Genomic DNA, 144,179 nt, shown 5'->3' on the forward strand with positions numbered 1-144,179 from the left:
AAAATGTCTCTCGTGTAACATTTTAACAGCTGATTCATAATTTATGTGAGGTCCCTGAGGCTCCCACTCTGACAGCCTAACAACCAGCTGAAAGACAGAATAACATGAAGTTATCACAAGCTTTACACGAGTCTGTTACACAAAGCAGAAAAAGATGGCGACTTGATTCTTTTATTAAATTGTCTTCAGTAGAAAATAGAGACAATTTAATAAAATGTATTAAATTGTCTACTATAGAAAATAACTGTCACTAGCCATCCTTTTCTCCCATTTTCAGTAAATTTCTGTAAGTGGTGTTACACATAATACATTTATATCCTGCAGCATCAATTACCCATTGTTGTGCTGTTTGATCCACCAAAAATACAAAGACTAAAAAAATATAATACGGTAGATGATTGATTGTCCCAAAACAATTAGGGGAAGCCTGAGCTGTCAGTGTGGAAATCCCATTAGCGTTGCAGGCACGGTGAAAAACTTCTAAGATTAAAATACTGTGAAACCTTATTTTTACATCCCCTGATTTTAAGTTTCCCCTCATTTTACATTGTTGTTTTGTGGTCCCACCTATATATTATGCATAATACATTTCCCTGATTTTAAATTCTCCTGAAAAAGTAAAGATAAGTGAAACAAGTTAGTTTAGAAACCATAAGTTTAGAAATCTAGGCATATTGAGGCAGATTCACTAAAGGGAGAAGTGGCTAATGCTAACGACTTTTCACCAGCATTGCCACCCACAGGGACATCGGCAATTCACTAACAGGCGCCATTTCACTATCGAACTGGACCGTCTCTCATTATATTAAATCTCTTGTCTTTATTAAGGTTCCCTGGACATGTGTTTCGCTAGGCACAAACAAACTCTATCGCATCTTCGCTATGAAATGCTCGCACTGACGAAGTAACGCTAGCAAAAAGTCACCAGCGTTCGGAGCTCAGGATGCAACTTTGCATATTAGTGTATTAGAGTAGTGGTAGCGAATTTGGCATCAATTCGCCCTTTAGTGAATCTATTTAAAGATAATGATTATTTTGTATTATTATTATTATTATTATTATTATTATTATTATGTATTCTTTATTCTCTGTTGCCTACAAGATTTTCAATTATGCTATATCTCATTATAAGCAAGCTTATGTTAAACTGTTCCATTACACAGGACTTTCCAGCACAGTGGCATATCTAGCCAATCGATGAGCTTATATGGCAAAATGGAATATTCATTAACATAAATACTCAGTTGCAAAGGTCACAATCAATTTCTGAAATGTAAATTGCTACGGATTGCGTAGTTTTAAATAAATATCTACCGTGACATTTTAAAAAACAGCATCTTGTTTTTAAACATCTGTTTAAGCTCCCAGGCAATTTATTATTAAATGGCTGCTTTTAAAAGATTTATTAGGAAGCACCGAAACTAGAAAATGTTTCCCAGTAAATTACACATAGCAGTAAATTATATTTTTCTAACAAGAAAGGATAACATATAGAAACAATCAAATCAAATAATGAAAAATTCTGTATTTTGAAGAAGGTGGCATTGTTTCATTACTCATCTCATGAATAAACAGGATAGAGATTCTGCAGTCATCAAAAAAATTATCACATCAAAGTGAAACGTTTGTAAGGATTTACATTTTACAATAACCACCCAACAAAAGATTGTATACTGGGGATTCTTAATCACTCCTGGGGTGGGGGTACTGCCTTAAATTGAGGGGTCCAGGGGGTGCCTGCGGTATAGCATGTCAAGAACTACCTGTAATTGAACGGTAAACTATACACTTACAAGCTCCTGCATTACCTCATTGAGCCACTTGAGACCTTTGGGATCTGACTCTACTCAAATTATTAAAGAAACTCTTGTTACCCTATGAATATGCTCACCTCCTTCTCTCTCATCAAACCCAGGTGATTGGACTCTGCCAATTAAGGGGCTTTATAAGCCTGTTATGAACAATTCCCAATTTCTTGACCATTGAAGCCTCAAAACCAAATCTAGCATAATTTTTTGCTCCTGTGATTGTTTGCTAGTATGATTCCTTGCTCCTGTGATTATTTGCTCCTGTGATTCCTGTGCCTGATTCCTGTCTGGTTCCCTATTCCCGGTTCCTGCTTGTGTCCTGCCTCATTCTCTGCTCTGTGCCCCTGTTCCCTGCTCCAGTTCCCAATGCCTATTGGATCTCCTGGTATTTGACCTCGGGCCTGTCTCTCTGACCATTTTGCCTTCAGCCTGACCTTGGCCAGTTTACCAGATTCTCCTAGTTTGCCGCCAGTACTGACCTTCTGCCAGTGTAACAGATCTCTCTTGTTTGCAGCCTGTCTCTGACCACTTGCCTGATGAAAGGACTTCTATTAGTTATATTACATTTTACCTGCTGTATTGCCTTCATCTGTATTAAATAAATAAGTCTTGTATACAAACCATTCTTATCATTACCTTTTTTCTTTTGTTCCCACATTGCCCCTTCTTTTTATCCTTGTTGTTATATATTCCCTCTAACTCCCTTCTAGCCCCAATGCCCTCCTTTTTGGATTTCTACTCATTCTGTTGCTTTTGGCCCTTTCATACCTTGTGTGTTGTTTTTCTGAATTTGGATAAGGATAGTATAAATGGGTAAATGGAACTCCAGGACCTAAACATCAGTAATATGTTTTAATAAGTATAAGCAACACTAAAGTAAGCCAGTATCACCCATTCATGCCGATTGTTGAAAGGACTGTAGTTCAGTACAGTATGTATTTCCATTTATTATCTTAAACTCTTAGTTTAGAGTTATGATTTAGGAGAATCCTATTTGAGAGGCCAGGCAGTGGTGTAACTAGCGTTCTGAGGATGAGGAACTTCGGCCCTCCCATAATCGTAACTGATGGTACAATCCAGACATGTCAGATTTTTAACTTTATCTCCAGTTAATAAGAGGCACAACAGAATCCTTATCTTCTAGCTAGTTTTTAGATTAGGGCAGCCTTTTTGAGATTAAAGGTTAGGTATTGTCTGATTTGCCTCTGATTTGCCTCTTCAAAAAAATTACCAAATAGCAATGATCAGTATAATAAAAATGAAAATAAACAAAATAAATGCCATTATATTCATCTACAATGAATCTCAAGGTTCTTTTGTTTTCATTGTCTGACAACATAAATTTGGGGATTTATGGATATTAGAAATGATGCAGAAAACAAACTTGCGTAACTGTTGTGTACTGAGAGCTCCAGTCAAGGCACGAATTTACATTCTTTCTGTCAGTTGCATCAGCCCTGCAGGGACACAGTCTCTGACAGTATTTCTTCTGAAAAGCCAAAACTGTTACAACATCAGTATAGCACATCAGTAAGAAGTTTGTGGAAGTGCTTTTTAACCCAGAGCATTAAACCTTGAAATAATCTGAGATACATTTCTAAATTCCCAGCTTCCAGTAAATGCTGTATTAAAAGCAGGTAAGAAATGCTAATAAAATCTCAATGGTCACCACTGTCAAATTAGCCTTGCTCCTCTTCCCAATGTGTAATTTCTGGTGGTCCCTCTGAATGATCATTTAAGGATGATACGCCCACTTTCCTTACACTGATGGCTGTCCAAATACTCTAAAAAGGGATAGCCATTGACATGACCACCATTAAAGAGGGCGTCAGAGGAAAATCTTGGCTTTTTTTAACTACCACCAGTGCAAATTTGCAATTGGTTTCCATTTTTTTATTACATTGTTTTTTTGTTTTGTTTTACTTATTTAGCTTTTAAAAAACGTTTTTTCAGAGTGGCATAGATTCCTTTTCCCTCTGTTTCATATACACACCATCCACCGTGTATTAGTATTCATAAGCGTGAAGAGTCGAAACAGACTGGAACAAAGGCAGTACTTTTCTCTGCAATCACCCTTTATTGGTGTTAAATCACGACATGTTTCGGGAAGAAATCCTTTTTTCAAGTGACACTTGAAAAAGGGATTTCTTCCCGAAACATGTCGTGATTTAACACCAATAAAGGGTGATTGCAGAGAAAAGTTCTGCCTATGTTCCAGTCTGTTTCGACTCTTCATGCTTATTTAGCTTTTATTCAACATCTCTCCACTTTGCAGTATTTGAATAAGAGACTGGAATATGAATAGGAGAGGCCTGAATAAAAAGATGAGTAATAAAAAGTAACATTATCAACACATTTGTAGCTTTACAGAGCATTTATTCCTAGATGGGGTCAGTGACCCCCATCTGAAAGCTGGAAAGAGTCAGAAGAAGGAAAATGATTCAAAGACTATTGAAAAGAAAAAAGAAGACCATTTGAAGTTGTTAAGAATTAGCCATTCTATAACATATTAAATGTTATCTTAAAGGTGAACCACCCCTTTAAAGGAGAACTAAACCCCCACAAATACGAAAAGCCCCTACCTACCATAGATAGTCCTCCACCTTGCCCCCCTCCAAATAGTTCATTACCCCTGAAAGTGTCCCCAATACATAGCTCACATATCGGTGCAGAGTATGTACAGAGGAGCTCATGTTCCGTGCACTTTTGGCACATGCACAGTTGCTACAAACTAAAAGGCTGCTCTGACTGTGCATGCACCAATACGGCTCTCTTTACAGACGAAAACTGTAGACACGGAAGACGGCACCTGTGAGCTTTGCTGTGCTTAATCTACACCGATATATGAGCAATGTATTGGGGACACTTTAAGGGGCAATGCAAGCAGAAAGGAGGACTATCTAGGGTTGTAGGTAGGGGCTTTTCTTATTGGGGAGGTTTAGTTCTCCTTTAAAGGAAATGTTAATCCTCAAACCGAGTAATTGTAAAATTGCTCTTCTGAGCACTTTTGAAATGTACATTAATTATTTTGTTCTAGTTTTCAAGATATTAGCCATTTGTACTGCCAATATAATGAATCTGAAACAGCACCACCACCTGCTCTTCAAATTAAGTTAAGTAGAGGAAAATCTCTGAACAGGAAAGTACTGATCACGTCTCAACAGAGTAAAAGATAATGTAAATTGCAAAAGTACTCAGAAGATCACTCTAAGCCATTGTGCTTTCATTTATTTAGAAGGTTTACATTGCCTGTAAGTATAAGAGGGAAGCAGGCAATTTCCTTCTCCCTAGTTATTTGTGGGTCCATTTTTATTCTTAAAAAGGATGTCATTTTAAACAGTTGAATCTGTTGAACTACGTCACCCCTGATCTGGCCAGTCCTACACTCACTTTCATCTGATTCATCAAGAATGTCTTAATTGGCGGGTTGAGTGCAGAGGATCTCTTGCCTTTGTCTGAATGAATTTTATGGTCACAGCTTGACCACAACTTTCCCTTTTTTATCTCGTTTATCTAGTTCCATGTTGTAGCTCCCATCATTCAAACAAAAGGTTGTCGGCACAACACTTCAGTTCTCAACGTAGAGCAGGTTCCCCAATAACCACTTTCCACTGGCAAATACACAAAATTCACAATGAAACAGCACCACTGGGATCACTTGACTGTAGTTGAGAATGATGGAAGCTAAAAAATTCACAATGGAACAGCACCACTTGTCTTTTGTAGAATAGAAATTACATAACTTTTTGGGGCATTACAGCTTTACAGCTGTAATGACCCACAGTGTTATACAATACAGGCATTTTTATTCACAAAAGACAAGTGGTGCTGTTCCATTGTGAATTGTTTAGCTTCCATCATTCCCAACTACAGTCAAGTGATCCCAGTGGTGGTCAATAAACAAGCATTTGGGAGTTTTAACCTTGAAAGCAAGCAAGTAAAGCCCCTGTGTAAAATGCATAATAAATCAGAAGAATTTTTAATTAATCAGATGAAAGTTGAGCGGAGGACTGGCCAGATATGGGGTGACTTTGACGTAGTTGGCCAGCTTAAATATATTGCAATATATGGACAAACAATCCCTGACTTTTTTAGTAACTTACGGCACAAAATGTCTCAATGTCCTTAATATATTGCTAATGGATTGATTGCAAAGGACCTCTTCTTGTCTTATAAGTTCTAGTTGAACTCTAGACTCCAAAAGGACAATTCAACCAGACTATTGTACTGAGTTACTTTTTGAGCAACCTTGTATTTCCTAATGAGCTGAAAGGCATCCCACTCTTTCTTGAAACATGTAACTACCGGTAGAGCTGATTCAGTCGGAGCAAAACTTTGTAGTGTTCTTTGTAAATAAAAAACTATTTTTTGTTTGCACCATAAAATGAAACTTTTTTTCTTACAGTATCAAAGGATGTGCACATCATTGAGATATTTCGCACAAATCATTGCATTGCAATTATATTTTAATAACTTAATTTGTATCCCAGGCACTGAGTCGTTTTTCTGCTTAATTAAACTGTAATACATTGCAGCTGAATGAGTAGCAAATGAGATATGCACAAGGCCTATATTATAGGGTCCTCCACCCACCCACTGGTTTTTTTTTTTTGCATAATAGGGGGAAATGTCATTCTAACTAACTTTGTAATATACATTAATGAAACATTTTCACTGATTTCAAAGTTAACTGTAAATTAAATTGCTATTAAACCCAGTGTATCTGCTGCTATTCTCCGCACTCAGGAAATAATAAAGCAAAAGTCAATTTAAGCTGGCCATAGACGCAAAGTTTAAGTCGCACAAAGCAAAGGTTTGTACTATTGTGTGTGGATTGTCTCAACATTTTTCATACCATATCAATCCATCTTTTAGTCTATTGGACAGGTAAGAAGATTTCTGTCAGGAAGTTAGAACAGCACCATGAATTATTTTCAGTTTAAAAGCCTTTATTGGTGCTTAGGGCATTTAATGCCCTAAGCACTGATAAAGGCTTTTTAAGTGAAAATAATTCATGGTGCTATTCTAACATTCCTGCTCGTGGTATCAGTGAAAAGTGGCCATTGAAGTGGTCAGACCCAGAAAACAAAAGGGGATAAACAAACGATCGGCACCCTGAATCCAAAACTAGTGCTAAGATCTCGGTCTCAGCTCAGTCTTCTGCCTGTAGCAGCCAACTTTGGCCTTGGGTGGAGCCCTCAGCTACAGCAAAGCAAGGAGTTCTGGACAATCGAAGGGCCCCGTTTGTAATTCAAGATTAGGATGGAAGGCAACAGTTCAAGGAGTAGACAATAAGCGTAGTCAGTCAGGCCAAGGTCGTTACTGGCAGAGTTCAAGCAAGGTCAGACAGTCCGCGGTCAGTAGTGATGGGCGAATTCGCGGGAATTTGAGCTATTCACCGCCAGCGAATAAATTCGCGAAACGCCCACGAAAATCTGCGAAAACGACGCAAATTCGCCCATCACTAGCGGTGAGTACTGCCGGAGTTCAAGAATAGTCAGGCAGCAAGGGTCAATATCGGCAGAGTTCAAGAATAGTCATGCATGGAAAAGGTCGGAATTGTTCAGAATAGTGAGACAGGCAGGGATCTAAACCAAGATAAATACAAACAAATCGCAACCAGAAAACTAATCAAATTAGACCTAACAATGGGCTTGAGCCGAAGCCCCTTTAAATACTTACATTTTTGCGCCGCAGCGTGATGACATCACGTGCCTCTGGCATATACCCAGAAGTAATCGACTGTGCACATCATAGAAGAAGTGCGCATTGGCGCGAGCGGATCAAGACTGCGGGCGTCCCCGCCGGCCCCTCGAAGATACTAGACAGTTACATTTACAAATAGCCTGTTAGAAACATTGAAAATGTAGAATTAATGTATATTGGAAAGTTCGTTATCATTCCATTCTATTTGCTACCCAGTGCTGTACCTAACCATGCGGTAGTAATCAGTAACCAGCTTTAAACCAGCTAGTGTCCTGCCCTGGTCCATCTCACTGAGCTTCCTGATGTTTCCAGTTCATACATTTTTTCTAGTTCAGTGCTTCTCTGCATTCCATTTACTGCAAAGCATGTTTGGATGCTATAAAATCTTTTTCCAGTCTGGTGGTTCACATAAGAAATGCAAGGTGGCATGTGGTGTTCAGTAGTACAATATGCCTGTAGCATGCTTCAGTAAAGCCTGTTATTGCATATGGGAAATAAGTAATGAACACATCAACATTTTTCTCAGTAAATATATTTCTAATGGGGCTATTGACATGAAATTTACACGAGATGCAGGTAACAACCCAAGTAATCCTCACAAACAAATACGTCCATAAATTAAGTTATTTGTGATAAAGTGGAATGACACAGGGAATAAGTATTGGACACATGAAGAAAAGGAGGTGCAAAAAGACATGGAAAGCCAAGAAACTGAAAGCAATCCTGCCTCCTATCAGTGCAAATAAATATCATCTGATTTAGTCCTAACTGATGACCTATAAAAAGGTTTCTTATTACCAATGTATCACACAAGAAGCATCTAATGATGGGTAAAAGCAAAGAACTCTTGAAAAGACCTTTGAAACATTATTGTTGCAAAACATACTGATGCCGTTGGTTACAGATGTATTTCTAAGCTTCTGAATGTTCCAGTAAGCAAAGTTGGTGCCAAAATCTGGAAGTGGAAAGAACATAATTTTACCATAAACCGACCACAACCAGCTGCTCTTTGCAAGATTTCTGACAGAGGAGTCAAAAGAATAATCAGAAGAGTTGTCCAAGGATCACCCGCGAAAAGCTTCAGAAAGATCTTGAATTAGCAGGTACAGTTGTTTCAAAGAAAACAATAAGTAATCTCAACCGACATGACCTCCATGTATGCTCACCAAGCAAGACTCCACTGCTGAAGAAAAAGCATGTTGAAGCTCATTTAAAGTTTGCTGCATTTGGACAAATCAATGAAATTCGTGGCTAATTTTTGGTCAGATGAGACCAAAATGTAACTCTTTGGATGTCATTTGACAAATTATGTTTGGAGGAGAAATGGCACTACACATCACCCCAATAAACACTATACCAACAGTGAAGTTTGGAGATGAGAACATAATGGTGTGGGGCTGTTTTTCAGCATATGGTACTGCCAGACTTCATATAATTGAAGGAAGGATGAATGGAGAAATGTACTGGGACATTCTTGATCTGCTGTCATTTACCAGGATCTACCAAGATGAACTGAGGGTGGACATTTCAGCAAGACAATGATCTCAAACACACAGCCAAGGAAACTCTCAATTGGTTTCAAAGGAAGAAAATAGAGCTACTAGAATGACCCAGTTTATCACTTGAATTTAGGGATGCACCGAATCCACTATTTTGGATTCGTCCGAACCCCTGAATCCTTCACGAAAGATTCGGCCGAATACCAAACTGAATCCGAATCCTAATTTGTATATGCAAATTTGGGGTTGGAATGGGAAAAATTTTACTTCCTTGTTTTGTGAGAAAAAGTCACGTGATTTCCCCCCCTAACCTAATTTGCATATGCAAATTAGGAATCGGATTTGGTTCTGCCGGGCACAAGGATTGAGCCGAATCCAAATCCTGCTGAAAAAGGCCGAATCCCGAACCGAATCCTGGATTCGGTGCATCCCTATTTGAATTGAATTGAAAATCTATGGAAAGAACTGAAGATCAGGGTTCATAGAAGAGGCACCTGGAACCTTCAAGACTTGAAGACAGTTTGTGTGGAAGAGTGGGCCAAAATCACACCTAGTAATGCATTTGACTAATTTGTCCATACAAGAGGCATCTTGAAGCTGTCATTAATAACAAAGGCTTTTCTGCTATGTATTAAAAGAGAAAGAGATGGAGAGAGTGGTACTGTAGATAGTAGTGACCCCATCTAAAAGCAAGTACTCTGTTCGGCTACAAACGTAATGTTATTGCTACTTTTTATTACTCATTTTTCTGTTCAGGCCTCTCCTATTTATATTTCAGTGTCTTATTCAAATGAATGCATAGTTGCTACTGAATGGTAGTTTTGGGCAAATGACTTTACTTCTGAATTTATGATAATTGTTTTGGTCCTGCTGCCCATGTGATGGTCTCTGCTTCTTTTCTGGTATACAAAACAGATCTAGCTTACTCTATGACAATGATTCTGTAGAAAGTTCTCATGCTGTGTGTGGCCTGGTGCCTTTACATTAGAAGGAGGCTCCATGATGACTTTTAGTATTCTTTTCTCAACAGGGGTACAAAAGTCCCTATAAAATCCAATAGGTTGACTATAGCATGACTGTAGGAGAGTAATGCACATCTTGATTTTTATATTAACACTGGAGCCTTCTCCATATTTAACAAGTAAGAAATGAAATATCATATTAGAGGAAAGCAATATAATGTCTACTAAGCAGAGACTAGGATCCAATTACCATATATCTGCCAATGCATGACACTTTTTGTAAAGGAACCAGTAAATTCAACTTTCTACAAATTAACTCTACCCTATGGGAACACTAAAGTAGAGAATTAGGCAGCTAAAGGCTAAATGAAAGGAACACTTTAAAAAATGTAATAGCCAATTTTGTGCAGAATGCAATGCAAAGTGTCTGTATTGGGCTTGTGTAATTTTAATGAATCTATATAAATGCAAAGCTTGAATTCAGGGTTATAAATCATAATCTTATTGGGTGCATAATGCCTGACTAGTAGGAAACACTACACCAACCAGGCAAGCACCAACCAGAGCGCTAAGATTTCAGTAATATAGGGCATACTATATACATCCATATGTTGGTAGACTTAAGATGGCCATACATGGAGAGATCCGCTCGTTTGACGATGTCGCCAAACGATCGGATCTCCCTCCGATATGCCCACCTTGAGATGGGCAATATCGGGCTGATCCGATCGTGGGCTCTAGGGCCCAACGATTGGATCTAAGCGAACGCGAACAGCAGTCGGATCGCAGGACCGCATCAACGAACAGATGCGGCCGCGATCCGACGGGATTTTTAGTCCCATCCGATTGAGATCTGCCCGACTTTCAGGCTGATCTCGATCGGGGAAGCCCATCGGGGGCCCTCATACACGGGCCAATAAGCTGCCGACTCGGTCTGTCGGCAGCTTTTATCGCCCCGTGTATGGCCACCTTCAGAAGTGTTTACCTGTCCAGGCCACTGGGAGCAACATCCATTATGTTGCTCGTGAGCCACTGGTTGGGGATTTAACTGACTTAAACCTTAAACTCAGGTAAACAAGAAGCACTGTCTATTTTTTGTTTTTAATACCTTTATGTTCCTCTAAGTCTAACATAGTAAATATACATTTTAAAATGAAACACACCGGTGACTAGCACCCAATCATTTTGAGGAAGTGAAAAAGTAAAATTGTCCTAAGGAAAGGGTTTGGAAGGTGGATTGTTGGGTACCTGGACTGGACTTGGCGTTGCTCATATTAGCAGAAAATGGTTTTCTCTGTGTATGGTTTGATATATAGAACACTAGGGGGCTGATTTATCAACATTTGGATCAGAATTGCCAGAATTCAATTTTTTTGCACTAAAACTCAAAAACCTTAAAAAATTCAAATGTAAAACTTTGCAATCTAAAAACATGTGAGTTCATGTAGAAGCCAATGGGATTTGTCCTAGTGCAGGCAAAATTTATGCAATTTTTTTCAAATTCAGATTTTCAAAATGTTTTGAGAGTTTGTAGACCCATTGAAATCGATGAGTAGAATATGTATTTGATGCATTCAAGTTTAGTCAAATTTTGTGGAGGCCTGTTTATTGAAGGTTGAATTTTAGTTTTAGAGGTTTTTGAAACCACAACTAAACTAACTAAAACCATGAATGTCGTGACATTTATTAAAAGATCTGAAAAAAAGTAGTAAGCATGGAAAGGTCTAGTCCACACGAGGAGATTCGGGGATTAGCCTGGCGACTAATCGCCTCGTCTTTTGAGCAACTATCTCCCCGAACTGCCTCTGCGTTTTTCCCCATAGGTTACAATGAAAAGTCGCCTGCACTAATGCACACGTGGCAATGCGTTTTCAATAGTCGCATAAAGTTGCCTCACTGAGGCACTTACTAGAAAACGCTTTTTGTAAAGGATCCAGTAAATTCAACTTTCTACAAATTAACTCTACCCTATGGGAATACTAAAGTAGAGAATTAGGCAGCTAAAGGCTAAATTAAAGGAACACTTTAAAAAATGTAATTTTGTGCAGAATACACTGAGGCAACTTCGGGCGACTATAGAAAATACATCACCATGTGTGCATTAGCGCAGGCGATTTTGCATTGTAGCCTATGGGGAAATACGCAGAGGCAGTTTGGGGAGATAGTCGCTCAAAAGACGAGGCGATTAGTCGCCCGGCGACAAAATCTCCCCGAATCTCCTCGTGTGGCCTTACCCTAAAACCTTTAAAAAGTTTTTCAGACAATTCCTAGTCTCAAAGTCCAAATTGATTAAAAACGGTCCAATAGGATCAACACAGCTCGAATTGACTTCAACAACTTTTACCTGGCAACATTTTGTTTTAGAGGTTTTCATGGTTTTTACACAATACATTTTTATAGATCTAAAAAAAATAGGAAAGCCACAAATTTTAAAAAAAAACTAGAAATTTGATTGTAAGTAAATCGGCCCCTTAGATTCAAACGTTTTAATAAATAAGCAAATGTTCAAGTTTTGTAAAATATCAAGTTTATTTGAATAAGAGAAAAAACAAAAAAATTCACAAAATCTAATTTTAATAACTTGGTCTCCAATCCTCTAGATCCTGTAGATTCTGCGTACAATTCTGTTCTACATTATACACATAGACTGTGATCCCATCTGACTTGGATTTGTTCCCTGGAAACTGTCATCAAAGTGATTGAAGGTCCCAGTGGAACATACTAGTTGAAATATTCCTATGTCAAGTTAAGTAATAATTTAAATGACCAAGGCAAGCCTAGCATCAATACTGTTGCATAATTTATAATCCAATGCAGATTTAAATATGTCTTAACTAATAATGTATAGTATTTAAAAAGAAATTGCTGTTCTGCGTGACATTGCATCACTCTTAATAGCATTATTATAAAACTTCATTTATATGGAGATGTACTGCTGTGCGGTGAAAGATTCTTTATCATTCCCATTAATTCTGGTCCTAGTGGAGTTTATAATCTAATTTGCCAAACATACATACACAGACACTAGGGTTGGTTTTATCAGGGGCCAGAGAACCTGCCTGCAAATAAATGGAATGCAGGAGGAAACATATGGAGAACGCAAAGACGTCACATAGATTTCAGGTGGAAAGGTTTCATTTTTTATGATTTTTATGAAAATTTGTTTCACTCACGTTTTCCCCTGCTTGGCCGAGATGTTTGATTATTATTTGCTGCTATCATTACTAAAAATAATGAGAAATACAGATGATTAATGCACAGACCACTGAGCCTGATTTCTGTGCACGTGCTTGGAACAAAAAGGCTCACAGCAATCAATAGCCAACATAAATCATTTAGATTGCCCAGCATTGCGTGGAAGCAAATTCTAGGCTTTCAGTCTGGGCATAAACCTTATGTCGTGTCCCCTAATGGAATTCTTGTTGTGTTACAAACAATTGATTTATCAGTTCTTTTGCTGTTGAATTGCCCCTGGGAATAAAATAACTGTATGGCTCCACACAGTTTTGAGGATTCTGCCAGTTGTTTAGCTGTAGACTGGGCTGCATACAGCATTTGTTCCATTAAAGTGTATATCAAATCACTGCCAGACTAGTAACCTGTAACTGATTTACCTTAAAGGGATACTGTCATGGGGAAAAACATTTTTTTCAAAACACATCAGTTAATAGTGCTGCTCCGGCAGAATTCTGCACTGAAATCCATTTCTCAAAAGACCAAACAGATTTTTTATATTCAATTTTGAAATCTGACATGGGGCTAGACATTTTGTCAATTTCCCAGCTGCTCCTGGTCATGTGACTTGTGCCTGCACTTTAGGAGAGAAATGCTTTCTGGCAGGCTGCTGTTTTTCCTTCTCAATGTAACTGAATGTGTGTCAGTGGGACATGGGTTTTTACTATTGAGTGTTGTTCTTAGATCTACCAGGCAGCTGTAATCTTGTGTTAGGGAGCTGTTATCTGGTTACCTTCCCATTGTTCTTTTGTTTGGCTACTAGGGGGGGGGGGGAGGGGGGGGGTGATATCACTCCAACTTGCAGTACAGCAGTAAAGAGTGATCAAAGTTTATCAGAGAACAAGTCATGACTTGGGGCAGCTGGGAAATTGACAATATGTCTAGCCCCATGTCAGATTTCAAAATTGAATATAAAAAAAATCTGTTTTCCCTTTTGAGAAACGCACTATTGAATGATTCATTTTGAAAAAAATTTTTTCCCATGACAGTATCCCTTTAATGCCATTATTTCCCACTTAAGTAGCGAACAGAATACAGAGAACATTATTGTCTGTATAAATTAGGGATGCACCGAATCCACTTTTATAGGATTCAGCCGAATCTCAAATCCTCTGTGAAAGATTGGGCTGAATACTGAACCGAACCCTGATTTGCATATGTAAATTAGAGAAGTGAGGGGGAAAGAGAACCACACGCTCAGTTAGCAGTTAAACAAAATTTACTTTTGTTTGTGTTATGAAAAGTCACATGATTTCACATGAACAATCCTGCTGAAAAAAGCCAAATCCTGGACTGAATCCCGGATTTTGTACATCCCTAATATAAATTGTACTGGTGGGGCTGCACTAAACCGCTCAACACTAAGTGAGAAGCTGCATATAAATACTGTAGTGCAGGTATAGAACCTGTTATCCAGAATGCTCAGGACCTGGGGTTTTTTTTGGATCACCATACCTTAAGTATACTAAAAAAAATCATTTAAATGTTAATTCAACCCAATAGCATTGTTTTGCCTTCAATAAGGATTATATCTTAGTTGGGATGAAGTACAAGGTACTGTTTAATTGACCTCATCTAAAAAACAGATGCTCTGTAAGGCTACAAATCTTTCTATTCAGGCCTCTCCTATCATATTCCAGTCTCTAATTCAAATCAATTTCTGAGAGTGAGAGAACAGAGAGAGAGAAATAGAGTTGGGTGCCAGAGAGTGAGAGATTGAAGAGAGGAAGAACATGGTGTCAGAGAGCGGAGAACAGAGTAAGTAATATCACTCTCTACATCATACTAAAAGTTAACTCAAAGGTGAACCACTCCTTTAAGTGTATTCAAGTGTTGCTGGGATTTCAGCTTTACATCTACAGAGCTTACACTCTAAGTGATGATGTCATAAGAATAGTCACATCAGTCGCGTTCAGACCTGGTATTAACTTTATCTTCAAGGCTAGGAAACAGGGTGCTTTTGGTTGATGACTTTCCCTCCCTCCTGAACAACCATGGTGAGAAGGTTTATATCTACAGAATACATATACAAACCTATATGTGCATGGATACATTGAACACAGGAACATATTGTTCTATTCTGCAGAGCACTACTCTTACCATTAGTTCTATGGTATATTGACAACGTAATGGAATGTACCAATGGACTGTTTATGCTTAGAGTACATGGGTGTTTTATTTGTAGAAGCCCCTCTCATGACGGACCATGGAAATCAAATCTCCTGCCAGCCCTCATTTTGTTCAGATGAATAGGGACTGCCTATCACAGATGCTAGCATTGTCTGGTGGGTATCGCTTGGAACCAATATTTTCCACATTCTAAATCAATGACTGGCTCCTGAGGATAATGACCCTAGTACCTGTGAATGTGGTCAGGCAATTAGATTGTAAGCTGCACTGGAGAGACAATAAACAGTCTCACTGGATAATATGTCAGCATATAAATAAAGGATAATAAAGTAGGGAATAACTTACCCCTTGTGAAAAATATAAAAATATTAGAAGTCACTAAGGAAATCTAGATGAAGCTGCAGATCAATTACTTGCTGTATAGTCATGGAATTCTACGGTTACTTCATGTACATTTTATATCAAGGCAAAACAGCATTATCTTTTATAATACACACATTTTATTGAGTCATGTGACAAATGTGATATCATTAGACACTGTTTATAAGAAAAAAGTTTGCAAGGCTCTTATGTGTTGGCTCTTACCAGTTACCAATGATTTTATTTCTTAGCTGAAATATCAAATTATTTGTGCCCAATGAACCCATTTAAATCTTTTGGCATTTCAAACTCAGGGCCATAAACCCCCTGTAGTAGCACTCGAGTAGTGTAATGTTTGCTACAGATCTAATAACTCACAGCAGTCAATCAATAGGTTATTTAATGGCCCACTGTTTGTAAGCACTTTAGAAAGCAGTTGGTTTCTATGGGTTGCAAGACTAGGGCTAACATTGCACCTACTATTACAAGGTACATTATCCCCAACAGAATTTACTTATGCTGTTAAGTTCTGTGGTTCTGCCACAAACACTTCATGCACAAGTCATAATTATGTCTTACACATCTGATAATTGACAAGATGAAAGCAGGGGATGCATTTTTGATTGAAATTACTTTTTTGTTTACTTTACTGTGACTCATCCAAGGGCCATGGTAGAAGTAGTTTTTGTTTACTGCTCCAATATCCATAGTGATGTTTAAAAAGTTTAAATATCCATTTAAACTCTACATGCTGCATTAATATCTAATGATATCTAATGATATGCACTAAACTAGTTTCTATGTAACTTATTTACCCCCTCAGGAGTGTCATTTTCCAGAAGGTAAACTATATTGAGTGTAACTGGAGGTGACAATAACTTACTATTGCACTGACATGGAAACAGCTATGGTGATAATTACATAACTCAGCCCATAGTTCCTAAACCCTTGATAAAACACATATTTTCTGTTCTAGTTTCAAGCAACCGAGAGAGTCCAAATACCAATATGCAGCTTTCAGTATCTTATACAGGTATGGGACCTGTTAAACAGAATGCTCGGGACCTGAGGTTTTCCAGATAAGGGATCTTTCCGTAATCTGGGTCACTGTACTTTACGTCTACTAAAAAATATTTTAGACATTAATTAAACCCAATAGTATTGTTTTTTCTCTAGTAAGGACACAATATACAGTATCTTAGCTGGGGTCAAGTACAAGGTTCTGTTTTATTGTTACAGTGAAAAAGGAATATTTTTTAAAATTTGACTTCGATTATAATGGAGTCTATGGGAGACTGCCTTCCCGTAATTCAGAGCTTTCTGGATAACGGGTTTTCAGATAACGGATCCTATACTTGGATTGTAAAGTGAAAACTCAGGTACTGATTTGCATTAAGGGTATCTTTATTGTTTCCAATCTTTCCTTAATACAGTGCAAATGTATTACATTTAAGAATGTAAAAAAAAAATCATTTACTGTACAACATTCAGAGGAAACTGAAAACTGAGACTCGTTTCATAATAATATCCCTTGGCTAAGATCAAATTACACACAAGTATGAAACATCTATATACCTTTATGACATGTTAAGATGCCATCTATTATTCTTCGTCTGGATATAAATTCATGGTATATTTTGTGAAATATACCATAGAGGGCAAGACAGATAGACAGAGAGAGATAATGTAGACAGACATTGTGGTTCTTATTTATAGTCTCACCTATAGGGCATTTTAAGAGCAATGCCACAACATCACTCAGCTCTTATAGTATAATGTGACACTCTTTTTCCAGAATGCTGCTGCCTTAGCAGATGTGACTATGCATTAGGCATGAATAACATGCAAATGTACGGTGCTTTGTAGAGGAGAGTGCTTTACATGCTGTGGATGATATCTATAGAAATCTACTTCATACAGTGTGCACTGCAGGATATATGCCTTGGAAGTGCAGCTAATACAACATCTAATGACTGACACAATGGAAAGATACTGCCACCGAAACACAGTTGTGATGTTCTGTACACAATGAACAAAATACAATACACCAATAGAAATCTATGAGCCAAGCTCTTCAATAATAAGCAGAAAATGCCAGTGCACTCTACATACTGACATACTGTTCTTTTGGGATAGTTTTTTGGGTGACATTATCAGGGTCCTGATACCAGAAAAGAAATACACTTTGTAAATACGCCTCCATTTGACGGGGACAATGAAATTAAAGGAAGGAGTAGCTGATTTGACAGCTGGTAACTGTTCTTTGTAACTAAGCAGAAAGCTTTGCAGAAGACCTGAGTTTATTTAATGCACTAAGAACGAAGGATGGATCTTTCCAGAAGGGCAAAGAGAAATAATAACTTGGCATCAGTCTTTGGGACATTTATACCCATGCTTTGACATGGCTATTCCATTCTCTGGCACAGCCACATATTCCACCCTCTTCATACCATCTCCATCGCACCCCCTTATACAGAGCCCGCGTGTATGGCTGAAAACACATGAAGAGCCGCAGTCTCCTGGCAAGGCCACAGTATACAGCCATGGCCAACACGATCAGTGGAGACATCATAACGAAACCCAGGATTATCAGAGCCGAGGAGCTGTTGTCATCCAGTAGGGTTTTGCAATACGAGGCGTCGGAATGCAAGACCTGTATCAAGAAAAAAAAAAGATTAGGACAGAATAACTAAACACTTGAATTTTATAGATCATGTATTGAAAATGTGTTCTGTCTATTCTTTTTTTCTTTTTTAACATTTCTATTAAAAGTTATACATTTGCCATATAGTCTGGGCCCCATGGAGACTGCAATGTTGAGCATAATCATAGACATAAGGTAACAGAAAATGTAAAAATCACCACTGACAAAGAAAACTAAAAATAAGAAAAAGGAAAAGAAAAACTGGTGAGTATGTAAATCATTGCACAGACATTTTTTATCCTTAATCAATTTTCCTTAAAAGGCCTATGTGTGAGTATAGATAAAAGATAAACAGACAGATGATGGATCCGGGCATCTGTAGAGCATCCAGGCAAAACTTTAGAATCGGGTCATGTTCCTGGAGTACAAAACTATAGTAGTTAAGTTTGCATTTCCTACATATTGAGCAATTCTCTGATGGGTCAAGTATCTCATTAACAGAACTTTATAAGAGGCTTCCAGCAGTATTGTGTTAATTGAGCTTGTTTTAGGAGCCAGATCATGGACCAGTCCTCTGGGTCAATAGTTTGGCTGAGATCTGTTTGCTAGGCCACCATGTAGGGATAGTCCAGAGGATTTGTTATTTTACACAAGGCACTATATAACAAGGATATCATGTGACGAGGGCATGAGGCTTGGATACACCATCTTTAAAAAAAGGTCATATTACCAGATGCATTCGACCAGTGAGTTTTGAGAGAGGCTGCGTAATGTAAATTTTTTTTTGTCCTATAAAGTACTGTTTGGGGAAATTATGCCAGAGCGATTGGACCTTTCACCATAAACTGGTGTGTTGCTTTGTCCAAATTATTGTCTTGCCACGACTGAAAAGTTTTTGTGTTCTGACCCGGTGGAATTGAGGAATTTTGGAATATTGGAGCTGCTGGAGCCCTGTCATGAGACCTAGATAATATTTGACTCTGTTCCAGTGTGGAGACATGAACTGTCTTTATAGAGTCTGTCTATTCTTTTACTTCATTTAAGTTCTACCAAATGTAGAATCTACAGTGTTTGCTTTGTAACACATTCATGTATGTGGTCATATGGTGCTCTATGTAAATATGGATCATATCTGAATCAGCCTGCTTAAGAGGCCAATAAGGGTAAATATAAACTGTTTGAATTCACTTTTTATTTTTATATAACAGTTCAATAAAACATGTCAGGATAGGTCAGTCTGGGCAACAGGTCCATTTATTTGCAAACATGTGTAGCGGACTGGTACGTTAGCTTCCCCTTTAAATAGAAGAGTTCCCTAATGTTTGGCCAGCTACATGGGCCTCAGTATATGCTTAGATAGCCCTTTGCTTCAAAAAAGTAAGTCCTTGTTTCCAGGGTAAAAGTATGACCTCTAGAGTTCTTTAGTTTTGTCACTAGGTGGAAGTATGTAAAGTATATAAACTGAGCCCATGTGTGCTCAGGGTCCATTTTGTAGCATTGCTTACCTGAGAAGGCATTAAGGGTTTAGTGGAACCTAGATAAATGATGTAAATGGTACCCTACACTCTTTAATAGGTCACTCTAGGAGTGATATATAGATTAAGGATATTTATCCAAACACCCCAAAGCTCTATCAAGCATTAGTGGGACTAGGTTGCTGGGTGCACGATTGCCCAGACGTAGGGAAATAAGTGTACAGACTCAGGGACTAGGAAGGCATCTCTGGGTTCCACTTAGGATAAGACCTGGAAGCTGAGAGTGCCATTGTATAAGCTGCTTTGCTCATTGCTTACCCTGCGGTGTGCTCTCATCATGTCTTTCTCCAAGACCTCATGTCTACAATCATTACTGTCCTTTCATTGCTTCCACAGAAGCATCCCCATATAACAACCATATTGCAGCACAGTGAGTCTCTACCAGCACAGCCCTCTGGCCTCATGTCTTGTTATATTACGCTTGCTCTTTTGAGTGTAAGTGGTTTGTTGCATTGTTTGTATCCCCCAGTGTACTGCTGAATATAAATATGCTGGCACTATATAAATAAACCATAATGAAAAAAACCTATTGTCCTGTGTTAGGAATAAGAAAATAGAATATTTTAGTGCACAGGGCAGTGGAGATTAGTGATGGGCGTATTTATTGGGCAGGCGCAAATTCGCAGCAAATATATTCGCGAAACCGCCGCGAAAATTCACCGCCGTCCATTTTTTTGGATGCCGGCGAATTTTCGCGGCAGTTTCGCAAATTTATTCGCCGGTGGCAAATCGCGGGAATTCGCCGCAAATTTGAGCCTCATCACTAATCACTAATCTCCACTGCCCTGTGCACTAAAATATTCTATTTTCTTATTCCTAACTCAGGACAATAGTTTTTAGAATTTGCGCAGGCGTCCAAAAAATGGACGCCGGTGTCAACATCTAGATGCCGTTTCGCAAATTTTTAGCCATTTCACTAGAAATTCGTAATTTTTCTGCTAAGCAAAACTCCCCAAATTCGCCCATCACTAGTGGTGATTGATACTGAAGTTGCAGCTGCTACAGCCATGCATAGGGCATACAGGGCTCACTCGCACGCATTTTTTTAATGATTATTTACAAAACAAATAAGAAAATGATCGTTACACATCTATATATAACCACAGGTGAACTCACCAACAGCATTCAGCAATTCCTTTGACCCAAACCCATTAGTGATATCAGAGAGGTCACCACTAGTAAGGTACAAACAGGATTAGGGGTAAGGGTAACCCTCACAGTTTGTTCCATGGTGATCTTTATAGTGAGGCATAGCCCTAGAACCTGATTTGATGAATGAGTATGGTCTGGTTAGATTGGCTGCATTAATATTGAGGCTCACCTTACAGTTTGAGCAGATCTAGAGAAGGCTAAGACATACAACATAGAATATTCTATTGATTAGGATTCTGCAAATGCAGATAATACTCTGCTCACATTGAGAATAATTTAGTAAAGAGAGACATGGTATATAATCTTGTTAAACTTGTTGAATTCCCCTTTTTTTTCTATTCTGAAATGATATGAACACAGTGGCAGGCAGCAAAATTGTCATCACTATGGGAATACCATTGAATGGAACAATCAAGACCAGATGTCTAGTATATTCCCCAAATCTATTTTGATATGAAATACAGAACATCCCATGGTAGACAGCACAGAAAATAAAACCATTTCAATTGATGTCCATGTGTAAGGTATGCTGGCGATGATTTATGTATTTATTTATGAATTCATACACATCTTCCCAATCCAAGAGAAATAAATCATACACAGCCAAACCATGCTCAACCATTTTTAACTGTGTTTCGATTGAATACCCTTTAGTGTATATAAATGCCTTTAGTGTACAAGTATACCAGTATCTATGCAAAAAAGTGACTATAATCTTGACAGCTGAATTTAATAACAGCCAATGCAGGTTCTAGTCTATTTCACTGATAATTACCATCAGTTAAAATGGATGCAACAATATAACTGAATTCCACTTTGCTGCTTAATCTCCCACCACAGGCTTCATTCTTTATCTGCTGACATGTAATGTGCAGGGGGGTTGTGAGTGGCTATAAAGCAAATGCAGAATATTTTGCCAAGGTCAATAGCTACAAGAGTCTAATGAAAGTCTCTTCCAATCCTCTAGCAGAGACAGAGGCAGCAGCTTAAACAAGTTTTGTGCTCTCTCATGCAATAAATTACAAACCCACAATGGTTTAATATCCAAAAGTATGTTCTGCTAAAAGTTAGCTGTTGTGAGTGATCACAAGGGTGTTTTTTCCCCTAGTCCTGGGTAACAAAGTATTTTCAGATTATCCGATAGGGATTTGTTCTTGTTTACAAACAATGTGAAAGAAAGAGACAATTATATGTTTGAGAATTGTACATATTTGTTCTCCCGTGTAGGCTCTGGCTTCTTGTTTATTCCCCAATTCTCCTGTTAGAAAACCATCCCATCTGTTAGACTTCAATCCAGGAAAAAATAAAAATGTTTTTCTCCCACAAAGTAAACATCTTGTTACTGTCCCAAGGAAGTGCACATATAAAACACAAATATTTTTTCAACATTATTCACACAAGAGCAGGTGTATTCTCCTCTTTTTATAGAGTATGTATATACCAATGCACTCACAGGGCTAGCTGTGGATACCTAGCTGCTGGGAATTTTTTTTTTTTTTTGCCTTTTTTCAATAATTTATGTCCCATTACATGATGCAAGCGTAAACCTTGCTTTGCTTTAATTTCTAGGTCATTAAAGTGATACTGACACTAAAAAACTACTTTGTAAAATATGAATGTACATTAAAAGTTACCTATAGGTCATGTTGATCGTTTTGTGCTGAGAGGTTTGTTTTTGTAAGTAATTGTTAGTTGAAGTTTCTAAACCTGACTGTTTTGCCAACCTGACTGTCCCATCTCAGCCTGTCAGTTAAAGTTTCTAATACTAACAGACTCCGGCTGCAGAAATATGGCAGCCCCCGCATACAGGAACATTGTGAAAATACTTCATGGCAAAGTTATAAGTACTTATAAGCAGCATGATAGATGTAAAAAATTGTTTAATTTCTGGTGACAGTATCTCTTCAAAGGAGAATTCAACCTGTAACATAAAAAAAAACCCTACCCTGCGTAGACTGCCGAAATTCACGAAAATTTCTGAAACATTTTCGGAATTTTTCATGACTTTCGGAAAAATGTCACGACTTTCGCTGCATGTGCAGTTGTTCAGGACTGGAATATTACTCCAATTGCGCATGCGCTGAAAACGTCGGCCTGCTTCTGAAGTTTACCGAAGAAAAGAAGATGGCTGCCGTGAACTCCAGAGGACAGAATCTGCACCGAGGAGTAAGTAAAAAGTTAGGGGCATTTGCCCCGGGTACCAGGTAGGCTGAAGGGGAGGAGAGGGGGGTTCTACGTAGGGTAGGGGGTAGGGATTTTTTATGTTACGGGTTGAATTCTCCTTTAAGTTCAGTTTACAACTACCTAAGTACCCTCTACCTTCTAACCAAAAGAGTTCCAAAATAGCAGAGGTTCTAGACCTCGCATTGCACTTGAATCCCTAACACCCTCCTCAGCTACATACTTTGCCCTCACAGGGGGAACTACTACTCCTGCATGGATATTAGGCTTATGATCTAGTCCCTATTTGTGCAAATCTTTTGGTCAGTAGGTAACGAAAACCATATGCCTTCTTCTTCAGTAATATCAGTGCAAAAACCTGTCTCCTACATATCCTTATATGGTAGGAAAGCTGTCTACTTGTGCAAAGATTGTGGGACTAAAATCCTACAACAGTAAGGGGCAGATTTATCAAAGTCAAAGTGAAAATCTGAATTAAAAAAATTCGAGCTAATTTTTGTGAACTTCGACTAGGGAATAGTCCAAATTCTATTCAAATTTGAAAAAAAATTTGAAAATTAGAATATCGAAATTTATCATGTACTGTCCCTTTAAAAATTCGACATCGACCATTCGCCATCTAAAACCTGCCGAATTGCTGTTTTAGCCTATGGGGGACCTCCTAGAACCTATTTTGAGTCAACTGGTGGACTTTGAAAAATCAAAGGTTTTTTTTGGAAAAACGGAATCAAATTCTATTAAATGTGCTGTTACTACGATTCGAACGATTTGAATTTGATCAAAAACTGCCCTATTCGATTGAAAACAGACCTATTCGGCAAGAACATTTTGGTTGCTCTTTTTTAATTCAAATTTCGAAGTTTTTTAAATTCGAAATGGGACCCTTGATAAAACTGCCCCTAACTGTATTATATAGTGGGACAACCCTAAACCCTCCCACACATACTAATCTTAGGAAGCACTATCTTTGGTTGGTAGGTCCCTAAATGTCTCCTCTCATTTTGAGCACCAGGTGGGTCTTTACTCATTGTAGTGGCAGTGGCATAAATATTGCTTCCTTTTCTCTTATCTACTGCCAAAGCCTTCTTGTTCCTATGATAATCCGTTTAGGATTAACCTGTAGAAGTGCATCTTGTGATCAAATAGTCTGAATTGGGGCTCAATACATTTGGACCAGATTAAATTCAGTAAGAAAAAGGATTAGCAAGTGAAAACACATGGAAGTGATTCACTTTGAGATGCAATTCAATTCAGAAAAAAAGTATCTCACTGTTTATCAAGTGAAAACTCTATTGAAGTCTATGGGGAAAAAACTGGATCTGAATTTGGAGAAAAGTTTTTTCTATGCGTTTACTTGTGCTACACGATGAGATAACTTTTTCTCATGACTTGAACCTGGTCCATCATCTGAAGGTGATTTTTTTTTAGATAAATTCAAAGTAAATGTAAACATAAATTTAAAGAAAATGTAAACCCTCAAAACAAATAAATGTAAAATAGCTCAGAGTGCTCTGTTGAGTACTTTCCCCATCTAAACTAAAATTATTGTCGTATTCATGATATTAGCAAATGTAATACTGCTAATAATATGAATTGGAAACAACATTGCCACCTGCTGTTCATTTTGGCTGACCAGACCAGAAAGAAAATTATTGCGGAAATGTAAATAGGGAAAGGAAAGTCTTGCTCTGGTCAGTGTTGTGTTATGTTCATTTTTACCCAAACTTTCCAAAAACTAGGGTTATATTTATGTACTAAACAAACACTAATTTTCACAGCTGTAACTCAAAATAATAAAAAATGTTAAACAATTGATGTATATTGGCAGGGAATGAAGGGCACTGTCGTCGGTAAACAATGGTTCCCCTTTTGAATGGCTGTCTCTGATTCCAGAGTAAATTGCCTGTAATAACCTTTGATGACTGGCTTTGAATTATCCCAGGGACACAAACACGATCTACTGCAGATGATGAAATTAGGTTTTTCCATGATATAGTTTAGTCATTACATCTAAAAGCACAGAAGATGAAAGTGCCGCAAGATTGCAAAGCTGTTTGTGTCTGAGACGTGTGCAGACAGATCTCTCTGATCAGTATCAACAACAAGGTCTGGAGGTCTTGGCTTTTTTTCTAATGTAAGCTGTCCCACTATGTGTTGTTCTTCACAACCTTGACCAAAGTGTTATGATGCAAACACCCATTGCATTTGGTTATACTACTGCACTTGTCTGTGTGTAATGGAACTGCATATCAGAGAGGACTGGTTGTTCTCAACCCTCTATTTTCAGGGTACAGAGAAACACAAATGGATCCCCGTACATCTACTGACATTGAATACTATGAAGAAAAACTTAATAGTAAAATAAAATGTACCCCAAAAACTAAGGTGCAGCACAAACATTCCAGTGGAAACGTCCCTGTGTTGTTTAATACATGTTTTCTATGCTCAGATTTTCACTCCTTCTTCCTTAAAGTCACAATGGATACTTAAAGGTTTGACTTTCATGTCTTATCTAGATGTCTTTTGAGACCGAAATGTTACCTGTTTATTAGCGGTGGGTAATTTCATGTTTCGCTTCACAGGAAATATTGCCAAACCACGGAAGATTTCACAAAACTGTAAAATTTCACCCAAATGCATTGGAGTTAATGGGAAGGTGAGAATATACTTTTGGTCCTCGGCTCTGAAACAGCATATTCGCTGCCCTACATTGTTAAAGAATCTTTCCACTATGCTGCAACTGTTCACAGAAAAAAAACATCTACCATCTAGATATAATTTCCTCTAGTTGCTCAGGCCAGAATTCTCAAGTTGAATAAAACTTCCTGTGAGCTTTATTGTTTCTTTGTTGAATGTGAAGGCACAGAGAAATGTTATTGTGGATTAACGGAAAATAAATTCACTCATCCCTAATGTTTATTGTTGCTCTTGCCATGCACATACAAAACTTGTCATGGGACAAAATCTTTTTGTAGCCTTGTTGGCAAGGAGTGAAGTCACCAGAGGCTTTAAGTGGGATTTCCCCACCTTTAACTCCTAGGGCTTAAAGGAGAAGTAAACCCTTGCTACTAAAATCCCCTACTTCCCTACCCTACATAGACCCCCTCCCTGCTCCCCCCCAACCTAGGTGGTACCTTTGCTAAATGTCCCTAACTCTTTACTTACTTCTCAGTGCAGATTCAGGGCATCAGAGTTCATAGCAGCCATCTTCTAATCTTCGCTAATCTTCGGGAAGTAAGTGCCGCATTGGTGCATGCACAGTTGGAGCAATTTTCTGCGACAACTGTGCATGCACCGAAAGTCACGGAAATTGCCGAAGCGCTGGAAGAAGACCCAAAGATTGCCGAAGCGGCTGAAGATGGTTATTATCCCCACTGGAACTATACACACCATTTCACACTACTACAGGTTTACCTGCTAACCCACAGCCACAATCCCTTCCCAGAGACTATTATCCCACTGCTACTATAGGCACTATTTCTCCTTACTATACCTTCTATCCCACAGCCACAGTCCCTTCCAAGAGACTATTATCCCACTGCTACTATAGGCACCATCTCACCCTACTATACCTGCTATCCCACAACCACAGTCCCTTCCAAGAGACTATTATCCCACTGTTACTATAGGTGCCAACTCTCCCTACTATACCTGCTATCCCACAGCGACAGACCCTTCCCAGAGACTATTATCCCACTGTTACTATAGGCACTATTTCTCCTTACTATACCTGCTATCCCACAGCCACAGTCCCTTCCCAGAGACTATTATCCAACTTCTACTATTGGCACCATCTCTCCCTACTATACCTGCTATCACACAGCCACAGTCCCTTCCCAGAAACTATTATCCCACTGCTACTATAGACACCATCTCTCCCTACTATTCAGTACTTGCTATGCCACAGCCATTGTCTTTTCCATAGGTGCCACCAAGATGTAAACATCAGATATGTTTTTCCACACCCTTCTACCTATAACTAGGGCTTTGCAGTTCCATACAGTATGTGCGGGGCCCAGGAAATACAATACATCCCATAAAGACATCTGTGCTACAACCTACTATAATATGAGAAATATATGAGGTGATCAAATCTACATCTGAAGTTTTATTTATAATATTATACACATGACAAAACTGGATCTACATCTGGAGATTTACATATATATATTCAGCATATGGAATTTTCTTCTAAATTGTGAAACATCCATCAAATAATACTTGTAAACCTCCATTACAGAGTGTAACAAAATAATTATATATATGCACATTCATCAATACACATCAGAAGCACCTTTTTTACTGTGTGCAAGCCAGAGGTAATAAAAATGTAAACATTACTTTAAGATCGTCAGAAGCCTTGATAAAACAAAGTAAAGAGGCACAGCAAGTATTTCAGTAGGGTTAATCTTTAGCCTTTCGATATGGCTTCCATAGCAACTGAGTTAATACTCTTAATCCTAGGTGAGACAAGCCTTAGGATATAGTATATAAGAATTGCTGTGCAACTTACTCCCTTGACTTACTCCCTTAACCCATTCAGAGACAAAAATAAAAAAAAAAATTTTAAATGTTCTTTTCAAGAAATACAATGACTCAAATTGAAAAACATGTTTAACCAATTTACCCTGGCTATCAGAGCATTCAACCTTATTTGTGTCTCTCCATTGATTAGTATTAGCAAAGTCTCTGCAGTTCTATCTTCTGTTCAAAGCTGTAGTAGCCGTTAGGTTCAGAGGTCCTTTCCTATATGGGCGAGGCTCTGCTTCTCCTCTTATGTGTGTAAGGATCTGCTTCAATCAGGGTCAGTGTAGGATCATTGCATGTAATAAAGAAATATATATGAAAGTGAAGCAGAAGGATGTCAGTACACTAATCTCTTTGTAACTAAACCTTTTTTGAAGTACATAACCTACAACGTCCAGTTTCAAGAAGTCCATGTCATGTTGTTGAATGGATAGTGTAACAGCAGAAATTTGCAATGGTCTTATTTTATATTCTACTTTATCCAGTTTTTTCTCTTGTAACTAAATTATGCAATTAGCATTTATTTACACATACAGAATATGGAGCGTTTATATTACCAGATATAACAAATTCTTCCAGTACACAGTATTATACAGTAAATAATGAGAATGGGTTGTCAAAAAGAGTCCACACTGTTGGAGCTGGAAGAGTTTTCGCTGGAATACACAAGAATCGCTGTCATAATGCTAAATGATAAGGGATTGGCCAATGCTGCTTTCTGGGACATTGATAAACTGGAGCCATTTTCACTAGATTAAAGAGACAATCACTTTCATAAATATTAAATTTCCATTTTTATAAGAAACAGAGGTTCTACCAGAGCTGTGTCTGTAGGAGCAAGATTGTTATACACACAGAATCTTTTTTCAAACGTGTGCTTTAAATAGCAGAGTCAAAATCAATATGTTCCAATACTTATGTTTAAGGATGATTGTATTGGGTTTTTTAGCCACGATTAAGAATCATAATGACATCGCTGTTGTTTTTTTAGATACCAATGCTGTCTGAGCTGTCTGGAAGTATTCTAAAAAGGCTAAAATAGAAGAAATTCTTGTTTAGAATACAATATATTGTGGTGCGAATGTTAGTTCCCCATAACTAAATAGGTTCAACAATTTGTGTAAGGGGGGGGGGGAACGATTTAAGCACATTCTTTATTGAAGTGGGGTAATTTACTTAAAGGGATACTATCATGGAAAATATGTTCTTTTCAAAATGCATCAGTTAATAGTGCCGCTTCAGCAGAATTCTGCAGTGAAATCTGTTTCTCAAAAGAGCAAACATATTTTTTTATATTTAATTTTGAAATCTGACATGGGGCTAGACATATTGTCAGTTTCCCAGATGCCCCCAGTCATGTGACTTGCGCTCTGATAATCTTCAGTCACTCTTTACTGCTGTACTGCAAGTTGGAGTGATATCACCCCCTCCCTTTCCCCCCAGCAGCCTAACAACAGAACAATGGGAAGGTAAATAGATAGCAGCTCCTTAATACAAGATAACAGCTGCCTGGTAGATCTAAGAACAACATTCAATAGTAAAATGCAGCTCTTACTGAGACACATTCAGTTACAGTAGGAGAAACAATAGCCTGCCAGAAAGCAGTTCCATCCTAGTGCTGGCTCTTTCTGAAAGTGAGATAGCTGTCTACACACCAATACTACAACTAAAAAAATACACTTGCTGGTTCAGAAATTAAGTTTTACATGGTAGAGTAAATTATTTGCAGTGTAAAAAGTGCAATTTAGAAATAAAAACTACATCATAAAAACCATGACAGAATTCCTTTAAATTAGTTCTACACCCAAACCATTTTTTTTAAAATAATGAATGAAATTTAATTATAAGCTGCTTTCCAATATGTCATCAATCATCAATTACACATTTTCAATGTTTTCAAATTATTTGTAAATGTAAATGCACTTTCTGCTATCAATCCCTTTCTGCTATCTGGGTCTGACTCTTACAACAACATGGGTCATTCATGATCCTGGAGGGCGCAAATGCGAGTGCTCATTTCTGAAAGTGGATTTTTCATCCAATGAGCGCTGAATGAAAAATCCCTTAACACAAAAACTGTATTGATAAGGGTCAGGACCTTACAGGTGCCAAAATCAATAGTTTTATGGTCCAAGTCACAGTCAAATCTATTGAGGGAAATAGTGATGTCCTGGACCTCCAACATTTAACATTTGCACGTTTTTGGGGCATTGTGGAAGTATTTTAGGCTGTGAGTACATAACACTTGTGAGGCTTGTTACTTGTGCACCCAGTATACAATAATACAAGTCTAGTCTACTAGAGATGGACAACATGACCACTATTAGGTCAATGCTGAAAATGTTCTAATGGTTACATGTTCACCACAAAAGCACCTGTAAAAATCATTACACAACTGCGCTAGCATATAACTGTTCTACTCTTTGTTCGGGAGCCAGGATTTGAAACAGATTTGGATCTATGCCTCATTTAGGATTTGCTACAAGAGAATCATTTGTCTCTTTCATATTGAACTGTGAGTCAGGGCATTGAAAATCAATCATCTCAGCATATAAAACAAGTCAGCAACCGCTCTGGCGGTTTCTTTAATCAGCGTCAAGATTGCATCTTTAGGGCATGTTACTCGTAAAATCAATGTACAAAATATACTTGTATATGGACTGAGGTAATAAATAAAAAAATATCAATATTACTTTTCCTGGGTTCTATGAAATTGCCACTTTTACAAGCACTTTAGCATAAGATATTGGCCTGAGCCAGCATTGCAGGATGCTATTGCACACTTCCTTCCATTGATAGCCAGTGAAAGAATCAGACTTTATTGGAAATGCTGTAGCTGTATCCTTTCTAGCTCAAATATAATTGGAACTAAGTTCTGACTATCAAGGGACCCTGTGGCTTGCTCCAACATATCCAAAAGCAATTCACTGGAACACAGGGGTAGTGCTGGCAGGGCAAGCCCTTGCTCATTTATTGCGGAGTGCAACAGTTCGGGGTAAGACAAAACATAAGAAACGTAAGAAAGGGGTAGGAAAGTTGCACTCTGCAATAAGATAGCCAGGCTTGCCTGCCAGCACCACCCCTGTGTGCCAGTGAATTTCTTTTGGTTCCATGTTGGTTGAGAGGTAGTCGATTCCTCTCTAGCTGTGCACCGGGTATTCAACTCAACTGGAGCGCCAGGGTGTGTGAGTAGGATCTGCTTTCTACCAAGTTACTCCAACAGAACACTTACATTCCACTTATGTAGTTGTATGAGTCCTAACATATGTTGAAGTATTCCCATGCAGCGCTATGGTCAACAGTACAAGGTACACTTTAAAGTGGATCACCATTACCAGAACGTACCCACTCATTAACCTTGGTGGAAGTATAAGCTTCTTACTTGTGTCACAGTCATCCACTCCTAAAGCACTTCAACAGTGTATCTAACCTTATTAATGGCTATACATGTATAGGACCTGTTATCCAGAATGATTGAGACCTCGGGGTATTTTTCTGTAATTTAGATATCCATATCTTTAGTTTATTAAAAAATAATTTAAACATAAATTAAACCCAATAGAATTGTTTTGTCTCCACTATGGATAAATTATATCTTAGCTGGGATCAAGTACACAGTACTGTTTTATTATTAAAAAGAAAAAGGAAATAATCTTTAAAAATGTTAATTATTTGCTTATAATACACAAAAGCCATGAATATCCTGTAAATTATATCCTTATAAACGGTGAGTTCTGATGTCATCAGTTATAAACGGTGAGTTCTGATGTCATTTCTGTCACATGACTCACTGAAAGTTGTGTATTATAATAAATAAAGTACCCCCAGTTGCAAAATATGAGGATATTAGAAGTTACCTCGGAGTTCCATGACCTGTATAAAAACACTCGGCCTTCGGCCTCGTGTTTTTATATGGTCATGAAACTCCTTGGTAACTTATAATATCCTTATATTTTACAAGAGGGGGTACTTTATTCACTATATAATACACAAAAGCTATGAATATCCTGTAAATTATATCCTTATAAACGGTGAGTAGTGATGTCATCAGTTATAAACGGGGAGTAGTGATGTAATTTCTGTCACATGACTCACTAAAATTTGTGTATTATAATAAATAAAGTACCCCCAATTGTAAAATATGAGGATATTATAAGTTACCTCGGAGTTCCATGACCTGTATAAAAACACTCGGCCTTCGGCCTCGTGTTTTTATATGGTCATGAAACTCCTCGGTAACTTATAATATCCTTATATTTTACAAGAGGGGGTACTTTATTCACTATATTATGGAGTCTATGGAAGATGGCCTTCCTGTAATTCAGAGATAATGGGTTTCCAGATAATGGATCCCATACCTGTATCTCCTTCTTAAGAGTTCCAACCCTGACATATTTAATGATTTTAAATGATTTTCAATTTTTTATTTAATTTAATTTTAGCTTTTAAAACTAGATGAGTTTGGATGTGTGCCTGTGTCTGGAGTCCTCATTGCACAATAAAGTGTATCTGCTTAAGGAATGCTGAGATCTGCATGTCCTTGCTAAGTGTTCTGCACCTGTTTGGTAAGACTCTCTGGGGTGCTGTAATGAAAAGTCCTAAATTGCCCACATCTAATAAGCCATAGTATTCACATGTTTCTTGTAAAGGCTAGCTGGTAATTGGATGCAATTTATTTTGCACAAAAAAGTTGGGATAAAAAACAAAAGTATTCTGTGCATAGAAAATCACAATGGCTGTGAAAAACACCATTAGACTCTTGTATATTTTGGGAAAAGTTGCTGCATCAAAAAAGTTGTGGAGGAAAAGTTTGTTAAAAAAAATCTAAAATGACTTCAATGTGTTCTAAATTGTCCAAATGGAGACAGCAGTTCTGTGGAGGAGGGGCTCATACCCCAACATTTTCAACATTTGGATACAAATACTACATTCAAGCCACTTTCAGAACTTTGGTTACCTACAGCAGGGAAACAGTTCCCATTAGGGTTGCCACCTTTTCCCGATGGGAACTGCAGGTGGGGGTGGGCCAATGACATCATGGGGGTGGGGTGATGACTTTGCACATGTGGGTCTGGTGGGACAGGTGGCAACCCTAGCTCCCGACCATTCAGCACCTGGGTACTATGCACTTGTGCTGCAGGTCACACATTTTTACAAATATTTGTAATCTACACAGTGGTGTGATGGCTAGCACTGCTGCTTAGCAGTACTGGTGTTTTGGGTTTGATTCCCGTCAGGACAGTATGTTGTGTCTGTGTGAGTTTCTCCAAAAATAAAGCGGCAGAGTTGATTCTCGGTTCAAGGCTGCAGTTGTGCTTTCTGCATTAGAAGAGATGAATTTCTGTTTTTTAAATTTTCTAGGAGCAGAATTTACTGCCCCTGGTAACAGGCAGGGTGCCTCCCTTTATAAAGGCAGGATAATTGATTCATATTACACCAACCATAGTATGCATTGCATCCCTTACTATTTATTCACTAAATACCCCAGCAACGATTTCCCCATTCTTATATGTAGAAGTTCAAGAGCCCTTTCCTTTTTTGGTGATAAAACTTCCGTTATTTCAGGAGCATTCCTTTTGTCTTTTTGTATTAATTAAAAAAAAAATATTGATTGCATTTATGCAGTACAATATTTACAATATAACCAACACATTTCTACTTGTAATACAGGGCAAATAGCATTGAGTGAAAACCCTGAACTTTGTTTACAAAAGCTTAAATAATGAAGCAAGGTAGAAGGTAAAACCCAGAGTTCCATTTCTACATTGCAGTCAGGTCCCTTATAAACCTCTTTCTCTCTTCTAATGTAAAACATCCCACAGTGACCAGTCTTCCTTTCTTTTTTTAAGTTTTTATTTTTTGAGTTTTGCTCAATAAACAGAAATGAAAACAATAAATAAGTTGTCTAACATCAATATGCAGGCTTATACTCAGGGAACAGGGAAACACATGCACTGAGGGAGATGTTGCAAGATCAGGCCAGTCTTCCTTTCTAATTAAATTCTTCCAACTCTTAATTAATTTTCCCTTCTGTTCCAGCTCTATAAAGAATATTCGTATATCTAACTATAGCACATATGCAGGGCTCCAAATCATAGCCTACAGAAAACTTAAAGTTAATGACCTAATGAGCCATTTCTAAATAAAGGATCCGGTCTAGCGACCAATCATGATAATGCTATGAATTCCCATCTCACTGCACAAATAGTAGGCCCACGGGCTTGATTAGAAAATATAAAAAGCTGTTATAATTAATATATTAATTACCCATAGACTTCAATAGAGTTTTCACATAAAAAAAATATGAGATATATTTTTCTGAATTGAATTGCATCTCAAATTGAATCTTGTCCATGACTTTTCATGTGATAAATCTTTTGCTCACTAAATTGAATCTAGCTCTATGTATCTCACTCTTAATTGGCTTCCACAATAAATGCTGTTGCTAAGCTCATACCATTAGCAACCACTCCTCTACTTTCATGCCATTCTGCTAGACTGAACACTGGCTTCTCTAACTTTCAGAATACAATTCAAACTAATGGCTCTGACATACAAAGCATTGCACAACTCTGCCTCACTCTAGATTTCCTAAGTTATCTCCAGGTACTCACCAAACCACTTGTTACAATCCTCTACTGACCTACTCCTTAACTTCTCACTCATTTCCTCCCTTTTTCTCTGGAATTCCCTCTCACATTCCATCTGACTTCCTCCCATACTTCCTGCCTTTAGATTACCTTCATGTACCTCAACATAGCTTAAGTGTACACTTCATGCGACTTCCACTAGCTAAATGCAATGTTCAATGGCACACCTCTCATCTTTGCTCATCCCTGATATTGCTCATCGCTACACCATTAGTGTCGCATCAGATCAAAAATGGTCATCCTGCTGTTCTTTCAAAATTTCTATGGAAAAATCTGTCTGTCTATAATGTCCTCTAGTGTGCTTGTAAACAGTTGTCATATTATGTATAAAACTCCTTTTCTACATGTGGCAAAACTAGCGAGTATACATTTTGTGCCAAATTCTTGTAGTGTTACCATCTGGTTTTGTTTAGAATAAACGTTTCAGTTTTGTGAAACCAGTCTCTGCCCTGGATATCGTAGCCCCATCTGCCTGTTTTTTGCACCAGGCAAGGTAGCTATATGGAATTATAGCACAGTAGGGATGCCATGTAAGATGAAAAGAAAGGTTGTGGACAATGACAGCAAAGGCAAAACTAGAAAGTATCACTTATACCTTCATATACTGTAAGACAAGTAATTGTACATCCACCAGTAATATTTAAATTACAGAGGCCAAATTACCTAAAAATAAAAAGGAAAATGAATCATTTATATAAAGCTTTTCCCCATGGGATTCAAAAGACTTTACAGCAAGCAAGGCAGCCTTTATAGCCACATTAAGTATGTAAATATGTTGGGACACAAGGAGATTTAGTGATTTGTCCAGGGTCACAATGAGCTGGCCCTGGTAATCGATACAGGATCTTCTCTACATCTTTGTGCTCAAAAACATAGATATTAAAAATCAATACCCCAAGACACATGCAGCTCTCAGCTTAAGTGTAATAGTTAACTTTTATCATTCATCTTAGACAGCAAACTAATTTGTATGAAGGCACTTGCTACTCCCCATTAGCTTTAAGCCATTTAAGCAGCAACTCTGCTGGAACTAGTAAGAAAATGATGTAGCAGCTTAGCTAAAACCTTCGCTAATGTAGGCAGGAAGATTTCCATACAGTATAAGTCATAGATCCATATATACTGTAAATAAACTCAATATAGCAATGGATGAAGACAGAGTTGGGTAAAGTACAGAATAGAACATAATTATGATAAATTGTTGCGAATATAATCAAATACATCCAGCTACAAGAATGATTTAGAACATGATTGCGAAGGAGCTGTATAATTTGGACACCTATAATGTTTTTCCCATTGTTACTTTCAGAGAGATTCCTCGGTTGTGAAGGGAAATGTAGACCAAACAGGCTCAGCTGTTATTATATTGCATCAAACAACATAATATCCCAGCAGTGCTCCTGTGTTCATACTCATGGAAAAATTAGGACATAAGCAGGTAAAGGGATAATAATGTTGAAAATCTGGTAGTTATTTCTGCCAGATCTTATTTTGTGGGGATGGTGTATTTTTTAGGGATACGGCTTCTTAAACGTCCTGGCTGCTGGAGTATAACAAGTCAGGTTGCTCCCCACTCTTCTCTTTGGGTGTTAGCAGCAATCTGACTGCCTAAGGCACTCCTTAGATAGTTGGATTAATATTTGTGGGCTGCTTTAGTCTCAAAAACATTGCAATTTGAAAAAAAAGAAGAGGCCATAGATTCTGTATCCTGGGGATGGCATGAAAAAATGTTCAAAAGTTAGAAATTTGAAACTGATAGAATAAGATGTGCAGTGGTTGGTTACACTAGTGAAAATGAGCACAGAGTACATCAGAGTTACCCACAAATAAAAGAACATATCACTGGAACTATGGTACTGTGTTAGCCACACAGCAGTTCTAAAATAAAAGGAACTAAAGGTGACATGTTTATACACTAAGTGGAAATACACTGCAAGATTTCAGAACATAGCAGTTGCTTTAGTCAGCCTAAAAAAAAGAACCTGTATATGTTCTGAAATCTGGTGTGTTCTTAAACTGCCCCTGCTGTGTATATTTAATTCCTGGTTTATATTTACTGCATGGATGCCAAATATTATGTGGCTATGGGCAGAAAATGTAATTATGCGAGAGATTCTGAAGGGCCCCTGCTCTGTGACTGCTAATTCTGGAGAATGGCCAGTATGCAAATAATTTAACTGAAGAAGGTTTAAATACTTCAGTTATTGTGCATCTCTCTCATAAGTATCCTCATCGACAAGATATGGGTCGCTTTTTGCTCTATAGAGGAACTATCCATGGAAGGAGGACAAATATAGGTGCATAGAGTTTATAAATCTCTGGAGGTGTCTTCTGCAGTATCAAACTGCGTCAGAGACCAATCATTTTACAACAAACAAATCATAAATCTAAAAGATCAGAAGATCAAGGATTTAGGAATCAAGACGGGGGGGTTTCATTATGCCCATATTAGTATACCTCGGCAACCAATCAAACACAATGTTTTCAGAGTTCTATATGCAACAGTAGTATTTGTAATTGTGTTTTGTGGTTGTGTGTTGCTGCAATTGGGCATATTTGTCAGCTGTTAGTGCAAGTACGCATTGAAGGATAAATTAGGCACAACGTAACTGCATTAAGGTATATGTGTGTCTTCTGTTGTTGGAACACAAGGAAGTGTTACAGAACAGTAAAGACCCTGGATGAATTTAGTGCCAGGGCAAAGAAACCAGATTATAAAAGAAAGTATTCTTTATGTTTTTATGACCCTCCATGCAGTTTAATACAAAGCAAAGACATACAGACAATACAACTTGACATTTTATATTGTACTGTCCATAATTCTGCTCATCCCATTCTTCCAATCATACCTGGATTGTTATCTTTAAGATAGTCTTGCAGATTAGGAAGTATTGAGCCCCTTCCCTAATTTAAAATGAGTTTCCACCCATTCTCTTACATTTTGATTACCGGGCAGGATCTGTCATGCCACCTACTGTATGCAACATATACATGGTCCATTAACAGCTGATGTGGCTGATTCAGGCATGGTAATAAGTAAGATTTTTAGTTACTCATATGGTGACTGATGGTTTAGAAATTTATTTTCAAGTCTTGATTGTGCCGTAGAGTGGGTTGAAGCCCCTGCCTATTCTATAATTGGTTACATAGATCTGAAATGTGACAGGGTTGGAAAAATGCATTTCAGGTTTATAGATAATATATACAAAACAAATAAGCAGGCACTCTTTTCATCAAGGTTTGAACTCTTATCTGTGACCTCTTAGCTTCTAAGTTCAAATATTTCCATCTTCGTCTCCCTGTTAATTAAATTTGTTTCTCTCTGTGTGGGCTATGACTCCAAATATGCACTGTATAAACACAGTCCAAGTGTTTACCAAATGCATATTTCTTTAAAAAATCCATAAAGGCTTAGGTTTATGCTTAAAAGTCTACTAAGTAGCTGAATGGCTTCAAACTCCAACTTGAAGAATTTAAAAAAGAATTGTTTGTATATAACAAAAAAAAAACACCAAGACATATTTAACTTTAATTGCAAAGCCTTTATTAATAAATAACTTACCAATACTCCACTTGCGCACCTTTTCAGAAAAGGCGACAGGGCAACGATTCATCGTGCGGTGCTCAATTTCTCCTCCCTTCCTTCTATAGGAGATAGCCAGGGAGGAGAAATCGAGCATCGCACGATGGATCACCGCCCTGTCGCCTTTTCTGAAGAGGAGCACAAGCGGCGTTTCGGTAAGTTATTTATAAATAAAGACTTTGCAATTTTAAAGTTAAATATGTCTTGGGGTTTTTTTTAAAAAAAAACATTTTTGATGTTACTGGTCCTTTATGTCTCCTAAAAAAAACATTTAAACATTAAATAAACCCAATAGACTGGTTTTGCTTCCAATAAGGATTAATTATATCTTAGTTTGGATCAAGTACAAGCTACTGTTTTATTATTACAGAGAAACAGGAGATCATTTTAAAACATTTGGATTATTTAAATAAAATGGAGTCTATTGGAGATGGTTCTTACTAAATTCGGAGTTTCCTTATAACAGATCCCACACCTGTACTGTAATGATGGATGAATTTCTCCCGTTTCGATTCACTGAAAAATTCTCGAATTCACGAAATGCGAATTTTGACGCCGGAGTCAACATTTTATTTACGCTGGCGCCAATTTGACGCACATTAAAGTCAATCACTACTGTACTGCTTATATTACTGATTATTTTTATTCCAAAAAACTCTTATTGGGTAATGTATAGCACCCACACCATCCACAGAAATTAAGTGGTTGAATTTGCCAGAAAAAGCACCACCTATGTTCAAAAATACTGAGACTTTTTTTCCCCTCTTTTGGGGTATATTTGTCCCACAATTCAATCACAATGTAATTTTCTGGTGCTAAAAATCCATCCATGAACATGTACTATATCATGTAAAGGAGAACTATTAAATTTTTTTCTGTAATTATATATACAGCATTTCTACTATAAGATTCTAATCTACCTGTCAATTTGCATAATGGAAATACTTTGCGTGATTAAAATGTTCCAATTATTAGTGCCAGACACACACCCCTCTCCCTCTGATGGATTTATTTTCCTGGCATAGTAAATGTGTAATCCTCTGGATTAGCCAAGAGGCAGGGAAAATGCATTTACACCTCAGTTCTGCAGGCAAGAGAGCCCCGGTTTCATTCAGTACACTGTGCTTTCTAGACCTGTTTAGGACAGATAAACTCAGTGCAACCTTATCTAACATCAGAAAGACTGGATCACATTTACCTCTTAATGAGAAATGTATGCAATGATGCACACAAAACATGTTACAGAAAAAATGACTACAGAAACATTTGACGTTGTTGGTAATCAATCAGCATCAGAATAAACTGAGATTAGAAGAATAGTCATAGATGGGATCTCTTATCTGAAAACTTTTATCCAGAAAGCTCCAAAATACATCAATGTTGTTTCACATAGTGCCCCATTTAATTTAAAAAAAAAAATGCTTCACTTTCAAACCAATTTGCCTGGTATTTGGGATAAGCAAACATTTACAATTTTGTGGCAAAATTTGCAATTTCATCAGCTGTGAAAATTTTCACAAATCCCTGCTAGAATTTTCCCACAAGGTCTATTTTGCCAGGAAAAAAAAACATTGGGCTAGATTCAATTCAGTGAGAAAAGGTTACCGTATATACTCGTGTATAAGCCGACCCGTGTATAAGCCGAGGTACCTAATTTACCTAAGAAAACTGGAAAAATGTATTGACTCGTGTATAAGCCTAGGGGCCCCATGTCAGATTTCAAAATGTGAATGTGACCCGGCCGCAACAATTGGGGGACACTGGGCAGGTACCTGTTACTGTCTGTGACTGACTGTGTCGCCGCCCGGATTTCATGTTTGCTTCCCTCTGCCACCCCCATTTCATGTTTGCTTCCCTCTGCCACTTCCCCCCCTGCCCTCCCCATCTGTCGCTCTCCCCACCCCGTCGCTCTCCCCACCCCGGCACTCACGTCTGCTGCTCTTCCCTCTGTCCTTCCCTCTGTCACAGTAAAACGTGACCCGGCCCCAGCAGGACTGCCTGTGACTGCCTGTGTCGCCGCCCGGAGCAGGTCCAGGAGCTCCGGGCGGCGCGTCCTTCCCTGCCGGCGTTCGCTTTCAAAATGGCGGCGCCCATGGCCGCCACGTGGGTAGCGGCCGGCGCCGCTACCCACGTGGCGGCCATGGGCGCCGCCATTTTGAAAGCGAACGCCGGCAGGGAAGGACGCGCCGCCCGGAGCTCCTGGACCTGCTCCGGGCGGCGACACAGGCAGTCACAGGCAGTCCTGCTGGGGCCGCGGAAAGGTATGACCCGCTTATAAGCCGAGTTTGAGTTTTTCAGCACATTTTGGGTGCTGAAAAACTCGGCTTATACGCGAGTATATACGGTATCTAATTTTTTATCACGTGAAAATTCATGGAGGAGATTCAATTTGAGGAGAAATTTTTTTTATCCTACTTCAGTTCCTGTTTTTTCCCCTGTAGACTTCAATTGAGTTTTCACGTGATAAACATTGAGATACGTTTTTCTGAATTGAATTGCATCTCACATTGAATCATGATACATGATAAACCTTTTTCTCACTGAACTGAATCTGAACCATTGTCTTTTGTGCCAGACAAAAACAATGTAGGTAATGTATCTGTTTCTGCAATACAAAATACAAGCAGAGAAAATATACAAGATACATATTTTGTATTTTATATATACATTAACAAATAAGCCCAGATACTGTTATTTAGAGAAATGCTAGTCTGCCCATTTTCCTGGAGTGAAATCCTCTTTTTTGAAAGTGAATTGCAGCTCTCAGAAAAACTTCCAAAGAAATAGCAAATGGACATTTTCTCACAACATACCCGGCTATCTATATCTGTGATCTATGATAGTGTTTCATTAGCAGCGATAGAATGAAAAACGTTCCCTTGAATTCATAGAATTGCTCTGTGATGCATTTAATAAGGGATGCCTCCCGGATTAGTCTCACTGCTTCTTCTCTTCTTATCTCTACAGAGATGCTAAGGGCATCAGGATGGCACTGGAATAAGAAGCAATTTCTAACATTCCCAGGCACAAGCAATATATTAAACTGTTTTCGTATGATGTTTCCATACTGAAAGGACTTAAATTGTTACTAAGATTTCAGCTCTACCTGCAATACCTGAAGATACTGTTGTTTATCTAGTGGTCCTGTATTATACCGATTACACTCATGGATCACATACTGTAAAAAAAAAAAATAGATATCTAATCTAATGTGCAACCTTTTTGTATATCAGTGTTGATGTTTTTTTTCTACAACCACCTGGGACATAAACATGAATTTTTATCATAAATGTGTCCCTACTTTTTACTACTGCCCTTTTCCTGGACTCCTTGAAACAGCATACACCATGGGTTTTATCCCACCCCCAAGTTGATTAGGACAGGCCCCTCAACCCCACCTACTTTTTTATTTCTATATCAGACCCACCTCCATCTCAGTTCCCTGCCTTTTTTCCTGTCCTTGTTGATTGGGCCTATGTTTGAAGAGTTTTTTCTTTTTGACTCACCTGGGTGTCGTGTCCATGCGCCCTTCCAGAGCCAGTTCTCTCGTCCTCTCTCTCTGCTCCGAGGTCCCTTCCTAACCCCGCCTCTAGGCAGTGGATGGTTGGGAGCCCTGTTGGGTGGCCAGGGCAGGTTTGTGTCTCTTAAGGCTGATACCAGAGGGGTTATCCAACATGTTCGGTTGCCATGGTCAGTATTGGTAGTTACAGAGTTTGTAATGCTAGTTTGACGCATCGTGAATTCGCTCTCGTCAATATGCGCGGGAGTCAATTCGCCGGTGTCAACGTGCGAATGTCAGCGTAAATGCGCTGGCATAAATGTGCTGGAGACGCTAGAAGTTGTGGCTGTTTGAGACTGCATTTCTGCTTTTGCTGCTCGGCTCTGAGGTGTTCTTTCATGCCTTCCCCGTAAGTACTATTAATTGCTGTGTTACAGGGGAGTTATAAAATAATTATATTTATGGGTTGGTGTTTATTGTTTTATAGTTAGCACAAGAATATGTCAGAAAATTCCTCTAGTGGTCCACCAGAAAGAGGTAATAGGTGAGTCATAGTAGGTAAGTATTAGGGATTAAAGAGAGACAGATTTTGGATAATGATTAAGTGCTTATTCTGCAGCAATCCTATGAGCTATGATAATATGGCTGTCTAACATTGAAGAAGCATTGATCAATAAGGTAGAGAGAAGCAATATAGTAGCGGCTTTATCTGAGATTAAGTTAGCAGCAGAATTTTTTGCGGAAGCTTCTATGGATCTAGTAAGACTGGCAGCTAGGTCTACAGTTCTCTCAGTAGTAGCCAGAAGAAGGCTTTGGTTAAGAAGTTGGGCAGCCGATGCAGCTTCAAAGGTGAATATTTGTACATTATCGTTTGTTGGCTCTATGCTTTTTGGTCAGAAGCTGGATGACATCATTAAGCAAACATCAGGTGGTAAGAGTTATTTTCTTCCTCAGGATAGGAATAGAAGGCACGCAGGATATTTTCAACAATCCTTCAGACAAAATTTTAGACATTTCAGAACATATAGACCTGGAAAATCTTTTGGAAGATCGCAGTGATGGAGAGGAGGTCAGAGTGCCTTGTTGAGAGGTCAGAGAGGCAGAGCTTCTTCTTCAGGTTCGTCTGCCTTTCATCCATATAGAGGATTCTGAAATGAGGCCAGCCCAGAATTTGGCGGTCGGGGGAAGGTTGAAAGCCTTCTTGAAAATCTGGGCAACATGGTGCACCGACTCATGGGTACTAGACATACTACAAGGAGAGTACAGATTAGAATTCAAGAAGGTTCCTCCTCAGAGATTTCTACTATCCAGAATTCCACTAGAATCAAAGAAAAGACAAGCGCTACAGGAATCTTTAAGAAAATTGCTTTTACACAAGGTAATAATAGAAGTACCAGAATAAGAAAGGGGGTTAGGAAGATATTCTCCTCTGTTTCAGGTTAAGAAGCCATCAGGCGAATATCGGGCAATCCTGGACCTCAAGTTAGTAAATCGTTATCTAAACATTCGCTCCTTCAAGATGGAATCCCTAAAGCTCATAAGCGCAAGTATTCTCAGAGAAGATTGGCTAGTTACAATAGATCTCAGAGATGCTTACTATCATGTTGCTATAAGTCCGGAGGATCAAAGGTTTCTGAGATTTGCGGTTGGCTCCCAGCATTTCCAGTTCACTTCCCTACCTTTCGGACTTTCAACATCTCCAACAACATTTATGAAAATTCTGATTGTTTTAGTAGCAAAACTGAGGTTGTCGGGGATCCAATTATTTCATTATCTGGATGATTTGCTGATAAAAGCTTCATCCAAAGTAAAGTTATTAGCAGATATAGAGAAGGTGATTCACAGTCTTCAGGCTCATAGTTGGATCATCAATTGGGAGAAGAGCAACTTGGATCCAAAGCAGGAGATAAAGTTTTTAGAGGCCATGATAGATTCTCAGAAAATGACTCTTTTTCTTACAGTTCAGAGGAAAATGGTGATTATCCAAGAGATGGAAGAGGACTGTCAGAGTGTCGACAAGAGAAATTAGGAGGATATTAGGTCTAATGACCTCATGTATAGGACTGGTGCCTTGGGCTCAGTGGCATTCCAGAACATTGCAAGGTTGGTTCCTCACTGCCTCCAACTGCCTCTAGAAATCCGACAGGAGTTACAATGGTGGATAGTTCCAGAGAATTTAGACAGGAGCTGTCAGATGGGGAAGATTCAATGGGAAGTTTTGACCTTGGATGCTTCGGCCTCAGGATGGGGCACAATTTCAGAAGCGATTCGCTCAAGGAGTGTGGGAATGCGGACAGATAAATCTGTCATCAAATATACTGGGAATAAGAACCTTGTGGGAAGCCATTCAAGCCTTTACTTCACTCCTGAAAGGTCAGTCCCTTCTTTGCAGATTAGACAATGTCACAGTGGTTCCATATGTGAAGAAGCAGGAGGGACCAGAAGCCCATCCCTTCTCAAGGAAATTGCTCAGATTATGGAATGGGTGGCATATTATCTGGACAATCAATCAGCCCTATATTTGCCAGGCAGTCAAAACGTTGGCACAGATTTTCTGAGCCAAGCTCAGGTACAGCCATGAGAATGGGAGCTACAGCCCACGGCTTTTAATTTCAGCATTAAAATCTGGGGTTGCCCAGAAATAGATCTATTTGCAACCTCTTCCAACAGGAAGGTACAGAGGTTCATGTCAAGATTCCCTATGAGGGGTGCGGAAGCAGTGGATGCTCTAACAGCACCTTGGGAATTCAATCTGGGATATGCTTTTCCTCCAGTTCCATGAATCCTTCCGCTATTGAAGAGGATTGCAGTAGAGAAGTTGATAAGAATAATGATTGCTCTGCGTTGGCCCCACAGAGTTTGGTTTGCGATATTATCGGGACTTTCAATGAGTGCTCCAATTCAGTTGAATCAGTTTTCCAATCTTCTCCAGACCAATAGTCCATCCGAATCCCCAAGTATTAAAATTTACTGGCTTGGAGATTGAAAGGTTAAGGCTGAGTAGTTCAGGTTGTTCTGATAAAGTTATATCTACTCTACTGGCTGCCAGAAAATTGTCTACCAGAAGTACCTATTATAGGATCTGGGATAGATTTGTACAGTGGGGCCAGGAAAATGGTGTTAATACATCACATCCTAAGACGGTGGAGGTCTTAGAGTTCTTACAATCTGGGCTTGACTTGCCTTAGCCCATATTTCGTAAAATCTAACATTTAAAGGAGAACTAAAGCTTAAAAATGAATATACCTAAAAATGCCATATTTTATTTATTAAACTTATTGCACCAGCCTAAAGTTTCAGCTTGTCAATAGCAGCAATGATCCAGGACTTCAAACTTGTCACAGGAGGTCACCATCTTGGAAAGTGTCTGTGACACTCACATGCTCAGTGGGCTCTGAGCAGCTGTTGAGAAGCTAAACTTAGTGGTTGTTGCAAATTATCAAGCAGAAAGAGGTGGGCCTGTAATATAAGATGATGCTAAAGGGCTGATTATTAAATTCTGATGCTAGTTGTACTAATTTCTGTGCTGCCATGAAGTATTTGTTTGTATTAATTACTATTTAGCCTTATATTCAGCCTTATGCTGTATTGTGACATTTATATTCTATGTGTACTGAATATTTTGAGTCAGTCCCTAAGCTCAGTAAGTGACATCAACACAGAGCATGTGCAGTGAATCAGCAGAAAATAAGTTGGGGAGCTACTGGGGCATCTTTGGAGACACAGATATTCCCTGCTAAAGGGCTGTGGTAGCCCAAAAACATAATGTAAAAAATTTCTGGCCGACTATAGTTAAGCTTGAGTTTTCCTTTAAAAGGACATGTATTGGATCATGTCTAATATTAATTGGAAATAGGTAAAAGGTGACATTATACACCCTAATCCAGAATCTGTTAATAATGGAACAAGTTCACCATGAAGGGCAAAGAGAAATTGGTTGTATGTGTGAAAAAATTAGTGGGTTATTTATCAAAGGTTGAATGTGAGAGTTTTTTTTATACATGTATGGGTGGGAAGGGGAAACATTTTTTTACTTCCTTGTTTTGTGACGAAAAGTCATGCAATTTTCCTCACCGCCCCTAATCTGCATATGCAAATTAGGTTTTGGAATCGGTTCAGCCGGGCAGACAGATTCGGCCAAATCAGAATCCTGCTAAAAAGGCAGAATCCTGTATTCGGTGCATCCCTAACCTCGACAGGTTTTAGATTGTATTTTTTCAAATTTGGCCTATTTCAAGGGTATAATAAATCTAGAAAAATTGTAGTTTTTTTTTTTAACTTAAGATTTTAGGTTTTTTTTATACCCGAAAATATGAGTTTTGACTAAAAAAATAACCTCAAAAACTTGAATGTTTCATGGAAAAGACAACTCAACCTTAATAAATAACCCCCTTAGTGTTGGCAGTCTCATCATGTGGCTGGAAAAATCTTGGATAACAAACAGGAGCAAAAGAACAAGCAATCAGACTCAAATAAATAGAGAAAGACGCACAGGATCTCTTGCAGTTAACCTCTAGTATTCGATGTTGTGAATAAGTTATTCCTAGGCTCTTCTCACAGGCAGTCTAGAGACACAGCAGAAACATGCACAGCTCTACCTTCTAGTGAAACATAATGAACAGGCGGAATTGTTGAATGCCATCTTTCTCTTTTGCTCTCCAGCTATATTTAGTTGCTTTTTAACATCAAACTTTGATGATTCAACAACTCTAAGCATGCGCAAATGAATGCACACTGTATTATTGGCAGCCAAATACAAAATATGGATTGTGGGTAGTTTTCATAGTCATGATACAATACAGCCTTTTGCAGTTTGATTTATCATTCCACTATGAATTTTATCAAGCATGAATGATTTATTCAGTCTTCCTGGCTTTGGAACATTTCAGATTCTTCAGGGAACTGAAAACCTTAATCAGCTTTGATAAAAGTGTCAATTTGGTAAAACTTTCCTGGCTTTCCTCTGGCAACAGGCTTCTGTGTTTAGCAAAATCCTTCTCTGAAAACACAATATTATGGCTCCCTGCTCTGCAATAACATTGCATTAATGAGTGGTTGCTTTAATTTATTTTGCCCAACCTAAAATGTAGTAAAACAGGATGAAGTTAATTGGAAATAGATCAAATATCCATATTCTAAGGGAGCTGACACAATAAACAATATCTATCTGTTGTATTTGTGGTGTAAGCACTTAGGGAATAATGGTTTCTTATCCCTTGCGTGGCATTGCGTTCATAGTTGCACCCTTCTGTTGTCTCTAGCACCCCAGTTACTAAACAGATCATGTGTGCAGTTTTGGATTTTCTGTTTTTGATGCACAAAACATCAGTGCAAACCTTGGTACATCTTCCAGTTTCACCAGTCTGTTCTTAATAACTTTAAATAATCCATAATAAGCAAGGTTGGCTAGGATTATTCTGACCCAGTATTGCCTGCACATTGCAGGCCTAAGTGCATTTGAAGGGCCATTTTTATAACAAGCTCTTGTTCACAAATGGAGTCCATTTCTATTTAATGGACCACTTAAAAGATGTCCAATTACAGAAATCGTAACAAGCGGTATACAACCATGCACAGATGGCTGTACAAATGTTTCTCTAAGGCCATATAACGATAGAACATTCAGGATATTCCAAAGAAAAGGTTCCCTGCGCATTCTTTTTTAAAATTCAGACTATATTCTTTATTTTCATCCATATCTTTAATTATTTTCCTAGTGTGCCTAGTCTGCAACTGGCTTGTAAGTAAAAATGTAGGGTGGGTAAACTCATTCTGAACAATCGGCTCATTGTTGAATAGTCAGTGTGCAGTTTGGCCATTCACACATCTTATGGCCAGATAATACTGATTCATTTGTTCAGGCTGAAGTGTTGTGGCTGATATATGTGCCAAAACAGCCAGACAGTAAGGTAGAAATCAGCCAAACTGCTCAAGCAAACCTAAACATGTATGGCTTACATTGCATTTTAAATTACATTAAAAAATTAATCTTTATAGATGCAGGTAATCTGAAGAGTATAAAATGATTGTATTTTCTGTCATGTCTCTCCCTGAACTTTTCCTTTGATTGTGCCATATGTATCTATTTATATCTAAGCCAAAGCCTGGTTGCCATTTAAATTCCTTTCTAATGAAATTAAATACCCCCCAGACCCAGCATATTGCTGCCTGTTCTACATGACACTGTATTTCAGCTGGGTGTAAGTTGTTTATTTGTCTCAATAAACAACTTATGTTTCCATAATAAAATATATGAAACATGGGGAAAATCATACTTACATCTTGATGGATTTATTTTCGGAAGATTGCTCTGTTCAGAAAGAGAATGGCCATAACGCAAAATAAATACCTAGGATAATATATTTTAGTTCTTGCCTCCCATCTTCAGCATGCCACCACTGAAGATATAAGAAATGAGGCTAACAAAGAGGCTTCGAAAGGCTTAAAGTCAAGCCATAAATATTTAAGTTATAGAGTCTTAAAATAAAGCTTATTTACATCAAAGTAAAAAAGTCCTCATCTGGGAAATACCTACTCATTCTTACATATAAGGCTGTACAATTCTGCAACATCCCAATAAAAGCTACTGAATCATTGCAGTGCTGGTAGAAAAGCATGCTAGCCATCTGTTGTTTTGTGACTCCCTAGCTGACATTATCAGCCCCACAGTATACCATTGTATGAATCCTTTCAGTCCTTGCTTTTTGCATTTGGTGTTACCCGAGGTTGAAATAGGATGTTTGTTATGTTTGGTCTGTGCTCTCCTTGGAACATGGTCCAGGAGATGAGTTTTCAATACATTTGCCTGCTTTCACGTGCTCGCCTTATGTGGCTGCATTTTTAATTGCAAGGCAAACATCGAAACTATTTTTTTTTTCTATAAACCCCTCCAAGTCTCTTAGCCTAGGCTGCCCCTTGGCAGGAAAATATAGGGGTCCAGCTGGAACATGATGAGTAGTTATTAGTTAGACCCATTGTCAAATGAACCTTTTAAAATGATTCACCACAATGAAACATACTCAATTGTGTTCCTACTCTTGTCATCAGGCTTGCTCCTGAGCAAATGCCAGGGGCGGACTGAAAGGAATAATTAAAAATGCAGAGCAATGTGCAATTTTCCGACACGTTGCCAAGTTTTACCCACAATGCAGTCCCCCCCCCCAGAACAGCTGCATAATTTCAGGAGCACATTAAGCTGGGTTTACTGTACTACAGCTTGCTTATGATGCACCAAACTAATATGGTCACAGATTAGTATCCATTATGGTAAATCTTGGCAAATTGAGGCGCACACCTGTATCTCCCTTGAAACGACATTACTGACAGCGCTAATTAATTAATAATGCTTTAGTCCTAGCACAAGTCATTTGCTGTCAGTAATTACAGGATTCCCTTGCATCAATGCATAAATTATTGGTGGAGGTTGAAGGGGTGCAGTGATCACAAAATACACAAGGAACACGTAGGAGCCCATCTTTGTGAATAGAATTGATGTCTACTGAATATTGCTTCCAAACTGATGCACTATATTTGCACTTGCATTTACAAATGAGCATTTGAGTCTTTATTGTCCCACGATTGAAGGAATATCCTTCGATCAAAAAAAGTTAGCCAAGCCTATGGGGACCTTCCCCATAGGCTAACATTGAGTTCGGTAGCTTTTAGATGGCGAACTAGGGGGTCAAAGTTTTTTCTTAAAGAGACAGAACTTCGACTATCGAATGGTCGAATGGTCGAACGATTTTTAGTTCGAATGGTTCGATTCGAAGTCGTAGTCGTAGTCGTAGTCGAAGGTCGTAGTAGCCCATTCGATGGTCGAAGTAGCCCAAAAAACACTTCGAAATTCGAAGTTTTTTTACTTCGAATCCTTCACTCGAAGTTAGTGAATCGGCCCCTTACTTTTCTCTGCCGGGTGCATTCACTTCCCAGATACTACCATCCAAATCATGTACAGTATGAGGGAGGAAACACACCAACTTATTCTGGCATTTGCCTTTATCACATTTTATTGCAGAAATTAAAGCACACGCTTTTATCATGCAAAATAGACAGCAGCCCAAGTACGATGGACAATATTGGAACAGGTTCATTTAACCAGATGTAGTGATGGGCGAATCTGTGCTGTTTTACTTCGGCGAAATGCATTGAAGTCAATGGGCGTCAAAATGATTTTTACACAAGACAATTTTGATGCGAGCAACAATTTTTATACGTGCAATTATTTTGTCCAAATGCATTAAAGTCAATTAATGTCCGGATAACTTTGAAGCACGACTATTTTATGCGCGTGACTATTCTGACGTGTGACAATTTCCACTGAGTTTCGCAAATTTGTTCACTGGCGGAGAAATGCATAAATTCACCACGAATTTGTGCCTGGCGAATTTATTCACCCATCACTTCCCAGATGTGGAAACCTCAGTCAATTGTTATTAAGGAGAGAGGCAGTATGGATTTAAAAAGTGGATTCTCTCTTCCCTCAAAGTTTAAATGAAAGTTTTAGATGCTTTTTATAACAATACATATTGTATTTATTGTTGGATACTTTATATTGGTGATTTTAACTGAAATACTTTATATTTATTGTTACATTTTTACAGAAATATAAGGACTATGAATTTAGACTGTTGTGAAACTGTATGGGACTTTTCACTGAATATATGGCTGAAATAGGGTTAACTGTATCACATGTTAGTGTCACATGATTTGTAAGGTATTTAAATGGTTTGTGTTCACTAGTGTGTGCTTCAACTTCTGTAATAAAATGTGATAAAGGCAATTGCCAGAATAAGAGGTTCCAGTGACCAGGTTGGTTATATCCAGAATGCTTGGAACTTGGGGTTTTCCAGTAAGTTTTCCAATAAGGAGTAATTATATCTTGGTTTGGATCAAGTACGAGGTACTGTTTTATTATTACAGAGAAAAAGGAAATTATTTATTACAATTTGGATTAATTGATTGAAATGAAGTAAAAGGGAGAAGACCTTTCCGTATTTTGGGATATATATTTTCCGGATAACAGATCCCATGCTTGTATTTATATTTAATGTAGGGTACATTTGCTGCTTATCTGATGTGATGCATAACTATGCAGTAAGCTGCAACGCAGTGTTCCTTAAAATGTAAAACGCGAAACGTCCTAAACTGGAATTTAAACATGGAAATTAGACTGCAGTGTTCAAGAATTTATTGAATATGAGAAAAACGTAATTGGGAATATTACAGCAAGCAAGCAGTGCCTACAATGCCTCCACCAGAGTCAGAGGAAAGTGCCAATTATATGATTCTGAGCTGAGGATGAAATTCACTGGGATTAATGTTAGACTTTAATTCAGATGAAGAAAGTGGTGCTTATTAACATTTTCCATAAATATCCTCCTCATAAAAAGATATCTCTCACAATTAATGCAGAGATAAGTCATCAACATGAAAAAATAGAATATTATAGATAAATGTTGCTTATAAACCCCAAAGTGTAATTATTGTTATGTGCAATAATAAAGGAAATGTTGCACCAAATCGATTATTTCAAGATTCAGCTGAATCCTTTGTGAATGATTTGGTCAAATACTGAACCAAATCCAAACCCTCATTTGCATATCTAAATTAGGGGGAAAGAGAAATGTGCGCACAGCTCGCAGATAAAAAAATTTGACTTCCTTGTTTGTATGACGAAAAGTAATGTGATTTTTAGGAATCGAATTTAGTTCGGCCAGGCACTTAAATATGGCCTGCTGAAAAAGGCTGAATCTTGGACAAATCCCGAACCTGGATTCGGTGCATACTTAGTTGGTATCATATAAAATCCTATATATTTTAAAAACCAATTCTAGAATTACGATAAAAGTACTCTGATTCTTTTTTTATTACTGGGATAGGTACAGTTATTAATGTTATTTAATGAATATGCTGAAAACTGCATTAACCATCCCCCCAAATTTACGGATATTAAAAGAACACTTCATTTGACATATAAAAGTCTTTCCAAAAAATAAGAAAACATTTTTTCAGATTTTGTTTGCCTGAATTAGGATGCCTTTGTGAAGGCAGCAATACTGTTGTCAGTAACAAGGTCAGGCAATGACATTTGGGGGGAGAACTGTACATTGCCAGTGAAGTTTGGGTCTAGGCCCATGACATTGTGAATGGGGCATTGACATTGCCATGGTTAAATGGAATCGCACCCCCCGCGCGCGCGCCGGCACACAAGAGGGTGCGTGTATGTGCACTTTGTATTTGGCACGACTTGCGGCAAGCGGAGCAGTGCAGGGAACCGGACTGGGCCAGCGTGGCCCACAAGAGCTGTGGGCCCACCAGGTTTTTTCCCGGTTCCCCTGCCGGCCCAGTCTGACCCTTCCCAGGGCTGCAGTGCTGCAAGGCAGAAGTGCTTTAAACTTGTAAATCCAGCATAAGAACCTATTTTATATGATAAAGGAGAAAGTGTCCCATCATTTTCTTCTTTCACTGCTGCACTTACATTTTTACTGTGCATTTTAGCCTTAGATGGTCTGTCAGCATATCGGCACAACCAGCAAAAGAGTTCAGAGCGCAACTACTCTGAGCTACCTACAAGCCAAAGACCAATGGGCATTGTGTGAGGCATCATTTTGCTGTCTTTAGTGTGCATGGTGAATGCACTTACCACTGTATATAACTCTATACCTCATCCTATAAGATAGAATGGTAGAACACTGACTGCACCAGGGCCCACCCTCCTCTAGGGTCTGTTCAGAAGGACTCCAAAAATACTGAAGCATTTCTGTGCCCACTCAACATGCTGGAAACTGAAAACAAGCGCACTGCTTCCTTCCCAGCCAGGTTATAACAGCCACCTGCAAGTAATCAATAGCAGAACTATTTGCAGAACTTGCCACCTGGGTTAAATAAGAACTTAGATCCGCAGTCACAACACAATCTCCTTAGGATATTAATTCTGTTGATTGTGTAAAAAAAAAGTCACAGGGGGTGCTGCTAACACTTAAACAATAGTCACTGTGCATTGATTTACAGTATTTCTTTTTCATCTGCCTCTTTGGCTCACTTTGAATCTAAATAAAGAAAAATTTGAAGAATTTGCTGCTGAAATATTTTAATTTATAATCGTCAGTTTTACTCCAACTCCTCTGCAACCTCCGGGGGGGGGGGCAAGTTAGAAACACAATCTGATAAAAGAAACTCTTTTTAGTAGATGCAAAACATTGCTCCCAGTATTCTTCATGGCTGACATGTTTAACATGCTGCAATCAGAATCCCCCAGACCAATCAAAGTTCCATATTTATAGAAATTAATGAATTTGTCCTGTTTTGCATGACCCAAGAATTCACAAAACTGTCCAAAAATTCCCCGAACTTTTTTGAAGTGCATATTTTGTAACTTTTTGAAGCAAACTACATTAAAGTCTATGGGTGTTTTATTCGTGGCACCTTGTTTCTTCTTTGGATGGGAAAAATCACATACATTTTTGTTCAGTATACTGCTACACACATGCCCTACATTGTTAGAGGAGCTCCTACTCACTATGCTACAACTGCTTATTCATTATTATTACACATTTTTCACCGCCAGCAAAATGTGGTGAATTTGTACATGGCCAAATTTTTCGCTCATCACATATTTATATTTAATAATTACAAGGTGAGTCCTCCATGTTTGTACTGAATCTTTACAGATCTGTGTATACTAGTTGCACAATATAAATTAGGTTATACATACATTTATGTAAATAACTAGGCGTGTGGTTGGGATGTAACGCTGTGTATTTGGGGTGTCGCAAAGCATGGTCAGCTGGTTTGGGGGGCATGGCCTCCTGCAAAGCGCATGGCCTCCTGCAAAAGTATCATTCCTTTGCTGGGTTTGCACTGGAAGCATTGTGCATTGCAGCTTGTTGTCTAACCTCTTTGCAATTCAGGCAGCTTAGAGATATTGGCTTACCCTGTTCTGAGGTTCCTATGGTGATCCCTAGTGCAGATAATTAAACTCAACTGCTCTGTGTTAACTGGCAGGTACAGCCTATCCCCAATGAGCTCCCAGCAGAGAGTCCTTATTTAAACCCAGACCTGGCTCCTCTCCTTGCCAATGTATAGGTCTCTGTACCTGCTGGTCACCATTCTGGGTTGGGCACCCTGTCATTGTTCCTGGTTTCTTAACACCCTGTCTTTGTTCCTGATTGCTGAGCACCCTGTCTTTGCTCCTGATTGCTGAGCAGCCTGTCCTTGTTCTTGATTGCTGAGCACCCTGTCCTTGTTCCTGATTGCTGAGCACCCTGTCCTTGTTCCTGATTGCTGAGCACCCTGTCCTTGTTCCTGATTGTTGAGCACCCTGTCCTTGTTCCTGATTGCTGAGCACCATGTCCTTGTTCCTGATTGCTGAGTACCCTTTTCTTGCTCTTGATTGCTGAGCACCCTGTCCTTGTTCCTGATTGCTGAGCACCCTGTCCTTGTTCCTGATTGCTGAGCACCCTGTCCTTGTTCCTGATTGCTGAGCACCCTGTCTTTGTTCTTGATTGCTACATCCCTTTCATTGTTCCTGATTGCCGGGTAGGCAGATCCCTGTACCTGGATCTGATCCTAATTCCAGACCCTTTTCCTTGCTGGTATCTTGTACTCTGCTAGTATTTTTGCCTGTCCCAGGATTTTTATTATGCTTGAAATATTCCTCCTGAGCCAATAAGTTGCTCGTTTTATTATCCTGCCTGTTTGGCACAACAGTAGTTCACTTTATGTTGGCTTAATAAACTGTTTTGTGAGCAAGCATCCTTCTAGTCTCCTTGCCAGTCCACTCCCTCCTAGTCTATAATTTAAATATTAGCCCTGTGGCACTGGTGGTCATTCCTATATGGGGGTTGGGCTACTAGGCGTGACAAAGGGGAACCTCGGAGCCAGTGAAGGGATTTGCATGGGGGAGCTGCTTATATGAAAGGGTGAGTTAATGAGTCTCTCATCAGCATTTAGAACAGACTTAGGATAAAACAATATACTCTACAACATTTTTCCTATGTATTTTCCCCCTGCTATCTAAAATTGCCAAAAAAAATGATTTTTAAAAAAACGTAGAGGTCACCATGTTGCGTTGTCTGTCTGCAAACTGTAAGTGATATGGAAAAGAAAATGATGGCTAGGGTTAAGCAGATTTTTTTTCCTAAAATTTATGGTTTTGATAGTGGCAAAAAAATTCACACATCAACTCTAGTATGTTGCCATGCGTTTTGTTTGGGCGGAAAAAAAAACTAAATTTTAGCTTCCCCCCCAAAAAATGCCCATTGACTCCAATGTATGTTTTGAAGCTTTGCCATTTTGCACATTTTTCCATGGCCATACTATTTTGGAGAAACAATGTATCCAAAATTTTGGTAGTTTCGCTCATCATAATGCCCAGCCTATGGCAGACTATTATTAAAGTCCATCTCCTCCTAGCATACAACAGCAGGAAGGTAGGGTGATTACAATTGTTTTAGGGTGTTTAATCAGCATAATTATAAGGCATTCAAATGTATTGTTTGTATCACAGCACTCAATGATAATATTGTAGAGCTTTCTGTAAATCTGCTGTGTTTATTCTGAAATACATTTGTAACAACCATTGTTCCTGACATGTGAAATATATAAAATTGAAACAGTATGGTTCAGTTTATGAGCAGATAAACACTGTAATTAAACTTTAAGGCCTGGATCACCCTGCAGTGGGTATTTTAGTTAAATTATGTTTATCTCACCAATAAATCTTACTCAGAGCAGTCTTCACATACCATATGAGAGATTGTATATACAAAAGTGAAAGCAGCACGAGAAAAGAGTATGAGAGTGCGAGAAAGCACATTTACACAAATTCCTATGTTCCTAATGGGCTCCCACTCAATAGAGGCCTTTACACCCCTGTACATATTTTACATTTTTTTTAAAATCTAAAATGCATAAAAAGGGGAGTTTGTTTCACTGATTTTTAATTACTATTAAAATTAATATTTGGAGTCAATGTACTAAGTTAGCACCGAAGGCAATCGTTTTTACATTCCACAATGTAGGGCAAAGACCTGAGCTTCTCCAATGAATACAGCAGAGCATTCATTCAGCAGACCTCTATAGGGTTGAACTTGAGCAGAAGAAAGCACGTGGGCGTCTCCAATCTTACTCTTAAATTGGTGTTATTTAGAAGCTCAACTTAGGGGTATCAGTAGGCCACGATGTAGCCATTTCGCAATGTAATGTGTAATACTCTTCCTTAAACTGTTATTGCATTGCGAATTTTGAAGTGCTTGAAGGTGTCATAATCTTTTGGAGCAAACATAACAACTTTTTCAGTAAAAAGTTTTATTATATTCACTGCGCACTCTCACAAACTATAAAATTCGCAAACTTTCTTCCACTGTCGGAAGAGGTCGCTAAACAGTTTTCGGGTTCGCAAAAGCCATATTACATTCACACAAAGGAAAATTTGTTCGCACAAAGGCATAACTTTTCGCATTGCGAATATTTTTTCCGTTACCAACTTTTATTACATTCCCCCAGCGGTGTGCAAAGTAAAATACTGGATTCTGTTCTGCATTATTAATTAACCACAATATATTTCTGGTTGTATTCTCTGTAAAACCAATCAGTGAAAGCTAGAGGAGAACTGACTCCTATGACTTAGTTTCAAGAGTCACAAATGAAGGAATGGGGATAGAGCAGCATTGCTTTAGTTGCAAACCTAAATCACAAAGTTGATGTTTTTCTGGACCCAGGTCCTGTCTTTAAATAGCTTTTTTCCTGCTATTGTTTCGGAGAAATGCTAAAAATATTTAAGGTATTTAAGTCTCTGGTCACACCAATGTCACACTGTATTCCAAGGGGTTCCAGGAAGACACCCATGTGACCCAAGGAGAAATCACACTGCTTGGCTTGTATGGGAAAATAAGGAAGTTATTGCAAGTTCATTTGGATGGCCTTTGTTCTCTTTGTTTTATACATATGTTTATTGAATGTCTTCCTTTGAGCACTAGCACTGGACATCTAAAACAGAAGAAAATCTGGAAATGTGTGTTGGCAGAGCAACAGTGACCCACAATGATAGAAAGCAACATCTTAAAAAAATGCCAGAAGTCTGAATGCGCTGGGGCACACGTAAGGACTCTGCATAGAGAAGATCGCCCCAGCACCCTCTTTTGGAACCCTGGATATAGGCAGAATATATATTTTATACTGGTATTTATGGATAACATAGTGTGGGACAGAGACTGGAGAGGTATCACTGGTGTCTGCAATATTGTTGTACAGATGTGGGATCGATTATCTAGAATACCATTAATCCAGAAAGATCCGAATTACAGGAAGGCCATCTGCCATAGACTCCATTTTAATCAAATAATTCAAAAATGATTTCCTTTTTCTCTGTAATAATAAAACATCACATTGTACATGATCCTAACAAAGATGTTGATATCCTTACTGGAGATTATTTTTAATAGACTTCAGGTATGGAGATCCAAATTACAGAAAGGCCCCCTATCCAGAAAACCCCAGGTCCCAAGCATTTTGGATAGCAGGTCCTATACCTGTACATTCTTCTCAGAGGGTGCTTGTTGGGTACAGAGGGTGTTTGTTAATGGTACATTCTCTACTTGGAGTAAGGTTCTTACTGGGGTCCCTCAGGGCTCTGTATTGGGCCCACTTTATTTAACTTGTTCATTAATGACTTAGGGGAGGGTGTTGTAAGTAATGTATCAATGTTTGCAGATGACACAAAACTATCCAGCCCAATTCATTCCATCCAGGATGCAGCATCCTTGCAACACGATCTTGACAAACTGGCAATCTGGGCAGCTAAGTGGCAAATGAGATACAATGTTGATAAATGTAAAGTCATGCACCTGGGATGTAAAAATATCCAAACCACTTAATAGGACAATACTAGGCAAATCCATTATGGAAAAGGACCTTGGAGTCCTTGAAAAGAATAAACTTGGCTGTAGCAAGAAATGCCAGTCAGCAGCAAATAAGGTCTTGAACTGTATTAAAAGGGGCATTGATTCAGGGCAGGAAGGGGTCATTCTTCCACCATATAGAGCACTGGTAAGGCCCCATCTAGAATATGCCGTACAGTTTTGGTCTCCATCACTCAAACAGGACAGAGGCGTACAGGGAATGTCAACTAAGCTGGTAAAAGGTATGGAAAATCTTAGCTATGAGGAAAGGCTGGCCAAATTGGGGATGTTCACACTGGAGAAGAGGCGCTTAAGAGGTGATATGATAACTATGTATAAATATGTAAGGGGATCATATAATAATCTCGCTAAAGTTTTATTTACCAGTAGGTCTTTCCAGCTGATGCGAGGTTGCCCATTCCGAATAGCAGCAAGGAGGTTCCGATTAAATATTAGGAAGGGTTTTTTTACAGTAAGAGCTGTGAAAATGTGGAATTCTCTCCCTGAATCAATTGTACAGGCTGATACATTAGATAGCTTTAAGAAGGGGTTGGATGTTTTTAAGCAAGTGAGGGAATACAGGGTTATGGGAAATAGCTCATAGTACAGGTTGATCCAGGGACTAGTCCAATTGCCATCTTGGAGCCAGGAAGGAATTTTTCCCCCTCTGATTTGAGATTGTTTGCCTTCCTCTGGATCAACTAGCAGTTAGGCAGGTTAAAATAGAGTTAAAAGATTGAACTTGATGGACGTGTGTCTTTTTTCAATCTAACTTACTATGTTACTATGTTCTCATGCATCAGGACTCACTATATCAGTAAACACTAGTGAGATACAACTAAGTACCAGTAAAACTCATGGAATATGTTATACTTTTGTCACAAAGGGAAATGTATACCTTTTTTTTATTGTTCTATTCTAAGCTAATTTTACTGTTATACCGTTATCCAGAATGCTTGGAACCTGGGGTTTTCCTAATAAGAAGTTTTTCTGCGTTTTGAATCACCATACTTTAAGGCTGCTAAAAATCATTTAAATATTAAATAACCCCAATAGAATTGTTTTGCCACTAATTTGGATTCATGCAGCTTAGTTAACATCAAGTACAAGGTACTGTTTATTAATACAAAGGCAGTGGGAATTATTTTTAAACTGAACTATTGCTTAAAATAAACTCTAGATGGCTTTTCTGTATTTCAGGTAAGACACCCCTTACCTGTATACAGTGTCGGACTGGCCCACCAGGATACCAGTAAAACTCCCAGTGGGCCCAGGTGTCAGGGGGCTCTCATAAACGTTTGGCCTATTTCATGGCCATTCCCTATTTTTAAGAGAAAAAAGAGGCTAAATAGACGGAATAAATGATTATAGTATGTAAAGAAAACAGACTAGGAGAATAGAGGCTGATTGAGGAGAGGAAAAATATTAGTTCTGAGAGTGGACCCCTGGTCTAAGGTTTTATGGTGGGCCCCTGGTCTATGGTTTTGGGTGGGCCCCTGGTGTCCCAGTCCGACACTGCCTGTACAACCACTGATTAAATGGCAAATTGCCATGTAGAACTCTAAAATGAATGCTCAGTTTCCAAATCAATACATTCAGGTACAAGTTTATGATACACCCAATCATTTTGGGCAGCAAGTTTGTTGTTTGAATTTATTTAAAATGTATAATTTATTTAAGTTCTCATTGTTTCCTGGACCTATAATCCATTAAAATGTGATGCTACAAAAGGTTTATAGACATGGCTACAAGTTATAACCCTGCACGGACCCAGTGATCATTTAATGATGCAAAAGGGTGCAGCTATTGTTAGTATTTATTATATCAGCTGCAATGACAAGTGCAGCAAAGACACAGAAAAAGGGGACAAGCAGAGACGCAGGCAGTGACACATGCATTAAGCTCCCTTTACTGAGGCTGTTGTGGGGAGATGCCTGTCACAGTGTAATTGTTAGGAAGAGATGCCTGTCAGAAAGTAACAGAGGAGCTGCTCCTGCAATTAAAGATAACAATTGACAGTGAATCTCAAATATGTGCTCTGTGATTTCATCTTTTCATTCATGTTCTGCCTTCTTCCACTCCTTCTCTTTCCCAGGGGAATTATTTCTACAAGCTGGGGCGGAGGAATTAAATGGAAGATGCATAAAAAAACAAAATTATTTCAAAAAAAAATACATCGCTGATTTTCTTTCCCTGCAAACTATTTGAGAGTCTCTCACTATATGCCATAAGCCTATTTAACATCCAAATAATCTTCTCTTCCTATCTTCATAAATTGGACCAAAATAGTTTAAGTATATTTGTACAGAAATGCAGGAGTATGTAAAAGATCGATTGATCAGCTGTTTTGAAGGGAACTTCATAGGTTTTCTTTTAACTGACTGTGGGACGGACCAAGTCAATGACACAGAGGGCTGTCTGTAAATATAGGAGTAATAGAAAGGGACCGAGTCAAATACATAAGGGCTAATACAATAACCTAATCCCATTGATTTACCATGTTTCTACAAACATTGGAGCACAATGTGCTCAGAGTGTTGCTACTGTGTTTATGTATCTACATTTTCATATAATTATTACTTTATTTGGAAACCCATTATCCATTAACCTGTGAATTACAGGAAGGCCATCTCCCATGGGGCAGAGTTACCAAAATGAGAAATTAGATCTCACCACAGAAAAACTCTTTTTCACCCACTAAATATCATTTTAAGAAGCGTATTTATCAAACGGTGAAAGAGAGCTTTCACCCTCTGATCAATCTGATCAAGGGCAGATTTAACGTAAATCTAATTTATGAATTTTGAGTGTTTTTTTTATCAAAGAAACTCAAAAACTCAGCAAACTCGAATGAGCACTTATTTATTAAAATACTCGAATCTAGAAAAATTGATAGATGAAAATGCTAAATTATTTTTGGTTTTAAATATTTATTGATTTTGTTTATTGAATTATAAAGTATTACATTGTCCCCCTGTTAAAATATGACAATGCTCAGCTTGTAGCCCTGTGCCTTTCGAACACAGAACTCCTCAGTAGTGATGGGCATAGGCCTGGGCCTAAGGCGGCATAAATTAAGGGGCGGGATGCCGCCGAGCTGGAGCGGTAGTTTGCAATGTTCAGGCACACTAATCTCTATAGACCCTTAGTGATCCAATGTGAAAAGATGCGCATGCGCGCAATTCTACAGGAGGAAGGGGGTACCGGAGAACAATGGCCTCCAGGCACAGTAAGGAGAAATCCGCTCCTGGATGGGCGAATCTGTTGCCTTTCGATTTGCCAAAAAGTCAATGGGCGTCAAAATAATTTTGATGTGCTCGACTATTCTGATGCGAGACAATTGTCTTTGTCACGGCAGATTTTACACCAGCAGCAATTTTGTGCCGCAGTTTTGTGAATTTATTCGATGGCGGGGAAAAGTGGAAATTCACCGCAAATACATGTCTGGTGAATTTATTCGCCCATCACTACTCCTCAGTGGCTTCTGATGTTCCTGTATTTTACAAACATTATTGCCTACGAAATCTACCATTGAAAACAGAGCTATTCCAAAATTCTGTATTTTACATTCCAAGCGATAGTTCATTAATTGGTCCTTTTAAAGCCACAATAAACTCCTGGGTTTTATAGTTATTTTAAATCTCAATCACCCTACGGTCTTGCATGCTGCTTTTTCAGAATAGATTAAAATCAGATTCATTCACATTGTGCTAGTAGAAACGAATCAAAGGTGCATGAACCTCTAGTGGCAGATTTATCAGGGTCGAGCTGAACTTTTGAATGAAAAAAAAACAAATTTCGAGCTCTTCTTTTTGTACTTCGACTAGGGAATAGTCCAAATTCGATCCAAATTTGAAAATTTATTATGTACTGTCTCTTTAAAAATTCGACTTCGACCATTCGCCATCTAAAACCTGCCGAATTGCTGTTTTAGCCTATGGGGCATATTTATCAAGGGTCGAATTTCAAATTGAAAAAGTTTTCAAATGATGGCCAATGGTCGACGTTGAATTTTTAAAGAGACAGTGCATGAGAAATTTCGATATTCAAATTTTTCGAATTTTTTTCAATCGAATTTGGACTATTCCCTAGTCGAATTACACAAAACTCGTCTTTGCAGCGAGTAATCTCCCCGAACGCCTTCCCTCTGTCTTGCGCCAGCTATAATGAAAAGTCGTCTGCGGCATGGCACATGCGGCGCTTCGTATTCCGAAGTTGCATGAAGTTTCCTTGTGCCCTTACCCATAGTGATTGAAAGTGCAGTGCCAATAAATAGTAATAAATTATCTTATGAAGTTGATTATAAGGTATAATTCATTTAGAGTCACCATTAATTCATCGGATAAAAACTTAAAGCAAACTGCTCGGACTCATGAAATTATGAGGAAAATGAAATAATAGGAGGTGGAGTTGTCTCAAAATCTACTACCTATTATTTTCTATCCCTGGGACACCACAAAGATGGAGAAGGCAGTAACCGGGACTGTGGTCTCAATTGTTAAAATGAACCCTAAGCTGAAGAAGGCTATTACAACCTTTAAAAGACTTTATTAATTGTACTGTACTGACCAGGGTCAGACCTCTGCTTTAATCGTAAGGATAAAACGATTTAACTATTATCAAGGGTATCTTTGGTGTGGTTTTTAAATGTATAATTGTTTCCATGATAACAAAAACATCTGCACTAACATGATTCTTAAAGATGACATATAACCACCCATTCATCGTGAAGACTGCATTGATACTTTATCACATACACGAGAAATAAAGAGACAGGAAAGAGAGAAAAAAAATGAATAGAGCAAAGATAATTACAAAAAGGAACCATAATAATAAATGTATGATTAAAACGAAGACTGTAAAACAGCGGTAGAGATTAATGATTCAAATGAAAGAGGCACATGCAGAAATGATATGAGAAATGAAATCACTGCGTCAGTAGAGGGAAGAGATGTATGAGCACAGGGAATAGATGCTTCAGCTGAATGTTCTCTTCTACCCACTATTTTACTGTGACAAGAGGGAAATCAGGGAACAGAGGCATAATAAGAGAAGTCAAATCATCCCTACACTGTACATTAATATGCTGCACTTACACTCCAAAAGTAAAGTCCAAATGCCAGGCCTCTAAATGTCCAGATGCCCTTGACTTAATTCTACTAGATACTGTATATCATGACCTGGATGAATGAGAATCGTCCTAGACAGGCCTGGTTACACTCCAGAAAAAATGGAGCTGTTGTATTCTGCAATATGATGTCCCTTTACTCTTCCCTAAGAAGGGCCTGTTTGTCTCAGGCCACAAGTCATGTTATAGAAAGTTGAGAGGAACTACTCAAGGTAATAATATCCCACATGTTTACATTAATGATGCAATAGCATTAATTAAGCCAGATTTCAGGAAACATATTTCTTGCTCATAGTATGAATCTCACTAGGAATAGATCATCTGTGTTACAAACTTTGAAATGTATGATGGATAATAGAATAATTAGCGAGGATGCATAGTTAATAGACTGCAGGTGTAAATGGTTTCAATTTGGCTAAGGGTGCACAGAGATGACAATGAATATCAGTTGTCCCTATTGTTAAATATAGGTGGCATTTGAAATATATCTGTTTCCCTGTTACACTAAGGGGCCGATTCACTAATTTCGAGTGAAGGATTCGAAGTAAAAAAACTTCGAATTTTTGTGCTCCTCGAATTTTTTTGGCGTAAATTCGCCTGAGTAGAATGATTCGAATAGATTGAGAGCAAAAACGCTGCGACTATTCGCCATTCGATAGTCGAAGTACTGGATCGAGCGAAAAAACACTGCGACTATTCGTCCATTCGATAGTCGAAGTACTGTCTCTTTTAAAAATACTTCGACTGCCTACTTCGCCACCTAAAACCTACCGAATTGCTTTAAAAGCCTATGGGAAAGTCCCATAGGCTTGTTTTCCAAGTTTTTGATCGAATAAAAAGACATTCGATCGTATGAAAATCCTTCGATCGAATCTTCGATCGAGTGCCTATTCGCCTGGCGAATATTCGCCAATTCGACTATTCGCCAGCGCGTAAATTCGCCCGAATTGCCTATTCCATTCTATTCCCCAGTCGAATTTCGAGGGATTTAACCCCTCGAAATTCGACCCTTGATGAATTTGCCCCTAAGATAAGTGATAATGGGACTTATTGGACTCTAAATTTGGAAATGGCAATTTAAATACAAAATACATAAATACATTTCCAGATTTAAATCAGGGCTGATGTCACACTTATGGGGTCATGTTAAAAAAAATTTAAAGTTTGCAACAGGTCTAGTCACCAATAATAACCAATGAGGAGGAAGCATTTACTATTACTAGTGACCTGTTTAAAAGCAAACAATATATTGGTTGCTATGGGTTTCTGCACCTGGGCAAAGTTTATGCCTTTTTATCACATATGTGGGTTGGTTTTTTGTCTGCAGCAAAGAAATAGCTATTCGACTAAAAACCACCTATGCAGGCAGCCATTAATTACAACGGAAACCTCGCTTGTGCCAAAATCAGCCCCGTGTGCACATTGGTTGGGGTGGCTTACAGCATTACGGGTAAAGTGCAAAAATCTAGTGCAAGAATTTTCTCATTCACTGCATTATGGACTTACAGTAATATACAATGAATATTTTTTTTTACTCATGTGACGCATAAGACTTTTTTCTGACCATATGGCATGGCAGATATAGTCAATGACTAATTATAGCATAAGCAAATCACCAGGCGAGTCTACGCAACACCCTGCAGGTCACCTGCTAATTCCCTAATGGCTACACTTGTTAATTGCTTCATTCACTGAATCATCAACAGAGATGTAATCCCTATATAGCAAACTAATCCTGTAATAACCAACTTCACTTATAATTAATACCAATCTTAGCACATAGGGAAACAATTAGCATTAAAAATAAAAGTTGTAGGGACGTTAATTTAAAATTATTTCCATTAACATTAACACAACGCAAACATCTCTATGAGTTTGCCATTTACTTCCACATCTAGAAGGGAACCAGAATGACCTTTTAAGGAGAATAAAGGCCTGTTTAATTAGACAACTTGGAGACTAAGAAATATAAATTCTGTTGATAAAAATAGTTTGATTTATAATATTTGCCATGTTTTATTGTCTGTACTTTTTAGTTAATGATCAAATTCTAAAAGGGTTGATTAGAACATGTGTTTTATTAGTTGGTATGACCAGTGCAATAAGACCAGTAGTATAATATTTATACAGGTATGGGACCTGTTATCCAGAATGCTCGGGACTTGGCTTTATGCAGATAAGGGATCTTTCCATAATTTGGATCTCCTTACCTAAAGTCTACAAAAAATAATTTAAACATTATATAAACCCAATAGGATTGTTTTGCCTCAGATAAGGATTAATTATATCTTAGTTGGGATCAAGTACAAGGTACTGTTTTATTATTACTGTTTTATTATTACATATTATTGATTTAATCAAAGTGGAATCTATGGTAGATGGCATTCTGTAATACTGAGTTTTCTGCATAGCAGGTTTCCGGATAACAATTGCTATATGTTGTTTAAGTTAGTTAGATCAATATGTCCTTTCCCTTTCCCTCTTCCTACTGTATACTTTATATACTTTTCCCCATTTCTCTCTGCCTCGGGGCATCAGTAGAACTGTATCTGGTCCTGTAGGTAAATAAAATGAGCAACAGGAAGGGCGGAGCATAGGGCAGACAGCGCCTGACAAAAAAAGCTGGGATAACATTGTATAATAAGAAATGATGCTATTGAGGTTTGCATGTGGATAAAATGAAAATAATATAAAATACAGAGGCACTGGATATTAAAGTACACATAGTAGTCTAAGGGCTGGTTTATCAAAGATTGCATTGGGGATTCTTCAGGGTTTCCTACATGGTTTCTAGTCATTCAGTCCTTACAGTACTTTTTCTAATTTAATTAAGATCAATAAGCCATTCTGATTTGAATAAAATGGATAGTTATTAGTGATGAGCGCAATTGTTTTGCTATTTATGAATATTCTCATTAAATCGCATGATCAAATGCGATGAAAAAATGCAAATGTATTTTTCATGAAAACAGTCACTGTGAAAAAATGGCCATTAACTTCAACGTAATTTCAATGACTTCAGATTGGATCATCACCAAATCACCAATTGTTATCATTGCACAAGCATTGCCCAGTACTGGTCTTAGATGTCAAATCTTATAGAAGAACAATTTAAACTAGTTTCCAATGGATTAAATCATTATTGATAATAATCAAATGCACTTTCCAATACGATTGATGCAAATTGTCATTCTGACTCATTCTGAAATGAACAAGATTTGATCAAATTACAATCCATAGTTATCCTTGCTGGGTGATAGTTTAGTTAAAACTAAAAGAAGGGGAAAAAAAGACCACAAAATCAAAAACATGAATAACCTCTCCTACAACATGAAAGACTTTGAGTGTAATTAATCCCTTTAATTAAACTACTAATTCATTTATTATAACATTAGCGGTTCAGTTTTTACACACAGGCACACATACAGTTAAAAGCAAAATGATTTTGGTTTGCATATTTATTTAATTTTGTAACTGACCCTAAATAATTTTGTATTTAATTTTGTAACTGACCCTAGGCCTCAACTCAAACAATGAGCTCCTCTAAGCAACTGAGAGAGGAACCGAAAGCAAAGCTAACTCACGCCTTCAAAGCAGAGGAATGTTATAAAAATACTGCAAAACCAGCTTCCAGCTCACAGTTTCTACTGTCTGTAATGTTATCAAGAAATGGAAGTTTAAGGAGAACTAAACCCCCTGCGATGTTAAGTCCCCACTGGCCCCCCTCCCTTCCTCACCTCGGCACAGTCTTACCCCAGAATTCTGTCCCCACTTAAAATAGTGACTGCACATGCAGAGTGAGTGCAGCGGAGCTCAGGGGCGCCATTGTCTTCTCTTCGGTAATCTTCGTGTCTTCTTCATCCCCTTCAGCAATTTCCGAATCTTTCAGCGCACGCGCAGTTGACGCGAACCAGAAGATTGCTCCAACTGTGCATGAGCCATTACGCCGATCACTTCACGAAGATTACCGAAGAGAGGAAGATGGCGTCCATGAGCTCCGCTGTGCTCACTCTGCATGTGCGGTCACTATTTCAAGAGGGGACAGAATTCTGGGGTAAGACTGTGCAGAGGGGATGCAGGTAGGGGGGCCAATGGAGGGGGGCCAGCGGGGACTTAACATCGCAAGGGGTTTAGTTCTCCTTTAAGGGGACCTGTGGAAGTTAAAGCAAGATTTGGAAGAGCAAGAGAACAGCTTGTATGCTGGTCAGAAAGGCAATGGCAAAGCCTCTTATAGCTTCATAGGACATGCTGAAGACCAAGAATCTGAAGTTGAAAAGAGGATCTGTGGCTCCTACAACCAGACAATACTAAACATGCCTCAACAACAAACTCCCTACAACAGGAACCAAATCTGTGCAAATAGCAGTGTTACTAACTACTTGCAATGGTGTCCAAACTTTGCACATGCAAATAAATGGCCTTTATCCTTTGTGCAATATATTTTCTGTCACACTAATTCCTGCTGTAGTTGCTGACTATTTTTACATGCAAAAGCATATTAATATAATTTATGTTATAAATGATTTCATTTTAAATACAGTTCTTCTTTTACTCTACTTCAGTTCAGCTGTCTAATGTCTTTCACTCTCACTGTTTGGCCAGTGGCAGACATAACGTTTCTCTGCTGGTGTATATAATAACAGACAAAATTAGCTACAGACATCTCCAAGCAACAGAGTAGTTAATGTTAATGAGTCATTCAGATAAAGGGTAATTGACCCTGCTGTGTCTTGAGTACACTGGATCTGATCCTGAGTGTATAGAGAATCCCATAAACCAGCAGTAAGGAAGTCTGTTGCCAGAAAGGAAATAGAAAGGGGTTAAGGGACACAAGATTCATTTGTGAAAATATTAAAGGCTATGATAAAAAAAAAAATTAAAACTACAATATTTGTTACACATGGTTTTCAGTAAACAGTAAACACATTTTAATTTTGACAAATGTATCCCTTTAATGTAAAAAAGTGTATTTGCGGTGGGGTTGAGAGGTGCCTGTGCCTATTCCAATGGTTATGAATATTTACAATATTCATTACAAAAAAGAATAGAGTTTTTTTTGCACAATAAGTGACAGTCTATTGGTGCATTATGACTGAAAAAGGTTTTAAAAAAAGGAACAGAAACATCGATAACTGACTGTACAAAAATCATAGATTCTGCTATATATTTTTATAGCACTGGAACATGGAGAAACTGTGATAGAATTCATTAACATTATGATTAATATGGATGTAAATATATGTCAGGGACATGAACCCTGCCTCTTGGGAAGTTAGTCTCCCAACTTCTTCTTGACCTCTAGTAGAGTTTATAAAGAAGTAGTTCCCATTAGAACTACCTGCTGTCAAAGGTCAGTATTACATAGAAAAGAAAATACTTACTTTCCCCAATTACAGTACTATGCAACAGCATAATGGAAGAAATGTAACATAAAGTCTATAGATTCAGTTTGCCAAGCCAGATTAACACATGCCCCAGATGGTGTCCTTATACTGTATGTGTAGAGCAATAAAAGACATACATTTTGTATAATACCACCACAGCTTTAGCTTATTAGTGCAAACAATGTGAATAAATGGCAGAGCCTTTCTTTCAATTAGTTCATTGGAGGTCAAGGGAAGGTTAGCAATGACGTCAGAATAAGTGAATTAAGGTTGATAGGTGCACTGATTCAGTTGTATGTCAATCAGGAGAACAATAAGGATGTACGTTGTTTGCCTTGGGCTCTTGCATTCAGCTTTCTGCCCTTAGAAAGAAAGAAATATATTCCTGTAACTGTCTGCTCCTTAATTATTACGTGTTTATAATAGGAGGCAGTGAAAAGAGACGTCCAGATATTTAGAATTTATTATATAAATAACAACCATACCTACCTTTGTTTATGAGATTGTTGTGGGGAAAATACGAACTGAGGATATTTGTCAATTCATATAAACCTTAAGAAGATTTATTTCACTGTCAGTGTTTTATTTATGCTTCTAACCCCACTTCATGGAGCAGAATAGATTTACTAGTGTAGGGGGACCATTCTACAGCATAGTACCTGCAAAACAGTCTGCAGAAGAAAATATAGCAGTTTCTGAGTGATAACTCATGGGTATTATGTATTCCGGTCTGGTTTGCAAGCCAGAAAGCTGGTATGTATTTATATTATGCAGGACTGTATGTTGCACTTCTGCTGTAGTACTTCTGTCAGTTATGGGAGTTGTACAGGTAAGGGATCTGTTATCTGGAAATTCATTATACAGAAAACTCCAAATTACAGAAAGGCCATCTCCCATAGACTCCATTTTTTCCAAATAATCCAAATTTTTAAAAAATGATTTCCTTTATCTCTATAATAATATAACCATATCTTGTACTTGATAACAACTAAGATATAATTAATCCTTATTGGAAGAAAAACCAGTCCATTGGTTTACATGATTTTCTAGTAAACTTAAGGTATGAAGATCCATTATACACGGATAACAGGTTCCATACCTGCAAAACGATGAAGAGTGATAGGCTGGGCAAACTTTATATAAAATGTTAATGTCTCTATGTTCCATTATTAACGGCATCTGAAACTTTCGCCATGCTCTTGCTTTAGCTATACATCTGCTAACCCCCCCTCTACCGATTACTGCTGCTTCATGACATCCCTCTGTGAGCGGGGCCTTTAAGGTAGTGCCCACAAATTGCAGTCTTCTAAAAATAGCTTTGAAAATTATAATGAGAAGAGTGCATCAATGTGAACAAGAGGACCAGAACATATCAATCCCAATTCACAGACATGAACTATCGATGAACTAGAATGATTACATTTGTTTAATGAAGCTTATGCGAACACCTACAATTTTTTCATAATGTTTTCTAAAAGTATAGATATTAAATATAACTGCTATAATGGCACTTTTGTTTGTTGTTATACATACGTAATATTAAATTTAGTACCAGTGTCAGACTGGGGAAGGCAGGGCCCACCGGAAACCCTGAGCAAAGGGTCCAGCACTCCGGAAAACCACTTCCACTAGCGCAAGTATATTAACGCCGAATACATTTGGGCCCCCTAATGCTCCATCCGCTGCCTGAACCACACAGCCTGCCTATGTCCTGGTTCGGCGGTGCTCAGCAGGACAGGGGCCCACCGGGTTTTCCTCCTGGAACACCAGCAGGCCGGTCCGCCTAAAACCATAGCTTCTTAGTTGAATAAAGGGAAACATGCCGTCCATGAAGCATGATTTGTTAAATAATTAGCATTTTCAGATGAAGAGTGATGACAAAAAAGTAGAAAGGAATGGAGTGTAATGTGACATCAAAGGACAAGAATGGATATAGTGCTTCCTTTGCTGGCCAAAAGAAAATTTCTTCTTGAGTCTTCAAGGAAGACTTCATGGAAGACAACATGGGTAGTTCATTGAGCCATATTCAATTATTCGAGAAAGACATCTAATTCATTCCAGATCTTCCAATATAACCAGATGAAGCTCATTGTTTTTCATATGAAAATACACAGAATCCCACGAAACCTCTAGATCAGTGATCCCCAACCAGTAGCTCGTGAGCAACATGTTGCTCTCCAAACCCTTGCATGTTGCTCTCAGTGGCCTCAAAGCAGGAGCTAATTTTTGAATTCCAGGGTTGGAGGCAAGTTTTAATTGCATAAAACCAGCTGTACTGCCAAACAGAGCCTCAATGTAGGTTGACAATCCAGATAGGGGCTACGAAATGGCCAATCCCAGCACTTATTTGGCACCCCAAGAACATTTCTTATATATGTGTTGCTCCCCAACTCCTTTTAATTCTGAATGTTGCTCACGGGTTCAAAAAGGTTGGGGATCCCTGCTCTAGATAGTGAGGCTTTTTTTTTTACATCCACCAAAGAAGGTATCTTATTTATCGCCACCAAGACCAATATTTTGCATCTTATATTAAATAAGCATGGGTAGGTTTCCAAAAGTATTAGTCCTCTTACTTGTATAGTAATATAGTTACACAAAAGGAATTATTGCCAGCAAGAAAGAGCAATAGCATTAGGGTGCAAGACAACAATATGCAGGTGATATGTACAGTGATGTCCTGCTGCTTGCAAACCTTGGTCCTCCCTAGCCTGCGCCTCTAAATGCTATACAAGCTTGGGGTCATTCCAGAGGACTTTTTGAAAAAGATAGACGCCAATAATCTTGTCTGCTGCAAATGGGGGGTTCCCAATCTTTATTCCATGGTGCTCATGACACTTCACAGTGATCAAACATTTCGGGACCGCATGGCCCTTCATCATTCCAGAGGACACCAACCATTTGTGTAATCTGAATGCAGCTGTACCAAACACAGGCAGTGCCGTGTTCAGAGAGAGGATTGGCTCTTTGCTCCCCATTCTACAATCTCAAAGATCTGCACCATAGTATGCAACCTTTGGGGCAACATGTTTAGTGCACAAAATTGGTTGTTTTGCCTCTGTTCTTTGTATTTTGCACTTTACTCCTGGCTAATAACTGAGGCATATAGGATGTCTGAACAAAGCTAATCTCTAACTGGTTGCTATGGGTTACTGTTGGGTGCAAATCTGCCTATAATTAGTATATGAGTCCAAATTGTCTTGGGAAAAAAATAAAAGCAATGTTTTCAGAAGCTGTGATACTGTTGAAACACTTTCCTGACTTGGTGTTATTGGCGTTAGATGTTACAGATATTGTATTGACTCGTTAATTCAATTTAGATTTGTAGCCTTTCCTCTCCAAGGGTAAATGTCAAAAGCCAAACGTCTGTCCTATTGACCTTGTATACAATTGGCAACCCAGTACAGCTACTTAGTATTATTTATCAACAACTCACAACAGGAAGATAGCTCAAGCTATTATTAACTTTGCTTCAAGCTATCCATCCTAATCAGTATAATTACATTTTATTATTAGGGAAAAGAGAAATGTGACATGTTGACTGTAGGCAAAAAACAAACAAGACTAGCTGGCTCTGCTGTTTGTGTTGTAAAAAGAACATACTGGCCAATTTCCAGTAATATTTTTGCTGCACAATGTGGAACAAAGATTTACACTCTTCATACCTGAACTGCTTTTTTTTTACACTATGTTAATCAAAAGTGCATTCAAAAATAATAATACAATATCGTTACTGTATTTAATGTGGCTTTCAGTATTTAACAAAATATTGTTTAAAAAATAACAGCTGCAAACTATAGCTTTTCTAAACATACTTACATCTAAGGTAATGTTGTTTTGTTTCCCATGATACAGGGCACTATAATACTTAATCACGTAATAAAGCAAACAGTTCTGAGGAAAGCATGTACTGCAGTTGTTAATACACATAGACACATACCTTATACAACTATGGGTAACTGGTGCAATTTAGCTTACCAACTGTAGTAAATCCTAGCCAGGTACTGGTCCCTGTCCACTCTGGGGGTTTTTGTGGCCTTAAAGCTGGCATTTACTGACCATTTTTGTCTACTGACCCACCAATATATTGGTCCATGTAGAGACCAGAACAAAAACATCTGCCACTACCTGGTGGGGATTTGTTCAGATCAATGAGCCTTGCCTTCTGCGGATTTCAGCAGGCTGATTTCTGCCCTGTCTTACCCTAGCCTTAAGCTTCCCAAAATAAAAGCCAGCTATAAAATTTATACTTATTAGCAATATTATTTGTTTCATTTTCCCTGCATGGCTGTGAATAAGCCCCTTTGAACCAAATAATGACTATTCTGCTTACTTTGTCTTAAATCTGTTATTGTAGTCTTTGCCAGAACTGTTCTCCATCTTCAATTTAGAACTTAAGTGCTGGCTGTTTTCAATTTACAAACCTCATTTTCCTTAAAGGTATTTCCAAAAGTATTGTGATAACATTGCTCACTGCTACATCATATGTAGCATAGTAATGTCAATGCCTTGTATATTTCTCTGGGGTTGTGAACTTTCACAGGCTGGGTGCTTTCATTTATTAAAATGAAGGTAAAGCAAAGATGGGGCTGTTGTCGTCTCTTACCACTTTTGGTTGTTTGCAGTACTCTTCTTTAGAAAATTCTTCATACTAGTGTTTCTGTACCAGACCACTGTGCTACCATACTAACAGGTCTGGTCCTCCATGCACATTACAGCCTTATTATAGGCAGCACATGCACATTAGCAGCTTTTTGCATATGGTGGCAAGGAAAGGGAATACATGCAGTGCCCATTAACATGAACATGGTCAAAGGCTGCGAGTCTCTAGAATATCCAAACTGCTAATATAGTGGAGACGTCTGCTGCAGGAACATTAGTATGCAAGTTTAAAATACTGTTGGGATACTAGGCTACACGAGCCATGGTATCAGTGGTGGTAAGGAGACTTTGGTCTATTCCACAGATCTCTTGTTCGACCCTATTTAGAATATTGGAACCTGGTTTATTGTAACCTGGTTTTATGGCCTGTGCAGACATCCAAAAGTAATCCTTACCCATCAACATTTTTTAGGTTACCTGATAGATGTGTAGTGTATCTCTGAGGTTGTGCTTAAAAGGATAACAATGTTAAGTAGTTTATACCAATAAAGGTAGAAAAACTTTAATGGGGAACTGTCTTACTCCAAAATACAGTATATAATATTTTTTTTCTTTGCTTAATATTTTTTATGTGCAAGGGGGTTCTCATGAGGTGGCCATATCGGCAAAAATCTGCTTATTTGGCTACCTTGGCAAACAAGGAGATCTTAAAGTGTATGGCCACCTTAAAGGGGTGGCTCACAGTTAAATTAACTTTTAGTACGTTATAGAATGGTTAATTCTAAGCCACTTTTCATTATTTTTTATAGTTTTCTAATTATTTTCCTTTTCTTTTTCTAACTCTTTCCAGCTTTCATATGGGGTCACTGACCCCATCTAAAATAAATCCTCTGTAAGGCTACAAATGTTTTGTTATTGCTAATTTGTATTACTCATCTTTCTATTCAGGCCCTCTCCTGTTCATATTTTAGTCTCTTATTCAAATCAATGCATAGTTGCTAGGGTCATTTGCAACCAGACTGCAGAAATTGCAGACTGGAGAGCTGTTTTTGAAAAGTTACATAACTGAAAAATTACAAATAATAAAAAATAGAAACCATCATGCAAATTATCTACGAATATCACTCTTTAAAGGTGCAAAATGACACCACTGTGTGACCATACACAGATCACTCAAATACTATGGCCTCTGCACCAGACAAATGATTGCAAACTTCCAAAGGAGTGTTGTAGGATTTTGATTTGGCAATATAGAAAGTTATCTTCAGACACCAGAGCTGATTGCATCTGTCTTAGAATTATACCCAATATTATATATTATGCTGGTCCTTTCACAACATTTGGCTGGTTATTTGTCACATTTCCATGTCAATTTTGGAGTCAATGGAACCTGACTGATACTTTGAGAAACGTAGGGTTAATGATGCAGAGAGCCACAACATATTGATACTGCTGTTTTCTGTTGTACAGACCAATCATGTACCTTTGCCGGCTAATCCCTTAATTACAAACCTGAATCCCTTAAATTACTCGTTTTAAATTGGTTTCAGTCTTATGTATTGAATATTGGGTTTTAAAATGAATTACAGTATTTCTATTCAAAGATAAATCATGTTAACCTTGGATTCATGACTAGCCAGTATATGTAAATCCATGAAGTTCATTTGTTTGCATTAAAACTGCCAATTTGTTGTGTAATCTTTATAAATCACATTCCAACTCAGTCTTAAATAAATAAGCCGTAGGTTTCTCAGTTTGACACACCTTTAGAGACAGGGAATGTGTGGTATACAATTAACATGCAATCATATTTCATAGCAGGATATAAAGAAAATTAAATATTGTACTCATAAATATGGTATATGTTTCATTATACTATTTGCTGCTGAAAGAAATCCTGAGCATGGAATAAAAAAATCCCTAGTGACTATATGCATTATTATAAATCTGTTCCATTTGTGTAATCAGGTGGAAGCAGAGCAGATCAATTTGCATACGTTCACTCTACTTACTGTTTATGATAGACTGAACATTAATCAGAGCTATGCAATACACATGCTGTATGTACAGTATTTCTCCTTTAGTGTAATCCCAGTTGTGATGTGTTTCTGGCCAAGGATGATGTGAAAATTTAGTGCTAGTATTATTAGCCTACAGTTCTTAATTACTCAGTCTTACATATACATACTCTTATATAGCTAGAAAAGAAACTATAATGAATCTAGAGAACCCTGGCATTCATTTTTAATGTTATCACCCCACCCAATTTGCAAACAACTCCCCTTGGCCAGTGAACCCCATACATGTGCCAAAGCATAGCTTATATATATGTTTGTTTTTTTTTTTTGCATGATACATAATTGCTATGAAATTTCTGTTGTAGGGAGTGGTGAAAATTTTTGCACACCTTCGCTAGAATTTTATCTTGCATTTTGTTTCACAAGGGAAAACAAAACACCAAAAAAGTGCAAGAAAACACCCATTGGATGCAATGCATTTGGTGCAATAAAAAATGTCCATTGACTCCAAAGCATTTGGTGCAAGAAAATAAAACGTTGAAAAATACCCAGTGACTCCAATGTATTTACCAAAGTGGGGAAGTTTCACTCATCTGTCAAAATACTCACAAGCACACCCCAGCCCTTAGAATTATGGGTCCGCCTGGTGCTCAGTGTCTCCTGAGAGATTGGCACCCTCCAATTTGTAGCAAGTAGACGGCACAACACGGCTGTTATAAGCGGAATAAACCCTGCATTGCAAGTAATGTAACATTTCAGGGCAAGCCCCCTTCGTCAGATAAGTTTCACTCATCATCAGCTCTGGTGTGATCATTCAGTTAGATTCTTCAGGCCCCCAGCATTGAGGGTCAGATCTACTTTTATTCCAACTCCTAAATGATTCCCACCATGTAATTTTTTCCCATTTTTTTAAAATCTTTTTGGACAGCCAGGAAAGTGTTTAATGAATAATGACTAATTTATCAAAACAGATCAATGTTTCAGTTCATTGGAATATGTTGAACTGCTTTGAGCAGTCATTGTTACAGTAATTCTTTGGCCCCCATGTGTGACAGGTTAGTTAGAATTGATCAAATTTATAGCTTGTGTTTCCAGCACTATTGGTTCTGTAAAGGAGGAGACCTGCGTACAGCAGGAGTGTGTGTGATGTATAAGAATAAATACCTCTGGGGACTGACTGTTTCTGCTTCATTATGGCATTTCTGCAATTTCACAAGGGTTTGTCTCACTAGTTATCCAACTCTGAAACAGGAAACTACCATTTCCCATAATGTCCTATTTGTACAGGTATGGGACCGATTACCCAGAATCAGGGTCAGACTGGGGGGCCCTAGGCTGACCAGGGCTACTGTCTCCAGGCCCCCCTCCCGGCCCCTTGCCGATTCTTCTCCCTGCGATTGCGCATGTGCGCCAACTGGGTTTTTGCAGTGATTGCGCATTGCGTATGTGCTTTTTTTCCCGGCAACCTGAAGTTAATTTTTATAGGGAGCGGGCTTTGGACGGCGGGCCCCCAAGACCCGGGGCCCATCGGGGTTTTTCCCGGTGTCCTGCTGGCCCAGTCCGACCCTGCTCAGAATGCTGAGGACTTGTTGTTTTCAAGATAAGGGGTCTTTCCATAATTTGGATCTCCATACCTTAAGTCTAGTAAAGACTCATTTAAACATTAATTAAACCCAATAGGATTGTTTTTCCTCCAATAAGGATTGATTATATCTTAGCCGGGATCAAGTACAAGGTACAGTACTGCCTTTTTATTACAGGTAAAAAGGAATCATTTTTCAAAATGTGAATTATTTGATTAAAATGGAGTCTGTAGGAGATGACCTTCCCATAATTTGACGCTTTCTGGATAATGGGTTTCCGGATAATGAATCCCATACCTGTACAAACAATTCTACATGTTTGACCAATGTGCTTTATCTCTGTAATAATAGTACAGTACCTTGCAGCTGATATTAACTGTGGTATTATACATCCATATTGATGGCAAGGCAATACTTATGTTTTTCTTTTCATGTTATTAGTAGTCTTAATTACCTAATGCTCCATTTTATAGACTGCCCCCTTATCTTGAAATTCCCAGGTCTCAATAATTTCCGTTAATTGGCACCACAACTGCAACTAAAGATTGTAGGATTTGTCTATGAACGTATCATTGGATTTGGTGCTCAATGTTATAACAAAGATATGATAGTGAAAATAAAGGAACAGTTTAAATGCAATCAGTTTCCAATCAGTGCAGCCTATCAACATGCTTTCGTTAGAGGTGCCCCACATTTGATAACTTAAAGGGTTGGTTTACTTTTCGTATGTTATAGAATAGCCTATTCTTAGCAACTTTGCAATTGGTCTTAATTTTTGTACTGACTCTTTCCAGTTTTCAAATGGGGGTCACTGACCCTGGCAACAAAAAAACATCGCTCTGTGAGGCTACAATTTTGTTGTGATTGCTACATTTATTACTTATCTTTTTATTCAGACTCTTTCCTATTCCTCTTCTAGTCTTTCATTTAAACTGCTGCTTGGTTGCTAGAGTCATTTGCACCCTAGCAACCAGGTAGCTGCTAAAAATCCAATCTGGAGAGCTGCTGAACAAAAAGCTAAATTATTGAAAAAAACACAAATAATAAAAAATGAAGTCCAGCAATGAAAATTGTTTTCTGCCTCACACCACTCACTTGTTTGGTAGGGTGCATTCAATTCTCTGACCACCTCCAAGTCAAATGGCATCCAAGCTATATATAACGAAGAAGCACACGATATATACTGGCATAAACCTTTGTCATATTTTATTGCAGAAGTTGTAAGGCAATAATAAAAATGAAGGACAATGCCAAATTGTGAATATCACTCTCTACATAATGCTACTATTTTAAAGGTGAACAACCCCTTCAACTAGAATTGAATGCAGCTTCTACCCTTCAATACACGAATATATATATATATAGGGATGTCGCGGACTGTTCTGCGGCGAACTTGTTCGCGCGAACATCGGCTGTTCGCGTCCGCCGCAAGTTCGCGAACGTCGCGCGACGTTCGCCAATAGGCGTTCGCGTCAAAATCATTCGACCATTCGGTCGCTAAAATCGAACGATTTTTGTTCGATTCGAACGAAAATCGTTCGATCGAACGATTAAAATCGTTCGATCGTTCGAATCGAACGATTTTCGGATGTTCGAAGTTCGCAATTTTTGCCGGTGTTCGCGAACGGCGTTCGCGAACACATTATCGGCGGTTCGCTACATCCCTATATATATATATATATATATATATATATATATATATATATATATATATATATATATAACCCTTTAATTTTCATGGTTCAACACATCCCTTACTAAAGGGGTTAACTTCCTAAATTGTGCTGTGTGAGTTAATCCAATTATAACTCTCTTATAATGCACAAGAGAACAGTACAGAGCTTGTAGTGTTTTAAGGGATACCATTGGCAATATACAAAGTAATGAATAGTGGGTACAATAGCAAAGTAACTACACATAATAACTGATGATTATCCACTGAATCTAATATGCACAGCAAATTATCTAGCCACATAGGATGAAGTTGTTCTATTAAAGAATGTAGACACTATAAATGAAAAAATGTTTTTTTTAGCTGCAGAAACTAGCACAAGAATATATGAAATCTAATTGCTCTAAGATATAAGTATAGGCAACTGCGAAAGAAATTGTTGGCTCATGCAAAACATAAAACTCAAAGAAGTGGCAGAACAAATGTTTTTGTTGATCCTATTCATGTAGCACAGCGGTAATATCCGGCTCCGGAGAGCTTTCTGTAGACATTTATCATTATATAAGATGCTATAGGCAAGGGAAGTATTGGCTGTCTCTATGCCCCATGGATGAGTGAAGATAGCCGTGATAAATTGGTATCTGAGACAGAATTTACCTCCCAGACAAACTGCTGCCTCCTTGATTTGTTGATAGACAACACAATGCAGCAGATGAGCACATATCTTTAGATGCTGAAGTATAAATGTATGACAATGACAAATACCCCAAATACAGCATTTAAAATGCTCACCGCCAGAGAGTCCAGGGACACCTATACAGGCTAAAAAGAATTAAGGTCAACTAAGATAGTACTTTCACAAAAGGCTAGTGTTCATCTCAGACTGCAGAAAATAAAATGCATTTTTTAATATATATATATATATATAAAGCTGGAGCACTCATGCACAAAAACAACAACCGCCTGGGTGCTGGTTATATAATCATGTAATCAACCTGAAAAGAACCGCACTCAATAAAGTGGTTTATTGCAACGTTTCGGCTCTAACACTTGAGCCTTGCACTTGCACTTAATAAGTCATGTGAGTGCGGTTCTTTTCAGGTTGATTTTATATATATATATATATATATATATATATATATATATATATATATATATATATATATATATATAGACAAATACAAGATTCCTCTGCACTCAACCCATTATCAATATATTTAAGACAGAGACATTTTGTGCATACTGCTACTGAAAAATGCCTTACCCTTTAAACAAAACAGGGATTGTTTGTCCATATATTGCAATATATTTAAGCTGGCCAACTACGTCAAAGTCATCCCATATCTGGCCAGTCCTATGCTCAATTTTCATCTGATTCATTAAGAATTCTATGGTTTAATTATAAATTTTATAAAAGGGACGAATACTACTACTATAGTCAGGTGATCCCATTGGTGTCTAATAAAAGGGCAGCCAAGTTTGGGAGTTTTACTTTGAAAGCAGCTAGTAAGTTGCAGGTAAAACGTATTCGCCCCTTTTATAAAATTTATAATTAAACCATAGAATTCTTAATGAACCAGATGAAAATTGAGCATAGGACTGGCCAGATATGGGATGACTTTGACGTAGTTGGCCAGCTTAAATATATTGCAATATATGGACAAACAATCCCTGTTTTGTTTAAAGGGTAAGGCATTTTTCAGTAGCAGTATGCACAAAATGTCTCTGTCTTAAATATATTGATAATGGGTTGAGTGCAGAGGAATCTTGTATTTGTCTATATGTATTTTGTGGTCACACCCTCATTGCACCCCCGCCTAATGATTTTTAAAAACTAGTGGTGAGCACAACTTTCCCTTGTTTATATATATATATATATATATATAACTAGCACAGAGGATCCGCACTGTCAGGTCTTATATAAATATAAATTTATTTTTGTATGCAAGACTAACGTTTCCATATATATCATATCCATATACATTTTGTTGGTGACGGTTCCGGGTATATATATATAATTGTCGGGTCACACAAGCCCCGGTTGAAATAACTACACCTAATATTTAAGCATGACAGCTAGATGGTGCTATGGGTCTCTTAGGGCTAATTCATATGGGTTTAGCCAGCACTGTTTTTCTAATTCGTAGGGGCTGGGCTCCAATTAGTTAATAAAATGAGGTGAACAAATAAAAGATTCAGTACCCCGTCTTCAGAGTGGCAGTTTTAATAAATATTTTTAATAATCGACAAAGTATTTAGCATAAAGAAAGAATGACTCTCCGTTTAGACCCACTATTCTTACTCAATTTTAAGATGTTTTAGTAACAAAGTAATGACATGCAGTTTGACTATGTAGATACAATATTACTAACGATTTGTAACATTGTTACATAACCATGTTTTTCTCTGTATAAGGGATAGATTGTTTTAAATGAGTAGATTTATAGCCTTTAGTTATACATGTACTTTGCAATTTTTATGTTTGTTTGTATGTAATGAGTGATATTTAAATCTAGTTACGTTTCTGTGACGCTATTACCATGTCAGTTCCAATTTGTCTAGTTTCCCGCCAATACCTGTATTTAAGTGTGTTCTTTACACCACCAGACACTTTGAGAAAGGCCTCAGAGGAGGCCGAAACGTTAGTCTTGCATACAAAAATAAATTTATATTTATATAAGACCTGAGAGTGCGGATCCTCTGTGCTAGTTACGTATTACATTTTTGATACTGCACCCAGGCAACTTTAACTTTTATTCGTGAGTGCTGGCTATTTCGTGGATTATATATATATATATATATATATATATATATATATATATATATATATATATATATATATATATATATATATATCAAAAAGGTAAGGTGCACACTGGGATGCTTTGTATATTTTAAAAGGTAAATTTTATTTAATACATGTTAAAAAGGGTCAACGTTTTGTTCTGTTCCTGAGACCTTTATCAAGACCAAGGTCTCAGGAACAGTGTGCAACTTACCTTTTTGATTTTTGTATGCAGCTTTAATTGGTAGCACCTGGGTCGATTTTTCCTAGTGGTGTGCTGAACTATTTGGAAGACCCTGATTCTTATAAATCACTAGACTGGCATATTTAAAGTTTTTCCAGTGTTACACCAGGTACAACAGAGTTTCAGCAAAAATGAACAGATAATGTAACATTAATTTGATCTTGTATGGAGCTGATCATACTATACATATAGTAAGTACACTACAGAATAGCCCCTCTATATAGAAGTACAGTTGTTGCACTGGACATCTGATTGTAGACATTTATTAAGCTGCAAACACACTGAGTAAAATGGTCACCCAGTTGGGTTATTCCTGTCTGAACTGCCCAACCACTGCTCCTTGTATATAATATATACAAATCTACAAGTACAAAATATATTCTTATTAAAAGTACAAATTACATCTTAATTGGAGGATAGTTCTATATTTCAGGGATGTCCAATAACTGTTGTTGATCTATAATATTCTAAAAGATAACTGTGTCCCAGGTGGCACCCTTAAGCTGGCCATAGATGCAAAGATCCGATCGTACAAATCATCGCACGATCGGACATTCCCATGTCCCGACCTGCCACTAACCATTCTGATCAAATAAAGTAGAAAAGAACAGATCAGCCGATGTTCTGCCCCTGACAGCAATCGTACGAAAGTTATGTCTGACCAAAGCTAGTGACAGTCTCCCACTGAAAATCGTACGATCGGCAATAAATGCAGAGAAATCTTTTAACCTGTCCAATCGACCAAACGACCGATCTCTGCCAGACGAAAAATGTGGGGACTCTCCACACACAGTCCGAAAATCGTACGAATCCTCGATTCGTACAATCAGATCTTTGCGTCTATGGCCAGCTTTAGGGGCAGGTCTTTCCAGAGTGAGACACAAAGGAAGAATGGTGCCTGCATTTGGCATTACTGTATTTATGAGAAGTGCCCTAGGGGCAGTACATGGGAATTCCCATGCACACTCCTTAGCTTCTGCATTATTCAAATGTGCTAGCTTGGGAGACCCAATGGGTGCAAGATGCTACATAGCCCTGTACTTTATATCTGTGTACAGCAAGTACAAGGATGATTTGGGAATGATTACGGTACACCTTGTGCCAGATCATTAATCTGGTGCAATGTACAAAGAGCTAACTGTAAAAACCATTGCTCCAGGTTCAGCAGGTAAGTGTAGGAGTCCTAAGGCTTTGGGCACAGGGAGCTATATGCGCCGCTGCTCTCAGCCTGTGTATTTTTGCAGACTGAAAGAAGCAGATCAGCTCTGTGACTCATCTCAACTGATTTGCATTAGATCTGCCTGTGTGCATTAAGTGGAGGTCAGCCCAAATACAAGAAAGGCGACATCTTTGGGCCGACCTCCGCTCTGCTGCATGTGTCTACATGCAAGCGGAAGTGGCTCATAAAGCTGGCCATAGACGCAAAGATTTGTTAAAACGAAACTCTGTTTCGTACGATTTTCGGGCCGTGTGTGGAGTGTCCCAACATTTTTCATGAGATGGCGATCAGTCGTTCAGTTGATCAACAGGGGAGAACATTTCTGACGGCTACCGATAATATCTCTGCATGTATTGCCGATCTGACGATATCAGTGGGAGAATGTCACCGGCTTAAGAATTATCAGGGGTACAGAGCGGGTCTCCTTTCGGTTTGTAAAAATACACAGATTGAGAGCAACACAGCCTATAGCTCTTTCTGCTCATAGCACAATGGTGTACCCGCAGTGCTTTCCTATTTGCCTATTGCCAAAGGCAATGATAAATGACCCTGAGTGTCCCACAGGATAATGCAGGATCAATTATCCTTTATCTGAATGGTTCATTAACAATTAATATACTGCTGCTTGAGATGCCTGTGGCTGATTTAACAAAAAGATTTAAAGAAATTTGGCTGAGGCAAAATAAACAGATATGGCAGAAAATAACAAAGCACTATTAAAGTTTGTGGAAGAAATCAAATGGGATTATAATAAAAGGGCTTCGTTATGTGACGACAGTACAGCTATGGGACCTGTTATCCAGAATGCCCGGGACCTGGAGTTTTCTGTATAATGGATCTTTCCATAATTTGGATCTCCATACTTTAAGACTAATAGAAAATAATGTAAACGTGAAATGACCCAATAGGCTGGTTTTGCTTCTTAATCTTGATCAAGTACAAAGTACTTTTTTATTATAACAGAGAAAAAGCAAATCCTTTATAAAAATTTGGATTATTTGGATATAGAAGATGGCCATCCTGTAATCCGGAGCCTTCTGGATAATAGGGTTTCGCATAATGGATCCCATGCCTGTATTAATGTAAGTATTTTTTCATTGTTATAACAATTATCCATAGACCCTGGTTCAAAATTTGGTCTTGGATCTTGGATGAAACTTCTTTTCATCACCCCTCTCTCTCTACCCACCCATGTCCCACAACTCCAGCATATGGTATTACGTGTTGGTGTAATGGTCATAAAGATTTGATATGTTTGTCCATGTGCAGTTACAACCTCTGGGTCAGTCTTCAGCCAGTTTGCCTGGGTCCTAAAGCTTCTTTAACTTTGGTCCTACATTTGTGAGCCTGCAGGTTGAAGAACAAATCAGTTTGCTTTGAAATGAGCCAGTATTTGCCCAGCATGGCAGCTGCTGAAACAATGAGTTTTTGATGAAGCTTCAAACATAAATTCAATTCCAGGAGAAAAACTTCTTCTAATTCAGTTTATCCACAGACCAATGGACTTTTTATGAGATTTTTCTGAATATGGCCCAATAGATAAGATAATCTTTTCTGGGTTACTGCTTATCTACTAGGGTTTGTCTTAACTCAATACATTCCTCTGAATATACTTACACAGGCAAGTATGTATGAGTCTGTTTGATGTATGAGTCTAAATATTAGAAAAATGGGACTTCAACTCCAAATGACCAATTCCCCATTACAATATTAATTTGGATATGGAATTACAAAATTTCTGAGAGTAAAAAATTAATTATTTATTAATTAATATTGTAATGGTGAATTGGTCATTTGGAGTTGATGTCCCATTTTTCTAATATTTATATTTACTTTTCTAAGTTGGGTGAGGACACTCCATGCAGCCTAATTCACCATTTATCTAGTTTAAAATATATTCTGCGCAAACCATTCTTAATTAGTGATGTATGAGTCTGTTTTTGGCTACTATACCAGCATGCACATTAATATGGCAGTTAGATGAGATTTCATATTCAGCAGGAGAAAACACCCATTTTCCCCCTAGGTTGTATTATTGTACTTAAATATAACTTTTAGAGAAAATATTTATTCCATTAATATTCAGAGAATTTATTTTAAACGAAGACAAATCCACTTGAATTTTCAATTGCTCTGTAACCCCTTTTTGACATCTGACCGACTGGGTCAGCAAATGCATTTATATGTATGTGCTTATACAATGTCAGTAGAATAAAACAGATGCTCTCAGCCATGGCATATTTTACCAGATAGAATTCAAAGTGACCTCAGTTACTGGGCTGCAATCAGTAGCCATTCTCCCAACCTTCACTATATCATTAAGTGATGTTCCCATAATATAATATTCTAAACAACAATAAAATGTACAGAAATAATCAGGTTTTTGTTTCTGGTACTTGGAGTCATGTTTGTGTAAAGGATAAATATACAGATAAATGTAGACTGGATAATACTGAGATGTGAGAATAAATAGCCTTGTGTCAATGTGATTTTCCTTATGTGTAATTGGTGCGTTTTATGACTGTATTCCCTGAGGGATGGAGCATTACTTTACTTACCCTGGAGTGGCATTGAAACCCAAAGTAAACCACAACGATAGTGGGTGTCAGGACAATGGTGAATATAAAAAACAGTATGATGAAGTTAGCTAGGAAAGCCACAAAGTTAGCTCCGGTAACCAGCAGCGTCCACATCCAGCACCCCCACCTGCTCCGAGACTCCATAGGCAGGAGCTGATCTTCCATATTATAGGGTGGGAGGCTGGGGATCATCTGAGAGGTATCTGACATATTGTCTGCTTCAAAGTCTTCAATGTCTTGGTCAGACATGTTTTACAGTAACCTTGACTTCTTTCAACCTGCTAACACAAATGTTTAGTCTCAGCCTAGCTCTCGTATCACAGTTCTCCTCCCTTGTCAACTTTAATTTCCAAACCCTAATGTTCACAACTGCTTGTAGCAAAAGTCCATCTGCTCCTGTCCTTTTCCTCCTTTTGTTTATTTAGCGTGTCACTTGAGCTCTCCTTTCTCCTCTTGCCGTAATATTGGATTTGACTTGTGTGTGATTGTCCTTTAAAGTAATTGAGGTCTCACCAAGATTCAGTTTTATCCTCGTGGATGTTCTGGATTTCAAAGATCTTTATATTTCCCTCCTGTTATTGGAGTCTGTTATTGGAGTCCACTGTTACACAGTTGGCTGGTTGGCAGGTTCCATGGGAGAGTTTCAGATGTATTCCAACAGTGGGTAAATATGAGAGTGGGTCTGTTAGAGACTGTCTCTTGAGAAGAACCATCCCAGAGATTGCATAGCGACCGTGTTAGCAGATGGCTGTTTCAGCATCACAGTGTCGATGCAGCACTGTGCACTGCCTTGGCTTTGTAAGCTTGCCTCAAAGAACTCTCAGCGCCCACTAGCCAATCCGCTGCTCCTGCATCTGCTTCTCCCTTTCATATGCACTAAACAGATTTACACCTAGGGCTCAGTCAATCAGCCTGGGTTATTCCGGGTTAAAACACAATGTCATTACTCCGACACCATTTATGACTTCTGTCACACTTCCCAGCTGGGGGTTAATAGAGCAGAGAGTTTGCCATCAAGTCATCTTAGATGTGCTTAAAAAGTGTGAATGATACCTGTCAACTTGAGCATGTCACATAAGGAGTTCATGGAATACAGAATGGATAAGAAAAAACACTTTTCTATACATTTATATTTTACTTCCAAAGCGATAACATATTCTGCATTGCTTTTCTCTCACCTTATCTATTAAGTTTCCCCTTTCTCTCTGTCTTCTCCACTGTCTTTCTCTCTCTCTCTCTCTCTCTCTCTCTCTCTCTCTTGTTCTCCCTAATTTCTCTTTACCTTGCTCTCTCTCTCTCTTTACATAATATGTGTATGTGTAGCATTTTCATTTTAATTACTGTGCTCCATTTACAAAGTTAAATGACTAATTAAGGTTTCATGGCAGAAATCACCAACCAAATCCTTCATTTTTATATGCATTTCCATACAGTGTTCATAAAAAATTGTAATTGTATAATTTATTACTTGCAGGCTGCCTGCTGGAAAAAATCATTGCCTTTTAATCCTTCCCTATAGTGGGGCTTCATGCAACACCGGGGAAGGTCTATAGGAATATAAAAACCTTTTTATATTTTTATTCTAATGTTTATAACATTTCTTTCATACAGGTATGGAATCTGTTATCCAGAACCCCGTTATCCAAAAGCTCCAAATTACTGGATGGCTGTCTCCCATAGACTCTATTATAATCAAATAATTCACACTTTTTCTCTGTAATAATAAAACAATACCTTGTACTTGATCCAAACTAAGAAATAATTAATCCTTATTGGAAGCAAAGCCAGTCTATTATGTTTATTTCATGTTTACATTATTTTTTAGTAGACTTTTTTTTTTTAAGTAACAATGAATAAATATTTACATTAATACATGTACGAGATCCATTATCCGGAAATCCATTATCCAGAAGGCTCCAGATTACAGGATGGCCTTCTCCCATAGACTCCATTTTATCCAAATAATCCAAATTTTTATAAAGGATTTCCTTTTTCTCTGTTATAATAAAATATTATAATATTGTTATATATATCTCTGTTATAATAAAATAGTACCTTGTACTTGATCCAGACTAAGACATAAATAATCCTTATTGGAAGCAAAGCCAGCCTACGGGGTTTATTTCATGTTTACAATATTGTTTGGTAGACTTATGATATGGAGATCCAAAATATGTAAATATCCTTTATCCGGAAAACCCCAGGTCCCAAGCATTCTGGATACCAGGTCCCATACCTGTATATTTGCTAGTAGGTGCTGCAGCTTCAAATCATTTTATCTGATGGTCGGTGAAAAGAAGAAATATTATGCTTCGGGAATTCCCCTGTACAAAAAGCTACTCCTTTTTGCCAGTGGTTTAATATTGGTTATAAAAAACTCAGGTGCAGTGATTAATCACTAAGTTATTTTTATGCAGCCAATGAAGAGTAAAGAATAAATTCCATATTAAACCAAGACCTTTCAGACACCAAGGAATAGGGCTGCTTATGGTGTAATAAAAATGCAATATATAACTGTAATATAAAGTATGAGAGCAGAGGGATAATTTACAATTTACATAGGCATCAGTATATATTGTTTATATGTGTGAGTGTGTAGATACAGTAGGTCTCTATATGTATGTGTATATATAAATATATGAACTAGCGTTCATTGGGTTGCACTTGATGGGCTTTGGGTTTTTTCCAACCTAATTAACTATTGGCAAATATACTTGCACCTATACACACCATACAGTATAGGTTCAGGGATTAAACCTTCATTTGAAGGGTAGGGAAAGGCATTCAACCACTGAGGTTTTCAAGCGTGTGCCATAGTGCTTACTCCCAATTCCAAGGGCAGAAGAGAATTTCCCAGTGTCCTTCTATTATGTCAGCTTCACAGAGACTATTTTATATACAGTAATTGAAAATACATTAAACACAAACAGTATTTAGTGTGGACAGATATGTAGCTAAATACATGTAGGTATGAAGTAAAGCCTGCTGCAAAATTATTATAGATTCGTACTCCATTGTTTTTATCACCATGTTGGTACTTGACAAGTAATTGATCAAAAACATTAATTTATAAAGGTATAACTTCTGTTTACATATATATATAAGAATAAAGATTGAAAAAGGGGTTGATGTACAATTGCTGTGTAAATGTCAGTATTGCTCAAATGTTTGCTTTGATGATTTAATATAGGTCAGTTTTACATAGAGATTGTGCATTGCTCTTTGCACAAAATATCTAGAAGGCATGTAATAAGTAGCAAAGAAGCATCATAATCTCAAATGTACTAGTAAAGTACACCCCTTTTTTAATCCTCCTGACGTATATGCCAGAGTTTGGAATTCTTAACAGAGGCCATGTTATATCGGTGTGTAACCTGTGCTGAGCTAAGTGATAAGGAAAAAGGTAAATGTTCTACCCTTGCTTGATTTTGGAGAACCTATGAGGTTAAAGGAAAATAGAAAAATATTGTTACACTACCAGAACTTGTACTTTGTAAATGGGCCATATTAATTGTAGTGTACTGTTTGAAAACATTATGTTCTCTGAAAATGAACTACTCATCTAATGCTTTAATGTTGGATGCCTTTGATCTTACAGCGTCGAGTGTTGCCAATAAACACTTAGAGCTTCACTAATTAATGAAAGGCAACCTGAAAATGTAGAATCTACAGAACTGGCACAAGTAGTACTTTAATGTCTAGTACACATGACGCTTAAAGAGTTAGTATGTCACTGGAAAAGCAATATATCAGGCATGTAACTGGTCTAGAATGGTATCTCCAAGGCACATTTTTAATGAAGCATTTGCTTACACAAAGCAAAAGTTATAGGTTTTTCTCCCTTTAACATTGACAGTTGGCTTTAATGGTGAGCTTTACATGGTGAATTTTCTTTTTTATACTACGAATTTGGTTTGGTAGGTGTTTGCCGGGCAGTTGTCACTGATGCTCAAACACAATATTAACCAGTCGGAAGACCCTATAAAGACATTTACACTTTACAAGTCCCACGAAGCATGCTGACACCCACAAGGCTTGAGGAATATATTATTATACACACAATATGCAGTAAGGGGTCTTTGTGTTTTCAGGGTCACAGAATAACCTTCTAGGCTGTGTAATTACAAGCTTTTATTGCGGATAAAAAGGGATATATAAACAATATACATTATTCTGTACATGCATTTAGCTCCAAAACATGAATGCGTTCATATTTCTCCCTGAACAGTTATGCCATAGGGCTCTCCCTGGGTTTATCTTATCTCATAGATGGTTTGATCTAAAGTTAAGGCATACTGACACTATTTCAGAAATCATTTGTTATGTGATTCTCTGGACCTAATTTTTTGACAATGACACTTTTCTTCAAAAGGAACTTCCAGGCTTAAAGCACATAAATGTGTGTGTTGGGTCAGTGCCTGCATCCCATCCATTCAAGCCTGTTTCTTTAGTAACCTCACAATGTAAGGCTTGGCTGCACTGCTGGAAAACCATCTTTTGATTTTTGAAATAGTGTCAGAATCACTTTACTTCATTCCAGACGTTCATGTTTTTGAGTGGAGATTATCCATGGCTGTTGGTGGCACCGCTCTATTGAATACCCTTGAAATAATATGAAGTTGCCAACAAACATAAAGTGGTACTGTAAAGGACATACTAATACTGAGACACAATGGCTTTTGTTCTAAACATTTCACTGAAACAACTAAGCAATTATAGTAATAGATTACCTTTCATTTTACATTTAAAATATATTTTCTTAAAGTTCAAACTAGGGGATCTCTGTTAGGGACTCAATGTAACAACCTTCACTAGAGATGTAATGTTTTCTGAGTATGAATTATTATGAGGAATCATTTATTTAAAGCAAGGAGTTAAAATATGATTGAAAAACAAGTGGCTGACCAGCCTGCTATTATCTAGCATTAGCCCATCAGTTCATCAAAGATTCACAGATAAAACCTCAACAAAACCTCATCAATAGCCATAAAGTATCCTACAATTACTTAAATGAAGAATGAAAATGACTCCGTTTATATGAAAACGTAAAAAGATGATACATTAAAATGGAAGGAAGATAGCTGCTATCAACAGCACAGTACTCATTCAAAATAGATCATCAAGCAAATGGAGAATAACTGCTAACAGATGAATAATACAATTGTCCGTATAATATATAGAATCCAAAAAGAGAGGATGGAAACACACAGAGAATAATATGAAATAACATGGAGTAATCTGGTAATATAGATTAGTTATATGATAGACCAATATGCTAAAATAATATTTTTAGCTGGGTGTATGAAAAAGGTGCATGATATATTAAAAACAACCAGTTTATGTATCCAAGGCAACATATAAGGAAGTTTTAGAAGATAAATGTAGTGTTCCAGTATGTATTGTTGCTGCAGCTGTTGCTTACCACCACTTGTGTGATTCAATACCCCAAAAGATCTGAAAAAGTCAGCATCTGCCCCACATTTATCCTCATTCAAATTGTCCAGCAACTAAGTTATTCTGAATGTCCACCCCTTACTCCCATGTGTCACAAAATGGCCATATTATATTCCACCAGGGCCGGACTGGAAGTTTAAAGTAGCCCTGGCAAAAAAACTAAGCAGCCCACGTGCATGATGTACAGTACTTAGGGGCACATTTACTATTGGTCGAATATCGAGGTTTAATTAACCCTCGATATTCGACCCTCAAAGTTAAATCCTTCGACTTCGAATATCGAAGTCGAAGGATTTACCGCAATTTCTTTTGATCGAACGATCGAAGGAAAAATCGATTAAATCCTTCGAATTGAACGATTCGAAGGATTTTAATCCATCAATCGAATGATTTTCCTTCGATCCAAATGGGGACCTTCCCCATAGGCTAACATTGGTGCTCGGTAGGTCTTAGGTGGCAAAGTAGGTGGTCGAAGTTTTTTTTAAAGATACAGTACTTCGACTATCGAATGGTCGAATAGTCAAACGATTTTTAGTTCGATCGTTCGATTCGAATTCGTAGTCGAAGGTCAAAGTAGCCAATTAGACGGTTGAAGTAGCCAAAAAAATACTTCAAAATTCAAAGTATTTTTCCTTCTAATCCTTCACTCGAGGTAAGTAAATGTGCCTCTTAATGTCTATACATAGTGCCCATATATGGGTTTCAATAGTAATAAACTGTATTTTATATGTATGCATTAAGACACACTATGCAGTCAGATAAGCCTCAGATTATTATAGATGTGGATCAACAAAATATAGAGCTCTCTCTGTATTTTTTTCTGCATTTCTTCTTCTATATGATCCATTGGAATGATCACTCATAATTTAGAAATGTTCGGTAGGGGAAAAAATAACTTTTACATAATTTAAACATATCCACCATTCTTATTGGTGGAAAGCTTCTTATACATTTTAGCTAGGTGTGTCTGTGTAATAATTACAGGGTTAGAGACAGACAGATATATGAATCTATACTCAAACATATATTGTTATAGAAAAAGAAATGTATTTGTGACATCACAAAAGACAGGTTAACATTGACATTAATGAGGTTGGTGTGATTCTTTTTATTTATTTTGCTAATTTCTCAAGAGTTTTCATCAGGGGCAGTGGTCCTGAATTATAGGGTGGACCTTGAGGAACACTGAAATAATATAATACAAAATTATGAGTGTATTGTGATTAGAGCTTTCCTTTTGCTTTTGTTGTAATACAATAGTGAACAAAGTGGAATGAGTTATTTGCTCATACAGTGTTATTACAGAAACTTGGTCATAAAACACATATATATGTACAAACAGAGCAATCTGTGAAAATGAAACTTTTTTTATTTACTCAAGGCTTTTATTTAGTCCCCATTTCCACATCTCATTCACTAGCAGACCCACATGTTCCAATTTCATACACTGATGAGATCTAATGAGATTTATACAGATGACCTGCAAGTTTGAATTTATGGCAGTAAATCTTAAGGATCTTGATGTGCTATCAATCCAGCAGTTCCAGACACATGAGTTAATTGGCAATCCTCCATCTATAATTCCTTATTAGGGAAAAACCTTACAGGCACTTTTCTTATTTTTATTTTAGAATTTAAAAATAACTTTGATGCAAATGTAATAACTCCCTCTCTGTTAATGTGCATTAAATTTCCCTCATTCAGTATGCCAGTGCATTTATTACACTCAGTATCCAGCAGGTCCAGCGACCATGTGAAAGATTTATAATATGCTTAATTGCTAGAAAGGAAAACAGAGTACCTAAGTAGGCACAGAACAGCAGGGAAATATTTACCAATTCATGAGAAAGTTGAAATGGCAGTGGTAGTGACTGTACATGAACAGAGAGTGAAGAATAAGTGTAGCTACAGTAGGTCTTCATTAGTTCCATATATATGAAATTGAAATAATTCAATGAATTGTCAGCATGAAGCTTGGCAAGGCAACTTGTATTTTGCTTCATTTTGTATAAAGCTGACTGCATGAAAAGAAAACCCACTTTTGTACAAACTTGTGTGATTCTTTTCACCTATCACATCACTAAGCACCCTTATAAATAAATATATCTAGTAGTATGAGTCTGTAAATGGATATAAGCACCTTGAATGTTTTGTGTTACAAGCCAGCTTGGAGCTTCTAGGAGATGCCTATATTTACCTCACCTTATGTCCCTGTATGTGGCACTGCTCAATGCAGGTAATAAGTTAAAGGAATACTGTCATGGGAAAACATGTTTTTTTCAAAGCGCATTAGTTAATAGTGCGACTCCAGCAGAATTCTGCACTGAAATCTGTTTTTTAAAAGAGCAAACATATTTTAGTATATTTAATTTTGAAATTTCGCATGGGGCTAGACATATTGTCAGTTTCCATGGAGCCCCCAGTTATGTGACTTGTGCTCTGATAAACTTCAGTCACTTTTTATAGCTACACTGCAAATTGGAGTTATATCACCCCCCCTCCTCCCTCCCAGCAGTCCATTAGCAGCCTATCAACAGAACAATGGGCAGCTAACCAGACAGCAACTCCCTGACACCTCTGCTGAAGGTTTTATTTGCATTGCTAAAAGCCTGATATTTTCTTTTTTGGGTGCTATTCTAGTGTCTACCACTAGGGCTAGGGAGCATGACTTTGGTTGTATTGAAGTACATTGAAAAGGAGAAAAACAATAGCTGTCTCAAATCAGCTCCATCCTGAAGTGCTGGCTCCTCAAAGCTCAAAACTAGGCATAATGCACAAACATGGCTGCATCCACGCCAATATTACAGCTAAAAAAATATATTTGTTGGTTCTAGAATAAACTTTTAAATTTCAGGCTGAATTATTAGCAATGTAAACAGTGTCATTTAGAAACTTAAAGGAGTGTACCATTGATATGACAGAATCCCTTCAAAGGGCTGAACTCCATGAGCACTTGTAGGATGGTGTCAGATCGACTATAAGGGACTGATACAAAAATTGGATGCATAAACTACATGTATAATTTTCCATCTGAAACAACAACACTGTCAGATGTGAATGCTGCATGCTGTGTCTTCATCCGACAAGATAAAAATACGGATGGTGTCGGAAAGACTTTTTTTTCTCATTGAAATACACAGTATTGACTGTCGGGTGTAAATGCATGAACAAAAGGCTCCATCCGACTTTATCTGATCCAACTGTACATTCTAGCCTAGAGGCATCAGATTTTGTAGCATCCTACAAAAGCTTGTGCTGTTGCATGGTGTTGCATGGCATTGCGTGGTGTTGCATGGCATGATCAGAGAAAATCTGACCCAAAAAATCTGATCAAAATCAAGAGTTCAAGAAAAATCACGTTTATTTACAGCACAGTTAAAAAAAACAGGGCACTTTAAATATGAGAATGATTTGACAATTTCCCCATTAAATTATTTTCACACACTCACTATACGAAGAAATGGCTGACAATTATGGAGCGTCTTTTGGAGCGTCGTAAATTTGGCACAAAAAAAGTGGCAAAAATTATCCAAATCCAGCAGAAAATAAACGCTTCCAACAGCATGCAGCAAAATATAATAGCTATCCCTATAATAGTTATCTGTTCCATTTCTGCATAGAAAGATAAAGATAATAAGGCAGTTTGGGCACATGTCAAGGCTCCCTTTTCTCTGCTGGGTCTCTTTTGTACTCTTTGTGGAATACAATTACATTTCCTTTAGTTTACAGCTTGTTGTGGTCTATTGAAATAGACATTGTAGCAGAAATAACATGACATATATGCAGAGCCACATCTGTGCACAGAGGGCAGCTGCGTGGCAAATGGTGAGTTACAAATAACATGCGACTATGGATCTTTTGATTATTTCAAAGGTCAACATGCAAATATCTTCTCCATAAATGACAGCATTCATGAAAATGTATCCTATGTACAATTAGATATGCAAAGCCTGTATATCAAGTGACTAATTAGTGACAACTGCAGATCCATAAGCTCAGTCTAGTCTAAACCAGCAACTAACTACTATTAGTACTTATGTGAGACTACGTGCATCTCTTGGTGAAAAAAAAAAGTCCCCAAAAGACCAATTATTTGATTTAAGGCTGCACCGCCAGAGAGTTATATGCCTGTTTATTGTTTTCATGGGAAGGATGTCTTAAGGGCAGATTCCCATTTAAAGCTGCAGTGGATAGTCTTAGTGATCTTGTGCTAGTCTGGCACATCTCTCTATGGGGCAAATTCCCTAATCAGCGAAAATTCGCCAGCGATGGCTTCGCAGCCATCGCAACACTTCGCCAGGCGTAAATTGCCAGGACAGCGCTGATTCACTAAGGTGCGAAGTTGCATCCAGGACACTGAACACTAGTGAACCTTAATAAATAAAATAGAGTTGTTATAATGCCCTATACATGAGCCCACTGTATAGTTTATGTTCCATATGTTAGAAAATGGAGGGGGGAACCCGGTTACCCAAAAAAAAATTTATGGACCTTGGCAGGCTATCACTCAGAAAAAATGAAAAGACGCCGGTGTTTTTTGGGACGTTTGCACTAAAAATTGAGGAAGTCCTATGCACTCCATTACACTTCGCCTGGTCTCAACTGGCGAAGGCAAGTCTGGCAAATAAGGTAACATTCAGTAAAATCCGCATCTACTCAGATCTTTGTTCTGATTTGGATTAGTTTCTTTAAATATGTATTTGTCAAGTTCATTATCCAGCTGCTTTCTGGTTAATGCAGAGTGCAACATTTCTTTTTATCTATGGGCAAAGCTTTGCAATTTGCAAGTTGAGAACTCTCTTCCCTGCTTTTCTCAGTTATTTGCATCCATCAAGAAAGCTGTTGAAAGACCTGTTCACTGGAATTCAGCTGCTTTAAGGCCTGTTTATATTGGAGGGCAAACTGCTTGGATAGTCTTTTATGCAACAACAACAGAGCAATTATATTGTTCTGTGTCACTGCTGCATCATATATTTGGAATGCATTGGTCTCAGTTGATTATTCTGCAACACTTTATTAGCCCACTTTCTTAAAAAAAAAAACCTGCTTTGGCTCTCAATAAAATGTATTTTGTTTCATTACAAAATGTACAATTTATCAAAGGTTAGAATTGAAAAATGTAGATCAGTCTCAATGGAATTACTTTGCTTCTCATGCAGAATAAAATGTGAAAACACTTAGCAATTTTTCTTGCATCATCTTGCCTCTCACCCAAAGAATTCAGAAGCTGTTGAGAGCCATACAAAACCAATGGGCATATTAGCATGATTTTCAAATCTTTTAAGCACTCCACTTACTCACTAACAATAATTGCTAAAAAGCATTTCTCAAAGATGAGGCGCACCAATAAAATCAAGAAAATATTATAATGTCAATACGTCTGTAGTTTTGCAGGAATTCTGTTCAGGTCATACCAATGAATTGGAGAGCCCTGTTTTATACATCCTTATAACTTTGAAAGAAAATGTTATTAATTAATAGAAAATTCATTCTGTTGAAGTCCATATTGTAGAATCAAATAAAGCAAAATTCAGATGGACAAATGTTTATTATTTGATTGTACAGGTATGGGACCTATTATCCAGAATCCTCGGGACCTGTGGTTTTCCAGATAACAGGTCTTTCTGTAATTTGGATCCTCATACATTAGTGGGTTATCAAAAAACCAGTGTAAAACACCCAAAAATCATGAAGGCAAAAACATTTTCAAATGGTTAAAGGGACCTCTGCAATTGACTTCTACATGAATTCTACAGGTTTTACCTGGAGTATTTTTGTATTCTGATTTTTTGCAGCTTTGGGAAATAATCAATCTCGAAAAATTCAAGTTTTTTAGGGAAACTGCACTTGAAAATATTTGAGAAAACATTACTCGACCTTTAATAAATAACCCCCTAAGAATACAAAAAAAATTATTTAAACAATTAACCCAATCGGATTGTTTTGCCTCCAGTAAGGATTCATTATATATCTTAGTTGGGATCAAGTACAAGCTACTGTTTTATTGTTACAAAGAAAAAGGAAATTATTTAAAAAAAATGTAATTATTTTATTAAAATGAAGTCTATGGGAGATGGCCTTCTTATAATTCAGAGCATTCTATTGTGCCCTGTAGTCTATGAGACATATTTATCCAAAGGTAAAATAGAGCTAACTACAGGTCACCACTGCCAAAGCTCTCTATTCACCTGTATTGCATTCTTACCAATACAGGTATAGGACCTGTTATCCAGAATGCTCGGGACCTGGGGTTTTCCAGATAAGGGATCTTTCTGTAATTATAATCTTCATACCTTAAAAATAATTTAAAAATTAAATATACTTTATAGAATTTTTTGCCTCCAATAAGGATTAATTATATCTTAGGTAGGATCAGGTACAAGGTACTGTTTTATTATGACAGAGAAATAATTTTAAAAGATTTTGAGTTTGACTATAGTGGAGTCTATGGGATATGGCCTTGTTGTAATTTGGAACTTTCTGGATAACGGGTTTTTGGATAACGGATCCCATACCTGTACATTTAGCAAAGGTCCTGAACTGACATAGTGTGAGTGCTCTTTTAATAAAAAAAAAATGTATGTTTAAATAAATTCCCAGAACTGCATTGCATCTTCAGCTTTCGCAGTTTGATGTTGTTAGTAGATTTGCATCCAAGACTTTCAGTACTAATGTTGTTTGGCTAACGCTGTTATTTATTGACTAATTTCTTTCTATTAACAATTTGTAACTCAGTCCCATATCAGTTTAAGTTAATAGTACCAAATAGTTTACAGCAACAAAAACTGCACGGTATGCATAAACAGTATATACATATATATATATATATATATATATATATATATATATATATATATATATATATATATATATATATATATATAAATAAGGGATCAGCACACTCCTTTTTCCAAAAGTGTATGAATGCTTGCTTTTATTTATTTTTTTTTTTTTTCAACTTTCTGTTTATTGAAGTTAACACAAAAGTTTGACAGACTGTAATATGGCATTTTTCTCATACATACAATAATAAAAGTCTTTACTGAAATACAATCTCGTCAATCTCATTGTATCACGTGTATAAACCTTTTTTTGTGTGTTAACCATTTTTTCTGTATTGTTTAAAAGGGGAAAAAGAGGGGAGAAGGGGTGGGGGGGAGGGATTGAGTAACCTTTCGGTGGTTGAGAAATTACATTCTACCTTGCAATAATCCTTCTCTATAGAGCCAAATATTCCACACATCCTCAAAGTTACTTAGCCGATTATTCAATAAAGCAGTAAGCTTCTCCATTTCAATAGTCCACCAAAGCCTATTTCTGATTTCCTGCATCGTTGGAGGGGGGCCCTTCCATCTCTTAGCTATCAAACCTCTCGTGGTCAGGCACAATTGGACACATAGTTTATGTTCGTTGGATGTCAATTGTTCAGGTTTGCGTAGTAATAAAGCTAACCATGGGTCAGGTGGTAATGATGTTGCCAGAGTTTCATTTATGGTCTTAAACACTTCCACCCACAATCTCTGTATCAAGGGACATGACCACCACATGTGCATTTCATCTGCTATCTCCCCACATCCCCTAGAGCACAAATCAGAAGAATGAAACCATTTGTGTAACTTCTTGGGTGTATAATACCAGTCGTGATACACCTTATATGCATTTTCCTTAACATAAGTATTAATTGATGCTTTTGCCATTGTACTGTGGATACGCTCCCAGTCCTCCACCTCTAGAGGTTCACCTAATCTTTGCTCCCATTTCAGCATACGTGCCGTTTTCCTCTGGGGACATTCGGCCTCCGCTAGACTAGAGTACAACATACTGATTTTGTGTTTGCGTAAAGAGTTGTTGCACAAATACTCAAATGTGGAGACATCAGGGTAGGTCTGTCCCATCAGTCCAGACACGAAATGAAGGATCTGTTGAAATCTATAGTGTTCCTTTAGCGGAATTTGGCGGTTTAACCGTAATGTATCCCATGTTAATAGTTTAGAATTATGGAACATATCACCGACTCTGGTAATACCATTAGTAATCCACCAAGTGAAAGCGAATGAGTTCATCCCCGGCTGGAAAGCAGGATTATGAAACAGTGGGGTTAGAAGAGAGGGGAGTTTGCGGATAGATAAAGCTGAATTTACTTTATCCCATGCATTCACTGAGTATTTAATAAACATGTTGTTTAAACTGTTACGAGGTCTATGTTTATGCTCCAGCCACAATATATCCGCAGCAATATTGGGAGTGGTCAATTGGTTTTCAAGCTCTACCCATCTGTTGTTGTTGGGATCCGAGTGCCATTTAGTGATTTGGGCCAATAGAGCCGCTTTCCTATAATTTTCTAAATTAGGAAAGGCCAGTCCTCCTCTTGTAGTGGGCTGATAATACATTTTTTTATTTATTCTATGTCGTTTATAGCGCCAAGTGAAATCTATCAGCTGCTGTTGTAGTTTTTCTAGATCTTTTTTGGGAGGAGGCACGGGCAAAGCCCGAAACAAATATAAAAGTTTAGGCAGTAGACTCATTTTAATAGAGCAGATCCTACCCATCCAAGATATTGGCAATTTATGCCACCTTTGAAGATCGTTGCGCAAAGAGGCTAATAGTGGAGTGTAGTTCATATCCGCAATTTGATTAGTTGTGGGAGGGATCTTCACCCCTAAATATTTAAGTCCCTTTTTCACCCACAAAAATTCAAAATTCAGTTCCAGAAGTTTCTGAGTGGGTTTGTCAAGTGAGAGGTTAAGTGCCTCCGATTTGGTATTGTTGATTTTAAACCCTGAAACCTTTGCAAAATCTCGGAGCTCTCTGTATAAATTGGGTAATGTAGTCTGAGGCCTGGTTATAGAAAATATTGTATCATCAGCAAATAACGCTACTTTATACGTATATGAACCTATGGTAATCCCTGATATATTAGGATTATGGCGTACTCTGTGGGCAAGGGGTTCAATACACATCGCAAATATTAGGGGCGACAGTGGGCATCCCTGCCTAGTCCCATTTTTGATCTGAAATGGGGATGAATAATAGCCTCCCATCGCTACTCGAGCAGACGGTGCATGGTATAGCTTCATCACTGCTGAAGTAAATGTGGAGCCACAGCCCAGTTGTAGTAGAGTGTGTTGCATATATCTCCAGTCTATGCGGTCGAAAGCTTTTTCTGCATCTAATGTTAAAAGCATAGATTGAATTTTGTTTCTCTCGACCTCATGGACTATTTGTAAAATCCGCCTGATATTGTCAGTAGCCTCCCTGCCTTGAATAAAGCCCGTTTGATCTGGGTGGATAATAGTATGAAGATATCGATTAAGTCTGTTAGCTAAAATTTTGGCATAGAGTTTGAGATCTAAGTTGATTAAAGATATAGGCCTATAGTTTTGACACAAGTTGGGGTCACGGTTCGGTTTTGGAATCACAATTATGTTGGCTCTAGACATATCGTTTGTCAATTCTACTTCAGAAGTAAGAAGTTGATTAAATAGTTTGGTAAGGTGAGGTAGAAGTACTGACTGAAATTTCCTATAATATAACAGAGAAAGGCCATCTGGGCCAGGGGCTTTGGAGGGTTTATGCTGGGATATGGCTAATGCCACTTCAGTCTCAGTGATATCTGCTTCTAAGTCCCCCCTTTGATCCTCTAGAAGAGATGGCAGATCAGTGTTTCTTAGATAGTCTTGTATATCAGAGTCAGCTAGTGTAGGGGCTGTGGTGGATCCATTATACAGTTTAGCATAAAAGTGTGAGAACATATTCACTATAGATTTGGGGTTATTGACTATCTCTCCTCCGTCCGATCTGAGTGCTCTTATTAGACCCAATCTTTTTTTGTCATTAAGAGCTCTAGCCAACATTGTGTCAGGTTTGTTACCTTTGTCGTAAAATTTCCTTTGTGTTCTTTTCAGTGAATGTTCAGCCTTATGGACCAGTAGTAAATTTAGTTCCCCTCTACATTTTTCCAAGTCAGTTAAAGTGGTTTCGTTTAAATCTTGTTTATGGCTATATTCTAGATCTCGTAGTCTATCCGTGAGTACTGCTATCTGCTGCGTTCTGAGTTTTTTTAAATGAGCGCCTTGTTTAATGAGATGACCTCTGATCACTGCCTTATGAGCGTCCCAAATAACTGCCTGACTGGGTGTGTCCTGATCGTTCTCCTTAAAGTAATATTCTATCTGTTTAGACAAGTGTTTACAAAATGCATCATCAGCCAACAAAGACTCATTAAGTCGCCATTCCCCTCTTGGGGCGGGCAGTTGGGGGATAAGCAATGTACCTGTTATAGGAGAATGGTCCGACCAAGTTTTAGGTTCAATAACGGAATGAAGGAGATAGGGGAGATACGTTCCTGTGATAAGCAAGAGATCTATTCTGCTGTAGGATTTGTGTGGTGGAGAATAAAAGGTGTAGTCTCGTTGAAAGGGGTTTAAGATTCTCCAAGCATCAAATAAGTACTGATCCCTCATAAATTGTACTAGTGCTCTATTTGCCCTGCCCGTGCCACCATCTTTTCTGTGGCTCGACGAATCAAGTTTAACATCTAGGACAGTATTAAAATCTCCTGTGACCACCAAGTCTCCAATTTTTTTATCCGATACGTAGTCATTAAGGCGAGAGAAGAATTGAGATTGATTGGTGTTAGGTGCATATATTCCCACAATAGTGAGTGGCTTGTCATTTAAGTGTGCCTGTAATAAAAGAATTCTCCCTTCCTGATCTGTGTGCGTTGCATGGATAACAATTGGGCAAGATTCATGAATCAAGATTGCCACCCCTCTCGTTTTATTTGTTGCTGAGGAATAGTAACATCTTGACACCTGTGGGTGCCAATATTTAGGTTCCCTGCCTTTTTTAAAGTGTGTTTCCTGAATAACTATTATAGCTGCATGAAGTGCTAGATACTCCTTACAAGCAATTCGTCGTTTGACTGGTGAATTCAAACCCTTAGCATTGTGAGAGAGAATGGTTAATTTATAATCCGCTGCGTTATGCATAATGATATCTAAGCTGCACTAGCTGAAAGGAGACTCGGTGCTCACAGAAGATATGCGTGTTCAACAACAACAGTTTTCTGCGGAGAGCACTCAACCACCTGGGGAGGGGATAGGAAAGGTTAGGGGAATGGGGGAATAAATTCAACTTGAAAAACATGAGAATATAATAACAAAGTAAATAATACATTGCCTGGGAAAATCCGTTAATGAAAAAAGGAAAAAATAAAAACCAAAAAAAGATTTTCAGAGTGACCAGTAGGCAATGAGTGTTTCCCATCGTGTGGTCCTAGGGAAACCGTCCTCCGAGGTCACCTCCGTGACCCGAAGTTGCAAAATGTCCTATGGAGGAGGAGACAAAGATAAGGTCGCTTGTCGGCTCTTCTTCTGGGACACAAAAGAATCTGTTAAAGTCATCCAACTAGTGTCTCAAAATCGTCAAGCTGTCTCCCATTGCTTATGCGGAGGGGGTCTTCGACGTTGAGGAAGTGGGTCATCCGGAGGAGTATAATCCAGCCGCGCCTTGTGGCAAAATGCTTTCTGTTCTCGGGGATGTCTGAGCGTATGTGTTCTACCGTCTTTATGCACTATGAGCTTGAAAGGATATCCCCAGTTATATCGGATATCGTGTTGACGGAGATACAGCGTAAGACCCTTCAAGACTCGCCTTTTCGCTAGAATAGAAGGAGCTAGGTCTGGGTATATTTGTATCTTGTGATCTTCCACCTCTATTTCTCCTGATGGTTTCACTGCATCCATGAGGGCCGCTTTTACCCGGTATTTGTGCAGGCGAACTATCACATCTCTTGGGGGTTCAGACGGTTGTGGCTTAGGTCTGAGAGCTCTGTGCGCTCTATCCATTTCCAAATCTGCCACCGAGCAATCTGGGAGTAAGTTTTGAAATACCTCTGTCAGCAGTGGTTCAAGGTCCGTGACTGTTTCTGGAAGACCTTTAAGTCTGATATTATTTCGCCTGTTTCTGTTTTCAATATCTTCTTGTTGGGATTCAAGATTCTCCACTTTATTAAAGAGATATGAAATATCATTATCCACTTGATGAGAGTATTCAGTAAGCTCGCTCATTTGATGTTCCACTTCCTGAAGTCTGTTACCCAAACTTGCTATTTCAGTAGACAATTCTCTGGTTGTGTTCGCATGCTCAGCTTTAATTGCCTTTTCAATGTTATGAAATAGATGCATTAAATCCTGCTTGGAAACCTGACTTGATTCTCCAAAGTCTTCCTCTTCTTCTGGTATCGGATTATCCTGTGATTTCTCTTTGGTATGTTTAGTAAATATATTTCTTAAGTCAGAGTCAGTACTTTTTCTAGCTTTGGGAGCCATCTCGATATGCCAAAACAATCTATTGACAATCCAGGTGGGAGGATAGCTGCAAAAATCTCTATGCTTGCCCTTGTTAAAGCTGGATGCGCTTATATTGTCCCGGATGTAGTAGAAGCCGAGCTAACACATTATTGATCCAACAGACATTGTGTGGTTACTGTCTGAATAGAAAGAATCTACAGATCTATAGTACAGTGCTGTAATTGTTCTGAACAGTCAGGAATTTCAGGTGAATTAACCTGACAGTAGAAGATGAGGTCACTCAGGCTCACTGCGTAGATCCTTTAATTGTAGTGCGTTGCAGGCACTAGGCTATTGCTGACAGAGTGGTAGAATAACTGCACCAGCCAATAACAATGCCATACGGACTTAAAGCCCGAGAGTTTATGAGTGGAAGCTTGTTAAGGGTTGTACAAGCTCTGTAACATAGTTTGCGCAGTGTACAATTCCAATGGGGATGTGTCGCCTGAGTGGTATGGATTGGCGGGAGCTGTGATAATGGTGCTCTGCCTTGTGGCGTCACGGTCCCCCAGGCAGCCTCACCGCCTGGATAATGCAGCCAACAGTATATCCTATAGACGATAAAGAGCGCAGAGGCCTTGGAGGTAACGCCTGCTCCAAAAGTTAGATAGTAAGCTACACGCCGTCGGGTTGATAGCTAATGGCTGCGCAGTGCACAGTATGTTCTGCGGTGCAGCGTGGAACGCCTCAGCGATCCGACAAACTTCTTAACTGAGCGCTGCTAAGGGCTACCGGTGCTATGGGCGCTTCGGGGGAGCAAGTACAGCTTACCGCTGTGAAGGCAGGTCGATCAGAAAGCCCAGAATCATCGATCTGTGCAGCGCTCACGTGGCAGCGACCAGCTGCTTGCTTTTATTTTTGCATTATTATCCAACGTTTCAGTCCCTTCCTTGAAAAAGGTCCCCACCGAAACGTCAGATAATAATGCAAAAATAAAAGCATTCATACACTTTTGTAAAAAGGAATGTGCTGATCCCTTATTCTTATATGATTCACCAATTGATTGAGCACCTCCAACTATTGAATGTCAGAGGTGCGGGCGCTCCAAGCAATTTTATATATATATATATATATATATATATATATATATATATATATATATATATATATATATATATATATATATATATATATATATATATATATATATATATATATATATATATATATATATATATATATATATATATATATATATTGTTACTGACCTTTCTGCAATTAGAATTTTGCTGATGCTTTCATTACTTGCAGTCTTACCACATCCTTCCTTGCCTTTTCTTATACCCTTCCACTATAATAAGTTTACATAACAAAAGAAAGTGTCACAACAGAGAACTGACAACATGTAGTAGTATACGCAGTAAAACATGTATGATAATGGAATTCATCGGGCATAGTGCTAGCAAGAACAGCTCCATAAGTGTGCCCACTGAATGAATGTGCAGAGTAACACCTATGCCAGGGTAGTTATTCCTGTACATACACAGACATCTTGGTGCAGAAATTAATGACAGCATTGTATGTTCAGCATGCTGTATTGCATCTGGTTTTACCAATCCTTAAGGGCAAAAAATATTATTATTCCCTAATGCAGAGAGGTTTGCATACCGTCTTTTGATGTTGACATTGAGACAGGCCTTCGCCCAACAGAAACACAGTTAAGTAATTTTGACCATCCATGAGCATTTGGAAAAGTCACCTCTCTCCTGTCTACAGGAGTGGAAATTCTGGCACACATTTACCATAAGTGATAGGAGAATATACAAGGTGCATCTAATAGAGACAGCCACCATTAAAATAGGAGTATGAGACATCAAAGCAGAAGAACCCATCATCTCTGGGTGCTGCAGCAGAACATGGTTTTTGGGCCCCCGAGCCCCCTTTCTTCTGTTAACCCTACACTATAAAATTTGAGAAACACTCCCCTCAAATATAAAACTGAAGCGAAGCCAATGTGACACTTTAGTATTCCATTTATCTACAATTCATTAAGTTACAAGGCTTTTCGTTTTCACAGTTGTATTGAGAAAATTCCAGCATTAACTCTTTGACCTATGAAGAAAATCTCATTCTGCTGAGAAGTCATCCTTCTTCTGTGCCTTTTACATTGCCAGAGGTTCTATTTGATGGGTTTTTGAAGAAAAATGCAAGCCCTGTAATTGCTATATTGTAGCAGTTAAATGGCAAGTACAAGTTCCTTCCTAACAGGGTCGTACTAGGGTGCCCGGGGCCCACTGGGGTTGCTGCTTTGGGGCCCCCACACAACCCCCCAGACCCCATGCCCCAGTGGTTAAGACACGTAAGACACCTCAGGTCCCCCCCCCTCAGCAGCAACCCCCCTCCAGCCCCCGGACCTACCTTTTTTCCTGCTTGCGGCAGTGACCAGGGCCGGGAGGGAGGTCGGGGGGCAACAGCAAGGCGGGGCCCACTGGGTTTTTTCCCGGTGTCCCGCTGGCCCAGTCCGACCCTGTATATGCAAAGTTTCTCATTAAAGGGAAACCAGTGCTGTTGGATTGCTTTATAATTGCTATATAATAATCCTTGTATTATATTACGTAAATTGACAGATTTTAATGTAAATCACTGTTTTGTTGGTTCTGATCTTATTGTCTATTAAAATACCAATAAACATAACCTGAAAAGAAAGAAAAATATACACTAAACTGTAGCAGATGCTTAATAATCATTTTTCCCAAATAAGGGTTCATTTTTTTTTATATACATCATTTTGGAGATTTGACTTTTTTTGTTCTGCAAACAGCTCAACCATGCTGTGTGACAGAATTAGAACCTCAAACTGCTGACTTGTGCTAGAATCAGTTAGAGCAGGAGAAATCTGTCAGTGACTCACAGCATGAGTGTTAGGACAAGAAGCTCAAAATCAAACATGCAACTAGGGGTGCCACCTGTCTGAATTTCACCTGGACAGCCTGGTTTTTGGAAGGGTGAAAAGTACCTGTCCGGATTTCCAAATTAGGAAATCTGGACGGGACATTGTAGTGATAAGCCAATAGCTAATCGCCACGTCATCAGTTCTGACCCACATCATCATCAGTTCTGACCCACATCCTCCGTTCCGCCCCCTACATCACCCACCCTGCCCACAACGTCATCTGGTCTTCCCCAATGTCATCCGGCCCGCCCCCGTCATCACCTCATCTGCTCCCAGCCCGGTTTCCCCAAGGACAAAGGTGGCAACCCTACATGCAACACAAACAACTGTAAGAATCAAACACCAACATCTGTAAGAAAAAAATTCTATTCCCCTGGTTGCTAGGTAGAAGTCTCTGTATTTTAGTTATCTTATTTAAATACCTTTGTTATTGGCCCATAGAAATAGTAACCACTCCCTGTGACACATTATTATAGTGTAAAAGGGGTGGCTTTACCTCTTTGGCCTCCATCTTCTGACTGAATGGGCCAGGTACAGGTCCTGGTCAGGTGGGGGTCAAGTTTTTATTGACCCGCACATAACTAGTGAGTACAATTCTGCTGTGTTTTCAGAAAACCTTCCTTTGTTTCATTTGCAAGAACCTGTGGCATCATATTTTGCTTTACTTTTCTTTGTTTTTTTCCACAGCAGCAGGGAGTTGTAGTTGCACAACACACTATCCCTTCCTCCTCCACTTAGCGAGGGCCCATCTGGGTAAAGAAGTCCAGTGTGACCCTTGTTCTTTACTAGTTGGAAAAGGCATTAAAAGTGCTTCATTCTCCATTAAAGTCTGCTTCATTCTAGGTACATTAATGGGAAAAGCAAGTTGACCTGACACAACCTATTGTGCAGTGGAGGGGCCAAATTTGTATAACAATCATTAGCACTGGACACTGAAAATACAGGACTGTCACAGCTTTGCCAAAAGAACCCAGAAGGTGAGTAGTGACTGGCAGGCACTGTCTAACATATCACCTGGCTTGGTGGCCCTGTGCAAAAGGAAGCATTTCAATAACCAGATTTTCTAACAAGCTTTAGTTGCAATGTTTTGTATAACACCAGCTATACAACAGCATAAAATCTTTCTAATCAGGAATTAAATAGTGTATTTGCATTAGCAACTTTCTTCCAAAAAACACAACATGCAACATGCCAGCATTTCTTAACTATTAAAAGCATATTTCATATGTTTTAAAAAACATCTTTCAAGTAGAAGCAGATTGTATTTTAGGCATTGTTTGCCTTTAGCTGAAATAAGGATGCTAACAAGAAATACACCAGGCTCATGAGATGCTTACAGACCTGTGATAAGTAATTACCATCATCCACTTAGATGTAATAACTTGCATCCCATTATCTATCCCCTTCAGCTCTGTGCTTTAAAGGCAGAATTTGTTCACTGATAGCAGCCTGACACTTTCTTTTCTCTTTGAGGGGTTTTTATTTATCAATTGTAATTTTTCACATATAATTGACCAGTATCATCAAGTAATGTAGGGAATAAATGGGAAGTGGTTAAGAAATCCACTCAAATGTCCTTGGGAGCTTCATCAGATGTAATAACCAGCCACAGAGGGCTATGAAAGGAGATGGGAAAAAGAATGTGCACTTTGTACTTGAAATGACAACTAGTCTGTGTCATTATAGTTCTCTATTAGCACTGCCATACATTTTATTCTTCTGGATTATCATCTACAGATCAGGAGATTCGTTATACTTCAACTCCATTTGACAACTGTCGCTCCATTTTAGAGACATTAAAGTGTGATGTTCCCCAGTGATATTAATGATTAAATTTCAATTGACGATATTTTAATTGCCACTGCTTTATGGTGCTCTTCACCTCTCAGCCATAAATGCCAACTTCAAGCAATTATCAGATAAATCAGCTGGCTAGTAGACTGTTAACAGGCTTCATTAGGCGCATAAATACATGATAAATGATCCTTGGAATAATTTATAGTATGCTCAACTAACTGAAGGGCATGCTGTTTATTTTTATAACTTGGGAAGTTGAAACTGGGCTGCAGTGGGCCCTGCACACATTTCTACAAACTAATGAAATTAGCAGTAGGATAGGCAAAGGTCTTGGTAAACTACCAATGCAGTGGCCGATTCCATCCGTATTTTGCACTTCCTATTCCATGCACTCAAATCTACGGGAAGTGGACACATTTTTCATTGCCCAGGAGTCGGCAGTCTCTTTCAAAAAAATAGCTGACATGACATGTAGCCAAAACTCTATCTCAGTTTGCTAACAAAAAAAATGTTCTCTGTAAATTATATCTTCAGGAAAATACAGTTGCTTAAAATACTTACCCGTGGTTATATTGCAATTGAAGAACCATAAGAGCTTACTAACTGTTTACCCTTTAAAGTAGGCCCAATAAAGGATAAATACTTGAAAGAAATGAAGAATCCAAGAATTTATAAGACTACCCCCATATGTAATAAAAGGCCCTGTTTGCCCAGGAGCAGAACCCCATAGCGACCAATAAGATGTTTGCTTTTAAACAAGTGACCTGCAAATTCTATCTGCTAATTGGTTGCTATGAGTTACTGCTCCAGGGCAAACTTAGTTTAACATAGTATGTTAAATATAGGAATTTTAATAAGCTTTTACATAATACAGTATGAAATGGAGTTGATTTAGAAAATGCTTTCAATAGAAGCCTATAGGAGGCTTGTGTGCTTTTGTCACTGCAAAAATTGGTAGAAATTCATTAAAGCAAAAAAAAAAAAAAACACGAGCTTGACGTTTGTAATTTGAGAGGTCAAGTGGAACAAGGATGCTTTTCAAATTTTGATAAAACTGCCCCATAGTTACAAGACATGGAAAGTGACAAGATCTCTATGGAGGAGAAGTTAGACAGCTAAACAAGATAAAATATATATGATTTAGCTGTAACTATTTGGTATGTGCAAATACTGTGAATATTATATAATTTATCTTTCCCTTGCCAAAAACATAATACATGGATTAAACCCGCTGCCGTACACCGTAACTCACACCCACCCTAAATCTCTCCAATATGCCTTAAAAGCACTGTATGGGAACTGACACCTGCCTGGATAAACAAACCCATGCCCACACAAATCAATTAAAAGTCTTTATTTCAGCTCTATAGAGTTTAGTTTATTGTCTAAACAGTGCGTGGTTGCTGTTGTTTTGTTTTTTTTAATAGAGAACATTGTTATACATTGCTGTGTGCATGTTTTCTTGTAATTGAAGTGGAAAGGGAACATGACCAGATGCCATAAGGCATTAAACAGATGTGGGAGCCATCTTTTGCCCTAATGTATGAGAATGGAATCCACCTGTCAGTACTTGAACGGGCAAATTTTCACTATCATTCACAACTGCAGTCAGCATCTGGTTCTGGTGCGCTGGGTCGAAAACACCCTCAAAATCGCACTGGAATTGCCACCTTTCAAACACACAAGGAATGTGTTTCACTACATGTACATTTTATGAATAGTGTCAATACCCACACAATTTTGCATCAATTTTAGCATGCTTACACTTGTGTCATACTTTTTCAGTCACTCGTTTTTGACATCTATTCAAATCTATGTAATTGTACCAGATTTGCCATACCCCTTGCAAGTCAATGTGAAATATTCACAGTATAATCAAATAGTCCATGAAGATTTCAGTAACGCACCAAGGTTAAGGGGTGGCTACGGTTCACTGCCCCGAGTCTTCAGCTGTGGGAGCAGAAACAATCGTATGGAATAATCATAGACATTTAATGAGCAGTTCCCCCAAACAGGCCTCAGGCTACTCTATATGTAAATAAATACCTTTCTACATTGACTTTTACATGTCTGTTTGGAGCACTGCTTATTGAGTCCCTGCTACTACTCCATATGGTTGTTTCCATTCTGATGGGAAAACTTCAGGTGGCAAAAAAATTCTGCTGTAAGAAGCAATATAAAAAGCAGCATATAAAGCAGTAATGGTCATTCTTTTTTACAGCTCTGTATATACACTGGATTTTTTTGTGGCATTATCTGCCATTCAATTCACATTATTTTACAATGTGGGTCCCAGGTATGGGACCTGTTATCTAGAATGCTTAGGACCTGGTGTTTTCCAGATAAGGGATCTTTTCATAATTTTCATAATTTGGCCCCATAACGTAAAGGGGTTGTCCATTTTCCAAAACTTATTTCATTACAATTGTTTTCAGAAAGTTCACCAGAAATAAAGACTTTTTTCAATTACTTTTTATTTGTGATCATTATTCTAATATTGAAGTGCTAATTTTTCCCCTTCTTCTTTTTCTAAAGCATCTCTGGGAGGAGGGGATCACCGATTCTGTAACTGGTCTAAATTGATACATTTAGTTGATACATTTCTGATCTTTGACCCTGCTGAGCAGTGATGTGCAGGCAGGCATGAAGTCTACGGGTCGTGCGGTTTCGGGCCAGCTTTCATAAGACGTCTTCGGACTGCAGTTGGGTTCGGCTGAACTTTAGCCTCTGTCTACCCCACCGTGGCTGCCTTCTGCCCCACTTCACCTCAATTTATATACTTGCTGGGCCCTGTCCCTCCCCCCTATCATGACATCACAGAGGGGCAGGGTCGGCACTGGTATCTAAAGAGGGTTACTCGCCGGGTTAGTGTTGGCTATGGGTGGAGAAGCAGCGGGTTAGGGTTGAGGGCGGGTTGAGTTTTGCTCGACCCACACATCACTACTGCTGAACAGAATCCCTGAGTTTCATTAAAGACAACAGTTACAATTGATACAATAGTTGCTAATATTCAGTGTCGGACTGGGACACTAGGGGCCCACCCAAAAACCTTAGACCAGGGGCCCACTATCAGTAATATTATTCTTCTTCTACTCTCTCAACCTTTATTTTCCTTGTCTCTATTCAGAGGAGTAACTAGAGGGGGGCGGGCCCTGACGCAGGACGAGCAGGCGGGCCCCTCCGTACTGCCGGAAACGGCCACAGAACTGAGTGGTGCGCGAGCTGCCGGGGGGCCCTGAGGGGGTGCGGGCCCTGGCCCGCTCGCACCCCCTGCTCCCCTGGTAGTTCCGCCACTGTCTCTATTCTATACATACTATAACCTATTATTCCATTTATTTACCCTCTTTGTTCTCAAAGAAATAGGGACTGGCTATGAAATAGGCCAATTGTTTAGCAGCACAAAGGCCCACAGACATCTGGGCCCACCGGGAGTTTTCCTGGTATCCTGGTGAGCCAGTCTGACACTGGTAATATTCCACAGATGCTGCTGAGAAATGTAGCAACTAATGTAGCAAACTGTAATAGTTCAGAATCAGCGCCTGGATTACTGAGCTGCCAGACTGAAACACCAGAGACAGGAACATTACACTTCAATTTTAGAAAAATGGTTGAAAATATAAAAACTGAAAGCAATCTTTATTTCTCTTGAACAATCTGAAAACAACTGAACTGGATAAAGTATTTGGGAGGTGAATAAACCCCTTGAAGTCTACTAAAAAAAATTCTTAAAAATTAAGCATTAGGATGCTGTTTTTTCAGTAAGGATCAATTATATCTTAATATTTTTTACAAGGTACTGTTTTATTATTAAAGAGAAAAAGGAAATGATTTTGAAAAAAATTAATTATTTCATTAAAATGAAGTCTATGGGGTATATTTATCAAAGAGTGAAGTTAATAGTGAAGTTCCGCCACTAGAGTGAAATTCCGCCACTCTCCATTCATTTCTATGGGATTTTTATAGGCGTATTTATCAAAGGGTGAACTTTCACTTCACCCATTGATAAATACACCTTTCAAAATCCCATAGAAATGAATTGAGAGCTGCGGAATTTCACTCTAGTGGCGGAACTTCACTCTTTGATAAATTTACCCCTATGGGAGCCAGCCTTCCCAAAATTCAGATCTTTCTGGATAACTGGTTTCCCCATACCGTATCCTATACCTTTATATGTAATATTTGACCTTTATTTGATTTATTGATGATGACATAGGTGCAACTTTGTGCATTGTAGTAACTCAAAATAAGTCGTCAGACATCAGTTATTTGTCTGTTTAATGTTTCAAACACATCTTTTCGTTAGCTGCGCAGGAATATTTCTGGTAACCATTTGACCCGCACAGGTGTGCATTAATATTTCCTGTGATGTCATCATTCAGTAATTCAGTTGTTTTGTGTATCTTAGTGAAATTTAATGAGACACTGCCTGATGGATTTGAATACACAAAGCTATAACATAAAACTGGCTGTTGTACAATTCATCAGCCTGAACCAGATTCACCGCGTTCTAAGGGCAAACAGCTGTGAGTGCTGACAGCATCCTCAAATGATTTTAAGGTTAAACACACTTCAACCAGAAGTTTCTTTGGAAATCAGCCATTACAGGAAATTAACTTTCCGTGGGAGTGTAGACTGCAATAGGTCACCGGAACGTAATTAAATGTAGCCCCAATAGGAGTGGGAATTATGAAAACCTAGAAATATCAATATCATTTTTCAAGTAGAAAAAAATTGACTTTTTCTGAGGAAAGCATGGGATACAGCAGTTTGGTAGAAATGATTGGGCAGTAGGGTTTGTGAACACCTTTATAATTGAAAACATAATCACATGTTACAGTCTACTGCAATTCTACTGCAGATCTTGTGTGACCCCCCTGTACATCCAAATTGTAATTGTAAGTAATATAGCATGTTTTATACACCATACTGCATGCCATACAGGTATCGCATATATTATCCAGGATGCTTGCATATATTATCCAGAATGAGGGATCTCCATACTAGTGATGTGTGGGCTGGCCTGATACCTATAGGACACGCGGTCAACCCGCAGGTCCGGCGGGTTCGGGCCTACCTAGTTACTCCATTTGCAGGTTGCTGGCTTCCTGCTGCTGGTTTTATAAGAGTGCCCTAGCCCCATGGGCGTCCACAGAGGGGGGCAAGAGGGGGCAGTGCCCCCCCCCTGGGACTATGCACATAAGTTTCCACCTGTTCGTGCATTGGCCCCAGCTTACTGTGGTTTCTGTGATCCCTCGAAGATTTTTCTTCTGTGCAGCAGAGTTTTCTTTTAGCTCCTTCCCTAGGTGCTCGCTCCCCCCTCCCTTGTCACGGTGCTGCCGGATCGTATTACTTCAGCTGTGACAGAGAGAGGGAGCAGCCAGGGAGCATCTGATTGGCCAGTAGCACAGATTGCAGCGCGGGAGAAAATGAAGGAAGGAAAGCCCTATCTATTGCAGTCTGCAGCCTTGTACTTGTGAGTTCTGGGGGTATTTATACAATTACTTGCCCCTGTGCCATCTGTTTGTGTGTTCTGCTGGTATTTATGTATGTACTTGCCCCTGTACCATCTGTTTGTGAGTTCTGGGGGTATTTATACATGTACTTGCCCCTGTGCCATCTGTTTGTGAGTTCTGGGGATATTTATACATGTACTTGCCCCTGTGCCATCTGTTTGTGAGTTCTGGGGGTATTTATACATGTACTTGCCACTGTACCATCTGTTTGTGAGTTCTGGGGGTATTTATACATGTACTTGCCCCTGTGCCATCTGTTTGTGAGTTCTGGGGGTATTTATGCATGTACTTGCCACTGTACCATCTGTTTGTGAGTTCTGGGGGTATTTATACATGAACTTGCCCCTGTGCCATCTGTTTGTGAGTTCTGGGGGTATTTATACATGTACTTGCCCCTGTGCCATCTGTTTGTGAGTTCTGGGGGTATTTATGCATGTACTTGCCACTGTACCATCTGTTTGTGAGTTCTGGGGGTATTTATACATGAACTTGCCACTTTGCCATCTTTGTGTGAACTAGGGTTGCCACTTGTCAGACAACCGGTATTTTGAAGGGTTGCCCGGGTCAAAACTTCCTGGATGGTTTTTCAAATTAGGGAAACTGTGCAGGATTCCCTTGATTGACCCGGCGATCGGCTGATCGCCGTGGCATAGCTCCACCCCCTGATGGCAGTGACACACCCACCTATCTCACAGGCCCGCCCACAGATGCCTCCTTGCCCCACCCTGGAAAATTTTCTGCGGACACCCATGCCTAGCCCTGCCCATTTTGTGACATCATCGGCGCGGTGGCACAGGCCTATAAATAGAGAGGAGTAGGCGGGTGCAGACGGGCTTGGGACGAGTTGGGTGCGGGTCTGTGCAGGTCAAGAAAAACTCAACCCGCATCTCACTACTCCACTACCTTAAAGAGGTGATTCACCTTTAAGTTAAATTTTAGTAGAATGGCCAATTCCAAGCAACTTTTCAATTGGTTTCATTATTTATTCTTTATTGGTTTTTAACCATTTGCCTTCTTCTGGCTTTTTCAACTATCAAATGTGGGTCACTGACCCCATGTAAAAAAAATGCTTTGTAAGGCTACAGATTTATTGTTATTGCTATTTTTTATAACTGATATTTTTATTCTATATTTTATTAACTATTACATATACCCAGTAGGATTGTTCTGCCTCCTTTATAGATTCATGCAGCTTAGTTACCATAAAGTACAAGGCACTGTTTTATTATTACAGAGAAAAAGGAAATCAGTTTTAAAAATTTGGATTTGCATAAATGGAGCCTTTTCTGCATTTTTGGTTTCTGGATAACGGATTTCATACCTGTTGTATACAGTATATACAGTCATATGAAAAAGTTTGGGAATCCCTCTCAGCTTGCATAATAATTTTCAACAAAAAAAGATAGTGTAGAGAAACGGAAGCTTCTGATGAAGTGGCAGGGAGCCACAAAACGCGTTAAGTGGACAGCCCTCATTGGAGATATGCTGCTGTGATTTTTAAATGGATATTACAATAAATTGTGAACTTTTTAACTTTATATCTTGGCTCTACGATGCTCCGTTTCTCTACATAAGCTTTGACATGGATTTACCGCATGAGATAGCGGTTTGAAGTGCAGCACGCAGAAGTGCTCCCACTGTTATATTTGTTGCTGGACTCAACAAAAAAGATAACAGTGGTATGTCTTTCATTTCCCGGGAACATCTGAGTACTGGGGTGTTTTCTGAACAAAGATGTTTAGTGAAGCAGTATTCAGTTGTATGAAATTTTATGAGATATGAAAAACTGGCTGTGAAAAAATGTGGTTACCCTTGTAATTTTTCTAATTCGAATGCACTGATTACTGGCAACACCAAATTGGTTGGATTAACTTGTTAAGCCTTGAACTTCATAGGCAGGTGTGTCCAATCATAAGAAACGGTATTTAAATTGGCCAATTGCAATTTGTGTTTCTGTTTGACTCTCCTCTGAAGAGTGACAGCATGGGATCCTCAAAGCAACTCTCAAAGGATCTGAAAAAGAAGATTGTTCAGTATCATGGTTTAGGGAAAAGCTACATAAAGCTATCACAGAGGTTTATCTGTCAGTTTCAACTGTAAGGAATGTAATCAGGAAATGGAAGGTCACAGACACTCATTTAGACAAGCCACAGTCATTTTGGAACAAAGTGCTTTGGACTGATGAGACAAAAATTTTGTTATTTGATCATCATCAAAAAGCGCTTTGCATGGCGAAAGAACACCGCATTCCAAGAAAAACACCTGCCACCTACTGTCAAATTTGGTGGATGTTCCATCATGCTGTGGGGCTGTGTGGCTAGTTCAGGGACTGGGGCCCTTGTTAAAGTCAAGGGTTAGATGAATTCAAACTTCAATTACTTCAGGATAATGTTCAAGCATCAGTCACAAAGTTGAAGTTACGCAGGGGTTGGATATTCCAACAAGACAAGTCAAGTCACTCGCCAGCGATGGCTTCACGCACATCGCAACACTTCGCCAGGCGTAAATTCCCCTGGACAACGCTAATTCACGAAGATCTGAAGTTGTGCACAGGGTATTGAATGCTGGCGAAATTACGCCAGCAAAACTACACTTAGCAGTTCGAAGTTACGCTAACGTTGGCTTTGTCTATCACCCTTTAAATAGGAAAAAAACGCCAGTTTTTTTGGGACTTATTTTTTTGAGGAAGTCCTATCTACTCTATTGCACTTCACCTGGTCTGAGGTGGTGAAGTAACGCTCTTTCGCCAGACCATAAATTGCCTGGCGTTAGAGTGCCCTTTAGTAAATTTCCCCCTATGGGAGATGGCCTTCCTATAATTCAGAACTTTCTGGATAATGGGTTTTCAGATACATACCTATACTCAAATACTCATTGTCACTGTAAATGATAAGTGCATAAGGAGAAGGATTTTGGTATTTTCACACTATTTAAGGCAATGACTCACTCAGTCTAGATACAATATCAGATAATTTATACAGACAGTTAATAATATCATTTTCATGCATTAGCACATTTATACGTATGCTCAGAGGCTGTTTGGAAAGGTGTCATTAATCCAATGTAAATGTGTGCAATTAGCCTCACAGCAAAGAGACACTTTAGTTCCTTTAATGCAGAAAATATTATATCTGATTTTATTAGTCTACTCCTTTCCTATCTGATAAAATGTTGTTAGAATTATTTTTGCCTATTTCCCACTTTCTGCAGCATTAAATTAAAAGAATTAATGAAATTGTGGCATAATGCATGAACAAGATGAGTAGTCAACATGATAATGTCAGTCAGTCAACAGAAATCTGCAGCAATATTCAGCATTAATGCACACTGTTTTTCCCAAGGAGAGTCTGTGCAGAAATTACAGATAATTGCACCTAATAATAATTAACTTCATTTATGATGAAGTAGAATCAGGAAGTAAAGTCCTGCATCAGGTCGGGTACAGACAGAATACCTGTAAATGGTAGGATGGAAAATCCTTGATGTCCCGATTGTATGGGTGGTCCATGCTCAACCTGAAACAGCAGTCAGAAAAGCTCTGGGCAGCCAAATAATCAAACAAAGTAAAATGATATTATATAAAAACGATATGTTATCCATATATAATATTATATATTACATTACATAAAATTATATATACAGCAAGTTCCTTGGGAAAGATATCAAATGCAAGATGTCACTTCTGGTTTTGGGCCGCCACTTTGGTGACATCATTTGGTATTGTTATAAGATGGGTATTTTTATATAAGTACGATGGGCCAAGATGTTAGTAAACAGGTACATATTGGGCACAGGTCTGCCAAAACAGACTTATGCAGGTCTCTACCAGAAAACATCTGCTGGAGAGCACCTAATGGTTAGAATTTAATGAGTGGACTTCAAACTTGAAACTGATTGGAGAAGAAGAAACAAACCCTTAATAAAAAAAACCCTACCCTACATAGACCCACGTGCCGATCGGTTTTTTTTGTAAAAAAAAGATTTTCATTTGTTTCACCATTTAATTGCCCACCTGTAGCTCTCCACTGCTGCTAAAGGGTACCCAGGGCCACCCGCACAGTGGGGACTTCAAATATATTCCAGTCAAATCCCAAACGATTTGCGGGTATTCCAACGGGTACCCAGACGCTGCAGGACTCTACCTTGTGTAATTTACTTTGTAGCTGAATTACAATCTATTTCTGGAATAGTATCATCATCCCTTCAGAACTGTTTTCTGTGTAACCTCGCACTACTTTGACCAATTGCCACAGATACTGGGGCTCATTTATCAACACTGGGCAAATTTGCCCAAGGGCAGGTACCTATAGCAACCAATCAGTGATTAGCTTGCTGTAAGTAGAACAATGAATGCAGCAATCTGATTGGTTGCCATGGGTTATTGCCCATGGGCAAATTTGCCCAGTGTTGATAAATGACCCCCAGTGACTTGTTTGATACTGGATCGGCTGGGCTATGCATTCTCTCTATTATTAAAAAGTTAAAACAAAATAAATGTTTGCATCCAGGTTATATTCCATAATGACGGGTAATTTAGCAGGTGCAAGTTAAGGGGGAACTGTCCATTTGTACTTTATAATAGCAACAATTAGAGAAATGGGTATTTTTACATTAAAACAATAGGTATAATACGTTTTCAACACAAGACAGAATACATTTTCAACACAAGTCATTTATTGTACTCCTGTGCAATTGTGTGCATAGGTCAATACTACTTAATATGGATGCTGAAATACTGCACTGCTGAAACACCTTACAGAAACAGGTGCAGCCACAATATTGCTCATGCTATAAATGGCTGCATTTGTGAAACAGACTTAAAAATCCTGGAAACAACACAGGCTCTCCCACAAAGTATTGTATTTGGGATTGGTGCCAAAAAGCTTTTAATATGGGCCTCAGATCTGCTAACAGTGTATGGAACAGTTTGGTAATAATGATAGTGACTTGAAATGTTTGTGCTGTGACCTTTGCTGTAACAAAGGAGTTTTATTTACAATTTCATGATCTAATACTGAATGCTATCAAAAGCACATATCCTCCAACACTCTGCCTTTTAATTTCCTGATGAAATGCAATTTGAGTTGGGTAGAATTTACAGTCACTTTTACTGATGGCTCATTACTTCTTTGACATTCTTCCTCAATTCATATTTTTAATTCTTTCTCTATCATGGCTCATGTCAATAAAACAGTAGGAGAGCAGAGCACAGCATGCTGGGTGTAATGAGGGCACACAGGCAATGCAGGAGTTATTACAGTCATTCTGATTGGTATAACTCCACGGCATTACTCCTTTACAACTGCAACACTTGAAGGGCAAAGAAGTAGATTGCTACAGTAGAAGGTGACAATTATATATATATTTATATATATAATATAGATATAGCCATGCAGGATGTGGATTTAATATGTGGGTGGTATTAAAGGGGCAAGGTGGCAACCCTACTGTTATAGTACCTGGCAGGTGGCAGGAGCGCCCCCTCCTGTAAATCATATCCTTATAAACGGTGTTATCGGTATAATGAGCTTAGTGATGTCATTTCTGTCACATGAGAAGAAGAAGAAGAAGAAGAAGAAGAAGACAAAGGGGTTACGCCCCGAAACGTTGCATCCGCAAAATAAACGAGCAAGGGTTTCCCTGCTGGAAATAACCTGTTGTGCCGGTGATTTCTTCCTTCTCGATTTCTGTCACATGACTCACTGAAACTTGTGTATTATAATCAATAAAGTACCCCATGTTATTAGAGGACATTAGAAGTCACCTCGGAGTTTGATGACCTGTATATGGTCATAGAACTCCTCAGTAACTAGTAAAATCCTTATATTTTAAAAGAGGGGTTTTTTTCTAAAATCTTTCCAAGAGAGGTAAGTGACACATTTACATAACTATGTAACTATGTAAATTTGTCACTTACCTCTCTTGGAAAGATTTTAGAAAAAATCGTTAATGGTAAAATCTCTAGATACTTTAGGTGTAAATATCCTTTCAAAATGATTTGTTCTCCCCATAGATATTGTTTCCCCATTCTCCTTAGCTGTAAAGAGCTCTGAAAAGATAAAAGGAGAAAAATGACACAAATCATGTTCTAAGGTACAAATGCTTAGACACCCAAGTTGAGAGTGAATGAATAAAATTTTTTATCATTTGTCTGTGTAAACAAGTTTCTATTGAAAGATTAAAGTTGACTTGCCATCATTTTCTGTGGGCTTATAAAAGTATTTTACCAATTACATCCCTGACTGTGTAAGTTACAATAATATTAAGCCTGCACATATAGTACAGGTATGGGACCTTTTATCCAAAATGCTCGGGCCCTGGGGCTTTCTGGATATTGGATCTTTATACTAGAAAATCATATAAACAATAAGGGGCACAATTACTAAGGGTCGAATTTCGAAGACCATAGAATTGAAAAAATTTGATAGTCTAAGTTTTTTTTGATTACATTTTTTGATTGAATTAAAATCGTTCGATCGATCGTAGAAATCGATTTTCAAAAAAACCTTTGACTTCTAAAAACGTGGCCAAATGTTGCTATCGGTTCTAGGAGGTCCCCATAGGCTAACATAGCAATTCAGCAGGTTTAAGGTGGCGAAGTGTCTAAGTTTTTGAAAGAGACAGTACTTCAATTTTCGAATAGTCGAATATTAAAAGTATTTTTAATTCGAATCGAAGTCAAATTTGGCCTATTTGATGGTCGAAGTACCCAAAAATTACTTCGAAATTCGAAGTTTTTGAATTTGAAAATTCACTTCGAATTCACATCGACCCTTAGTAAATGTGCCCCTAAATAAACCCAGTAGGCTGGTTTTGCCTCCATTGAGGATTAATTATATCTTAGTTTTGACAAGGTACTGTTTTATTATTACAGAGAAATCATTTTAAAACATTTGGATTATTTTGGATAAAATTGAGTCTACTGGAGACGGCCTTTCCGCAATTCGGAGCTTTCTGGATAATGGGTTTCCGGATAACAAATCTCATACCTGCAAACTGTTTATATATATTAGTAAGTCAATTGAATAAGTAAAGTAATAGAGATAGAATGTAAAACTAGCAACAGTGAACATCATATACATCTATTATCCCTCAAAGTGATACAGGTATGGCACCTGTTCTTCAGAATGGATCTCCATACCTTAAAGTGATACTGACACTTAAAACCTACTTTTTAAAATATGAATGTACATTAAGGGGGTTATTAATCAAGGTCCGAACATATCTCAATATTGTCTGCTACAAACTCCGATCTAAGCCCCACGGGTTTTTAACATTTATTTATTATTACGTTTTCCTAAAAATTTGCTTTGCAGTAAAAACTCGGATTTTCAAAATTTTTTCGGAGGTTTTACCCGATTTTCATGATTTTTTCTGAGTTTTCACATGAAACCTCAGATTTTTGCCCGAAAACTTCAGAGTTTGGCACGAGACCCAGCTCACATCAATAAAATCATTGGGACTTCTCCCATTGACTAATATGCAACTTCGACAGGTCTGAGATGCCGGGATTTCAGATTAAGAGTTTTCCAGCCTCGGGGTTTAATAAATTTGTGATTTTTTAAAAGCCCGATTTTGTTAAAAAAATCACGTATTTTTCATGATTTTTGCATTCGGGGCTTAATAAATAGCCCCCTAAAAGTTACCTATAGGTCATGCTGATTGTTTAATGCTGAGAGGTTTGTTTTTGTATGTAATTGTTAGTTGAAGTTCCTAAACCTGACTGTTTTGCCAACCTGACTGTCCCATCTCAGCCTGTCAGTTAGAGTTTTTAATCCTAACAGACTCCTGCTGCACAAATATGGCAGCCCCCTTAACGGCGATCACAGGGAGTCAGATAGGTAATGTAAAAGCATTGGGCAAATACTTTATGGCAACATTATAAGAAGCATGCAAAGTCAATTTTATGATAGATGTAAAAAAAATTCATAATTTCTGCTGTCAGTATCTCTACTAAAAACTATTTTAAACATTAAACAAACCCAATAGACTGGTTTTACTTCCAATAAGGATTAATTAATTCCCAGTTGGATCAAGTACAAGGTACTATTATATTGTTGCAGAGAGAGAGGAAATAATTTAAAAAAAAAATTTATTATTTGAATAAAATGGAGACTATGGGAGATGGTCTTTCTCTAATTCAGAGCTTTCTGGATAACGGGTTTCCAGATAACAGATCCCATACCTATACTATACGAGTCAATATCCATTTCTTAAAATTGCATATTTCAAATGAGGTATGTTGCTTATAGTCATCTATCTTAAAATATAACATGTAAGTGTGAAACCCATGGCAGATGGAATTTCAACTCTCTTTTGGAGAGCAGGCAGCATTTATTTGTTACCTGAAAACATCTTATTGGTTGCTCCTGTGCAAACTTATTGCCTTTTATTACATATGGAGGTTTATTTAGAGACTCTCTATATACTAAGGGGAGTTATACATCGCTTTACTGCATTAATAATTTTTTCAAGTTCAGAACCACATCAGTCTTATACAGACTAATATTTCTTCATGCCTTTGTGATATGACCCATCATTTTAGGGCAGGTATACAAGAATAATACTATGAATAAATACTAACGTGAATAAGTGCCCAAATTCTATTTTCTTTCTGACCAGCACACATGTCCTGTTGTAAGATATACCATAAAAAGTGCATTGAATGTTACATGTATAACATTTAATTTAATAAATAACAGGTTTTTCATGAAGAAAATCAATAGAAAAGTAATTTCATGTTGCACAATAGATAGGTATTATACAATGCAATTGTAGGGATTAGGAAGCAGTGGATAGATAGGTATTATACAATGCAATTGTAGGGATTAGGAAGCAGTGGGACATAAAGATTTTTACATAGCCTTTCAGGTGCCAACAGTTTAGGCTTCTTTCAAGAAAACAACTCTAAAAGGTCATTATACGGAGAATATTTAAAATTTTCTAAAATGTTCCACTGTGACCATTCGCAAGATTGTACTACCCAAATGCCCAAGTGAAGAGTCACTGCTGGTTTTTGCCTGCTCTGAAATATCCCAGGTCAAAGTTTTTAATTTTTCATTGTCGTTTTCATACAACAGTGCATGTTACTTTTCTAATCTGATGTAAAGGGGTTTGAGGTCTGATAATGCATACACGTATCAATGAACTTTGCATATTTATTATTTTCCATAAGCAGGATCGCATTCGAAAAAGCTGAGCAAAGACCCAACACTGCTATAGTGTATTTGTTGAGCAGGTTCCCTAGTGTTTTGGAGGTGGTACTACGGGGGGAGTTCATTTTGGCAAAATTATAAAGAAACATTTTGTTAGGGGAGCAGCACTAAAATACACTGTGCAACAAAATGAATCTAAAAATCTGTGAATATTGTATGAAAACAGAAGTTCTTTAGGGAAGAAAAAATGTTGGTTGGTTTCTACTTCTCATGGTGAACGGAATGAGATTTTCTGAGAAAAATCATCAAATTGCAAAGATTTATTTTTCAGCCTAGTAACACTCCTGATACTTGAAATTCCTAGCATAGCAAAATAACATTTACATGGCATTAATTCAAGATGGAAAGAACCTCAACCAACTTAAAATACAAATCGCTCATCTCTCTGGAGAATGAATAGCTTGCCTATGCATTGTTGATCAAACATCTATAGAATGTTATTGTGCAAATACCTGGTATGTTAAATGGATAGCTCTTTATTTGCAATCATTCCCTAATACAGCTCTGAATGCACAGTTCCCACTTTATATTCATTTCAAGCTTAAAATCTCCAGACAATATTTTCTTTTGGTTTCCGCAGTACAATTACATGGATGTTCAAATGAGGGACAAAAAGAAGTACTTTGCTATTTTTGTACTATGTATTGTGAGAATTTGCTTTTATGGATTCATGAGTATGCAAACTATATTTTATCATTCCTTAGTTAAGGGAATTCATCGGCACGCTGCACAGCGCTAATGCTGATTGCCTCTCAATGGATTTGTTACTGAGCGGGCAACTGTTTACATGGAGCTTTTAACAATTTAATTCCAACATTTTTAACCATATAAATGTAGAGCAAAACCCCAAAGCATTGCCTACAAGGTAGTTACATATGTATCTAGTAGAGTTATATCTAGAGCACCTGGACTTACTGAGAAATCATTGAAGATGTTTCACTACTCATCCGAGCAGTTTATCTGACTGGTATGGGAAGTCCTTGGCATTTATTTCTACTAGATATACCATGACCTGGATGAATACAAACCTGTATGTGTTTTAGGATACAATTAAGGGATTCTGTCATGATTTTTATGGTGTACTTTTTATTTCTAAATGACACTGTTTACACTACCAATAATTCACTCTACCAACAAACAAATGTATTTTTTTAGTTGTAATATTGTTGTGTAGGCAGCCACTTCAAGTCTTAGTTCCTGATCCTGTGCTTTCAGAAAGAGTCAGCACTTCTCAATGCAACTGCTTTCAGATAAGCTATTGTTTCTCCTACTCAATGTAACTGAAGGGTTGTGGTAGGGCTTCGGTGTTTTACTATTGAGTGCTATTCTCATGTTTAAATGCATAGGAGCATTTAGCAATGCAGTTGTCAGGGAGCTGTTATCCTGTTACTTTCCAACTGTTCTGCTGATGGGCTGCTGGGGGGAAAGGGCTGATATCACTCCAACTTGCAGTGCAGCAGGAAAGAGTGACTGAAGTTTATCAGAGCACAAGTCACATGACTGAGGGTACCTGGGAAACTAAAAACATGGCTAGCCCCATGTTAGATTTTAAAATTAAATATAAAAAAAATCAGTTTGCTCTTTTACAAATGGATTTCAGTTCAGGATTCTGCAGCACTAACCAATGATTTAAAAAAAAAAAAAAAACACACATGTTCTCTTGATTCCTATTAAATACGTGACTGCAGACCATTCCAGGTAGGACAGGGAACTGCATTTCTTTTTGAATTCTACAGTAGTGGTACAAAGTTCCATGTGACATAATCAACAACTCAGTAATGGCCATGTGGCTAACAGACCATCACTAAACAGCTGCTAATTTGCATCTGTAAGTCATGCACAGGTTGCATTACATTTTGCTCAGTGTCGGACTGGCCCACCGGGATACCAGGAAAAGTCCCGGTGGGCCCAGGTGTCAATGGGCCCTTGTGCTGCTAAACATTTGGCCTATTTCATGGTCATTCCCTATTTCTATGAGAAAAAGAGGCTAAATAGATGGAATAATCGATTATAATATGTAAAGAAAAGAGACTAGGAGAATAGAGGTTGAGTGAGGAGAGGAAGAATAATAGTAATGACAGTGGGCCCCGGTCTAAGGTTTTTTGGTGGGCCCCTGGTCTAAGGTTTTTGGGTGGGCCCCTGGTGTCCCAGTCCGACAATGATTTTGCTTATAGATTCAAGTAATACCTCAACAAGGCAAATGATAATTCCAGAAGTTTTTTGCATCAGTAAACATTTTACTTTATACCTTGCACCTTACTAAACAAAGCTAAAACCAGCTTTATTTTGTGCAGGATGCAGTTATAGAGGAGAATGCATGCCAATGAGCAGAGAGTCTCTTAACTACAAATGCAGTTCATGCAGATCCTATTCTCTGGCTCCCAATATGCTAATAAACACTGCACCACACAGATGGACTCCAATGAAGGTAAAATTAGCCTGTATTGGCTCAGCAGATCTTGAGCCTATGGTGTTAATCAGGATTTCTGTAAATGTCAGTTTGTTGGAGTTTTACCTTGGGTGGATTTATATATTTCAGTTCTCTTTAAGAGTATTTGTCATTGGCCCCAATGTATGTAATTAAGTGAATTAGACTTGGTTCTATGCATGAACAAATGATTGCTAATGTGTGTGCATTATAAATATTATTGATGATTATCCCATGTTTGGACTTTTTTTTACACCCTTGGAACAATTACTAGCAAAAATAAGCTTAAGATTGATTGCAGCATCTCCTGAGTGACTAATAGTATTTTGGAGAAGGAAGTGGTCGCTGGCAAGTGTCTCTAGTGACATTGCACTGCAAGTTACTGATTACTTTAAGAGCCAAATTGCGCTCTCTGCACTAACCATGCGGCCCCCCTCCAGCTTCAGAGATAAGATCGGTGGAGAGATATTGGGCAGCATCACAAGATAATTGACAAGATAATTAAATACATGGAAACCTACACGACATTTTCATTACTTGTGTTACTTGCATAGATAGCACTCCTGATAATATAAGTTATGAAACAGATTTAACCTATGTGGCTTTTAATTGTAACAAATTTAGATGTCAAAGGCACATCTCTGTCCAGTCATTGGCTTATATAAACAAGTATGTATGCATGCCCTTGATTTGTGCATGAGTCGGGAGGGACTACAGTACATAAAAGAGTAATGTAAAGCCCCTATAATTGTTTTCCCTTTAGACCACAGGACCCCCAGCCACATCCTGCCTGGATTTGAATCAGGGACGCAGTGCTTGTTGTGCAGTCTCCTTGTCACTTACCTATTAAAGCAGACTGCTAGGATCCTGGTTCATGTCAATAATATTCTAAGTTTTTTAGGCAGGAATGGTGGCTATCTATGTTGTAATAACATCCTATACATCCCAACCTCTCACTTCCTTCCACACCCATTATAGGTCTATCTAGTATAGTTCCAGAGTGATTCTGTTCTGCTTTTCTGATTCTGACCACTGCCTGTATCCTGACCTTGACTGAACTGTTTCTGGACGACCTTCCTTGCCTGCTTGACATCTCTTCTGGTTTCCGATTTTGTACCCGATTTTAAACTGCTGGTTTTGACCTGGCTGCCTGACCCTGATTCTTGTAAGGTACCTCAGTTCTCATTATAAGATCTGGTTCCCTTGCTTGCTCAGAACCACATTTGCCCTGATCCTCTCACTTTAAGACCTGGCGGCACCCAAGTAGCTCCACCCAAAGCCAAAGTTGGCTGCTATAGGCAGATACATGAGCTGCGATTGGGATCTTGGCAGTGGTTCTGGGTTTTGGGCTCCCAATCGTGAAACCACCCCAACCATCAAAAACTGGTTTTCCAACTTCTATGTTCATCCAGATCTGCACAGCCACCATCCATGCTGTGTCACTTACCATTACCAGCCTTTGGTTCAGTGGTTGTCAACCAAGAGCATGCACCCTGGATTTATAGGAAAGTTAATTCTTTCTTTCCCACAACACTATTTTGCAGGCTGATATTTGGTTTGAATTTTTGCTCTTCTGGGATAAATGTCATGTGCATAAATAACGCCCTGTAGAGTGCTATGTGTAGTTGCCCTTGCCATATACGAAAAATAACACATTGATTTTCATGCTGGCAAACCACATCTAGAAGCTCTATATATTGACAAGTCTGATCCACATCCTGTTTACGTCCTTTGGGGTACCTTGATGTGGTTGGTAGTCTTAACACACAGTGTTCATATTAGTGAATTAAATCTCACTGTGTTTGCTAAATGTGTGGGCAGACTTCATTATAATAAGCCTTGAATGGAAGGAGTTTCTATCCACTATCTAGTGTGTTTGCTTGCTGCTTTAAATAAAATTGTCACATTAATCTTCTATTCAAATTTAAACTATCCTTCCTGAATCGTCATCGTTAATTAATTTATAAAGCACCAGCAAAGTACACAAACAGGGAACATATGGTATTTTCATTTAATTTTATTTTGTAATGACAACCTTGTTTTCTTTTAGGTTAATTTTCTCGTCTTCGATCAAAGTGAATTTAGCCAGATCAGACTTTAGGTTTGGATTACCCTTTACAGGTATGTACAATAAACAGTAATGTTATGTAACTAGGTTATTTAATTGGGCCTATTATCTGGGATGCTGGATAGCTGGGACTAAATGGATCTATACTTGACAGCTCTGAACCGCAGATGCCATTGATTGTCACCGCCACCCACATCCTTTTATATATTCTTTTCCACTTTGGAAATTAAATAAATCCTATTAATTTTTTTTAAGGGACAACAGCAAGCTGTATCATTAATTGATGCCCTTTTTTGTATCCTGCAAATAAGTGTTTAGTTTCAGTTATATATTTCCTTTTTTATATTCTATATGGTTTTGTTTTATAGTTACAGGTATGGGATCTGTCATCCAGAAACCATGGGTGCACAGCTGAGAAGTGCTAAGCACTACTATCCTACCGGGGACAATGGTGTTCAACTGCTCAAGGCATTCAACTCTTTATGATGAATTGACAAAGGTATCATTGTTGAGAAGTTAAAAACTTTTCTCACAGGAAATTTGAGAAATGGGGAAAATATTGAATTGACAGATTGTATTATAACTGTCACTTCTCATACTCTATACATGTCTGAGCAGATTTAAAGTGCCTGAACTGCCTCAGTTGTATAGGTAACTATTTGCTATCTGTGGTTTTACCATTTAATTGGCTAGTCCCATAAACCAGCTTTCCATGCCCACCTTCATAACTGAAGCACCTAGCCCTTTAGGTCACATCATCTTGGCAATAAATCAGATGACACAGCTCATGAAAAAAGACAAATGAATGTATGGCTGGGATGAAGCATAGTGCCACTGTTCAATAAGGGGCAAGCCCTCTTCTTTTGGGGTTGGCAGCTCAAAGTGAACGGGCATAGATCTCTGAGAGGCAAGTACAGTATATTATTTAGCAGTTTAGCTCTATATCTTCAGAGGCTTCAGGCTCCTTTGGAAATGTGCAGAAATGTACTATTTTTGTTATAAATAATTTAAGAAAAGTTTCCAGTTTACTGCAAATGTAACTGTAACAACAATGATCGCACAATCTCTAAAACAGAGCTGTCACAGTTTCTCCAACATGATATACTGAGGTAATAACAGCCACAGAAACAGGCACTAAACAATTCAATGCAGTTTGGTTTTATATTATGTTTAAAAACTTTAAAGACCATAATTGCCAACATGGCTGGAGTCAACTTTTATTTGCTGCAGATTATGATTTTTAATGCTGCCCTTAGGAAACAAAAAGACATGCTCTTTATTTGGCAGTTCAAGCTACTGTACTTCAATTCATTATTCATAATAGCAACTATATTATGGGCCAGTAAAAGAAGCTTTTCAGTACTGTCTGCTAGACTTTTCTTTTCAATTTGATTTCTCTTCATTGTGAATCATGAATGTTTGTGTGTATTATTAAAATACTATACAGGGTCGGACTGGGCCTGTGGGACACCAGGAAATAACCCGGTGGGCCCCCTGCCCAGACCTGATCCCTTTGTCCGCTTGAGTGATTCACTGACGTCCCTGGCTCCCCGAATAAATAAGTAGGTACATGCTGGCCGGCGGAGGTCCGTTGCAGCTGAGGCGGGGGGATGTCATGGTGGTGGGGACCCCTGATGTGGCAGCTCCGGTGGGCTTGGACCCCCCAGTACGACTCTGATACTATATTACAGTTTCATAGTTGCCAACCTTTCAAACGATTTCAAGAAATACTAATGTGTGCCCCCACAAGAAAACATGCCTAGTGGGTATACTTATTGCAATTCTGTTGTGCCAAAGGGGTGGCTTTAAGGTATCCTCTGTAGAATATTTCTGTGGGCGCCCATCAACAACAATATTACCTTTACCTGAAGGCTCATATTTATCATGCAGATACAGAATATCAATATGTAATTTACTAACACTGTGCAGATTTTTACCAGGACAGTAACCCATTGCAACCCATCATTGATTAGCTCAGTCAGCTGCAGGAAAAATAATAAAAAAGTAAAAATATGATTGCGCCCTGTTGGTAAATGAGCTTTTTGGAGCTCTCTGATTAAAGCAACATTTTATATTAGTCCAACTGGTCAATCTTAATAACCCGAGAAATGATCATGCACAATAATTCCCTCAGGAAAATGTTAAAAAATATGACTGGCCCTGGAAATGGGAAATAGATGACAGCTCTGTACTTGGAGATTATGTAAATTCATTCTTTAATGTCTTCATTGATTAGAGGTTTATCCTAAACCAAGAGATTTGTTATGGCTCAAAAATGAATAGATTGTTTGAAATGCAGCGGCTCTGTGTATTGATATAAGTTTGCAGAGTGACTTTTGGTAAGTAAATTGAAGCACCAGGTTGATAAATGTTCCTCTTAATGAGTTGAACAATGTAGTTATAAATATATAATGTGGGTTGAGTGTATTTACAGAATGTACACGTGCATTGAAAGAGCTGTAGACGAGTGGGCTTTTGTTTGGGATATGCAGTTTTATTTGGCACATGTAGATGGATTTGCCTGGACTGGAAGATGAATAGGAGAGGGCCTAAATACAAAAAAGTAAATATAAACAATAACATTTTTCAGATTGTTTCAGATTTTTTTATTTTGGCTGCCATGGTCAATAACCCAATTTAACGCTGTAAACAAACAAAAGAGGGAAGCAAATAATTAAAAGTATTTATAGAGCAATAAACCTCTGGCAGAACTTGGAGAAGAGACTGAATCAAAACAGATATAGATGCAGGACCTGGGCCAACAATAATCAAGCAAATCTGCCCAAATAAAACTCACAAGGAAAAAACTAGAAAAAGACCTTGGAAAATATATGGTCAAACGTGACTAGGATCCAGAGCTGGCAGCCTTTTTTGAGCACATAGTAAGATGGGAGAAAGAGAATTACATTGTTTAATAAAGTTTTGTTCTTTAGTTTTAGAAATTACTTTAGCTGTAATTGTATATTATAAAATTGCTTTCTTATATACATTTTATGTTTTATTCCCCTTTTAACATTTGTGGAAAAAAGAAGGGTAGGTAGCATTCAAAAAACATATGAGAATACCCAGGTGCAGCAATATGCCATTGAGAAAAAATATTATGCAATGTAACTACAATATTGGACAATCAACAACTAGAATGCTAGGCAGGCTGTGCGACATGGAGTGCGTGAAATAACTCCCTTTCTTGATAGCATGACTTAAGTATCTTAGATCTGAACACTGATGATTCCAAAAAAAAATTTAGCTGAATCCAAAACGGAAACCTGGATTTGGTGAATCCCTATCCTATACAGGAAGATACATTTCTAGGGAAAAAAATTATAAAGTTTGTGCAAAGACAGTAGGGGTCATTTACTGTTCCAAGGGGCCCAAGTGCTAGAGTGCACCCCTTAGTACTCATCTAGCAAGGACTTGCACCCTGTGGAATGCTTTTCAGTCTAGTGTCAAAGGAGACAGCAGCATCAGGAGGTCACAAGTGAGCCCTCTACTACCTGCCCGAGGATGCATAGGTACTAAAAGGCAATGAGCACAGGGGTGATTTTTCAAAAGGCTTTCAGTTACAGTTGCTTTTTCAAAGCAATTTAATAGACCAGGTCGCTGCAGGTAATTAAATGTAATGTGATCCAGTAACCTCTGAGTTGTAAAATTAGCCTTAATAGAATTATACTATTCTGGTACACTTGCATCAGCAGCCATAAGGTCAATACATTAAAAAGATACTGTACATGACTAAAATCTGTCATTTCAGACTTGCTTCCCTAACGATGTATTGTTCTACCTTTACAAAAAAGCAGGTCTGCAATGAAGTACCAGTTCTTTATCCTTTATAAAATGCATGCCTAATTACTTAGGGCATCTCTAGAACTCCTAGGGATTATTCTCCACCTTTATATCTACAATTTGGGTACCTACTGTGGCTTACTGATATAGCTCCACTGACTAAAACCTCATTTATAGGGTCTGCTACCCCATATGAAAATGATCTGTAACCCACATGTCCCCACCCTCTAGACCAGGGATCCCTAACCTTTTGAACCCGTGAGCAACATTCAAAAGAAAAAGAAGTTTGGGAGCAAAAAAAGCATGAAAAAAGTACTTGAGGTGCCAAATAAGTGCTGTGATTGGCCATTTGGTAGCCCCTATGAGGAGTGTCAACCTACATTGAGGCGCTGTTTGGAAGTGCACCTGGTTTTTATAGAACCAAAACTTGCACCTGCTTTGAGGCTACTGGGAGCAACATCCAAGCGTTTGGAGAGGAACATGTTGCTCACAAGCTACTTGTTGGGGATCACTGGTCTAGACCTATATCCACATATCCATAAAGAGGGATCCAATAACCTTAAATTAGCATCACTCCAGCAGTTTATATTACTACAATAGAAGTACTGTATACTACATTGTGACCTGACACTGCTTTCATAATTTTCATAATACTTTCATAATTACTACAAAATATAGTAGTAGGTTGTACGCCTGTTAGTAAATGGCACCCAGATGCCTGCATGTAGCACTTGCAACAAAATGTAATGTAAACATTACTTTGCTCATGGTTTCTTGGGTAAAAAAAATGGGCTTGTGGCTGCAATGATCACAGGTAGCCCTGATATTTATGCTGGTGCATGCAACATATGGGGCTCTTTTTTGCATGAAGGTGCAACACCTTGTTCACCAGTAACATTTTATATGTAGGGCTTGCACCTGCAGTAATAAATGAGACCCAGAACCTGTATATAAAACAGGTGAATTCAAGTGAATTCATGTTAAAGGGATCCTGTCATCGGAAAACATGTTTTTTTCAAAACACATAAGTTAATAGTGCTACTCCAGCAGAATTCTACACTGAAATCCATTTCTCAAAAGAGCAAACATATTTTTTTATATTCAATTTTGAAATCTGACATGGAGCTAGACATTTTTTGTCAATTTCCCAGCTGCCCCCAGTCATGTGACTTGTGCCTGCACTTTAGGAGAGAAATGCTTTCTGGCAGGCTGCTGTTTTTCCTTCTCAATGTAATTGAATGTGTCTCAGTAGGACATGGGTTTTTACTATTGAGTGCTGTTCTTAGATTCACCAGGCAGCTGTTATCTTGTGTTAGGGAGCTGCTATCTGGTTACCTTCCCATTGTTCTTTTGTTTGGCTGCTGGGGGAAAAAGGGAGGGGGGTGATATCACTTTAACTTGCAGTACAGCAGTAAAGAGTGATTGAAGTTTAACAGAGCACAAGTCATATGACTTAGGGCAGCTGGGAAATCAACAATATATCTAGCCCCATGTCAGATTTCAAAATTGAATATAAAAAAAATCTGTTTGCTCTTTTGAGAAATGGATTTCAGTGCAGAATTCTGCTGGAGCAGCACTATTAACGGATTCATTTTGAAAAAATTTTTTTTCCCATGACAATATCCCTTTAAAGGAATAGTTCAGTGTGAAAATAAAAACTGTATAAATAGATAGGCTGTGCAAAATAAAAAATGTTTCTAATATAGTTAGTTAGCCAAAAATGTAATATATAAAGGCTGGAGTGAACAGATGTCTAATAAAACAGCCAGAATCCAACTTCCTGCTTTTCAGCTCTATAACTCTGAGTTAGTCAGCGACTTGAAGGGGGGCCACATTGTACATTTCTGTTCAGTGAGTTTGTAATTGATCCTCAGCATTCAGTTCAGATTCAAAAGCAACAGATATGACCCATGTGGCCCCCCCCTCAAGTCTCTGATTGGTTACTGCCAGGTAGCCAGGGTAACCAGTCAGTGTAAACCAAGAGAGCTGAAAAGCAGGAAGTAGTTTCTGACTGACTTGTTATACATAAAATCACTCCAGCCTTTATACATTACATTTTTGGCTAACTAACAATATTAGAAACATTTTTTATTGTGCACAGCCTATCTATTTACCCAGTTTTTATTTTTACACTGAACAATTCCTTTAATGCACAGACAGTGACACAAAGATCGGATACATCAAAGAGCCTCTCATTAGTGGCCAGTGACTAACATGCACTTTAAGGAAATACTGAAATGTCGCCCTTCAAATAAAACACTTGAAAGTGCAGGGATGTGTTTGAGCACCTGTACCTCCATTTCTGATCTAATGAGTGGGCTCAATGATCTATTACTACAAATGAATCACTCTTGCACAGTCAAAAACAAATAAATGTGTGGTACAGAAAAACATATTACTGTTCCCATGACACCATCATCTCATCTTTAATATAATTGCAAATGATGAATCTCATTTGGAAATTGAATACAAACTACAATCTCATGCAACTAAAGGGCCCATGTACATGCCCATGTCCAGCCTGACTGAAACACTATAAATGCATTACTAACTAACCAAAACAAATTAGTATGGCCTTGCTATCTTGCCCAACATTTTGTATCCACAATTGTACTATATTTGTGGGGAAAACATTGTATTGTGGGTACTAATGTGTGTTTTTAGATTACCAAATTATCTGGTGTTTAGAGACCCCAAAATGAAGTTAGCGCATACAACTTGTCCTGGAAGTTACTTTAGCTACTGAATAATCATCACATTTACTGCATTTATTTCTAAGCCAGTTAAAATGGAATGTTCTTGAATTAGTAAAAAAAGACCCCCAAGGGGAAGTGATTGGGGAAAACTACTGCTCCAAAGGGAAGCACGGTGCATAGGGAGACTAGAATGTGTAAAACCACAAGGCATGAATGACCACAATAGTCTTAAGTGCTTCTTATAAAATCATGTACGTAAAAGTGATTTTTGATTTCCAAGTATGTTATTTTGATACTATTATTTTTTCCTTCCTCAGGAATTCCGTGAATTCTTGAATTCACGGAACTACTGCCATGTAAGTAAATAAATAAATAATTAATGTTCATAGAGCTACTGATACAGGAGCTACAGTTTAAAAAGCTGATTAAAAAGCTGGTTATTTACAGATATAATATAGTAATGTTTTCTTCGTATGCTACATACCCTTAAGTAGGCTTTTTCAGCAGTACTTATGGATCTACCAGGGATAGGCCAATAAATAGCAATTTCTCTGATATGGACTCAAAAAGACTTGTAAATATGGACACATCACAATGGATGGACCACAAGGTTATAAACCGGACTTGATTGAATAAGTGGAGGTTTATGTAATTGTTTGTTCACAATAGTGTGTACTCTAATGTATACTCTGTCACTTTAAGATGGGAATGGGGGAGGTTCCTGATTTGTGGAAGAGGGTATTTATACCCATAATACTTTGCACTATGCACACTTGATAAAGGGTCTTTACCTGAAACATGTAGGGGCCGATTAACTAACTTCGAGTGAAGGATTCGAAGTAAAAAAACGTTGAATTTTGAAGTGTTTTTTGGGCTACTTCGACCATCGAATGGGCTACTACGACCTTCGACTACGACTTTGAATCGAACTATTCGAACTAAAAATCGTTCGACCATTCGACCATTCGATAGTCCAAGTACTGTCTCTTTAAGAAAGTTCGCCATCTAAAAGCTACCGAACTCAATGTCCCCATAGGCTTGGCTAACTTTTTTGCGCTAAAATCCTTCGAGTTCGATATTTGAAGTCGAAGGATTTTAATTCCCAGTCAAATATCGAGGGTTAATTAACCCTCGATATTCGACCCTTTGTGAATCGGCCCCGTAGTGTGTATTGTACACTGATAAAATAAAGGAAAATTTGCAGTTTGAAAGTACTGCCTTAAAGCTGTTTATTCCATTGTTCTAAAATTCTTCGGATTACTTTAGGGGTTGCACAGACACAGAATTTTTACAGCTATATGAACGTTGTACCGGTTATGTAGAGCCAGAACCCTGTTTTCTCATGGGAAAAACATTGTATTGTGGGTACCAATGTGTAGATTATCCAAATTATCTGGTGCTTAGAGATAGTGACGTAACTAGGGGGAGGCGGGCCATGGCGTGGGACGCGCTGCCGGGCCCCCCGCCCCCCCTCTGTACACCCGGAACCACCCGGGAATCAGCCCGGAATTTGTGGCGTGAGAGCTTCCGGGGGGCCCTGAGGGGGTGCGGGCCCTGGAACAACTTGTCCTGGAAGTCACTTTAGCTACTGAATAATCATCACATTTACTGCATTTTTTTGCAGGGCAAAAATACAAAAAAATTATGCTGACCCCCAAAACCATATATTTTTGGAAATGAAACATTCAGATGAATTTGAAATGGGTAACCATGGGTAACCATGTCTCTCTACTCCAATCTACTGAGTCACAGTGCTTTCCCAAATTTATCAGTTTTGATGAAATAGCTGAAAAAGCTTCCAGTTCCCTTGTAGCATAAGGTACAAGAAAAAACATCCCTATGTATGAATGCCAGGGGTCCACTGAACAGTTTGATGCTCATTGTGCATAAGATTACTAAATTATCTGATGCTTAGAGACCCCAAAATGAAGTTTGCGTATGCAACTTGTCCTGGAACTCACTTCATCTACTGAATAATCAACACATTTACTGCATTTTTTGCAGGGCAAAAACACAAAAAATTAATTGACCCTTCAAAACCATATATTCTTGGAAAGTACACATTTGGGTAAATCAGAAATGGGTAACAATGTCTATATACTCCAAACTACTGAGCTGCAATACTTTCCCAAATTTGTCGATTTTGATGAAATACCTGTAAGCCTCAAAGCATCCAATTTCTAGCATATTATCTCCCACATAGCATGAGGCACCAAGAAAAAACATCCTAAATATGAATGCCAGGGGTCCACTGAACAGTTTGATGCCCATTGTGCATAGGATTACCAAAGTATCTGGTGTTTAGAGACCCCAAAATGAAGCTAGCACATACAAATTTTACTGGAGGTGACTTCAGTTACTGAATTATTAAACACATTTAGTGCATTTTTACAGGGTAAAAACACAAAAAGATATGTTGACCCCCCCCCAAAGCGATATATCTTTAGAAAGTACACATTCAACCTAATGCAAAATGGTTAACAATGTCTTTCTACTCCAAACTACATTCCCAAAATAGTCGATTTTGATTAAATACATGAAAAGCACCTCTACACTGCCATTTTTCTAACATCTTATCTCCCGCATAGCATTAGGTACCAAGAAAAAACATCCTAAATATGAATGCCAGGGATCTATAGAACACTTTGAAGCCCAATATGCATATATTTACCAAATTAGTTGGTGTACAGAAGCCCCCAAATGAAAATATGCATATAAATGTTCACTGCTGAGACTCTAGCTGCTACAATGTAAGCACCTAACAGTACAAAGACCCTAGAAATCATATATTTTTGGAAAGTTACACATTCTGGTGAATCCAAAATGGGTAAATAGGTGTTTTTACTGCAAACTACCAAACTACAAAGCTATGCTGAACCTAGTAGTTTTTATGACATTTTTAAAATGACTGCAAAGCTTGGTTTTTACCCTATTGTATGTCCTACATTTTGAAACATATCAGCATAAAACTTTCTAAATATGAATATCAGTGTTCTACTGAACACTGTTATACCCAATATGCATATATTTACCAAATTATGTAGCATACAAAAGCACCCAAATGAAAACTGTGCATATGAATTTTCTGGATGCTGCAATATAAGCACCTGGTTTGCGCATTATATGCTATAAGACCCCACAATATGGAGAACCTATATATTTTCATAAAGTACACTTCTGGGGAATCCAAAATGGGTAAATATGCCTTTCTACTGCAAACTACCAAACTGCAAAGCTATGCTGAACATAGCAGTTTTTATGAAATTTATGAAAATTGTCACAAAGCTTGCTTTGTACCACATTATATGCCACACATTTATAGCCCACTTGTTCCCCCGTTTTACAAGCCGCTCCTCCTCTCCCCAATGCAGAAGTGCTGCAGATTATGAAAGCTACGATCTGCGGCATTTAAAGGGTTAAAGGTTCTAATGTTATTTATAAATGTAATTGCTATTGAAAGCAGTTTCATCGGCCATTGCATCCTGGGCTTGTGTAACTTCCTTCCATATGCAAATTAGGCAACGCTAGCGCAACTTCACTTTGCTTGCCCCAGTAACAATAGCGCTTCTTCGTCAACGTTCGGCGCCCTGGACGCAACTTCGTATTTTAGTGAATTAGCGTTGTCCTGGCAAATTTACACCTGCAAAGTGTTGCGATGTGAGCGAAGCGGACTCTAGCGTAAATTCAGCGCTTAGTGAATCTGCCCTCATATCTCTTGGCAGCACAGGAAAGCTTGGTGAAGTGAACTCATAGGGTCGTGGTGATTCTAATGGCCACATGGTTATTATTTAAATTTCATTTCAGCTGCTTAAAAAACAACTAAACAATGGTCAAATATGAAAAGTGAAAAATACTAAATACTAATTGCATGTCAGAGAAATAACTGTATTACGTTCAAGTAAGTGGCAGTTCAGCTTATCAAGAAGCTGAAATGATTCAATATTTTATGGCAAAAATGTATTCATACTGTGCCCCACTTTTTAATATTTCATCCATCCTCAATCAGGGGTTGGATTGCTGAGGATACTGGGAAATGTAATTAAACCAAATTGGGCCATTTTTCAATATTTTTATTTATGTTTTTGAATTACCCACAAAAACCAGCAGAATGGAAAAACTATTTGTTGTAAATTAACCAATCTATTTTATGGTTTGGTTCACACAATGCATTTATTCTCCTCTTATGCCAGTTTCTTCGGTATCTACAGAAATTTTGTTTTAGTCTCACTCAAAGTTTTCCTCAGACAGTGTTCTGGCATCCAGCATCAGGTATTTCAATAAATGGCCTTAGGATAGTGAGTAATTGGGGGGAAACATGAAAAACAGCCCAGAGGAAATTGCTTCAAAGCTTGGAAGAATGAACTGCTGATTCCTACTCTAAGACGTTTTATCTCAGCACAAATGTACATTTTGCATTAGCATGGGAAATGAATCAGAGCTGTAGTTAGAGGTGATTCTGGTGCTGCTGCTGCCACCTGAGACAGAAAGACCTTTGGCTCTCTTTTCGGCACCCTACCTTCTTGCACAAAGCAGAGCAAATTGGGGGTGTTGGGTTGCATCACAAGCACACAGAGATTCTGAACTAAAAGAACTACATTTCCAGTAAAAAAAAAAAGACAATATATCTTGCTGCCAGATGGATGTTTATTAGTTGGCATTGCTGATGGGGTTCATTGGTGTGGTCTATAGAACTGGCCTGTGCCACGTGCAAGCAGCAGGGTGCAATTGTTCTGTGCTTCATAATTAACTGTCATCAACTACAAGGAAGCTGTGGGGGCTACAGCTTACCTGGAGATTACACTAAAAATAAACTAATCAATGCACATTTCCAAGTCCTATGTTTCCTATTCATCGATTTTCTATACATACAGGTTTTTTTTTACAAGTTTATAATCATTATAATGCTAAGCCAGTATGCCACATCAAGGTTAACCCCATATGGTGGTATACACTATTTACTTCTTGTCGTATTTTTCATAGGCTGGCATCTCACTGCTTGGTTACATTATTCTGAAAATAATTGTCTCCTGACCAATGGTTTAGTCATACAGGCTGATCCTCCCCACTGTGGCTAATTATAGCAGATATCTTAAGCACCAACACCCCTTTTTAAACCCCTAAATGGTTTGGGGATGCTACAACCACATGCATATTAAATACTCAGTTCACAAAGTATATGCATGGACAGTTATCACATTTTGACTGGCAAAACAAGTTTATTGTCATCCCTTTACAAAAAAGGGTTCTCTGCTAAGTAATCCTTCTTATCATCCAAATTAAGTTTATATTTAGTTTTACTATTGGCCTTACTTGGGGGCCCATTTACTTAGCTCGAGTGAAGCATTAGAATGAAAAAAACTTCGAAAAAAAGTTCGAGTTTTTTTTTTGGCTACTTCGACCATCGAATTGGCTACTTCGACCTTCGACTATGACTTCGACTTCAAATCGAACTTTTTGAACTAAAAATCGTTCGACTATTCGACCATTTTATAGTCGAAGTACTGTCTCTTTAAAAAAAACTTTGACTACCTACTTCGCCACCTAAAACCTACCGAGCACCAATGTTAGCCTATGGGGACCTTCCCCATAAGCTTTCTATGCAATTTCTGATCGAAGGAAAACCGTTTGATCGATGGATTAAAATCCTTCAAATCATTAGATTCGAAGGATTTAATCGTTCGATCTAAGTAATTGCGGTAAATCCTTCGACTTCGATATTCGAAGTCGAAGGATTTTACTTCGATGGTTGAATATCGAGGGTTAATTAACCCTCGATATTCGACCCATAGTAAATGTGCCCCTTGCTGTCCACGGGGATATTATGTCAGGCCCCTGTCTGTTTAACGCAAACAGTTAAAGGGGAAGGAAACCTCGTCGGCGCTAACCCCCCTCCCCCCCTCCCGTGTATTGCCCCCTCTCCCTTCTCCCCCCTGGCCTACCCTTCCCGCTGGGCAAATGCCCCTAACTTGTTACTTACCCTTCTGCGCAGGTCCAGTCCAGGGAGTTCACAGCCGACATCTTCTTCCACGCGATCTTCTTCCTCCTTTGACCGGCGCATGCGCAGTAGGATCATTTCGCCGGTACGATCTACTGCGCATGTGCGTGACTTTTGGCGCATGCGCAGTAGATCCGTACCGGCGAAATGCTCCTACTGCGCATGCGCCAAAACGCCGGTCAAAGGAGGAAGAAGATCGCGTGGAAGAAGATGTCGGCTGTGAACTCCCTGCACTGGACCTGCACAGAAGGGTAAGTAACAAGTTAGGGGCATTTGCCCAGCGGGAGGGGTAGGCCAGGGGGGAGGAGGGAGGGGGGGCAATACACGGGAGGGGGGAGGGGGTTAGCGCCGACGAGGTTTCCTTCCCCTTTAAACAGTAGTTCCTGGCAGGGAAGCTTAATTTTGGGCATCTATAAATATGCAGTTATCCATTTTATATTACAGGTATAGGACCTGTTATCCAGAATGCTTAGGACCTGGGGTTTTCCAGATAACAGTTCTTTCTGTAATTTGGATCTTCATACCTTAAGTCTACTAATAAATCATTGTAAACTAATACCGGATCAATACAGGTGCTGCTAACTTAATTAATTATTGCGTTCCGCTTCACTACTTGGTTGTTTATGTTTTACATTTGTGCATTTACAGTTTATATACTCACCAAGTATAGGATGTGGTTCGGGTTCAATTGCCCGAACCCGTAGCTTGCCTTAACTTAAATACAATCTTAAAGATCAGGGTCACTCACCGCTCTCCGTTGGAGGTCCGGAGGCTGCGCCCCGAACCTGTAGCTTGGGGAGAACACTTCACTTCGTTAATCCACTTTGGACACGCACTGCAGGAACTCCTTAGACGCGGTATAAGATCAAAGAAGAAACTTTATTTCCCATCAAGTAACACCTTACGCATTTCGTGTGTTTCCACACATAATCATAGATAAAAACATTTATCACCAACACCTTTTTAAAAAGAAAATGGCAGTCACGTAGTTGGTGACGCTGCTCCCTTTGTATAAAGATTAACTCATGCTGTTACTTTTTTGTGAAACATAGGCTGCTATATTTGTATTGAGAGGCTTTGACATTTTTTTATCATTTTTCTTGTTACATCTTATCATTTATTTCCTGTTATTAGCATTTGTTACAGTTACCTTTTTGTTCTTATTTGTTTCTTATCAAACATTACATTTGTCTTTCACTCTCGTTCTGCACTTTGTAGTTCTCCATTGTTAAAATAGTTTCTTTTTAGGGGAGCGGCGTCACCAATGACGTGACTTCCATTTTCTTTTTAAAAAGGTATTGGTGATAACTGTCTTTAACTATGATTACGAAATTTACCTTGATGTGAAATAAAGTTTCTTCTTTGATGTTACACCGCGTCTGAGGAGTTCCTGCAGTGCGCGTCCAAAGTGGATTGACGAAGGGTACTAATAAATCATGAAAACATTAAATAAATCCAGTAGGCTGGTTTTGCTTACAAAAAGGATTCATTATATCTTAGTTTGGATCAAGTACAAGGTACTGTTTTATTATTACAGAGAAAAAGGAAATTTTTACAATTTTTAATCATTTAGATAAAATGGAGTCTATGGGAGACAACTTTTCTGTTATTCTGAGCTTTCTGGATAATGGGTTTCCAGATAACGGATCCCGTAACCATATATGCTTAGAAAATGCAATTTAACAGAAACAAATACATTTATAGGAATATATGTTCAGTTAAAGACAAGGTCAGAGAATGTCTCTTAGAATAGAGTTTATTCATACCAGTGTCAGGCCACACACACATATGTTTTATCAGTTCTTTGTTATTATTCCTATAATATCTCAAACAGCAAATCATTATTCATCCTAACTGTCCATCGAGACAGTTAATTTAGGCCCTCCTTGTGGTGCCCATCACAGTTTATTTATCTCTGTCCCATTTTAATGGCTGTTGGGTTCAGGAGCTTTTCAGAGAAGATACATTTATGGAACACATAACTGACATATTTAGAAGGTTAATCCCCACTTCTGGTCCCCTGCATTTTACTGAATGGTTATTTATTTCCGGCTATTTAAAGATATTAACATTTTTAAACTGATTACATAAAACTTTTGGCTCAGAGGCTATAAGAATAAGAGGAACAAAAGAAAATGCAAGAGAATAGTTCAAGTTCTTAAAGGTGATGTGATAATAAGGTTTAATTTTTTACATAATTTTTGGCATAACATGATGAAGTTACAGAGATTAAATACAATAATATGTCAATTTTTATATAGACTGTACATCTCTATCTGCTTTGGGAATTCCCCAGTATGTGTTTCCTTAAGATTTTGCTACAGATTTAGAACAGAGTGCTACAGTATGTAAATTTGCTTTGTCTTTTTCAGTGCACAATTGGCAGTCCTCTTAAGAATCCCAAGACACGGGAACAGTCAGCTTTTACAGCAGTGATTATAATATACATTCATTTGTGCCAAGAAATGTACAAACATTTAAAGGCAGATCAGCTTCAGCAATGCTCAGCTGTGCAAATAAACAGAAATTGAGCAGAACAGAGTTCCTATAAGTAAATATTTGTGAGGGAGGAGGAGATAAAATGTTGTTTTGTAAGCTAAATATATAATATTCTAAATATTACATTTGCTAAAAAAAAAGTGAATATAAGATGTATAACTTACAAAAGTAGAGCTATGATATTTTGGAGTTTACATACACTCATTTACTGTAAGGAAAAGATTCTTCTTGAATGATAAATACCAGATGTATGTGGGAGTAAAAAAATAAGCTTGTGGCATAGCCAGTATATACAACATGGCCCTGTATTGATTCCTTAACTGAGAACCTGGATTATTTCTGCAAGCATAACAAACAAGTGTATATCTGGGGCTGCTGGTCGCCCAAAAATCCCACTTAAACGTACTTCACTTGCACTCAGAGCAGCTTGAGGGGGTTTAAAAGACAAACAAAATAACATTCAGTGGTGGTGGTAATTTGTGAAGCACCCCTATGTGAATATAATTATTAACCTTGAACCCCAGACTGGTGCTCCTCTTCATTAAACAAAAGCACCAAAGCTGGGGCAGGATGCTCTATGTGAGCACTGTGTCACCATCTTTGTTCTCCAAGGGATTCCATAGGCTGTTCATGTGCACTAAGTTTCTTTATCTTTATAATGAATGTCCGACATCACTCTACTATGCATGGATCTTTGTAAGATAATCCTGGGAGAATGGGTTGTGGAGGGCACCCTGAATAGAAATCCAGCCCTGCCACTGATGTCACCAGTCTGCCCCCTAAAAATTGCCTATAACTCTTAATGGGAAAAGTAACAACCCTATACCTGGGTGTAGAAAGGAAGTAAAACAATTTGTCTTAATATAAAGGATCCAGCACAAGTGTATATCACATAGGTGAGTAGGAGCAAGAAACAAAAAGGGAGCAGTGCAAACAAAAATAATTGTGCAATCAAGAAAATGTAGCACAGATTGTGGCAGGCAGCAGATACATAACAAATGTAGTGGGTAGCGGTGAGCTTCTACGACTTTGTGCGTGCCTACAAGGAAAAGAGTGTACTGATAGTGTGTTATCATTTTAAAGGATCTGTGTAACAAATTGAATCTATAGTATAGTATATGATAGTAAGCACTTCAGTTATCGTGTTGGGATGGAATGCTCCTCGAGGTTATACGTTTTTTTTCGTGAGACAATTCCGATCTTCTTCATACAGCTCGCAGTCTAGAATCGCTGCTTTAAAGTCCAGCAACACCGCTGATATCCAGCTCCTCAGCGGTGTTGTTGGACTTTGAAGCAGCGATTCTGGACTGAGAGCTGTATTAAGAAGATCAGAATTGTCTCACGAAAAAAAACGGTATTACCTTGAGGAGCATTCCTTCCCAACACGATTACTGAAGCACTAACTATCATAACCGAAATATGAGTAGATTCAATTTGTTACACGGATCGTATAAAATGCTTGAGACCTTGGGTTTTCAGATAACGGATCTTTCCATAATTTGGATCTAATGTCTACTAAAAACAACATTTAAACATTAATTAAACTCAATAGGATTGTTTCTCCTCCAATAAGGATTAATTATATTTTTGATGGGGTCAAATTCAAGGTCTTGTTTTATTATTACAGCGAAAAAGAGGAAGAAAAAAACGAAAAAGAGTAGAGTCAGAGATTGTCTTCCTGTAATTCAGAACTTTCTGGGTAATGGGTTATCGGATAACAGATTTCATTCCTGTATTACAGCCATTATGTTTCTGAAGATGTAATATGAGAGTATGGTGCCATGACAATGTGTATCCATCTTTTGTAATATCTTGTGAGACAAATTTTCTGGAGTACCAAGGACCACGTTGCACATTTGCACTATTTAACTTAAAATAGCTTCAGAACAGAGGCTGCCCTTGTTGTCAAACACCCCATCCAAGACATATGTTGGTTTATGAGAGTACAACAAGTTACATCTAAACAAGCAGCATTGTGGTAGTCGTGAGCATCATTGCCTTATAGCTATGGGGCCTGGATTAGATTCTGACCTTGGAACTCCATAGACTTTCTTTATTCTACCCCTGGATGTTTAATTCAGAAACATGTTAGGTTAATTGGCATCTCTTGAAGTGAACCCTATTGTAAGTGATCAGATATTTTGTAAAGCAATGTGTGTGTAACAATAAATCATTTTGAAACATCCGCAAGATATAACTTAAACATCAGACAGCTTTAGCTTTATGTTTCTTTATGATTGATTCACACCTCATTTCACCATTTTATTTGCCAGGAAGTGTTATTTATCACTGAATATTTTTGCATTTGTAATATCTAAAGTGTTGATGGATCCAAAAAGGTGCAGTAGCTTTCCAAACAGTGTTATTTTCCCACTATATTACAATTTGCCATATAATTTAACACAAGTTCATATTTCTTTAGCATTACTTTCTATGTAACTAATTGCAAATATAACTCCTGCTAGTTCATGAAGCAAATATGCTCAGCACTTACATGTATCCCATTCAGCATGTGGGTATTCACAGGGTAAGGAAGTCTGGTTTCCATTAACCCTTGATGTTTTTTGCCACTTAAACCACTAGTCCTAATTACTTTGTTCCTGTTCTATTAAGATCAGAGCAGGGGAAGGGCTGTGAATATGATATTCCTCACCTAAGCTAAGTGTGTGTAATAATGTAACATTAAGTGCTCACTTTCCTATTTGTTTTCCCCACCACTCAGCTGCTATGTGCATCACATGAGATACGTATGAGAATTCCCAAGGACGTGCCTCTGCCAAGAACAAATTCTTTTTATTGAAGTACATTGAATATATATATATAGATAGATAGATAGATAGATATTCATAATCCTATTGTAAGAACAATAACGGTAGCCTTCTTTGTTCACACTATAACTACATGG

The 144,179-nt window shown here is 38.2% G+C and overlaps 1 protein-coding gene across 1 annotated transcript; it reads right to left on the reverse strand.

The window, feature by feature from the left end:
• Positions 1-17,085: 17,085 nt before the first annotated feature.
• Positions 17,086-85,431, reverse strand: LOC108696557 (transmembrane protein 88). Its single transcript, XM_018226029.2, has 2 exons — positions 84,560-85,431; positions 17,086-18,352 (listed from the first exon to the last, which is right to left on the reverse strand). The coding sequence occupies exons 1-2, from the start codon at positions 84,827-84,829 to the stop codon at positions 18,083-18,085; spliced, it is 540 nt and encodes a 179-aa protein (XP_018081518.1). The 5' UTR covers positions 84,830-85,431; the 3' UTR covers positions 17,086-18,082.
• Between the last annotated feature and the right edge of the window lie 58,748 nt (positions 85,432-144,179).

The sequence above is a fragment of the Xenopus laevis genome, chromosome 7L, assembly GCF_017654675.1.
Source record: "Xenopus laevis strain J_2021 chromosome 7L, Xenopus_laevis_v10.1, whole genome shotgun sequence".
Lineage (NCBI taxonomy): Eukaryota > Metazoa > Chordata > Amphibia > Anura > Pipidae > Xenopus > Xenopus laevis.

Coding starts and splice junctions, on each gene's coding strand:
- LOC108696557 (XM_018226029.2), bottom strand. CDS start 84,829: ATGTCTGACCAAGACATTGAAGACTTTGAAGCAGACAATATGTCAGAT. Junction 18,353..84,559: donor GGTTTCAATGCCACTCCAGG/GTAAGTAAAGTA, acceptor TTCTTGATACAG/GTCTTGCATTCCGACGCCTC.